This window comes from Podarcis raffonei, chromosome 5, assembly GCF_027172205.1.
Source record: "Podarcis raffonei isolate rPodRaf1 chromosome 5, rPodRaf1.pri, whole genome shotgun sequence".
NCBI lineage: Eukaryota > Metazoa > Chordata > Lepidosauria > Squamata > Lacertidae > Podarcis > Podarcis raffonei.
In genome coordinates, this window is record NC_070606.1 from 4,427,357 (window position 1) to 4,565,897 (window position 138,541).

At 44.2% G+C, this 138,541-nt stretch overlaps 1 protein-coding gene across 1 annotated transcript; it reads left to right on the forward strand.

The window, feature by feature from the left end:
- The first annotated feature begins 4,418 nt into the window (after positions 1-4,418).
- Positions 4,419-119,709, forward strand: EFCAB6 (EF-hand calcium binding domain 6). Its single transcript, XM_053387653.1, has 31 exons — positions 4,419-4,608; positions 5,553-5,723; positions 6,952-7,172; positions 8,575-8,657; positions 16,631-16,697; positions 22,932-23,068; positions 30,113-30,231; positions 34,973-35,097; positions 37,371-37,519; positions 40,768-40,878; positions 43,163-43,274; positions 49,050-49,220; positions 50,896-50,967; positions 51,088-51,248; positions 55,848-56,015; positions 58,443-58,614; positions 62,283-62,397; positions 63,620-63,735; positions 65,721-65,956; positions 71,796-71,892; positions 73,487-73,605; positions 85,862-86,050; positions 87,824-87,979; positions 95,413-95,611; positions 97,824-98,012; positions 107,463-107,666; positions 110,809-111,021; positions 112,746-112,923; positions 114,756-114,940; positions 115,744-115,893; positions 119,469-119,709. The coding sequence occupies exons 2-31, from the start codon at positions 5,558-5,560 to the stop codon at positions 119,589-119,591; spliced, it is 4,503 nt and encodes a 1,500-aa protein (XP_053243628.1). The 5' UTR covers positions 4,419-4,608; positions 5,553-5,557; the 3' UTR covers positions 119,592-119,709.
- The last annotated feature ends 18,832 nt before the right edge of the window (positions 119,710-138,541 follow it).

A 138,541-nucleotide genomic window follows, 5' to 3' on the forward strand; every position in this document is an offset into this window, starting at 1 on the left:
TTCCTAAAAGAAAGAGCGGCATCCACCTATCAGAACATAAATCCAGCCTGGAAATCAATGTTCAAAGAAAAGGAAATTAACTTGCATTCCCAAATACACATTCAAGTTTAATTGGTGTATTTATAAATGTTAAGTTTTGAATGAAATATAATAATAATAATAATAATAATAATAATAATAATAATAATAATAATAATATATTTATACCACGCCCATCTGGCTGGATTTCCCCAGCCACTCTGGGCAGCTCCAGCCACTCTGGAGCTTTTGACAGGACGATAGAGGATAAAATCTGCAATCTGTAATCCTCCCTGAGCACTTGGGCAGGTGCAGCAAAGAAAGGTAAATAAATGTAGCCAGCTATGTCAGATTTCATGGTGAAAAACTATTTTGTAAATTTATCCATGGAAGCAAATTCCAGGATTATCTCTGAATCCGTATGGCCCTTCTGAGCACTCATAAGCAGGGCTTGAAGGTTTTGAGCTTCCTCAGTTGTTTGTCCCTGGTATCCATTATTCATACTGCCTCTGTACAGGGAGGTTCCATTTAGTGACCGTGGCTGATGACAACAGCTAGAGCTCTCCTCCATTAACTTAGTCTAATACTTGTCTAAAACTTTACCAAGTAAGTGGGAGGGGGGCTCCCGCACAGCAGTCAGGGCAATTACCAAAGACAGCACCTGCTGTTTATGCATGGAGGTTATGCCACATTACGTCAAGCAACTGATATCCTATATGTTTTAGTGGATTTTCCTATTATTCTTATTATTATTAAAATTTTATATGGCCCTTCACCCAAAGATCACAGGGCGGTTACAAAATATCCTACCATCTTCCTTACTGCAAAATTCCTTACTCCAATTTTTGGAAGGAAGAGAGTTTGCTGGGCAAGAGCACAATAATACCTAGTCCATTTTAACTGGACAACTTAAATTTGTCAGTGTATGATTGAATCCCACTTACAAAATAGCAATGGTTTGGGAGCAGTCTTCAAGCAACAGCAACACAACACCCGAGAGCAGCAGGCCACCTTAGGGAACAAAGGGTAGGCTGTGAGGTGCACACACAGTTGTGTTGCCCAGCAGTTCAACACTGCCTGCTCCTGCTCTGCCCAGCACCTGCTTGCTGCCTAATTCAACAAATGCTGCAAAGCAGCAGTGCCAGCCCCAGTGGATGCCCTGGGAGCAGACCAATGTATGTGCACAAACGATGGTTGCTGGGTTGCCTGCCTACTCGCTCCGCCAAGGCCTTCCCTCATGGCACTGACGATGACACATTGGGATGAGGCAGCACTAGGTAAGGCAGCCAATGGGCTTGGCCAGGCCAGTAACAAGCAAGCATCATTGTGGCAGAGGTGCTACCTCAGTAACACGGGAATAGCTGGGGAACTTGGGGAGAATGGCCTGGGGGCACACAGAAGACTCTTGCAGGGGGCTGAAATGACTCAAGACAGCCTACATGAGCTTTCAGTCTCTTCAAAGCACACTATGGAGAGCCTGCCTTGTTGTGACAAAGGCACACGGGTACCGTCATGCTTAGCAGTTAGGCTGAGCCTGCTGTCTGGTCAGCATTCAGTGCCAGAAAAAGGAGAAGCTCAGCTGTGATATGCCTGGCAGGACTCGTGAGCATGTGTCCATGAAGCTTAAAATGCCAGCTAATTGAGATATGGGTTTGCTGTCCCTTTCTCATTTGCTGCTGTTCCAGGAAGTGCAATCTATTAATTTTTTAAGAATGCAAAAATGTTTTTCAGGAACAATATTCTAAACAACTGTGTGGATCTCTTCCAGCAAATGGAAACCTCATTTTTCTCTGGCTACAGCAACTATCTCAGGTTTCATTCTTGAGGGGTGATGTAACTGCCACATTATGTCATGGGATTCACCCCCAGATAAAAAAGATAAAGGTAAAGGACCCCTGACAGTTAAGTCCAGTTGCAAATGACTCTGGGGTTGCAGTGCTCATCTCGCTTTACTGGCCGAGGGAACTGACGTTTGTCCGCAGACAGCTTCTGGGTCATGTGCCCAGCATGACTAAGCCACTTCTGGCAAACCAGAGCATTGCACGGAAATGCCATTTAACTTCCTGCCGGATCGGTACCTATTTATCTACTTGCACTTTGACGTGCTTTCGAACTGCTAGGTTGACAGGAGCAGACCGAGCAATGGGAGCTCACCCCGTCGCGGGGAATCGAACCACCGACCTTCCGATCGGCAAGCCCTAGGCTCAGTGGTTTAGACCACAGCGCCTCCCGCGTCCCTTCACCCCCAGATAAGTTAGTACAATTCCAAATATACTCCCAGGTAAGTCATAGGATTGCAGTTGTAGTTGCGGTATGGTTGTAAACCACCCAGAATCATTTCTGAAGGGCAATATGCAAATATTTTAAATAAACAATTATCTAACAAGGTGCTGCAAATCTTTGGCTATATATGAGAAACTCCCCTCATCTGTTTTAATGGGATTTCACCACCTACCTCAGTTAGGTTCCACCCAACCCCTGGCATTATGTTCCACCTTATTCGCTGCCTTGTGAGAAGAATAGGCTCAGGAGTAAACTCTACACAAATCTGTAGTGGAGTCCCAAAGATGGTTGGACAGCACCTTGTATGCCTCCTTCCAGCAACTCCAGCAGCTCAGCTGGTGCCAAACATCTTGCTCTGCTTTCCTTTGGACCTCATCAGCGAGACCAAGGGTGGCGTCTTGTCGTCTGCGCAGCCCTGGACCTCCATGCACACTGCCCAGGCTTGCACCCCGGAGAGGTCACTTTGGTGCTGCTAACACAGCAAAAACAACGTGGGAGGCAGCAGTTACGAGTTACTGGTCTTTGCAGCTGCGATTCTCCAAAAGGTTGACTTCACCCCCTGAGGCGCACTCCATTGTCTGTCAACAGATGGATGCAACCAACCCCATGTCATGTGACAAAGACACATGAGAGCAGCAAAGCAGGCTGGGAAGTGCTGGGACTGCACAGTCATTTGGGCCTCCTAAAGTTATTCAGGCCTAACTGCTAACTGTTGAGTCACTCTGATATGTGACTTGGCAGCCATTTTCTCTCTGTCAGATTTCAGTCAGAGTCAGTCTGTCTCAGTTGTGAGCAGAGTCAGTATGTAATCTCACTCAAACTGTTTGGAACCATGTTGTTTATGAAGAAGTTTATTTTAGCTCAGTAAAGCTCTTATTCTTTCACTTAAAAACTCTGCATTATTAATTTACGCTGCACATCACCCCAGGCAGGAGTGCTTTCAATATTACAAGCAGGAAAAATATTTTCTTACTACATTTGTTTCTCTCTATGGTGTTTTGACACATGAATCCCCTTCTTATTTACCTTTGAGTTCAATGGTTTTTACTTCTGACTAAACACATTTAGGATCGAACTATACAAACATCTTGGGCTGCTGCAATCACACTTACTTGGACTCTTGGTGCTTTTGAATATTCTTAAAACAAAAGCCAAAGACAGACTCTTAATAATCAAACACACACTCAGGCCAATGAGGGCAGCTCACCAACGCTATGAATAGCTGAACTAAAAGCAGCAATAACCCTAGTCTAGTGTCATGTGGGAAAACAGTCTAAGGCAAATTTCCATCTTCCTACTTTACAACTCATTTTGGTTTGTTTTTGCGTTACTCGAAGCTGCACATTTAGTTTTCCTGCCCGTTGCATGTCCTGCAGGAATTCATCGGGTGTGCGAGCATTTCCTGGCAGCCAAGCGAGTGATACTTTACTGCGTGCACAAGACCTGCTGAAACAAGGACGGGCAACCTCTGGGCGTCCAGATTTTTATTGACCCTCCGACTCCTCTCAGCCCAGTTCAATATGGCCAACTGACAGGGATGACGGAGTTGTAGTCCAGCAAACAACTGTTGGTCCGCAAACGTCATTTGAGCCCAAGCCATAGAAGTAAATGATGGTTAGGCTCTGGGCCAGTGAACTTATCTACACAGTCATTGCCGTCTCTCCTGCGCCGGCTTCCTCTGAAGCAAAGCCCCCTCGAGTGCAGCGGGACTCAGCTCCCCAGAAAGCGCGCACAGGATCGGGTCCTCAACTTGGAAACTCCGACCTGCGATCCCCGTTGCCCCACCCTCTCCGTCTGCGCAGCCGGGTGAGTTGGGATGGGAGCAGAGCCCCTTCCGTTGGGTCCCATTGGGACTCACTCCGAGGTAAAAGCGCGCGAGGAGGGCGGCCTCAGCTCAGCCAGGCAGGAGAGGCCCCCGATCCGAGCGCGCGCTCCTTTGCAGAGGGGAATCCCAACACGCTGAGCCGGAGGTGCAGCGGGGGGATGCGATTGTCGCCCTCCTCGCCGTTGCTAGGCAGCCGCCAGGCATCCCTGCCAATCCGGAGCGGCTCTCCGTTGCCGGGGCAACAGCGTCTTAGAAACGCGCCTTGGCCGGCGCGCGCGCGGAATCCCGGGCGGCGGAACTTCCCAGAAGCTGGTCGGGACGTGGGGTCTGGCCGCCCCGCCGCCCCCGCTCGCAGGCGCCTCTGGAGGGAGGCAGGGGAAAGCTGCACGGATTTAAGCCAGGTCCTCACGATCCCGGGAGGGGGCTTCCTTCGGCGTCATCAGGCAGGGAATCCTTTCCCGTAGTTGGAGAAGAGTCTGCAGGTACAAAATTGTGATTTGTTTTGTTTTCAACGAGTGCAGCAAGCCTGTGACTTACCCAGGGGTCATGTTTCGGGGCAGCGCTGGATTTAGGGCGCCCCCCCCCCCGCACAGGGGGCCAAGGCGAGAGGGCGCAACATAATAAAAGTAATACCCATACAAATATAGGTTTATTGTTATCTACTGGGAGGATCCATAGAAAAGCAACTGTGCCAAAAGGAACCATTGCGAAAATAAACATTTTGGGGGAGGGGACACCAATTTTTGTCCTGGCTCAGGGCACCGTATTGCCAAAGCCCACCCTTAAAGCCAATATAGCAGCATATCATCAAAGCACACTGACTGCAGTGGCTGGTGGGATCGCCAAAGTCCTTTTTCCTGGGACGCCTTCCCCCTTTTCAGTTTTGTTTTTATTTGCCAAGTGCGTAAAGTTGAAAGAACACAAGTTAAATGTGCAGAAGTTGCGCGCTTACTGCAGATGAAACAAGTTCAGAGAACAGGGTGGGGTTTTTTGTACCAATAGGAGCAGCTGCTGTGTAAAAGAAACCCTTAGCAGCCAAATCTGTTTTCTACCTGTGCTTCAATTTATTTGCTCTTTCTGTCTAAGGGGCATAGAGTCTTCCTGTTTTGTATTCAGGACATCCATAGAAAGGTAGGCCTGTCTGAGAGATCATGGTAGGCACTCCAGTGACCTTCATGGTCAAATGGAGATTTGAGTTTGGGTCTCCACAGCCCAAGTTCAGCATTAATTATAATAAGGGTTGAAGCAGATGTGATGTGCAATGCAATCTTCCTATCTAAAGTGTTCTCCAGAATCTGCTTTCTAGGCATGGGTCAAGTGCAAATGTGGACAAGCCCTAAGTTTCAGCCCCCTGAAATTGCTCAAGATCAGTTCTGATTCAATTCCACGCCCTCATAGCTGGTGTCACACCTTTTACTTTCCACAGGAATCATGTCCAGAGTGGTTAGTGCAGCTGATTACAGTAATTTATATCCTCAATCCCATGGAATTGTGTTTAATTCAAGAGGCCTGTCGACACCTTCAACCAGATCATCAACACGTAGCAACAGCAGCAGTGGCAGCAGCAGCACACAAACATCTATCAAATCAATTTCAAGTAAGCATGTTTACTAAAGTTTATGTTGCAGGCTCTGACAGCAGCCAAGCACTGTAAGGCAGGCTGCTAGAGATGTGGAAATTATCGAGGGCAACAGAAAGAGCAGTAGGTTTGTGCTTCGTGTTCTCAGCATTTTTCTGGCTCTTCTTAAAATGATTTAATGCATTTCTCTAAGGCGGGGAGATGTGCAAGCAAGTCTTCACACTGGAAACTTATTTGTTTCCTTGTTGGGAAAGATGCACAAGGTTGATTTTGTACAAGATGGAGTGAACAGGAAGTGCAGTTCAGCTGCGGTTCCTGCTAGTCAGTTGCACTTCCTGCCCCCCTCCATCCATTTCAAAGTGTCCCTTCACTTGAGTTTCTTTTCTTCATAATTAAGCTTTTTGGCCTGGTCTGAGAGAGAGCATTGTAAAAGCTGCATCAGTGTGGATGGGGAGGGAACAGATAACTCTGAAAGGCCTTCTCCAAAAGGATTTTTGAAGCACCATTGTTACAGAGAAGAAACACAAAGCAAGATCACTCTGGAGAATTCCTAAATAGCTTTGAATGAGATTTGGCAGGGTAAAACCTGTAGTGCAATATAATTAAAGGAAACTGGGAGATAGGTCAGGCTACTGCTGACCTCCAGTTAAGGGAGGTTTCAAGGTAAGAGGGTGTTAATTGGGACTCTTTTCACACCAAGAGGAAAAGTAAAGAGGAAATAAGACCTTCAAGCCTCAAACTGGCTTGCGTTTGCTTTTATCATAGAAAAGCAGGATATAAATATCCAATATAAATAAATAAAATAAAGATACTTCCCAGATGCCTGGTGAAAGGGACTTCCAAAGGGAGTTTGGAAACTTATCTGCTGTGCTTCAAGCTCAAGAGCTGGGGGAGGAACGTGGAGCACTGTATTGCTCAAGGAGGATGGGTCTCTTAGCTAAATGGAGCCTCCTTGTTTAGAGGCAGTCTACTTTTGGATACTAGGTGCTAGGGACCAGCAGTAAATGAGAGCTACTGCCTTCATGTCCTCCTTAAAACTTTCTAGGGGCATCTGCTGCTTTCCTCTGCCGACAACAGAACAGTGGACATGCCCCCATCTCCCCCTGCCTGTTTGGAGTCCTGAAAGGTTCTTACTGCAGAAAAGTCAAACTTAGGTTGATAGTGTAGAAGTTGACATGACTTTGTGCTTGCTTTGCTGAAGGAACTATGTACCACAGGCACTATAACTTTATAATATATTTTCTAGCTGCATCTGTCAGTTCTCTCCCTGACCCCACGTTGTCTTCGGTGGATATTGAGCAGATTTTGCTTCAGAAGGCTCTAGCAAAAGAAGATGAACTCAAAAATGCATTTCAGACAGTTGATGTTGATCAAACCCTGAAAGTGACTAAGGGTGAATTTAGAAGAGTGATTGAAACATTCATTTTACCCCTGACGCAAGAACAGTTTGATGCTTTGCTGGACAAGGTGTGTAGTCTTGTGGGTGTATATAAGCTTTTTATCAGTTATCAAAGGACCTAACTGCATGTTGTATTAACTGTATCATTAGGCATAATTAGCAATCACAGCATTGGTTTTTAAAATTAATTGCCAAATGTGAGTTAGGAGCAATTGTGATTGTAAAAATCTCCCACTTTTGCATCAGTTAGAATTAGGAATAAACCTATTGGTGCCAGTGTGAGTTTCTCACAGTCTCAGCTGGGAAGGAGGGCTTAAATCTCTCCCTATAAGAATGGCAGATGAAGATGATGGATTTTTCGGAGCTAGCTAACCTAACCGGAAGAGTCCGCGACCAGAAGGAGGAGGAGTATCAGGAAGAGTGGAATAAATTTAATGATTATTTAGTTAAATTTGCTAAGTTAAACTAACTGAAAACAGCTTGCAGATACTTAATGGGCTTAGGATTTTATTTATGTTAAGTGATGAATTAATATGTTTAATTCCATAAGGTGAACATCTAAGGGTGTTAATGTTTAAGTTAAATTTCATAAAAATTGGGATTTGGAAAACCGTTAAAAGGACATGCATGAAATTCAACCAAGGGGAAGCGAGGAAGTCACTTAACAAAGTTAATAACTGTAATTTTCAATAAGGCTATGATTTTTGTTTGTTTGTTTTGTGTGTTTGTTTGTTTATACTATTGTGAAAACTAATAACATTTTTTGGGGGAAATAAATAAATCTCTCCCTATGGTGTCAATCACACAGGCAGGTACTTAGCTTTTCTCCTGTTGGCAAACAAGCCATGATCTGGCTAGGCATGTCATCTGAACTCAGGGACAAGCCAATAACAAACTTCTCTCTCTGCATGCTGTTTTTTCTCTCTGCACACTGAGGTTTTTAAATTGTTGTTATTGAAGAAGAGACTCCAGACATATAACTCTCTACCTTCAGCAGGAAATAGTGTAGTCCAGGAAAAGCATTTCCACTTGGATTCTGTTGTGTGTATAAATTTACTGTGAGTCACAGGCCCAATGGAATTACAAGTTTTCTTGTAAAACATTCTAGCTGTTATGATACTTCCCAATATTAAATGGAAGCAATATGTCAGTAAGAAGCATGGCAAGAAGCAGTCCACTGAAAAGCTTTCTCGTGTGTGTGGTTTTACAGAAAGGTGGAATATAAATTATAATAAATAATATTACCGGTGAGCAATTAGAATAACAAATATTTTTATGAGAGAGCTGTGGGCTGTTTGAAAGCTTATAACGCATTTGTTGGGAAATGAAATAATGCAAACAGATCTGAACAAAGAAGATTAACTATTTAATTAAATGTTACCTTAATGGTACAATAAGGGAGGAGGCAACATGATGAAAAACAACCACCACAGAATACCATTCACATTAAGTTTCTTTGTATTGAAACAGATTCCGGGCTGTACCAAAGTTGCTGTACCTTATCTTGAGTTCTTGTCGAAGTTTGCCAGACCGATTAACCACCTCCAAAGGACGTAAGAACTTTTGTTGATTTGAACTGTGAAGTTCTGAGATTGGTAGAAGTAGTAATGCCAAATTTCAGGCAGGCCTACACATCACCAAGAACATGTTGTTGTCAGCGAAAAAGGCAGACCAGTGCCAACTCCCTTCTCCCTCTCAATATCTTATAGTTCAACTTAACCGGCAATGTCTGGGATATTCCCGGACTGAGAATACTGTGCATCAGTATTCACAGTACTTACAGTAGCCGACCAGGGAGCATACAGGGAGCCTGCAAGCAGAATGGTGGTGTAACATTGCTCTGTTCAGAGGCATACATAAAAATATCCTTGCTGCAGAGGACCCAACAGTCCACCTAGTCCAAAATTCTGGTTAGCCAGATACTGTCTCTCAAGCAGGGCACAAGAACAGTGCAGTCTTTAGCATATGTGCTGCCGTGGTGCAAAGATCCGCCAAGCGCCCCCAAATGTAGTTTAGCCCCCAAATTAACTTTTATTATGCTTATGTCAGACACCACGCTTATGTGTGCCTTTATCTCGTTTATGAAAGAAGGGCGGAAAAAGAAATTTATTTGCTCATTTATTTACAATACACTTATACTTAACTATACAACACCATCACACTTACTTATAAGTATTGTTTAGGCACCTGCTTAGGAGAAACATCAGTCGTGTCAAAGATGCCTATGACCCTGCTGCTGCATAGCAGCACAGCTCAATACAATACAGTGGTACCTCCAGTTACAAACTTAATTCGTTCCTGAGGTCCATTCTTAACCCAAAACCGTTCTTAACATGAGGTGCGCTTTCGCTAATGGGGTCTGCCATGCTGCCAGCGCATGACTTCCGCTCGCATCCCGGGACAAAGTTTGCAACCAGGAGCATCTACTTCCAGGTTAGCGGAGCTGGTTACCTGAAGCGTTCGTAAGGAGGACAGTACGTAACCCGAGGTTCCACTGTACGTAACATAATATTTTGATGTAAGAGTTAATTTTGCAAGCACGGCGCCATTGAGAATGACAGGTGCCATCGTTGAGTCAAGTGCCACTGTTGTGAATGACAAGCGCTGCCGCTGGCGTGGCGCATCTTTGCTAAATGAGCACACAAAGTTGAAAGTAGGTATACATTTTGGTAATACCTAGGTATATATGTATTTTGTTCTTCTAGCTTGATCAAAATTATTTATTATTTCTTTTTTTTTTTGTAAAAATTTTTATTGGTTTTTCCACATATAATATAAAACAATACAAATGACAAACACAAACAAACAAACATATAAACATGTATAATTTCATAGATTTTATCATGTACCCAATTTCAGCGACTTCCCCATGCCCCCCTTTTCTGCATCTCTGTTTTGAACTTTTTTTCCAGCAACCCCTGATCCAACTTATTATTAATTCCTTTCTTTAACCTCTTTCTTTCCTCTTATCCAATCATTTATCGCTGCAAATCTGTTATACTTTACCCATGACATTTTAACACTCAGTAATTTTGCAAATATTTTTAAGATAAAGTTTAAATTTCTTCCAATCTTCTTCCGCCGTCTCTTTCCCTTGGTCACGGATTCTGCTCGTCATCTCTGCTAGTCCCATGTAGTCGATCACCTTCGTCTGCCACTCTTCCAGTGTGGGTAGTTCTTGTGTCTTCCAATACTTTGCTAGTAAAACTCTCGCTGCTGTTGTAGCATACATAAAAAAAATCCTATCTTTCTTTGACACCAATTGGCCTACCATGCCCAGGAGAAAAGCCTCTGGTTTTTTGTGAAAGGTACACTTAAGCACCTTCTTAATTTCATTATAGATCATTTCCCAGAAGGCCTTAATCCTTGGGCACGTCCACCAAAGGTGATAGAAAGTACCTTCAGTTTCATTACATTTCCAACATTTATTATTGGGCAAATGATAAATTTTTGCAAGCTTGACTGGGGTCATGTACCACCTATAAATCATTTTCATAATATTCTCTCTTAAGGCATTACATGCCGTAAATTTTATACCGGTGGTCCATAACTGTTCCCAGTCAGCAAACATAATGTCATGACCAATGTCCTGTGCCCATTTAATCATAGCTGATTTAACCATCTCATCCTGTGTATTCCATTTCAGCAGTAAGTTGTACATTCTAGACAAATTCTTCGTATTGGGTTCTAACAATTCTGTTTCTAGCTTTGACTTCTCCACCTGGAAGCCTATTTTCCTGTCCTGTTTGAAAACTTCATTTATCTGGTAATAATGTAGCCAATCTCTTACTTTAAACTTCAATTTCTCATAACTCTGTAATTTCACATTTCCACCTTCATGTTCTACAATTTCCCAATATTTTGGCCATTTAGATTCCATATTAAGTTTTTTAACTTCCTTAGCCTCCATTGGTGACAGCCACCTAGGGGTTTTATTTTCCAACAGATCTTTATAACGAATCCAAACATTATATAATGCTTTCCTAACAATATGATTTTTGAAGCTTTTGTGGTTTTTTACCTTGTCATACCAGATATATCCATGCCAACCAAATCTATTATTAAACCCTTCTAGGTCCAAAATGTCTGTGTTCTCAAGAAGTAGCCAATCTTTCAACCAGCAAAAAGCTGCTGCTTCATAGTAAAGTTTTAAGTCCGGCAGGGCAAACAAAATTATTTATTATTTCATAACAGGTAGATAGTTAAGAGCTTAGGCAACTTCAGCGGCGGGTGCCTGGCGCCCCCCAAAATTCGGTGCCCGGGTGCCCTGCACCCCTTGCACCCTTGGGTAAAGATGGCCCTGCACAAGAATGAGGCTCCTTCCTTGTTTGCTCCTAGCAGATGATATCGAAGAGGCCTGTTGCCTCTGAGCACTGATGCTTCCTTTAAGCTGCCCTGGCTAATAGCCAGCATTAGACCTACCTTTTGATAGGTTTGACTTACCCAGCTTTAAAGCCATGTGTGACATGGTTTACACATTCAGCAGCAGAAGATTGTCAAGTTATGCACTGGTGGAATAGACTGTACTATTAGACTGCAGGTGGGGAATCAGATTTTTAAGATACTAATAAAAGTTTTCCTTATTCCATCAACTCTATGAAAACTCCATGGAGTTTCCTCTCACTCAACTGTGATGCAGCAGCAGGCTGTCTCTGTGGTCGACAGCATTTGTGGGGCTCATTCCACCAGCTCTGCTGAGAGGGCAGCTCCATCACATGCGTCCTGGCCCTGAACTGCCTTCACTGCAGCTAGTCTTTATGAGAATTACTATTTGGTGCCTGAGCTTGCTTTTTTCCTCTTCCTTCCCTGTCCTCTTTTCTTTTTGTGTTGTGCCTTCTTGGTGGTCAAGGACTGTCTAGGTTTTAGCTGATACTATATAAGCTGGCCTGGGAGCCTTTTTGGAAGAATAAAGGGGTGCAAATGCTCTAAATAAATATTCCATGTTATACCAGCAAAATACTTCCCTGTGAGTAGAAACTAACTCCACCCTGCTCCCTGTTGCGCTCTTTTGGATTAAAATAGTTAAAGAGGATTAAAAAAAAATGCATAGGACTGCACATCTGGGGGTTGAGAATTTAAACATGGCACCTTCCCCTTACGCTCTGAAGTGGTACAGTCCTCTAACACCTAATTCTGTTGCTTGCAAGCTGCTGGCCAACACGAATAGCCAATAGTGATTGCACTTGAATTATAGCCACCCCAGGGACAGTGTGCCATGGCCATCCCATCTTTCCTGCAAAATGGTCTTGGTTATGGATGCAGCTGGCGACTTCCGCCTGTACCGCAGTTATTTTGTCAGCATAGCCCGCTGTGCTTCAGAACAAACAACTGGCCTTAAGGAGAGTGCTGCAGAGGAGAGATTATCTTAAACAAGGGGCATCTCTTAAGTTTTATGGGATTGGTCCCTTTAGAGCACTGCAGTGGGATCTGTGTTATAGCATGTTCTCCCTTATAACTTCCAAGACATGGAAGAGCAGTGGGCGGGGAAATCTATTCATTCACTTTTCCTGGACTTGATCCCAGATGGCTTCAGAGCTTGCCAATGCTACTCCTAAGGAAAACATTGCACCTCTATCCATCTACCTGATGAAAGAATAATCATGATTGCATTGCGCACAGCACATCTCGGCTGGGCAAGGTAGAACCGACTCACAAAGGACTTTAAAAAAATACTAGCCACAAAGTTGTCACAAAGCTGCAATGTAAAGTCACTCAAGGCCAGAGGAAGGTCTTAGCAGCCTGGATGTGGCGAGCACACCTTACATTTCTTAAGTCACAGAGCTGATGCAGGAGTTTGGCCCACCGTTTGGCTTGACAAGTGCACATATATTTTTAAGTGCTCTGGAAACTGAATGATGGCAGTGTGTGAGGACCCGAACTTACAGTAGCAGCCCAATAGATTCAGGGTTGTGCACCAGCACCCAGATCTGTGTGATACAGAGAAATTCTGGGAGACTGGCCCAGGAAATTAAACTCCCAGGTGACTTGACGCTCTCAAAAACTCATTTGAGTGAAGATCTAGATCAGGACAACTCTGCAGTGCCTTGTACGCAGAAGCTGTCATACGGACACAGACACCTGATAACTTTAGTGATCTGTTTATTACCGGCATTTTAAGTTTCCAGAAGGTTAGGCATGTTAGCTTTCTAAAATAATCTATATTTTTGCATTTAAAAAAAATTACCAAATATTTAAAATGTGTGATGTAAATTCCAGTCTCTGCACCCCCCCCCCCCAATATTCCATGCATACTTGTTAGTTTGTGGTACCAAGAACAACAAAGATTTCTGTATCACTGTAAAATACTAGCCTTTTTATTATGACATAAGCCTATCAGATTCAAAAGAGTAGTCCTAGTTATACCCTGATCTACCACTGGAGGGTGATACAGCTGCTGTTTTTTCCAAGACAAGATTTTAGAAAGTGAGTTTAGGACTACTTTCTGACTTGAGTTACAGCCTATGGCCTTTTTGAAAACCAAATTATCTTGGGCTGCAGAGCATTATGTGCTTATAAATAAGTTTTATAAGCATATAAATAAATTTTTGGCAGATAAAATCACTCAGATTCAAAGGGAGGAAGACTCCACCATGAGATGGAAGAGTGACAGAACTTTATCCATTCAGGTTGTCTGCAATCATTTTCAACCTGTTACCTCCAAGGATGTGAACAGGATGCCTGGACGAGTGAAAGAGACCACCTGTCTCCTTGATCCTTGCCTATCCTGGCTTATAAATGTGAGCCAGGCAGGGCTGGGCAATAGGTTTTGTGGGTTGGTGAAGACTTCCCTCTGTGAGAGAGTCTTCCTGGACCCACTTAAAGAAGCGGTTATTAAGAAATCAGGAATTTAGGTTACAGTGCTACCTCGGGTTACAGATGCTTCAGGTTACAGACTCTGCTAACCCAGAAATAGTACCTCGGGTTAAGAACTTTGTTTCAGGATGAGAACAGAAATCACGTGGTGGTGGTGCAGCGGCAGCAGGAGGCCCCATTAGCTAACGTGGTGCTTCAGGTTAAGAACAGTTTCAGGTTAAGAACAGACCTCTGGAACGAATTAAGTACTTAACCCGAGGTACTGCTGTATTAGTTCATCAGGAAAATGTGATGGGTGGAAAAGGTTAAAAACCCCATCCCTGTTCTCTTGGCTTTTGGAGGACGGGATACCACATCTCTGTCCCCCTTTGCCACAAGCATCAGTTGTGGGGAAGGCATAGAAAGAAGGCTGCAAGTGAATTTCCTGGTGCTTGTCTAGCTTGGCTCTCAGCTAATTAAATGCTGGTCAGAGCTTCAGTTCTGCTCTTCACCAGCTCCATTGATTACTATGGCTGCCACTTCCTCCTTCATCTTCAGCCTCTTATAAGCACCCAAAATCTCACTCCAAACTTTGGATGTTGCTGCATTTTGGGGAGTGGGACCACATGACGTTCCCTCTGATATGACTGCATCTTAGATGTCCCTGAGCCAAAACCCATTTTTCTTCTGACTGGTGGTAATGCAAAAAGGATTTCTAGAAGAAATGCATTGTATGGTGCCACACAGTATGCTTCTGGCATGCTATAGTTTTGGGGTTATATCGGGTTTCCTGGCTTTCACGCCACATCTCCTTGGACCACATCATGTGGCCTTTCTCCCCTCTCTGCCTCATCTTCTTTCTGCGGCTGATCCTTCAAAGCCCTACTCCTTCAACTTGCAAGAGCTTCGCTGCTTGCTCATTGCCCCAACATGTCAACATTGGTGGCAGTGCTGGTGCCAGGCTATTTTGAGCCCTAGGCAAGGCTAACTACTTGCGCGCGCGCACACACACACACTCACCCCCCCCAATTGCTAACTTAAGTTTTCGAAAAGAGATGTCTTGTAGGAAAAATGAAAGGCAAAAAATCTTGAAACTACTGAATTTATTTTAAATGGCAAGCCTAAGTAATACAACAAACCTTGATTATCTTTCTCAAATACAAAAGAAAATGTTTTAGCACACAGCTCCTTTTGGATAATCTTGTGAATTCTGATGCTAAAATTTCAGTTTCTTAAAAGTTTCAGTTCCAGGCACATCAAAATCTCACTTTGCCTTCCTTTTCCTTTGCCAACGTTGTCCCCAATTCCTTCAGGTCAAGCCCTGATGCTTGGGCATGTTCAACTGATAATAGTTGCCAAGCCAACTAGTCTCCTTAGAGCAGCAGAAACATTCAGCACATTATCCAGGAGTTTTTGTTGTAGTGTGAAGAGAAGTCCTCCTTGTGGCGTCATAGACTTTCTGCCCCTCGTGCATGGTGGGGAGAGGTGGGGTTAAGATTGCAGGTGAAGTGTACCAGAGCATGTTCCCCCACCCTCACTACACCCCTCCCTTAATGCATATTGTGGAAAAACATCTTTTGGACTCAGTAGACCAAATGAGCACGCTCACATGAACAGATATTTTAATGTGGAAAAATGCATGTGTATGTATGCATGCATGTGCTTGCTCCTTTCTCAATTCATCTGTTGCCCCACTTCCTCCACAGCTTTTGGCAGCCCATGTGCATCTCTCACCCCACTTCACAAACCAAACAAAAAAACTGCTCACCTGTGGTAGGGATACACCTGGAGATGACAGCTCAATTTTCCTAGTGCCTGATCATCACAAGCACCAGGCCCCCACCCTCTTTAAAAAAACAACAAAACCCTCATTGTTGCAAACAGGACTTCCTGGAAGCAGGAAGGCGGAGTGGCTGGGAGGTGAAGAATGGCCCAAAGCAGGCATGTCCAAAGACCGTCTCAGGAGCCTAACCCTGCCCATGTGGTAGTTTATTTCCTGGGGTAAAATCCTAAAAAAAGGTCAACAACTTTGGTTGGCCATTTGGTCGGTGTTCACCACGGCCCTTCACTTCATCAAATCTGGCCCTCTTTGAAAAAGGTTTGGAGAGAGGTTTGTGCGTGTGTGTGAGGAATTGGGGAAACGTCCTAGGCTAGGGGGCTCCCACTTTCTTTTTACCTCCTTAACTCCTTGGTTTGGCTGAGGCCACTTTCCTGCCATTTCTCTCTCCCACTTAGCGGTTTGTTAGCAGGGAGGGAAACGGCGGTGAGGGAACGGGAGAGCCCTGTAAAGGCTGAGAGGCAGAAAGAGCGGAAGCCAATCCTGCTCTCCATTTTGCAGCAATCTAAGGATGCTCTGAAATACTTGGGGTGGGAGAGAAATAGAAGGCAGCAGAGCACACATGTCTTCCTTATTTCTGCCAGGAGTAGTTATAAAAGGGAGAGAGTCCTTGAGATTATGAGTTGGTGAGGGGTCTGTGGGCAGCTTTTTCCAAATGTGCAACATGACACTGGACCCAAGAAACAAACAAGGAGGCAGTGTGGTCCTGTTACTGCCGGGTGTGAGATCAGTTAACAGCCACTAGTGGGGGGCTGCAGTGCACAAACAATGCATAAAATGGAGACTTTTTGGGGGGGGCAGAAAGGCCCTGAATATCTTGCTCTTTGGGGGAGTATGGTGGGCATTGCTGCTCTGCAACATTGTTCATGGTAATTTCATTTACCTTTACTTTTATAGGTGGAGTAGTGCTGAAGATTCGCGGTCGAGGACGTTGAGTCAGCTAGAATGCCTCTTACGGGAGAAGGTATTGCACAGCAAGTAACACTCAGTCATTTCCCCTGCCCTTGATAGCCAGCCATTACCTGTGGTCACCGCTGAGCTCTCAAGATCTCTCCTGTGTACAGAAAACTCAGGGGGAAAGGAGAGTCACCCACCTCTCGTTTTGTGCTAAGTTACGGAAACAGGGAGACTGTCTCATTGCTTCTGACTTTCCCCAGTGCCTGATATAAAGTGGGGAGCCAACTCTGCCCCTTTGCACCCTTGTGCCAACTTGGAAGACACTTGGACCCTTGCTCCTTCCAGGGTCTGGAGTAAATGCCAGAGAACATGGGGGCAGGAAGGCAGTCTGTTTCCACTCTTTGCCCCCCATGAAATGCATTGAGCACTTAAGGAAAGATGTCTTCTCGGTGTTGTGCTGGACACCCAGGAACAAGCAGTCTCCAGGAAAAGATTTATGGCTGCCCCTAGCACCCACATTTGTGTACCCCAACACTGGGCTTTACTCACCTATGAAACACACTTTGGCCGCCAAAGGCAAATCACGCTGGCATAACTCTCCAGGCTTAATAATTAGGCAGGAGGTTTTTGCAGAGGATTTGCAAGTACAGCTGCGGCATAGCAAGATGGAGCAGCCTTGTTTGCCAAGACGCAGCCTCTCTGGCACAAGCGCTGTGTGCGCCATCTCAGCCACATGTATCTATATCGGATCCAGGTGCCAGCATCTTTCTCTCATGAAGGGTGTCTGTATCTGTCATCCTAGACTGTGTGAGACATTAGCATATCACAGAGCTGTCGGGACAGATTGCATCCAAGACTGTCATTCATTCCTCACTACAGTAAACCCTATCAGTCATCGCTCAAATATAGTTCTTATGGCTGCCATTGCTTTTCTTCTTCTTCATCGTCATATATATATATATATATATTCATGCAGCTAACAGGAGAGTAACATTTCCATTTCCCCATGACAAATGAAACAGCCAAGCTATCTTTCTGTTGCAACATTTATGAACAGAAAATATCCCCCATGGCCCCAATTAAGCTTCCAGAAAATTTAATGTATAAGAGCTTGTGTTTATTTATTTATTTGATTAAGGACGATCTGAGATTAAGCTTATATCTATCTATCTATCTATCTATCTATCTATCTATCTATCTGTAGTTTAATACAGGATCTTTTGCAGTTTTAGCATCCTTAAATTGGAAAAAAGGATTAATCCACAAAGTCAAGGAGATGATGCTCAGATTTGGACGATCCTGCAGTTGCAAATGTCGCCTTGAATATCTTTGGCGGGGGGAGTATTTGCATTGTCAGTGTACAGATGCTCACCAGCCCATCAGATGGATATGTATGTCACTCTTTTAGACTGCAGGTAGAACAGCACAATGAAGTTGCATCTTCTGTGCTAAACTTGTCTCCAGGAATTCTCCAGCTGGGGGACTGAATGAATGGATGCTCTTAAACCCCTTTCAAATCCCAGCTTCAAGACTAGAACAGTAGTTCATCTATTAGAGTTTCCTTTATAAGCAGCTTGGGACAGAGCCCTCGTGTGCTAGTGTACTCTGTGGCAGAGGTGGGGATCCCCTGGCCTTGGGGGCCAGTGCAGCCCTTGAAACCTCTTGAGGGGACAGGCATGAACAGACTCGTTACTGTACCATGAAACATTTCACAGTTCATCTGAATTGGGCCTCTATTCCTTTACAATGCTGTACCCTCAACCCTAAAGACGTCCTCTGCATGTAGGTGCCAACTTACGCTTTCTATTAAGGCATTGCAAATAACTCTCCAAACAGGAATGGTTATTTTTTTTTCTACAGCAAGTACAGAAAAGAGGGGCTGGCCCTGTGGGTGGGATGGTGAAAAAGTTCCATAAGGTGGAAAAAGTTCCATAAAGACAGAGTGGTTGAAAGTTCTGTTCTTTTTCATCCATTTGATGCTCTCCTGCTCACCCACCACGCAGAGAGTGCAGCCACCAACAGTAGAATATCAACTACTATTTAAGTTACAGATAGGTAGCCGTGTTGGTCTGCCATAGTCAAAACAAAACAAAATTTTTCTTTCCAGTAGCACCTTAAAGACCAACTAAGTTAGTTCTTGGTATGAGCTTTCGTGTGCAATGGAAGGCACCACATTGAGCCGCATGAAATGGAAGTCGGTATCTGAGAAAGTGTGCATGCACACGAAAGCTCATACCAAGAACTAACTTAGTTGGTCTTTAAGGTGCTACTGGAAAGAAAATTTTTTTTTTGTTTTAACTACTATTTAACTTCATTTAGATAGTGTCCCTTATTTTTTTAGGAATTTCCTTCATGGTTTGCAGGCTCACAGAACTTCTTCCCAGCCCTCACCCAACAAGGTCTTGTCTTCCAACAAGGTGTTTGATATCCCTTCCTCTCTTTTTGCAATGCCAGACATATGTAAAACCCCATACATTTAGTAATATTTATTTATTAGACTTCTATGCTGCCCTTCTAAGGGTCACAGCGTAAAAACGTAATATATTGTTTAATTAGCCAAAGGCCTGGGAGAAGAAGAATGTTTTTGCCTGGCGCCTAAAGATATGTGATGATGGCGCCAGGCAAGCTTCCCTGGGGAGAACACCCCCCAAATGGGGAGCAAGCTGCAGAAAAGGCTCGTTCTCCTGTTGCCATCCTCTGGACTTCTCACAAAGGACGTGCATGAAGAAGGGCCTCAGATGATGATTGCAGGGTCTGGATCAGGTCATATGGGCAGAGGTGGTCCTTGAGAGGTTTTACAACTGCCTCCTTCAAGCAGGCAGGAACCAGCCCCTCTTGCAAGGAGACGTTAATCCCCTCCCTGGCCCAGCCAGCTGTCCCCTCCCTGCTAGCTTTTATCAGCCAAGAGGGGCAAGGGTCCAGAGCACAAGTGGCCACTCTGTCCAGTCCAAGCACTGCTCCACATCCTCCGGCCTTACTAACTGAAACTCACCCAACACGACCGGACTAGACAGTGCCTGAGATTCATCTGCTGTAACAGCAGAGTCAGGATTCCGGTGGATGCAAGCAATTTCATGCTCAAAATGCTTTGCAAACAAGTCACAGTGGGCTACCATCATTTCTGTCACCTCTTCGAGCCAGACAGTAAAAGGCTCTGCACTATGCAGAAAAACCTCTGCTGGATGACCCAGTGAGGATGTAATGGAGGCAGCAAAGTATGCCTTCTTTGCCGTGCCTTCACTGCCACTATGTAGACTCGAGGATGAGCCCTCACCAGTGTGGTCAGATGCAGTTAGCGGGTTCTATTCACCTGTCTTATTTTTAGCCTTTAACATGGTTAGCATCAGGGATCTCATTAGCATTACACTAGCAGGGCACTCGGGACGCGGGTGGCACTGTGGTCTAAACCACTGAGCCTCTTGGGCTTGCCAATCGGAAGGTTGGTGGTTCGAATCCCCGCGACGGAGTGAGCTCCTGTTGCTTTGTCCCAGCTCCTGCCAACCTAGCAGTTCGAAAGCACGCTTAAAAGTTCAAGTAGATAAATAGGTACCGCTCCGCTGGGGAAGGTAAACGGCATTTCCGTGTGTTGCTCTGGTTTTGGTGTTCCATTGCGCCAGAAGCGGCTTAGTCATGCTGGCCACATGACCCGGAAAAACTATCTGCGGACAAATGCTGGCTCCCTCGGCCAGTAAAGCGAGATGAGCGCCGCAACCCCAGAGCCATCTGCGACTGGACTTAACTGTCAGGGGTCCTTTACCTTTATAGCAGGGCATTCACAGATGTAATAAACAGCAGCATGTGAAGAAGTAAATATCTTACAATCAACACAAGGCCCTTTTGAATTTCCAGAACAACATAAAGTAGACGGGGCTTGGCTTTCGCATCACCATCACTCAGTCTCCACCCCCATCCTGCTCCCCCGTTAATTATTTTTTTCTTTTCATTTTATGTTTATGAGGATTTGAAAATAATTTAATTCTTTCCTATCTGGTTTGGCCTATCTTTACCAGCTGGTAAATAGGAAACGTTCGCTGTCGGAAGCCAATCCTCTGCAGAGTGTAAACAGATGGAATCAATATAAAGTGACAAGTTAGACTGTGCTACTGAGAATATGGAGCCAAAACTAAGAGCATAACAGTCTCACTACTTATTTTGTTCCAATTCATTTGGTGCTGAATAGCACTTCATGTGTGCACAGCTGTGCCCTTCCATGGTGTGTGTGTGTGTGTGTGTGTGTGTGTGTGCGCGTGCGCATGCACACATTTGGGGGGGGGAAAATCTTCATTTCAGTGTTGATGGGGACAATTCCAAGGGAAAAAACTTTTAATTAAAGATTTTGTACAAAGTGGCCTAGACGTAGAATATAAGGGATAATGAGGCATAGATGTATTTATTGCTCAGAAACATCATTTCTTTTTCTTTTTCACATACTTAACAATAGAAAAACATCAACCTCAGTCCTTTGCATGGGGTTGAAAGCCCTTCTAATTGAAGTATGCTTGCTGCCGATCACTCACCTTGTAAGAGCAGTCCCCTTGTATGAATGCTGCTTGTGCATAGTGCACCCTAGAAGCGCAGGGTGTTCCTAGATCTACAGAAAAAATGGGGCTGTCTTGGTGCAGGGAGAGAGGGTTCCATGTGTCTTCTCTCTGCATGACTTAAGGAAACCCACTGGATGCTTTTTGCATTGGATTGACAGCATTATTGGTTAACATTGACTTGACAAAGTCCCGGCATGTAGCAAGAAGTGATCTGTTATTTGCTGTTTCAGGGAATGCTGTCCCCATGCAGTGAGGAAGAGCTTCACTGGACTCACAGAGCATTCTCTGCCCCATAAAAAGGCATTGGACAGGCCTGGCACAAATGGATTTCTCTATTTGTGCCTCAAAGCACCAGCCTCTGCTTTGCCAATGAATGGCCCCTGGATGCCCTGAGTCTAGTTCTATTTAATTGCAAACATTTATTCATTCTTTTATGGAACTTTATGAACTTCAAAAAAGCACTTCCTATCCCTAATCCTAATATATAGATAAAATCAGCATAATTTAAAAGCAAGTGTACATAATTGAATTATGCGTCTGGATAGGTTTGCTGTTATAAAGTTTTTAGTAGGCATCTAAAGTATTATAATCAAGGTGTCGAATGTTAATGGAATAATAGCTGATGTATGGAATCTGTGAACTAGCCAGGGATCCATAGGGGCTTCTGTGGAATAATCATGAGTGACTTTAAGCCACAGAAGTTGTAGGCATCTGCATGCACAAGAATTCTTTCCCCCCGCCTTCCCTGATTTGTGAAAACGTGGGTTTTTAACTCTTCCTCCAGAAAGGTTTTTCTTTATGTAACAGGCACATATCTTACTTCCGACACTTCATTTGCTCATGTCCAGTATCCTTTATTAGGCATAGCAAACCACACAAACAGACACCGTATACAAATTGTGCAAAATACAAGCTCAATTTGCTCATGTCTTTAAGACATGGATGTGACTTCAGGTTGCAGATCGTTCTTTCAAACAACCAGCCCCTGAATGTACCTGTGAAATGTTGGGTGGCATGGCATATTTAAGCAAGGATTTTACTTGCAAACAGAGTGAGATTGAAATAGAAATTGTATGTAAAGATAAGCATAACCACATCTTATGCTTTGGATAGGCTCTTCTCAGTATATTGCTAAAATTCCCAGACCCAGTTTTGTTCAGGTAGAAAAATAAAAAAGGAATGCAAATTTCAAAGATTTCATCTTTAGTACAATTTTGTTTTGTTGCTGTTTTTATTATTATTTTAAAAAAAACCATGACACCCCCTTTCCCTCTTTCGTGGAAAGTATGTTCATTCTGCCCAATGCTGAATACTAATAAATTGCCAGTATTTAGTACAACTAACCACACCTTTAAAATATGCTGAGCCCCCCTCCCCCGACCATCTTAACACGTTTCATTTTCAGCATATATCTAGGTTTCAATAGCTGAACAAAAGTATCGTTTATGTACTGCTCAACAGCAATGAATATGGTTTGAAATGAATCTATACTTTTGAAAGTGATTTTTGACTTTCCCAAATATCATTTAGAGAGAACATTACCTTCATAACATCTGATAAAGGCAAAGTGTCTTTTCTCATATTTGAGAGTGAAGTCTGAAAGACCGTGGTATGCAGTTTGAGGTGTGTGTGTGTGTGGAGGTGCATTTTCTGAAAGAGAAAAAAAATGATAGCACACTTCTCCATCACCTGAACCACAGCATCTATCGCTAACCATTTGCTTCTTATTTTAACACGAATCCTTTGAAAACGCTGAATAGATTTCCAAAAAGCTGAAACGCTTTATCAAGACATGTAGACTTTTTGACTACAATCAAAATGGGCAGATACAGCGTCACGAGCTGAGAAGAATTATCGAGGTCAACTGCTTCAAGATGACGGATTGTGAGTATGATAAGTAAGTAAAGAACAAGTGAAGGATTCCTGGGAAGCCATTGCGGGGAAACTATGTTAAGGCTGCAGTACAGAACTATACTTCTTGCAGCAGGTTGATCGCATTTTCCTTTCTGCGCTATTAGTGATAATTAGGGACTAGACCATGGAAGCTCGTCATGAGGCCTTAATGGGGCAGTGTCCCCCCGCCCCATTCACACTCTCCCATTTGCCAGACCCTCAATGCAAGGCACAAGTCACTTGGTGAAGTCCCTTGCATTGTGCCGCTTAAAGTCCCTTTTAATCTACTTCTGCCTCCTGCTGGCTGCTTCACGTGCATCTTTGGCAGGGGTCAGCAAACTTTTTCAGCAGGGGGCCGGTCCACTGTCCTCAGACCTTGTGGGGGGCCGGACTATATATTTTTTTTGGGGGGGGAGAAGAACGAATTCCTATGCCACACAAATAACCCAGAGATGTATTTTAAATAAAAGCACACATTCTACTCATGTAAAAACACGCTGATTCCCGGACCATCTGCGGGCTGGATTTAGAAGGCGATTGGGCTGGATCCGGCCTCCAGGCCTTAGCTTGCCTACCCATGATCTTTGGCCTCTCTCCTCCTGGGGTCTGCATACTGCACATATTAAACAAAACCCCACTTTGTTCTCCTCTGTGTAATAGACTCTCCAAGGCAGGGGTTGTGTGAATATTGCCCAGAATCCTTTCAGCCAGTCAGTGACAGCATTTCAGGTGGAACGCTCTACAAAGATCACAAAATGCTGTGACCCATGTGCTTAATGCCATGAGTGCCTGGAAGTGAACGAGTCTAAGAGATGTCTAAAAAGCAAGCAGCAGTGACCATGGCAGAGCAGCTCAGCCCATTGGGCTTCGCCGAGGGGGGGAGGGAGGGAGGGGGTTACACTGACTTGTTATGAAGCTTGTGAAGGGTAGCGAGAGTGGAGACCAGAATGGAATGAGAGAGGCTCCACTGCCCTCCATGGGAGATTAGCAACCAAACCCAATGATCACATATGCTGGCTAGTTAGCTTGAGAAAGGGCTAACACCACAGACAGTGTTGCTGATAAACATATATTCAGACCATAGAAATACAGTTGGTAGAGAGGGCTCTGTGTGATGTCATTTCCCCTGGAGAGGAAGGAGCATATAGTACTTCCTGTTCCTCTCTCTCTTCCTTTGACCACTGTTGGATGTAGACGTGCCTCCACTTGCTCCAGCTTTAGGTCCATGCCGGAAGCTATATTTATGCTGTAAATATAAGTATTTTGACTGCATAGTTTTTACTTCTGCCATTGCTGTGAATTAATGCAAGATTAAAAGTTATAAGCGGGGTAAGAAGGGGGAAGCCAGCTTCCTTCATTAGTTGGACTTGCTCAAAACAAGGTTTTACAACCTAATTCCTATGCTTTTGATTCTGCTGCCAAGGATGGGATTTTGAAACTCTATTCAATCCCCACGCATGAGCTCCTGGAGGGAGAAATTGCAACTGATATATTTTCTCCTACCCATTAAAACCCATCCCACACCCCCATTGCTTGTTAGTAAACTCTCCTTGAGTCACCATGGCAAACTGGAAGTGCAACACTCAGACCCATGTTGTTGTAACTTCTGCTTCCCTGGGTGGAGCCAGGCTGTTTTGAGCCCTAGGCAAGGCTACCTACTTGCGCCCCAAGCAAAACACGTGTCTTGTAGGGGAAAAAGAGAAACACAAAACTTGAAACTGCTAAATTTATTTTAAATCGCCTTTTCCTTTACAAAATGTTCCCAGCAATTTCTTCAGGTCAAGCCCTGATGCTTGGGCACGTTCAGCCGATAATACTTCTCAAGCCAACTAGTCTCTTTTGCAACGTTGTTGAGTGTATGTAAGCTTTTACAAGTTTGCGCTTCGAGGAACTGTGTTCACCGCTTGCCACTGGCACGGGAAGAAGTGTGAGAAGGATCCTTAGAGCATCAGAAACATTCAGCACATTATGCAAGAGTTTTTGTTGTAGTATGAAGAGAAGCCTTCCTTATAGCTGCATAGACTTTGGAAGTCTTTGAGCTATTGTTATAAGTTCACAGCACAGATCTTCAGCATCAATATATTGGTTTCTATTGTTCAGCAATGATTTTTCCAAATTCTCATATGTCTTAAGTAAATCTTCAGTAGATTTTTTGTTGTCACTGTATATGCCATAGAGGAAGACAAAGAAGGAATTATATTGTGGTAGCTTTTGGAATCCCTCTTCAACAGATTGTATGGCCATGTCTACGTAAGTCAGCTTGTTGGAAACCTACTTTGATAGACCTGATTTAAGTTTCTAAATGATCAGTATTCCTCTCATGTGAAGACAGAATTCCTCTCATGTGAAGACAGAATTGCTCCAATGTTTTTCCAGTCTTTTGAACCTGCTTCTAGTAGTGTTGATGCACCAATTTTATTTTTTTCTGCTGAAAGACCTACAGCAAAAACAAGAAGCCACATCTTTTGAGGTTGACTGTATCAACCACTGTGATGGCACACTTCTTCACCATTTGCTAGTCTCCTCTTGTAGCGTATAAGAGAAAATATTCCGGTCTTTGGGAAACTCATGTGATACAACCTGCTGTGGTCCATGTTGCATTATTAAATGTCACAAATTATCTTTGCAATAGTTAGGCCAGTTAGCAGGGTCTCTGCAATTCAGGTCAGGCACAATACCATCTTCTTTTGCAGATGTTGCAGTACTTTCACTTTTCTTGACATCCTCTTTTTCCTCAGTGTGTTTTCCAGAAATATCTCCAATTTGTGAAACTTCTATCTTAGAGTTTATATCGTTCTCAGTAGGAGCACACATTCAACTCCCTCAGTGCTGGTTTCAACAAGTATATAGTCATATTTTTGTTCTTCAATTGCTTTCTGTGCACAAAGGTATTTCAAGAAGAACCTCTCTTGCTTTGCTTGCTGCTTAGCTTTTTCTGCCTATCATTTGCAGTACTGAGCCCCAGCCATATCTCACTAGAAAAATGAATACATTTTCTAGATAAGATTAAGATGTGACTGAAAGATTAAAAATTAAGTGTATTTTCACTTTGTGCATATGTGTAATACAACATCAGTCATCTTGATGGTCTGTCTATTACATATATACATAAAAACAATTCTAATGTATGGATTACTTCAAAAATGACAACATTCTTCAAAACATAAAAAGTAAAATATTATCAGAAACTTAGAAAATATAAGACAAATAATCTGTGTAAAACTGTGGCCCTCCAAGGTCAGTACTGGGCCCTAAGTGACTGCCTAGTTGGCCTAACACAACTGCAATGGCCCTGATCCCCTCTCCCCTCCCCAAAGAATATTGGGAACTGGTTTGTTAAGAATTCTGGCAGGTGCAGTTCTGTGAGGATGAAACTATAATTCCTAGGACTCTTTTGGGGAACTCGTACTTTAAATGTGTGTTTGTAGTACTTTAAATATATAACGCTGCAGAAGGAGAGAGGGCAATCAGTGGCTGCCATTTTCAAAGTACAAGAATAAGCAAAACTGAATTCTGCAAACCGTACATTTTGCAAAATGGGTAGAGCTGCACGGTTCTGTTTTGCTTAATTTATTCTGCAGGGTTGTTTTTGCTGTTGTTGCTGCTGCTGCTGTTTGCTGTTATTATGATGATGTCAAGTGAAGTCCCAAGCACCTGGAATCTTCTTCAGGCACTCTGCAGGCATTGGCCACCTACTTAGGGCTAGTCTCTTGCTGCTCCTTTTCCGTTTTGTTTTTCATGAAAGCTCTGTTCTTCTCCCAGTACCGCATTTGATGCTTTCCTGGCCCTGCATTCCTGAGGAACTTCAGCTATGCACACAGTCTTGCCTAAGAAGATGCTGGAGGGTTTGGATGGTTAGATTGTTTGCATGTGGTGTTGGCTTGCTTTTGTTGTCACAATCACTCAGATAGACAGCCGGGGGAAAGTGGGGAGTTTCAAATGGTCTGATGGTGTTACTGGAGGTGAGGCCTGCACATGATTGTGAAGGAGGGAAGTTTTGCATTGAAGAAGAGACAGGATCAGGTTTGGGTCCTGAGGGATATGTGTATAGTATAAAAACTTTAGGCAGTATTATGGGTCATAGTGAACAAGGCTAATAAAGTGGTCCTGTGGTTGTAGAATAAATAAGATATTATTATTATTATATTATATTATATTATATTATATTATATTATATTATATTATATTATATTATATTATATTATATTATATGAGTGGAGTGTAGAACTCCCACCTCCTGTGTACAGTGGTACCTTGGTTTAAGAACGCTTTGGTTTAAGAACAGACTTCCGGAACGGATTAAGTTGGTAAACCAAGCTACCACTGTACTAGTGTTCTGTTTGCCATGAAGGATGTTTTGTTTACACAAGGGCAGAGCATTTGGAAGTGGCATATTCTGAAGTGGCACAGCCCATTCTACTGCCTCATTCCCACTTCATGCTTCCACAGGTGTAAATCCAGGCTCAGGTATGGAATGAGTGAGGGTAGATTTCTAGGAGGAGTCCAAAAATGTCTCTACATTTGTAGAATGAAAGTTTAATTTATATGCTGGTTGTGCTTTCAAGTAAGTGGTTATTTGAGCAGGATATATTCTCCTGAAGTTCGGAATGACTTTCATCTGGGAGGTCCATGGAGATTTAATAAGCTGCAGTTGCAGAAACACTGAGTTGGATACAAGCCTACAGGAAAAATGAAAGAAATTAGATGGACAATTTATTTGTTTTCCTTTGCTCTAAATATTTTATATCTCTCATTACCACCAACCTCAAAACCAATTTTAGTCCATCTTTACTAGCTGGGTTTGCTTGTTTGATGTGCCTCTTTTTCTGTATGCTTGGGATGTTCTCCAGAATTTGATCAGAACAAAATAGCCCAGTTTTATAATTTGGTACGTGAAATTACTGAACAGAAGCAACACTTTTCTAAAGCAGGCCAGTGGAAAACAACAAAACGTGGCTTTATTTGACAATAAATCTTGTGCTTGGCATTGCATGCTGGGATGTGATAAATCTGTTTGAATGTCACTACATCAACAGTAGTGAGTACCATCATTAAAAAGATCACAAATTTTTATTTAGAGCATTTAAAGCTGAATAAAAATGATGAAATTTATTCTCTGGAGATGTGTAACATTTATGTATGAAACAACAAACGATTCATCTTTGGCGGCTGGTAGTTCATTTGGAATTATGCTCATGGAACCTGCAAGGGGCAGAGGAGGCAAGGAAGCTTTTCAGCAGAACCTTCTCAACTTTCTCTCCTGAAATCACCCTTTTGATTCAAGGGGCTCAGGGCAACCCCTTTATTCTATATTACTTTTGAATCCAGGCCTTTTTTGATGGCTCCGGCTCAGAGGTTTTACAGTAGGGAGAAGATGGGTGTTAGTGTAGGATGATCATTCTTTCTAGCAGCAAACTCGGGTTTAGTTCCTTCCAGTTGGGAAATAAACTCCCTGGGTACCCAGAATTACATATACTTGTTCTTTACAAAGTTCTGTTTTTCTTTTAATTTACAACAACAACCATTGAAGGAAAATGAGAGGTGGGGGCAGGTCTAAAGAAATCAGAAGTCAGGGAGGGCGTAATTCCCCTTCTCATCTTCATATGATTACTGTGGAGGGACTGTTCAGTTTTCCCCAGCCCTTATGCTGCATGAGTCTAAGGATTAATTATATGATTAAGAGCAATTGAAACACTGAATGTTTGTATGTTAGTTAAAAACACTCAGTGGAAGGTCGGGTGGGGGGTGGGTGAGGCAATGGACCTACTCAAAATGGTCAAAGGCCTGGAAACGATGCCTTATGAGGAACGGCTAAGGGAGCTGGGCATGTTTAGCCTGGAGAAGAGGAGGTTAAGGGGTGATATGATAGCCATGTTCAAATATATAAAAGGATGTCACATAGAGGAGGGAGAAAGGTTGTTTTCTGCTGCTCCAGAGAAGCGGACACGGAGCAATGGATCCAAACTGCAGGAAAGAAGATTCCACCTAAACATTAGGAAGAACTTCCTGACAGTAAGAGCTGTTCGACAGTGGAATTTGCTGCCAAGGAGTGTGGTGGAGTCTCCTTCTTTGGAGGTCTTTAAGCAGAGGCTTGACAACCATATGTCAGGAGTGCTCTGATGGTGTTTCCTGCTTGGCAGGGGGTTGGACTCGATGGCCCTTGTGGTCTCTTCCAACTCTATGATTCTATGATTCAAGCCCCTGACAATGTATAGTAAATGTCCAGGACTGGGAGGTCTGTAGTCCCCGAGGGTTAACAAATTCTCACTGTACAACACACTGTATTTTATATGTCTATAAAATGAAGAGGAACAAAATATGCCCTGTATCCCCTTTCTGAAGTTCACATCACTACACTTAGAAGTGGTGGAATGGCAGTGCTCACTTGACATGTGAACGGTCCTGTTACTGACTGGGTGGGAGAGGTTGGTGCTGTGCAAATACCCTGGCAGGAGTACTGGATTAGCTCCGCCAATGCATTTGCACTGCTCCAACCTCACCGTCACCTCGCCTGTTGAGAATTGCCAATTGAAACCAATGGAGATAGGTTACACGTGTGTGCGCACCCCACTGCCACAAAGCCACAAATGCGGAAAAATCTCCCAGTGGAGAAAACCCCCAAAGCAGTCCCATGGGACTGAGCATGAAATGCTGGCCGACTTTTGGGGAGCGAGAGAAAAGGGAAACTGTGACGGGGTAGAGGGAGAGAATGAAATGGTCAGGACCTTGACCAGAAGCTGCCCCCCCCCCCCAGGCAGCTGTTTTTGTAGGGCCCCATTTGTCAAAGTGCAGTCCAGGTACTGCTACCAAATGAACCACCAAGGGAAATGGTTGGTACATGGTTGAGTGACAAGCACAGTGGACGGCCATTGCAGCTAAACAAATAGTTTCTGAGAGAAAACTGAATGTACAATTTAAAGATAAAATTTTATTCAATTCTTATTTTTAGACAGATATTTAAATAAGTGTAAATATTTCATGTTCATTCTCCCGTATATTACTCTGGATGGTTCACATTTAGAATTTTTTGTCTTGTCTTTGTCTTTAGGCTGTGGAATCGCTACTGTGTGTCTCGAACAAATACACTGAGTTACAAAGAGTTTTTGCAGTTTCTTGGCATAAACTTGGACAAAAAAAAGAAAAAAGCTACAGAAAGGGAAGATTCAGGTAGGCATTTTTAGGTGAATAGGGGCACAACCTTCTCCCCCATTCATGCTTTCAGGAAGATGAGATTAATATCTGAAATATAAGCAGCTATGGTATTTGGAATAAGGAAGCTGTACAACATGCTCTATACATTTGGATAAACCTCTGACAAGAAGAGCAGTCCTTCAAACCAGTGGAATTAATGTTTTCAGCACATGTACACATTGGTGTGCATGGTCTGTGACCCTGAGTTCCCTTCTGAGTTTTCCAAGCATGGCCATCACAGTGGGATCTACCAATCTCCATCCCAAACTGAGGTCCCCTTATCACTAAGAATGCAAACCTGTATCTAGCTGTCATCAATTCAGACTACAGGCTGGGATCTCATATTTCTTCTACCTACAGAAAAAAATGTATTACACATAGAAAACCAACAGTTAGGAAGAATGCTTGGCTCAGTGTATCTCTGACACCTGGTTCTCCATGTGGAATGGACTTTTTTTCTATAAAGCAGCATTTAGTCATGCAAACCTACCAATACAGTCTGAAATGCTACAGTCCCTTCCCAGGTTTCCCACCTCAGTGGAAACTCCGGCCCCCTGCTTCACATGCACCTTGTGAAAACCATTTCTGAAAAACGAATCATTAATGTGTTTCATTTTATTATGCAGAATATTGCGGTCATTGGTATATATACAATACAGCTCCTTATGAGCACGGAATTAGTCAAAATACCTGCAACCAAAAAACAGCTTCTTCCATTGTCAGCAGGGGCACAACAAATTTATGTATTTTCATGAGCATGTGCTTCAATAGCCTCAGGGCTTAGTTTGTGCTTGCAAGAGGAAACCTGTTTTGAGAACCAGGGTTTAGTACTTGGGGATGTGAAGTTATAAGAGGATAGAATGTTTCTTGCCATATGCACTGCTGAGTGACCATGAACCAAGCTTGCATCCTGACTGGGTTCATTGAGGATCGGGGGCTTTCATTAGTAGCAGTAATAGTAGCAGCAGCAGCAGCAATAAAACTATATAGGCCATTTCACATACAACCACAATTTTACAACTACCCTGCAGTGCTGGCCAGTTTTATTATAAGTATTTATTATTATACAGCATACAGGAGTGCCAACTTGAATATAATATTGTGGGGCCCAAGCAAGCCCAGCCCCACATAATTTATCACAAGACACAGTGTGCACACACACCATTTGAATATGAATGCCCATCAACTTTGTGGGGGCCCACCTCTCAAATATTTTATTGTGGGGGGCCAAAGCCCCCATGGCCCCTACAACCTGGCTCCTATTACAGCACGTGAGAGGGACGGAGGCTGATAATACGCTGTAGTTTAATAGCCACCTTAGTGACTGTGGCACTATTTCCTCTTGATAACAGAAAAACCCATACTGATTGCCCTTCTGGAAGGGATGTTCAACTCAAAATGTGTTGGCCATAAACTGACAAAATTGTGTGCACCTGTGTGGTTTCCTCTTCTCATCATTTTTTGAGGTGATATTTCAGCCAGGGAGCTGCCAGCCCATGTTCCTAGCTTCTTTGAACTCTGCCATGTCTCCTTTTTAGGAATTAAGCACCGTGCAGCCTCAGTTTTCAAAACTACAGTTGTAAAATGATTGTTACAAAACATACTCTGCTGGGGAGAAAGGGAAACAGATACAGATGGAACCAAGTTGGAAGGAAATAGCGGGTGCTAAGGGGAATGAGATTGATGCTTGAAGGTAGCTTGCAGAAATGGGCCAGATCCTCAAGGAAATGAGCACTTTCATTTCACTCCCACTGAAGTGGCTGAGCACTCAGAATACCTTGTGAGAGACTCTCTAGAGGCCGCAGCATTTAATGCTATATTCCAGTCTTGCCAGCCCCCAAACTAATGGAGAATCGTGACACTGAAATGTAAGGGGGGGGAGGAGTTCTCTTATTTTTCTTTTCCTTTAAAAAGTATCTTTGGGGAACTTCCACGCAATTCTCTAAAACTGTGGAAGAAAAACATTTCCGTTTTTAGAAGCCAAGATCTCCTCCAAACTGCTACTTAAACTTCAGAACAGTATTAAATATTTTATTAGTTCCATTGACGTTTTGAACATGGATGACAGCAATAGCATTTTCCCATGCTAGTGCTGTAATATACACAAATATATTATGAGAGAAGTGCAACATTGATCTCTTTTGGCATCATGCAAGGTTATGCAATTAAATCGTAGTCTTTACTAATACAAATCAAGGTCAGTGTAGAGATGGTTGAATAAAGTGAGCATCTACTCATGATGTAGTTTAACTGGATTTTAAAACATAGTATGGAACTTTTATCCTTCTCTTGGTATTGTCCATGGGAAGAAATCAGGAGCAGGGCCTCTGACCCTCCTCCCCTCCTGCCCCTTATAGTACTGTTTGCTTGCAGGGTATGCCTAGATTTTGTATGAAGATTATGTGAAACTACTTTGCATAAATTGCTGGGAGCCTCCTAGCTACTTCTGTTCCCTTCACTCGCACAGTATTTTGGATTTTCATAGAAAAGTAAGAAAAACATTTATAGTCTTCGCTACAGCTAAACTCATTTATTTTTCTAAGGTTTGATTTTCACAATACAACTGGCATGTTCGTTAAGGGAGGAAATTTTGTGCAAATAGCATGAAAATAGAAAGTGTTCCTCTGTTTTGATCCACGTCATGGGTGCTAGTTAGAGATCAGAACTTTGCCTTTGGGACTTGAGGAGTGTCTGCCCCGGGTTGCATGCCTCACCTCTAAACCCTGGACTAGAAGCAGCTCCTCTTGGGGACTTGAAGCATAACTGCTAGGAAGTCTGATCTCCTTGGACGCTGGCAAGAGATCTCTGGTTCTTTTTGTGTTTCCTGGGGGCAGATTGAAGTGGAGGCCTCCAGAGCAGGGATGTCATAGAATTCTGCTCAAAGTAAATGCAGATATAGAGATTCCCTCTGTCCGTGTGTTTGCTCAGTGTTCAGAAAAGGAAGTCCCTGAAGTGACTAGTTTGCATTTGTTCACAGTGGGGTTTTCAAACCAGTAGATGACATGTAATTAATGATGTACTTTTTGACATGTCACAGTTGGGTTGATGTTATCATGCGACTCAATAGATATTTAGAACCCTGTGGGGTGATGGCTAATTGATGGGCTGTTAGCTGCTTCATTTACATTGAAAGTGAACAGACAGGAAAGTGAGTAACTGTGAAAAACAGAAGGTGTTTGTTTTGGGTTGATTGTGGGACTGCAAAGGTGTGAGAAAGTAATTGTTGCTTTTCCTATTTCTGAAGCATTGTTTGTTGTCAGAGGCAGCCTATATGCCAGTGGAATGCATCACTCATTATTTTCACATGGAGAAAAGTAATTTTTATTGTTACCTGTGGATATTATCTGTGTTCCTCCAAGAAGTCCCAGACTGTTTTGTCAAATGGGGGTGAACCATCTGGATTAGACTGCTCAATTCCAACCACTCTAAATATGTATTTTAAAAGTAAAATTTCATTCTTCTTTTTATTACAAACTTTACTGGAAGTTTTAAAAACAATTAGCAAGCAGAGAGTGTTGTCTTCCAGGGCAAATACATGTACAGATGTTACGTTTTGTACGCACACAGCATCAAATCAGACTTGGAAAATCTTTTATGTTATAGATTAAGCTGACATCCACAGGGTATACTTCGATCTAGAGCATTAAGATAATTTCTCCATAGTAGCTGCTGTGACTCTTTTCCTGTTGCCTGATTGAGCGGAATTTGATGGGGTGACAAATTCATGCTGAATTGCAAAAATATAGGTAGTGAAAATGGGTGTAATCCTAACCTTCTCCTCCACCTTCTGACTCTACAATTATATGATTTGAAGATTGTACTTCATAACTTTGCATTTAAGATGACACCAAGTTCTTTGTTGGTTTTACCCCCCTGGAAATTAACTGAACTTTGAAAAGGGGCATGTGGGAAAGACACTTCATTTGTAAACATAGTGCAGCCTGGGGGCACAGAACACAGCAAAGCAAAGACCCCCAAATACATAGAACACTGCCATAGCAAACAGCGAGGTGGAGAGCAATGTTTTGGGTGGAAATAGAACAGCAGCGGATTGAAACCAGCTCACTTTATGCTGAATGAATGATGAAACAGACATTACTAATTTGTCATTCTGCTACCAGTGGGAATCATCTGTGGCAGACCTGGAGTTTGGAATAGGCCTAAGCTTAACATTAGGAAATTCAGGACCAATCTGAATCCACCCCATATTAGCTCGCTTGCAGGTGTATCAGTTCTTAATTGACCCTGAGATCCTTGCCTATCTTTGCTCAACTGGGCAAACTCCTAGAACAAATTTTCCTGGACAAATTTGTTCTGAAGAATTTCATTGCGTTTCATTCTCCTCCCTGCAAAGTCACCCCTCAACTGTCTACAATGCAAAAGAAGGGAGGCAGTTTTGAGCCTCTTTTGTCAATGATATCCATTTGTGCTGAACTTTCGGCCTTTCAAAATAGTGGCCGATCGCTCTCAGCCTCTGATTCTCATACAAAAATGTGGACACAGCAGCTAACACTGGTTTGTACATCATTGCAGCATGAAGTGAAATGATTCCATGCCCCACATTTGCAATATGAGATAGTTATGCTGTCCAGCATTACTACTGGGGCAATGTATGTCAAATGCTTTGAACAGTCAAAAACAGTATATAAATGCTAAGTGGCGTAATATTAAAAGAATGCTAGTAGCAGTTTTGCTAAACTACAGTTTTCCTTAACAGTGCAGAACCAGAATGAGCCGCCTGAAAAAAAAGAAAGCACATCAAAACTACCCTTGGCAAATACAGCTGGATATAATTTGACAAAAATCCATCTAGATGACACTGCGAAGAGGTTTAGGGAAAAGGTGAGTCTGGTGAAAAATGCAAGGAAGTGTTTGTTTTTACACAGGTCAGCAGGTGAAGGCAAATTACTGGCATGTTGGTGTTGGAAATCCTCCATCAGTTCAGTACCATTGCAGCTTTGGTCAGTGATACATGGATTTTCACTCCTTTTTTCTTTTAACAAGCCCCTTTCCCATGCTAGGAATCAGGCCACTCCTCCTAAATATCTAGGAAATCATCAAAATACTTGGAAACAGAGGAAGCAGGGAAGTTAAGAAGGCAAGTAGCAAGTGAAGGTTCAGAAGTGTTGTGGGGACAGGACACACAGGGCCACTGCAGTCTTATATAGGGCTCATTTAGTTAGTGCTAGATCTGGCCCTATCGTCAGGCAGGAACAGGAGATTTTGGTACCATTAAAGGGCAATAGATTCTCAGCGTTGCAAAGTTTTCATTGAGTACCAGCATTAGGCAAAATGGGAGGAAGGAAAGGAAATGAGCAGAGCATTTGCTGGGGAGAAAGGGCCTTCAGGAAATGTAGCTCTTAAGTCCTATGCATGCGGGGAGGAGGTTTTCCCAACTGATCAGGGTGTCAGGTCATGGTAATATTTGAAACAAGCGCCACCCATATTGTGATGCAACACTCTTGTATGCAGGGTTATAGCCACGTGGACACAATGCATCTTCACTCCGAGCCTTCCTAATCATTTGCAACACTTCAACTTTAGCTCGTTATCCTTGAATAAGTAGGTGTTTTTCTTAATCTAGTACTGGCCTATCTAATAATAGTATTAATAATAATAATAATAATAATAATAATAATAATAATAACAACAACAACAACAACAACAACAACAACTTTATTGTCATTGTACAACCTGGGTACAATGAAATTAAATGAGCCCCCCCCAACACTCAATCTCTTATCGAACAACACACCACCTCGCAAGTCAATTTTGCTATGTTATTTATCGTTCAACAGCCTAACAGCCCACGGATAGAAGCTATTTTTTAGCCTGTTGGTACGGCTGATTATACTTCTATATCTCCTGCCTGAGGGTAGAAGATTAAAGAGGAGCTGGCTGGGGTGTGAGTCATCCCTGAGAATTTTTCTCGCTCTCCTAAGGCAACGATCCCTTGCGATATCATCTAGCGGGCTCAGGGGACAGCCCATGATATTATGTGCTGTATGCACCACCCTCTGTAGAGACTTTCTGTCTGTGGCTGTCAGGCCAGCATACCACACTGTGATACAATATGAAAGGACACTTTCTATTGTGGACCAGTAGAAGGAGGTCATCAGTTGTTGTTTAACATTATTCTTTCGCAAGACCCTGAGGAAATGGAGTCTCTGTTGGGCCTTTCTGACCACCTGAGTTATGTTGATTTTCCAAGTGAGGTCCTCACTAAGGTAAACTCCCAGGAATTTAAAGGAGACTCTCTCCACACAGCCCCCCCCCCCCCGGATATACAATGGGGCAGGTTCCTCTCTCTTCCTCCAGAAGTCCAACACCATCTCCTTTGTCTTACTAATATTTAGGTGCAAGTTATTCTCTAAGCACCATGTAGATACTTTTTGAACCACCCCCCTAGCCTATACAAGTTGCTGATACAGATAGGGACCTGGGGGTTCTGAGGTCCAGTTTCTTCCATACATTTCTCCCCATGCACTCGGATAAACACCACTGCTGCTTCAACAAGTTTGTGCCACCATCTGAGGTGTGGCATGAATGCAGTCGGCAGGGCTTTTTCATCCGAGTGGGAATAGGGCTTCATGTACAAAGCACCCTTTAGGTATAGGTTGATGTATCTGAACACTGGCTCTACCCTGACAGCAAAAGCTTTAGAAGGGAGCAAATACGTATTCAGACAACCTCTGCCATTTCTTATAATTTCTGTGTGCTCATTCACCCATAATGTTCTTAAGTATTTGTACAGTATGCTGTCCTGCTCACTGTGTACACCAACACTTTCCAATCATTTTCTAATTCCAATGGCGTGTTTTAATAATCCCAGTTGTGGTGCTGATAGCTCCAGCTGGCTGGTTGTCTATGTGAACACTGAATAAATTCTTAGAAGATTCTTCCACTTCTGGAGCTCAGCTGCCTTGCCACTTGAACCTATGTGCGGAAGAAGACTGCGGTCAGTGAGGTTCTCAATTACACATTTGATGGTTGGAGCCTGCAGGACAAGCTTTGAGATCATTTCCAGGAGAGGGGAGGTTGTGAGTCTTGTAAACTACTACTCCCTAAAAAAAAAAACCTTAGGAGGGAAACACTATAAATTGTATTCTTTACAGCTGCGTGTAGTCTATGAGGACATTGTAAAAGCCTTCAGAGCATTTGATGTTGGACGGAGTGGATTTGTTACTCTGGAATATTTAAAATCAGTCCTTAGTACCTTTATATTTCCAATACAAAGTGATGTTTTTCAAGAGCTAATGAACAGGTAAGTGTTACGCTGTTTTTCCTTTAGATATATTCTACCAACACAGCCCTATTTCATCCTTTTGACATGTTGTTTTCATAATGCTGCTTGTTTGATCTGGTGATGTATTTCATAGATTTTGCTGTGTAGAACCTGAGGTCCAATTTGCAGGACCTTCCATGGTTGGCTATCCCTGCCACATCAGTGGAACAGTAAATGCTCCTAATTAGTTAACTCCATCCAGTTATTTGTGGCATTTTGACATTACTGAAGAAAGGAGCTTGATGAACCAGAATGGGATTTTCATAGCATCCCAGAATTGAAGAGTTGGAAGGGACCCCAGGGTCATCTAGTCCAACCCCCTGCAATGCAGGAATCTCAACAAGCCGTCCCCAATCCAATTTGAAACCCTTCTTAGCTTTGCAAATGCGCTAGCAGTTTTACTGCTGCACTACTAGGAGGGGTTTATCTTATAAGCCATTTTGAGGGCTTCACTGAGGCTATAAGTCTTTACATATACATTTGTGTGTGTGTGTGTGTGTGTATAAAAATAATATATCACTGCTATTTGGAAATACAAACATGAAACAAATGAAATAAAATAGTAAGACAGAATGTGTCCATTTGGATGGAATTCTAGTGAAATTGAATTCTGTGAAGTAGAAGAAAAGAATGAGCTGTGAAAATCAGTTCACAATTCATGATGTGCTCCTTTGAAGTTTAAATGCCTCACTGCTAATAAACATTTCATACTAGTGTGTGCTGAGGGAGAGTCTGAATCTGCCATGACCTTATTACATTGCACATTCACCAAATAAATCATAAATGACTTGGAGTAATTCACTACCAACCGTAGTGAGGATCAATTACTTCTTTGCTGAAGATATTGCTGCTACTGTTCTGTCACTTCAATTTTTTTGCCCTTAAATGCATCCACATAATTGTGACAATCTCTGCTTACAGTTTTCCAGGGGGAACCTTTTCTCCTTCTAAGCATGGGAAAACACCGTGTCATTTTAATGATGCTATAAACAGAGGTGTCCTAGTCTGCAACTGATATTTCAGGTGATATTGCTCAGATAATGCAATTCCAAAGCTGTGAATTCAGTGACAAAGACCATCCTCTGGTTTTTTCAAGAATAAAAGTTAATCCTGTTGAAAAGATTTATAATGAATTTTGCCCTCTGCTCTGAGGGTGCTCAACATATTGGGACCCTACTTTTAAATATTTCTCCTGTTTTACATAAGGTGGTAGGGAAACATTTGTAATATTTATTACATGAATGTAATATTTATGCATGAACGTTTTATGGATGTCTCTTTTTTAGACATTTTAATGGTATAAAATCTTGAATTGTATATGATCAGCTCATGTTCTGCTGGAGAATATTTCTTAGAATGGTTTTGATTACCATGTAAAGGTCTCCCTTGCCCATTGCCTCTCCTTAATTTTGCCACTGAGGCCTACTTACCCTTGATTTCTGAAATGAAATAACCACGGAAAAGAGAGCAAACACTACAGCAAATAAAACTTTTTTGCGGTTCACAGGCCACATCCACCTAAAGTTGATTGCCATTTGTTTAGCCATAAGTATATTAATGTAAGTCCATGTTTGTCACCAGACCCTCACAGCTCTCAGGCCTAGAGAGTTTCATCCCTGGTGGCAGGTGTCCATAAAATACAGGGATTCTGTTGGTGTACTATCCACCAAAGCTGCCCAAATGTCTTTTAACTTGAGCTGGCAGAGGTAGTCTCAGAGTATCCTGAGCTTATTGGTCCTCTCTATTAGAGCGAGTGGTCCCAGCCACCATAGTTACGAATCCACACTTTAAAATATGTTTTGGACCAAATAACTATAACAACTCTTGAGCGATTGAGGACTTTGGGGGGCAAGGTGCTTGAGTGGCTGCACAATTTCTGACCCCAGGTGACGGAACAAATTCTCTAACCCCATTTCAACCTACTGCTTGGTTGCCTTGTTGGACGTGAGAAGGGTGAGTGATGGGGTAGTACAATGCTGTTGGTTCTCCTGGATCTCAAACATGGTATCTTCTAGATTGCCCGCCTGGGATGAAAATAAAGGTAAAGGGATCCCTGACAATTAAGTCCAGTTGCGAATGACTCTGGGGTTGCGGCGCTCATATCGCTTTACAAGCCAAGGGAGCCGGCGCTTGTCCACTTCCGCAGACAGTTTTTTTGGGTCATGTGACCAGCATGACTAAGCCGCTTCGGGCAAAACCAGAGCAGCACACGGAAACGCTGTTTACCTCCCTGCCGGAGCGGTACCTATTTATCTACTTGCACTTTGACGTGCTTTCAAAACGCTAAGGTGGGCAGGAGCTGGGACCAAACAACATGAGCTCACCCCGTCGCGGGGATTCAAACTGCCAACCTTTTGATTGGCAAGCCCAAGCGGCACAGTCGTTTAACCCACAGTGCCATCCGCGTCCCCTAGGGATGAAAATAAGGAGGCATCCTCTTTGCCCTATTTGTGATCCTGTTGCTCCCTAGTGAGAAGGTGGTTCTGGGGTACTTGAGTTTGGTGCCATGGTATTCCAAAGGGCTCTATTTTATCTTCTGTACTATTCAACGCCTACATGAAACTACTGGGTGAAGTTGTCTGTGATGTTTTACATCAGAATCAGAAGATTAGAGGTGATGAACCGGAGCCCAGGCTAATAAATGGAAACTTATTCCAGGTAGCTGAAGCTATTGTTAGTTGATAGTTTTGGAGATATCACTGATTCTGGACTGTGTTGCTCTTTCCTCCTTAAAGAACAGTTTCATAGCTTGAGTTGCTGTTAGATGCAGCTTATATTTTGGATGCCAAGGTGCCATTCATGCAAAGAAGAGCTATTCATCAGCATAGACTGGTATAGCAACTGTAGCCCTTGCTAAAACAAGATAACCTTGTTCAGCTATCAAAAGTTCGCATGCATATGTTTGTTGATAGTAACTGCATTGTCAGTGAAGTTGCCACCACAGATCAAACAAGACGGAACTTTTCATATTGCTGATCAATGCCTTGAACACAGTGCTTTTCAGCTAAGGCAGCATGCAATATGCCAGCTAAGAGTAGTTGTTCTTTTCACAGTGAAGTAGTAAAACCTATTCTAGCTATTTTCAGGGCCCCACCATCACATAGGACAATCTAGACTCAGATGACAGATTCTGTCCAGATTCATAATTCAGTTTTGAGAAATTTCATGTAATCTTATTGATATAATACAATTTTTAAACATGTGTTCATTTTTTAAAAATTTACCAGGTTTGGAATAAAAATTTCCAGAAATATGGCATGGGAGAAATTTCTAGACAGGTTTCAAGACCCCATGACATTTGATACAAGCCTGGCAGCTCCTACGAGGAAACACCACAGGTAAGAGAGGGGTTCCATTTGTTGCTCTTAGCCTACGGTTCTGCTGGGGTACCAACCTTGTGTTTGCCGTGGACGATACACTTGAAAACAGGCGACAGCAAATCCTGGCTCCATCACAAGCATAACTGTGATACTTGTGTTCATTCTATTAAATATTTTAGACACATAAGGTAAAGGTAAAGAGACCCCTGACCATTAGGTCCAATCGTGGCCGACTCTGGGGTTGCGGCACTCATCTTGCTTTATTGGCCGAGGGAGCCGGCATACAGCTTCCGGGTCATGTGGCCAGCATGACTAAACCGCTTCTGGCGAACCAGAGCAGTGCACGGAAACGCCGTTTACCTTCCCACCAGAACGGTACCTATTTATCTATTTGCACTTTGACGTGCTTTCGAACTGCTAGGTTGGCAGGAGCAGGGACCGAGCAACGGGAGCTCACCCCGTCGCGGGGATTCGAACCGCCAACCTTCTGATCAGCAAGTCCTAGGCTCTGTGGTTTAACCCACAGCGCCACCCGTGTCCCTATTTTAGACATACATAACACTTAAAACTTCATAGGAGGTGTTTACCCGTGTCTCAAGAAGTCCAAGAAATAATGTGAAACATTGTTCCTCAAAGAATTTGCTGCAGTGGTTTTAAGACTTTCTACTATTACTGGCTTGCTTACCCCCATGTTTTTATGGAATCCCCGTGCCTGTTTAGGATTGTGGGTCCTCTTTTACTTTGTGTGAACTGGTAGTGTGATCTGGAAAACACTCAACACTCTCCTGCATCTGCCTGTTGCAGGGAAATATCAGCAAAGGTTGATCCTAATCAAGTTGTCCTACAGGAACCTTCTCCAATGTTGTGCCCACCCCCAAGATGTTTTGGACACTAACTTTCATCAGCCCCAGCCATCATAGTCATGTTAAAGGGGAATGTGCCCACCATTACTGATCTTTCATTGAGGAACCCCTAGTAAGCTTCTCAAGAACCTCACACAGTTTGAAAACCACTCCTTTGCAGTATATGGTTGTCACCCAGAGGCTGGGTTTTGGAGACCCTGCTCTTAGCTTTCATGCAATTGCATAAGCTTACTGTAGACATTAAATATCTTTAGTTATTTATATGACATTTTTTTCACAGCTGTGACCAAAGTAGTCCACAGCAAGCTGTAAGCTTATGATAAAAATACGTAACATTTGAAAAACAGCTTGTTATATAAACCATACATACATACAGAACATACATTACATTTGAACAAGGGAACAAAAACAATTCACTATACTTTGGATAAATTCAGTATTATTATATAATGATCTAGACTTAACGCAGAAGAAGTAGAGAACAAAATCAAAAGTAACAAGCTAATAAAGAAATAAAAGTAAAGCATATTCATGATTAGACAAACCTATCATGTGACCACATTTGGGAATACTGTCACCTCAAAAAGGATGTAGTCCTGGCAAAGCTTCAGAAAAGGGCAACCAAGATGATGACGGGGTTAGAGAAACTGCCCCCTGGGGGGAGGCTGCAGCATTTGGGGTTTTTAGTGTAGAAAAAAGACAGATAAGAAGCAACATGATAAAAGTGTATAAAATTCTGATCTGTATGGAGAGAATCAATAGAGAAAAGTTTTTTCCTGACTCATAATACTAGAATTTGTGGACTCCCAACAAAGCTGAGTGTTGGACAATTCAGGACAGACAAGAATGTCTTCACACAGCCCTATCCTGGCTCCCACTCTCAGACACAGCACTTGGACTCCTGGCTCAATGGTACCCGAAAGCATTATTCCACTGCACTGTCTAGATATAGATCAAGATACTGGTTACAGTGATGGCCAAACTTGGCCCTCCAGCTGTTTCTGGACTACAATTCCCATCATCCCTAGCTAACAGGACCAGTGGTCAGGGATGATGGGAACTGTAGTCCCAAGTTAGAAGTTCAAAGCAGAGCTTTAAGATACATGGCTACCTAAGAGAGAGTTTGGATTTTATATCCCGCTTTATCACTACCCGAAGGAGTCTCCAAGCGGCTAACAGTCTCCTTTCCCTTCCTCCCCCACAACAAACACTCTGTGAGGTGAGTGAGGCTGAGAGACTTCAGAGAAGCGTGACTGGCCCAAGGTCACCCAGCAGCTGCAGGTGGAGGAGCGGGGAATCGAACCCGGTTCACCAGATTACGAGTCCATTGCTCCTAACCACTACACCGCACTGGCTCTAAGACATCGTCTCAATACCTAACATGCCTCCTTTGTTCTCCTTTTGAGGGGTGAATTCAAGTTGCTGTCTTCTTCTTACAGAATAAGAAAATTGGACCAAGATGTATCGAGTGACCGTATTCTCTTGAAGCTGCATGGACATATTCAAGATGCTTATTTATCTCTGAAGAAGGCCTTCCTTATGCTGGACAGAGTGAGAGCGGTTGCATATGAATGCTACCTATCTTTTCTTTGCTTCCCCCCGGGAGGCCCTTCATATGTCTTTAATTTTCATCTCAAGATTTTAGCTGCACCAGGTTTGCCTCACAGTGATGCATTATTATGTGCAATAATAACCCATGCAGCAGTAGGCCCATAGAAATTCTGGGAGACCCTAGGCCTAGGCCCAAGCTATCTGAAAGATCATTTCCCCTCATATGAAACCAATCCAGGTTCTGAGACCTTCAGGAGAGGCCCTTTTCTTGGCCCTGCCTCCCTCATAGGCACACATGGTGGGGACCCAGACTCTGGAAGACCCTCCCTGGAGAAGCCAGACTGGCTCCCTCCTTGTCCTGTGCCAGCTGGTGAAGACCTCCTTGTTCCAACAGGCTTTTGGGAACTGAGGGCTTGTAATGAAAGGGCTGGATGTGCTGTTTTCATTGTAATTATCTGTATAATTTTAATATACCATTCATATCTCCAGCTATAGCTATATCTGTATATTAATGTTTAATTGTTTTTTAATAATTCCCCCTGCCCTGTGAATTTCGCTGTTCTTATTTCACCTGTAAGCCACTTTGAGTCCCTGTCAGGAAGTAAGGTGGGGTATAAATAAATTTATACTACTAATAAGCCTAGACTGAGAGGGGTCCTCATACTTCAGTGTGAAACAGCAAGAACCAAAGCACAGGCGGTCTCATATGCTACATTTAAAGTTGTCTGATTTTTGTTAAATAATTTTCATTACATAGAACTTAATCATAGAATCACAGAGTCATAGAATTGTGGAGTTGGAAGGGACCCAAGGGTCATCTAGTCCAACCCTCTGTAATGCGGGAATCTCAACTAGATCGTACATGGCCGGTGGTCATCCAACCTCGGCTTAAAAAGCTCCAAGGAAGGAGAGTCCTTACCCTCCCCAGACAGAGAGTCCATTCTATAATGTAGCCGTCAGCCAGATCACTGGAAGTTAGAAACAGATTTTTGAAGAGCTGGTGTAATTTTCTTTACATGTCTGTGAATAAAAAGACTTCAGGCTTACTTTTTAAAAAGTCAAGCTGGAAATTCACAGGGGGCACTTTTCAGTGCTTTTGGGATAGGTTGAAAACCTGAACGGTTGTGTAAATCTTTGGGATCAGGTGAAAAACTTTCTGGTAGGGATATGAAAGGGTGTTGGGGGGTTTGTGGTTACTTATATTTCAACAAGTTGACTGAGGATTTGTGCTTTGTTTTTGCTTTTTTTTTTTTACTTGACATGCTATTCCCAGATACATTCTTGGAGGGAGGATGGCGGCTGCTCCCTTCCCAGGGCCGTACTGGTCCACATTTTAAAAGGGCACCCTACCCAGGATGCAGAGAATAGCCCAGCCTGTATTCGGTCTTCAAAGTGATTCTGCTTTTGTTAAAGAGAGTGTTAAGGGGGGGGGTTAAATCCTTGGACACCTTGTCAAAATATTAGGGCCTCCTGCTACCTTAGAAGTGTTGCAGCCCCCCACAAAAGTTGGTGTTGCTGTTCCCCCCCCCTCCATTCATGGGAGAGGAATGGTCTCACAAAGGGGTTTCTGTGTGAATTTTACCCAGCCCTGTTTGAAATATCCGGGGACAGTTCCAATACAAGATTCGACTTGCTCTCCATTATCCTCTATCATTTCCCCAATTTCCTGTTCGTTGAGTAAACATAGTTTATCCCACAGATTTGTTTTGATCTGACTTAGGTAGATCAGTGTGTTTGAAATCTGAAGCATTTGAGAGTTTCTGTTAGAGAATGGAGAATTGAGCTGAAAGCTTGGAGACCGTACTGTCCACACACAGACACACCTGGCAGCATTTCCCGATTGGCGAGGATAACCCAGAGATAACTCTCTAGGAAACTGTGTCCTTACTCTGAATTAGGATAGGCACACAAAGAGAGTTCAGGGGGCTTTTGTGTAAGGTGTAACTAGAAGCAGGATTGCAAGGTTACAGTTTAAACCACACATCCAGTGATTGGTACGGCATTTCATAATGCATGTCATGCCAAGTCTGGCCAGTGCAATTTGAGGGGAAATGCATGTGGAGGTAGCACAAAAACAGAGGTTGCTAGATACAACTTTGTATCTTAAAAATTGTGTGAGTGATATCTTTGGATTTGCTAAGCAAATAATAAACTAGCGAGCAAATTAAAGCTTTCATAGTCTGGATGGCAGCAACTAAATGAGCGGTAGGCATATCTTCAAAATTCCTAGTGGCATGTTTATTACAGATTTGTATATAAACGCTAGATTGCAATTCTTGACTTACATAGCAATTTCTGTCTCTTTTTGCACCAGCTCTGGCGCCATCAATTGTGCACTAAATCCCTCACAAAAGAGAGAATTCTCCTAACAATTTGCAAAGTAGAACTCGCAGTTTCACATACCACAGTGGATAATGGGAGCACATAGTAGATTAAGCCCCTCATTCAAGCAAGAGATTAAAATCCCACTGAAATTGCAGAGAGCTAAAGGCTTTAATGAAGAAAATTATTTGGAGACAAGAGATATTTGAGATAAAAGAAAATGTTGGCTGCAGGAAATTTAGGGTTTGCTCATGCTAGCTGGTGGTCCTTCACACAGAGATAGTCTGCACTGCAGATTGCAGCAGAGATGCAAACAGCCCCAAAGTGGAGGCGTCAGTTCACGTAAATGTTGACAGCATGAACACGCTCTGTCCACAAACCTAGTGACCCCCTCTTAAGGCAGTCCTGTGCATATGTGTGTCTCAGTGGGGAAGCTGTCTCTGGCTAGTGTGAACCACTTTCCGGTTCAGGTGTTATAGTTCAAAGGTGAAGTCTGTAAGGCTATATTATATTTCTCAGGAAGTGATCTAGCCAGTACATCTTTTTGATTTCTAGGCAAGTGTAGAAGTTCATAGGAAGAACTTGGCTGCTGCAGCCACATTAGTGTCAGAGATCAACCTCATACCTGCCAAATCAGGCATAGGCAAACTCGGCCCTCCAGATGTTTTGAGACTACAACTCCCATCATCCCTGACCACTGGTCCTGTTAGCTAGGGATGATGGGAGTTGTAGTCCCAAAACATCTGGAGGGCCACGTTTGCCTAAGCCTGCACTAGATTCACTCTAGCATAAATGCTTGCTGACGAGCATCCTAATAGTCAGATTTTGGCAAAGCCCAGGCACTTACTTCAAACATTCAGAGTCTGTGACTTTGTATTAATTGGGACTTTGAACACAGTACCAGAAAAGTGCAGTTTGAGATTTCGGAAACAATACTGGTTTGGTGTGCCCTGCCAAGCAAAGCTGAGTTGTCTAAACAAATGGCTCAGTTCTTACCTAAAAGCTGGTTTCCTGTTGAGTGCAGCTATTGTCCACCCAGCTGAGTACTGTCTACCCTAACTGGCAATGGCTCTCCAAAGTTTCAGAAAGGGAGTCCTTACCCAACCCTACCTGGAGACAGAAGGGTTTGCAAATAGGACCTTTTGCATGCAAAGCTACATCCCTCCTCCTTTTTTGTTGCCACTCCCAAAGCATAAACTGGGACACTTGGCCCCTTTTGGACTAAAACATCGGCAGCTGGCTTTCACAAGGAAGCGCAGCACTTCCCCCAAGGCTGCCACAGGTAGAGGTGGATGGTCTCTTTTATAGCTTAGAGTCTGGAATGAGGCTGAGGAACATGGCTTGATGGGCTGAGTGAAATAGCCGTTCCATTCCTCACCTGCTCATGAGATGGTGGATATTTCCACACATCACTTCTCTAACAGCGTAACTATTTTCCTCCTGCATAGGCTTCATCTCCAGAACTAATGCAATAACATCAGCCTCTGTGGGAAATGGTTTTAAAGCACAAGAATGGTTTAGAACCATTGGTTAGAAAATAAATATATTAAAACTTAACTATGAATAAATTTGTTTGCTGTATTATTACAGTCACTTTGGCTCTCTGTAGGAAAGAAAAACTAAACGTGAAGTGGTTTATCAAGTACTAGCATTGTTCCAATCATCTCAATGGAGCAGGGGAGGGAAAATAGCCACCGGGAGAGTAGTGTTGGAGCCACAACTGGGCAGAGACAATGAGATCAGTTTCCTCCCTGATTCCTACAAAGCAGCATTGCAGAGAGGGTAGGTGGGTGGGAATTTCATTTTCCTCCTTTCCCAGATGCAGCACGAAAGGACTTGAAAGCATTTGTCTCCAGCTCTCTCCACCCTTGGCTGCATCACAACATTTCCCTCACAGCCACACATGCGCCATGGTAGGCCCCCTGCCTCCGGGCGCCCCATTTGCACTCGAAGGCCTTGGATCTAGAGGATGTGTAAACACAAATGCTCCACTTGAGAGGGAACCCTTAGCATCTCCTACGCAGTCCCAGCCTGAGGATGTGACTCTCCCACTTGTCTCAGAATCGGAAGAGGACTTCCCTGCATTCTCTCCAGATGCACAACCGCACAGGAACATGCAACTGCAGAATAAGCTAAATGTTGCCACGGCTCTTACAGTAGGTCAAAGCTACAGGAAGCAAAGGCCATGCCAGGATTATTAAGCCCTCTGATGACTCTGGTCCCTGGTTGAGAAAGCATCTTCTCTCATTCAGCTGCCAGGACCCAGTGGGAGCTGACCATGGTCCTGATCTGCTTGGCCCCTGATGGTCCTTTGCACATCCCTTGCAGGCTCCAAGCGCCAGCAGAACAGAATACTGTGCTAAGCACAGGATGCAGGTGAACTGGCAACAGCAGCCTGCCTGTGCTTTCAGATGAAATAAAGGAGGAAGTCTGCCCATGATCAAGTTGTTTCATAGCCTGGCTGGCTACCGTATCACCAACCCTGCCTTGCTGTCTTCCTATTGCAGCCAGCCAGCTTGTCTTCCAAGCTGAGCACTGATGAGGAAGAAAACAGGAGGAAGTTATGATTAGGGGAATTGTATCTAAATGAGTACACAGGCATTTTATGGTTCCCACGCCACCCTTGTACATGATTTCCTGTGCATTGTTATATACCCTTATTTCCATCAAGAGAGTTTTATGAAATTAACACCTCTAAACTGTCGGTGGTGCTTAATTTTTAGGAAGAAAGATGCTGGATTCAGCCCTTGGATTGAAAACAGATGCTGGGACTCACCCTACTGAGCCCTGGCACAGATTCAGTCCTGTCTGTTGGTCAATTTTGACTAGCAATGTTATGTATCAGTTGCTGAACATTCATTTCTCAGCATATTTTCACATTTATTTATAATGTGTTGTAGATTTATCAATAGTAAGCTGTAGTGTAGTGTGTATGGCATCCATTTAGTGTACTTGTTCTATGTCTTCTTATTTGAGTGGCCTATGACTACATGATTTGCTCATCAAAAATATTTTCATTGGCCCATTGGGACTTGCTTTTGAGTAACTTGTCTAGGGTCATACTGTTAGATGATACCCTACAATGTCTTCTACATTGCCCTAGCAAGATCCCATTACACACTTTGAGAAAAATGCAATGATAAGAATATTAAGAGCAAGAAATAGTGTGATTTTTTTTTAAATCAGTCTACCAACATTGGCATTCAGGCATATATATTTCAAGTGGTATTGGCTAGCAAAAGGTAGAATAGTCACTAATTTAGAGATTAGTTACTTTTCAATCAGTTCTGAATGTGGACAGAAGCATAAAACTATCCATTTAAAGCAACAGTAAAACAAAAATTAAACCAGAATAAAAACTCCTAAATACAGTACAGGAGAATTAAAGAGGTTAATGTCACTGTCCAGTAAAATAGGACTAAATGCTCTTTTATACATTCTGCACCTTTCCAGAATCAGGATGGAAAAATTACAAGAAATGAGCTCCGTCGCATTTTGGATTGCATCATGTTCCGAATAAGTGATGATGACTTTCAAGAACTAACCAAGATCATTGACCCAGAACACACTGGGCAGCTCAGCTACAATAAATTTTTAAATCTGTTTGAAGAAAAGGAATCACTAGTAAGCATTTCTTATCAATCAATCATTTATTTATTTATTGTGTTTGACTAAAAGCTATTACAAATGCAATTACAGATTGAGCATTTATTATCATTAGAACCTGTGTATGAGAATAAGAGAGAGAGAGAGATTCAAACAAGTTTCATTAGAATCTTTTGCTTTGAATATAGCTAAATTATTGAAAAGAAATCTAGTTTTAATGGAAGTTAAAGTTGTTTCAAATGCCTGTTCCTGAATTGTTATTTGCTTCTAAAGCAGTTAACATATTCCTACACTTCTAAGACTGAGTCACATGAAGCCTGAGCTGGATAAACGTATGAAAGGCTGTAGCACATGGCAGATTTTCACCTTGTCCCTTGGTGGTGGCCAAGGAGCAAGGGAACAGCAGAGACAGTCATTTGCCTAAGTCTGGCAGAGGAATCAGTGCACCAAAGCACCACCATTTCTTTTGCAAGAACATTTAAGAAGATCAGATGCAGCGTGAGACAATTCTCAGTTTGCATACCCCACCTTGCAAATGCTTTGCTCCAGAACTTCCTAAACCAAGGAGGCAGCTGCAGTGCTCCCCCCCTTTAAAATAGCTGCTCCTGGAGAATGGAAGTGTGGCATGGAGGCCCATCTCCTGAACAAGGCTTCCAACGACATGAGGTACCTTTGCTCCGGGTTCTGCACTGGCTCCCCAATGCTTTCAGACTCAAATCAGCGCAGTAGTTTTCACTTCCAATGCCCTGAAGCACATCTTATAAAGCTCTAAGTATTGTGCTTTAGACAGAGCAATCCTATACCCAAGAAGGTGGTGTAAAGCAAGCCAGCATAAAGTATTCCAGATCCTGACTCCATGCAGGAGTGGGGCGGCTCCTGACTGAGCCATTCTAAGCCCAGCAGTAGGAAAAACCCCTCTCCTCCCCACCCACTTCCCCGAAATTTCTTCTAAAGGGTTGGGACAGCGTACAAGATCAGGAGAAGGAGGATAGCTCCATCTGTCAAGAAGAAAGGCTTGTACTGACTGAAAAATCATAGTAGTATGGTGTTGAATTCCTTCCCTTTGTTTCAGTAACTGTTTTTAAAGGATGCAATCTGGTTCATAGTTGCCAGCTTCCTGGGCGCCCAAACACCCTCAAAATTCCCCATGAAGAGGCCGGGCACCCACAAATTTCAGTGCCAGGGCAATGCCTGCTACATGGCATTCACGGTCATGGGGCCAAGCTGGAACTCCTGATTCGATACATTTGCCTGGGAGCCTTTCTTCAGTTCTTGAGCTGAATGCTGGTTTGGCTGAGAGCCTCTGCACACTTTCTGGGCCAGTCATCTGCCACACAGTTCTGCGTGTGCATCCCAAAACAGCAAGTGGCTGTGCAGCTGCATAGGGAGTTACAACCAATGAGGGCTCCCTGGCACATATTCCTGAGTGCTTCATGGAAACTCAGGCTCCCATTATTCACATTTTCTGTGTGAGCACAGCAGGTGGGAGGGGGGACCAGAGGCCAATCATAGAATCGTGGCATTATTTCATTCATTTATTGTATCCCCGTGGTCTTTTCCCAAATATATTACAAAATGTATTACTTTATACTTAATTTTCAAACACAAAAATCTGTTGCCTTTGCTCTTGTGCTGCATTTAGGAAATAGTCTGGTGGAAAGGTTGTAATTCAAGTGCTTTTTTACCCAATTAGACAGATTCAAAAATGATTAATGGGTCAAAGAAGGCGAAAAAGCCAACTTCTGTCCTTGAAGCGTGGCACATTGTAAGTAACACAGAGTTTTTTGAACAGTAAATCAAGATTTTCCAAGTACTTAAGTGCACAATTATCTATTCAACCGTTTGTAAATATTTCAATTTCCTCATCAAAATGGTTGCATATTAGGCAGAAGATGTCCTAACTGAGCAGATCAAAGGGTACTGGAATGAATTCAGCAAAGCTTTGCAGGCATTCGATCCTCGAAATAACGGCATTATCAGCAGAAATAATTTCCGAAAAGTCCTTCTCCTCTACTGTCCCTCGTTAACTGACGACCATTTTATCGCGTAAGTTGTTGGTTTGCTTTTCATTTTCCATTTTAATCTTAGCTCTGAAACTCCTTCATAGGCAGTTGAATTTCTTGGCTTCTTGATGTCATGCACACACTTGAAAAAACAGAGCTTTATCTAGCCTGAGCATAGGTGCAGCACTCATGCACAAAGCTTTCCCACAGGACTCAGTAAAGCCCTGTTTGGAAGGGACAAATCTCATCCAAGACTAAAATTAGGTGTTTGTTGATTTTCCCAATGTAGTCAGTTGCAGAAAACAAGACAAGATGAGCCTGTGGCCAGGGGAAGCTTAATGTCGGTCTGAGCAAAGGCCGTCCCCTATCCAAGCCATTGAAGGAGACTTCAAGGTGACACCTTTTCTGCAGGTAGCCATACCACACAGTCCCCACCTCCTTGCTTGAGTTTGGGTTCTGACCTTCTTGGCCATTTGGCTGATGCATTAGCTTAGATTGCTGCAAGTGCTGCATGTAGTAGAAACCTTTATGATATTGATGCATCATCGCATTGGCCATGGAACTTTTTGGTTCTTGCTGTTGGGCTCCATCCATCCATCCATCCATCCATCCATTTATTTCTGAGTTCCCACAGGCATTATGTCATTTCAGTGAACTGTGCACTTTGCTCTTGGTGGGCAGCTAACTGAACCACACGTCATCCAGTGCTCCTCTCATCAGAGGTGATCTCCTATGTTAGCCCTATGGTTCACCCTACAGTTAGCTTGGGAATTGTGAACTGATCACCACTTGAAATTCTTACTTGAAAGCAAAGAGCGAGAGAAAGAGACTGAGGTAGCAAAGATAACAGACTGGCTGCAACTGGTAAGCGTGTGCAGGATTTTTGAACAATAAAAATAATTACCAGACAAAACACTAACAGTTGCCCAAACGAGTCTCAGCATCCCATCACAATCAATTGCTTTCAGCATTGCTACCAAAATAGGATTAATTTGTGTGTGGGCACTTTATGGAAAAAAAGCTCTGATGTGTGTTTTGCTCTTTTTGCTGTTCTATCTCCAGTTTTTGGGTTGGTTTGTTTTTTGTTAATTCCTCACCTGTCTGCCGCTGTTTTGAGCTGTATGTTGATAGCTTTAATCTCATCCAGAGCCGGCCTACCTGCTCCATCTGTTTATCTCAGTCTTTGGCACAAATACAACAAAGGAGGGGGTGTGAGAGTCATAAAAATGTTACCTTTAATGACACTGGAGCCACAATTTACCTCACTGAGTTCTTTTCTATTGACTTGAGTGGCTACAAGTTGAGCATAAAGATTCACTTCTACCCAGGGCTCACCTCCCTCTCTCTCTGACATATAGCCAGGAAACTAAGCTTTACACTCTTTAGTTAGGGTCAAATTATTGTTACTATTTATTTCATTTATCAATCACTTCCCATAAAGCATCCCAAAGTGATTTGCAATATGACATATAAAACAGGAGGAAGGTGAGAAGGATACTTGGAAGATGGGGGGGGCGGTCTTGGGAAGGAATGTGCCTTGGGAACTGAGGGGCTGGCAGGATGACTAATGTGGAGCTTGGAATTCTTCACTGAATTAGGCTTTCAAGAGTCCCCAAGATTTGTGAACCTGTGAACTTCAATGGCCTGCCTGGTACTTGTGTTCTACAAATCGTGGTATGCCTCTATAAGGGCAATATTTAGGTTTTTGCTGAATTGCGAATATTTTGGGCAGAGAAAAGAAGGAGAGGTGAGAGTAGAAATGCTTTAGACAGGGACAAAGGACCAACCCAAACACTGAAACAGTCCCTCTCTCATTCTTGAGTTCTCCCCCATACATTTCTCCATAATTATGCTGCGATAGCAGACTGCTTTTGAAAAATTAAGGCTGACCTCCTTGGGAAGCGAAGAGGTAAAACACAGTTCACATACTGCACTAAGTCGAAAGCTAAACTGCCTCCAGACTATCCACGAGGTGTCAGACTTTGGGTACAGCTCATGGTTAGTCTAGAGAGAGCTTAATCAGGAGCCTGGATTCAGACAACACACCCAGCCAAACCTTGGCTTAGTTCAGTGCGGTGCAGCGGCAAAAAAGGCTCTTTCTTGGGAGCTTTCGTATTTGTGCTAGGTCATAGTGTGACATGCAAACCAGGTCATTGTCAGCAAGATACATATGATGTATCCATTGCAGGATTGGACAGCATGACAAGTCCTGCTGGTTGGGTGTTTTAGCTTTAAACTCTGGACCCGGTTCCAGACTTTCTGCTGCGTTCTAGGTTAAGCAATTTGACAAAGAGCCTAACAGGAATGTAGTTGGAGCTTATCCATTATTGATTATGTAACTGTAGAATCATAGAGTTGGAAGGGACCTTGAGGAACATCTAATCTAACCCCCTGCAATGCAGGAATAGGCAGTTGTCCGTTATTGGGGATCAAACCTGCAACCTTGGGGTTCTCAGCACTGTGCTCTAACCAAATGAGCTATCCAGCTGCATTACTTGAATTTGTGATTCCTTCTCCTTCGTAGCTTGCAGTGGCCCTGCTGAACAACATATATAGGTCTAGTGCCAGGTGCTGGGCACTTTAGGCACAAATATATGATATCCTGTTTATTCAGGTAGTTAGCTAAAGCTCCGTATGTATATACGGACAAACATGCACACACACATCAATAAAATATATTGACGATTATGATTACTGGATGTGCCTAGGCTGTCTTTTAACTTCATAGCCAGTCTTTAATGTTGTTTGGCAGCAACTAAGTTAAACTATCAGGATTCAGAGAGAAGTGACTGACCAGCACATTCAAGAAAGGCTGCATTTCTGTCCGTCTGGATTTTAATTTGTGTGGCCTTTGTCAATATTAATCAGATTACTCCATGGAACAGTGGATGGCAGTATTCATTTGCAAACACTGAACTGACAAGGGATTCCAGATCCACGCTGCAACATTTTCACATAAGTCAAATTGACGTGACTCCACTAAATACACTGGAATTGATTGTCATAGAATTGTAGAGGGACTGAACATTCGTTGAATCCTGTTTCAAAAGAAGATTTTTGGCAATGAGAAAAAAGAACAAATAACTTTCTGACTTTTCATATGTCTAGACTCAACATTCTTACTGACTTGTAGACGGTACTTTTGCAAGGGGGACTTCTGTTTTAATTGGACTCCAATGTACCTTGTTCTTACAATGCTTCATTGTGAAGCTATCTTCAATTGTAATTCTGCTCACCTCTCAACTTTAATTTTTGCTTTTAAATGTAATAACCAAGGATATTTTTTTCTTACATAAAAACAAAATCTAAAGTTATTTTCTGACATAATTTTCAGAGCTGTAATAATATAAACAAAATACAAACCATGTGGTGTTTATAGGATAGTTAAATAATTGCCAAATTTGTGTTGAGCAAAATACTGTTACCTGCTTTGATCCAGGCAGTAGTCTGGATCATTGTTTAAAATATTCACAATGTTCTCTATCAACTAGATTTTAAGGTTAAAAACAAGCATTTATCCAAATGATAAGGCAATTAATTCAGACTCAGGAGACCATCCCAGATATAAAAAGTGCAACCCAAGAAGTTATCCCTCAGTTTACTAAGGTGAGAATTGCCTCTCAAAGCAGAAGGAAAGAGTAGGGGCTATGGCATGGGTGGCAAACTAAGGCCCAGAGGCCAGATCGGCTTCTCAGTCCAGCCCGCGGGTGGTCTGGGAATCAGTGTGTTTTTACATGATTAGAATGTGTGCTTTTATTTAAAATGCATCTCTGGGTATTTGTGGGGCCTGCCTGGTGTTTTTACATGAGTAGAATGTGTGCTTTTATTTAAAATGCATCTCTGGGTTATTTGTGGGGCATAGGAATTTGTTCATTGTTGTTGTTTAGTCGTTTAGTCGTGTCCGACTCTTCGTGACCCCATGGACCAGAGCACGCCAGGCACCTCTGTCCTCCACTACCTCCCGCAGTTTGGTCAGACTCATGTTTGTGGCTTCGAGAACACTATCCAACCATCTCATCCTCTGTCGCCCCCTTCTCCTTGTGCCCTCCATCTTTCCCAGCATCAGTGTCTTCTCCAGGGAGTCTTCTCTTCTCATGAGGTGGCCAAAGTACTGGAGCGTCAGCTTCACGATCTGTCCTTCCAGTGAGCACTCCGGGCTGATTTCATTAAGAATGGATGCGTTTGATCTTCTTGCAGTCCATGGGACTCTCAAGAGTCTTCTCCAGCACCATAATTCAAAAGCATCAATTCTTCGGCGATCAGCCTTCTTTATGGTCCAGCTCTCACTTCCATACATCACTACTGGGAAAACCATGGCTTTAACTTCCCTCCCCCCAAATATAGTCCAGCCCACCACATGGTCTGAGGGACGGTGGACCAGCCCGCAACTGAAAAAGGTTGCTGACCCCTGGGCTATGGGTTGCTAGCACTGGCAATCATCTGAGCATCTTCTGACCTCCCATTATCTTAAGCAATGATAGTAATCTCAGTCTTAACTGTTAGTGTTTACCTATCTCTTCTGTTACAGGCGGAGGCAGATTAACCCTTCTTGGAACCTGACCAAAAGAACCCTAGGGAGCCACACAGACGGACACTGAGAGAAAATGTTATGGCCTAACTATTTTAAATATGTTTTCCCCAGATTATACCAGAAATATCAAGATGACACTTCAGAAGGGGTCCTGTACAGGATGCTCTTACATAGTTTAGGAGTTGCCGATTTGCCCAAAGAATTAACTGTTCTCGCTAGCATCCCTTCATCCCGGGGAAGTCAAAGAGAAGAAAAAAAGCAGGCAGACTTTTCAGAAAGGTACTGTGTACATGATTGCGAATGGAGACCGTTCACTGCCAAATACAGAGAAACAAAGTATGTGAAACTTACCATGGGTGGGTTGTTGTTGTTTGTTTGGGTTTTTTGCCTTATCAAAGCTTCTCTTGACCTTCCTCTTATGTTTTGTCTGAAAAAGAACATCCAGCTTCTCCCTTGTTTGTCTGATTTCCCTTTTAAGTCATCCAAGCCATTGGTCACCACCACATCTTGTGGCAATCAAGTCCATCAGCGAATTCTGTGTTGTGCACACAATTACTTTGTCCTGAGTCTCCTGAGTCAGTTTCATGACACGCCCCCCAATTCTAATAGTGATGGGTGGCTTGCATGTGAAAGGAATTTACAAGGATCCTCATAGATGCTTTTTGCATGGTCATGTGATAGAGATAACAGGGGCAAGGGTTAGGTTCTGTTCGCAGTGCAACACAGTTCAGTGCTTTACTTTTCTCCATAGAAGTGAGAGACACCTGCTCACCTATGTGGGACAAAGTAAAGAGCTGAACTTAGGGACATAATGAGGGCTGCTCAGTAACTGAGAATTAAGCCTGCTGCTATCTGCACAGCACTCACCCAGGCTTCTATTTCTTGGTGTGCCAGAATGTTGAGTACTGGTGTTTGTGTGTACGTATGTTGTTCATGTACAAAAAGCCTCAAAACCACTTGGCACTACACAGTGATTAAATCCATGCAAGATGTCCTTGCTGTGGATCTATGCTTCTTCCTGATGGAATAGCGTAAGAGAATCCTTTAGGAAAACCAAAAGAGATGAATATTATTGTTAGCATCTGTCTGTCTCAAGAGAGAATAGCGTGTGCCCACGGGGGTGAAGTCAAACTTCACCGAAGTGAAGCACCAAAGTGACCTCCCCAGGGCTCAAGCTTGGGCAGTGTGTATGGAAGTCCTGCTGCCCAGATGACTGATGGGGTGCAAAGGAAAGCAGAGCAAGATGTTGGGCACCAGCTTGGCTGCAAGAGTTGCAGGAATAAGGTGTACAAGGCATCACCCAACCATCTTAGGGACTGCACTCCAAATTCATGTAGGGTTTACTCCTTATCCCTTTCTTCTCCTGACGCTATCCTGCAAGGCAGCAGAGGTTTAGGATCAGAGTTCTCCTCCTAGATAGGCAACCTTCCCGGGTTGACGAGCCCCATCTGCCCCTCACTTCCATGTGCAGCATGAATATTATAAAGACTAGAACGCTGAGCTGGTAGCTGATAGGTTTAGGCCGAGTGTATTATGGTTATGCTTATTTCTGTTCTGTACAGTGTCTTAGCAGATATCGTGGAGAACTTCAGATCTACTGAATGGGAGAGCTTCAGCCTCCCACCAAAACGCAGCTCTTCCATGTTGGTATAGCTGTTGCAGGCAAAATAATTCAGTGTGATGCACACACATATTGTGTGGATCGTTTCATTCTATAGTTTTGTCAGTAAAGGTAAAGGACCCCTGACAGTTAAGTCCAGTCACAAACGACTCTGGGGTTGCGGCACTCATCTCATTTTACTGGCCAAGGGAGCCAGCGTTTGGCCGCAGGCAGTTTTTCAGGGTCATGACTAAGTGGCTTCTGGTGAAACCAGAGCAGCACACGGAAACGCCATTTACCTTCCCGCCAGAGCAGTACCTATTTATCTACTTGCATTTGGACGTGCTTTCGAACTGCTAGGTTGGCAGGAGCTGGGACAAAGCAATGGGAGCTCACCCCGTCACGGGGATTCAAACCACCAACCTTCTGATCGGCAAGCCCTAGGCTCAGTGGTTTAGACCACAGCGCGACCCGCGACCCTTTTTAGTTTTGTCAGTAGGTGACACTAGACTGGGTTTTATCTGAGTTGATTCAGGAAACCTGACAGGTGTGCCCTCTAAGCCTTCCATGGCATATGCCAACTTCTTAACCCACTAAACTGGCTAACATGTCCATGTCCAAGATGTGCAAACAAAACTCTGCTAACCTTCAAGGTCTACTTTGTTTATTTTTAGAGAGTCATAAGTCCATGTGTGCATTTCTTGGTAATACAGATACCTTTTCTTCAATGAATGGAGCTGTCTACATGCACAAAGCTCTGGGTGCACATCAGTGTGCGCTGGGAGGTCTAGGTCAAGCGATAAAGTGCTGTTTTCAAGAGAACATCAACCAGTCTCTAACATTACACCAGTTAGAGACTCTCACAACTCTGGGATTCACTGCCAAAGTTGACTCTTCGCTGGTTCTCTTTTCAAATGGACCATGTAGCCATTGACATCTGAGGAGCTGATAATTATACTTTTATAAACAACTGCTGCTTTATGCACAGCTTCTGGTGGGCGTCTGCTCTCTATTATTGCAGAAATACAGATCATTAATGTTTAATCAAATATTTTATGGTACCATATTTAAGATGCTTCTCTTTGTTGCCAATCTTCCAATTTTAGAATGAAACAGATTGAAGACTATGCCTACAAATTTGCTAAGAATAGATCTGTTGATGAAGTAATTGAAAGGCTGAGGGAAAGTATCCTGCAACAGGAAGCTACTGTTAGAGATGGCTTTCTTGCCTTCAGCAAACAAGCTAGTGGGAAATTGAATAAAACTGATTTTCGCAAGGTAAATGTAAATTTATTCGGTCATTCAACCTGATGTGGATTGTTTTGCATTGAGATTTCCTGTTATCTCTTCAACTTAAGTTTCTGTCTCTCTCTCTCTTCCTCTCTCTGTAAAAAAGCTGGCATTAACTCTTGTGAAACTCTTCATAAATAAATGTCTGACACACAAACTGTTGCTGCAGTCTCCAGGCCGTAACAACCCACAGGGGCAATCACTTTTCAGATAGTCCACTCTGTGTGGCAGGTGGACTGTGTTGCTCTTTGTGGTTCTCATCCCTGACCAGTGAATTTTTTTTAATTGGTTCCCCCTCTCCTTTGAAAATTAGTCCACTGTGCTCTTTCAAAAGCAAAAAAATAAGCTGCAGAGTGCGATGGGGTTCTGCACCCTTATTAAAAAGACCAGGTTCGGATATTTTTGTTTTTTTATTTTAAAGCGCAGCTCAACACAGCCTGGTGATCAACACCTGCTACGTTCAACATCTTTTATTTTGATATTTTGTTCAGATCAGCTGATGAACACTCTGTAGGCTGAATGTTCACTTCCCATAGCTGTGTAGTCTCTTGGCACATTTCTGCACAAAAAGTCAAAGTATGACCAGTTGCATCTTAGCCATAATTCTCTGCATTGTTAAGCCACCTTTGCATTTTGAGTTGGACAATGAAGCTGTGTCGTAGTTTGCATGCACAAATTGGGCCTTTGCATTAGTTCGATAAAAATCCCACTTAAGTTCTGCTGGATCTGGAGACCACACCCTTCCTTGCAACTAGGGGTGGCCTTCCCTGCTGCCCCCCCAAGACTCACCAGGGTCACATGATGGCGTGGCTTCGGGCAAGCTTTTGCAGCAGGCATGGGTGAGGCCTGCATGGAGGTGCTGCCCTGCAGGATTCCACCACCCAAGGCGGCTGCTTCCATTTGCCTCACGGGCAGGCCAGCCCTGCTTACAATGGATTGTCATTGCACACTGATGGCCTGATTGAGAAGCTTTCTAGATGCATGAAACTCCTAGATTTCATCATCAGGAGCAGCCTCCTGCATGCAATTCCAGTGGCACTTCTGACACATAGAATCATAGAATCATAGAGTTGGAAGAGACCACAAGGGCCATCGAGTCCAACCCCCTGCCAAGCAGGAAACACCATCAGAGCACTCCTGACATATGGTTGTCAAGCCTCTGCTTAAAGACCTCCAAAGAAGGAGACTCCACCACACTCCTTGGCAGCAAATTCCACTGTCGAACAGCTCTTACTGTCAGGAAGTTCTTCCTAATGTTTCTTGTAGTTTGGATCCATTGCTCCGTGTCCGCTTCTCTGGAGCAGCAGAAAACAACCTTTCTCCCTCCTCTATGTGACATCCTTTTATATATTTGAACATGGCTGTCATATCACCCCTTAACCTCCTCTTCTCCAGGCTAAACATGCCCAGCTCCCTTAGCCGTTCCTCATAAGGCATCGTTTCCAGGCCTTTGACCATTTTGGTTGCCCTCCTCTGGACACGTTCCAGTTTGTCAGTGTCCTTCTTGAACTGTGGTGCCCAGAACTGGACACAGTACTCCAGGTGAGGTCTGACCAGAGCAGAATACAGTGGCACTATTACTTCCCTTGATCTAGATGCTATACTCCTATTGATGCAGCCCAGAATTGCATTGGCTTTTTTAGCTGCCGCGTCACACTGTTGGCTCATGTCAAGTTTGTGGTCAACCAAGACTCCTAGATCCTTTTCACATGTAGTGCTCTCAAGCCAGGTGTCACCCATCTTGTATTTGTGGCTCTCATTTTTTTTGCCCAAGTGCAATACTTTACATTTCTCCCTGTTAAAATTCATCTTGTTTGTTTTGGCCCAGTTCTCTAATCTGTCAAGGTCGTTTTGAAGTGTGATCCTGTCCTCTGGGGTGTTAGCCACCCCTCCCAGTTTGGTGTCATCTGCAAATTTGATCAGGATGCCCTTGAGTCCATCATCCAAGTCGTTGATAAAGATGTTGAATAAGACCGGGCCTAAGACAGAACCCTGTGGCACCCCACTAGTCACTCTTCTCCAGGATGAAGAGGAACCAGAGGGAGCTCACCTGTACAGGAGTCCCACCACTCTGCACCTGGAGCTTTGCACCAGAACCATTAACTCTAATTCTGGGGCAAGGCAGATCTTTTTGTATTCATTCTATTTATGCAATCACAGCTACCTTTTGTATGCCACACTCCTATGGCTCTAGAATTAAGCATTCGATCTGATAGCAAAAGCCTGTACTAAAGCACAAAGCAGCTAATCTCTTTTCAAAAGCTTTGAAAATCTACTGAAAAGAGTGATAATTTGCTAATTAGAGTATTCTCACTTCTTTTTTTTACATTTTTATGCCATTCAGCCATATGATGCTGCTTCCTTCTTCTTTTAATCTCCAGAGCTAAGAAAGTAAAATAGAATAGAATAGCAAGAATAATCACAATTGAAGCAATTACAAAAGGACAAAAATATGCAGTAGAAAGAATATGCTCAAATTAGAAGTATAGGAATAATTTGCAGTGATTAAACTGGAGGAAGTATTACTAAACAAGGCCACAATCTTGGAACCACTTGCTTATACGTCTTTCTACTGAGTTTAATGGTACTCTCCACAATTGGCCACAGTCAGACTTAGTGCGAGGCCACAAGATGTGGCTTGTTTAACTGTACTGAGCATGAACTGTCTGCTAGTTCTCACAGCTTTACCAGGAGTAAACCAATCAAGCAGGTGAACAAACCAAAGAGTGGCTGGCTTAGTTTTCCATTCAGGCCAGTGTTTGTGATTTGCTTCTCCCAAACTGTGACGTCAGCTTTAGGTCATGGCTGTTTGTTCATTTATCTTCAATGAGCGTTGGTGTGGACATAACACTAAGTGAGCCATTCTGTTTGTTTTCCTGCTCAACGGAGGAAGGGGGCAAAAAGCGAGAGTTTGAACTGTATGCACCAGCACACAGTTTATGCACAGCGTGGTTAATGTCTGAATGCAGCTATCATTTCAACATTGTAGGTGAAAACTATGCTGGGGGGGGGGGCGGCAAGGACTGTTGAGCTTCAGCTTATGACTTGATGGTTGAAAGCTTAATGAGCTACCTAAGATGGGGACATTGGTCACTTAAAAACTGTGGCAATGGAATTCCATACCTGCCCATACAGGGGCTTACTACAAGGTAAACTGGTACAGGATTGCAGTTGTAACAATGAAACCAAGAGATTTGACAAGGAAATGTTTTCTTTCTCATCCTACAGACAGGTGGGAACAGCAGGTGCTGTCTTAGAAAATGCATTATCTTCTGTGTGTGAGAAAAGGCAATGTTTCTTCAAAAATGGTTCCTGCCACATGTAACTTTTAGAAGTATTTGCACTAAAATAGTTCAAAAAATGTCAAATCTGCTGCCCCATTAACCCTTTTCTAGCTTATTGATTGATTTAGTGAATTGACTAAATGTTGCAGCCCCATCTGAACCAGCAAGTTCTCAAGTAGGAGAGCCCTTATTTGAAGCAGGGAAAAATTGACTTGATCCAACCTGAGTTAAGCACTTACAAGTCCTATTTGATTTCAGTGGAAGGGAACAGAGCATTTCCTGTTGAAATCTGTGGGCGTTAAAAGGGGCAGGATTGTGCCTAGTCTTTTACAAAAAAACAACCCCACTCCTGCTTTTTTCTTTCTCTGCCAGCTGTTGGATGATATTGGAATGCCAATGGATGATGAGCAGTTTAATCTACTCATTGAAAAATTAGGATTCCCTGCTGGAGGGCTGAGTTATCTTGATTTTGTCGCAATATTTGAAGGTAACTGGATATTTATTGATACCTTACTATAAATATTCTGAAAGAATGTAAACCTTTTTTTTTCTTATTGGCTGGGAGGACTTCTGAGCTTTGCTTATTCTGGGAATAAGTGCTCTTCACTAACAGAAGAAAGCAGCAACCCCATGAGTTAGCAAGGCCCAGCCATTTCCTCTAAAGTTGTTCAGGTTAAGGATGGGGTCCTCTTGTGCAATGGTGGCTGATTTTTCTTCTCCTCCATGTGGGGGAAGACGGCTAGACTCAAGGTTTGTTGGTTTCTTAATTCTATTGGCAAAAGTGAGAACCAAATCCAAAGAGTAATAAATTGTGGCATAATTCTGCGATTCATGCAGCGTTCTTTTGGCAGCAACATGCGTCTCTTAGCCAATGCCTCTCTGTCTTGGCTTGCTGACACAAGCAGCCCTGTCAAAGACAGCAGAGAGCCAAATAACTGTAAGGAACTGAAATAGCCTAGCCAGCCCCGGAGAACCTCTTTGCCCCTCTTCCCTTGCACTGAAGCCAAATAGCACCTGTCCTTCGGCCCAATTTTATGTAGGCCCTGGCCTGTTTTTAAAAGCCCCCTGTAAGAAATCTATTCAGGTCTCAGGTAAGAGTGATTTGGCTTCCCCTGGCAGCCTGTTGGGTAGGGAAGAATGGGGGGGGGGGAGAGAAACAGGGCCAGAAAAAAGAAAAAATAGCAGTGGGTGCACTGGCAGTATGTGAGATTGTGGCCCTAGACTGAGAAAAGCTTGCCAGCCTGCTACGTATATTTGCAGCGAGCAGTTCAGGCAGTAAATGTTTTTATTGTCCAAATATTACAAACCTGAAGAGGTTTGTGATATCTGGGGCCTAGGGGTTATGAAATGTTTTTTGAAAGCTGTATTTTCTTGGCAAATAGCTGACCACCTAATTTATAACTTTATACAGTAGGTTATATTTATAGTCTGTCCCCGCCCCCCAATTCTCCAAGGAGATTATTGTGGTTCTTCCCTCACTTTATCCTGACAACAGCCCTGTGATTTACGTTTGTTTGAGAGGGAATGACGGCTCCAACATCCCTGCTCCGTGAGCTGCGTTAGCCGAGTGGGGATCTCAAATGGGGTCTCCCAGGTGCTAGTCCAACATTCTGACTGGTATATCACACTGGTTTCTAGTGTCAATGATTTGAATCTATTTCATGATTTTGTGGACCATTGGTCACTTTGGCCTGATGTAACTATTTCAGATTCCAGAATGAGTGGACACTCTCCAAATCGACGGGCCAATGCCAGCAAGTGTCACTTTGTGACCGCTGAGGAATGCCTCGGCCAGTATTGTGATAAGCTTGTGGAGGAATATGGGGTAAGTGCAGCCAGCTCTTTCCTGTTATTTATTGATGTCATGTTTTATTGTTATGTATTTGCATTTCTTTGCACATTTTCCTCATGTGTTGCTATTGTAAGGGAGAAAACGGTATCAATGGAACCCTCAGGGCCTTTGAATCATAGAATCGTAGAATTCTAGAGTTGGAAGAGACCCCAAAAGCCATCTAGTCCAATCCCCTGCAATGCAGAAATCTCAACTGAAGCATCCATGACAGATGGCCATCCAACCTCTGCTTAAAAACCTCCAAGGAAGGAGAGTCCACCACCTTCTGAGGGAGTCCGTTCCAGAACATTAGAGAGTTCTTCCTGATGTTGGGTCGGAATCTTTTCTTGTAACTTGAATCCATTGGATTTCTCCTCTCTAGCAGGAGAAGACAAGGTTGCTCCATCTTCCATGTGACAGCCCTTGAGATATTTGAAGATGGCTATCCTGTCTCCTCTCAGTTTTCTCTTTTGCAGGCTAAACATACCCAGCTCCCTCAGCCATTCCTCACAAGGCTTGTTTTCCAGACCTTTGATCATCTTGTCACCCTTTTCCACACATATTCCAGCTTGTCAATATTCTGCCTAAATGGTGGCGCCCAGAACTGAACACAGTACTCCAATTACTCAAAGTTTCACCTTTAAGAAACTCCCAATCATCTTGGACTCCCTTCTCTTTGAGTATTTCTGACCATGGATCTCACCCAGTAGTTCCTTAAGCTTTTTGAAATTAGGCTTCTTAAGGTCCAAAGTACATGTCCAACTACACTCAAGTTTTCCCTTGCCTCTATATCATGAAACTGAAGAGGACATGATAAGCTCCTCCCAAGGTTCCCAGTACTCTCATTTCATCTCTGTTGGTGAGGAGCAGGTCCAAGATAGATGATACCCTTGTTGCTTCTTCCACCTGCTGGGAAATGAAATGGTCAGTGAAGCAACTGAGGAGCTTGAGGATGGCTCCTTCTAAGCAATTTCCCTCCACTGTAGATTCAAAAATCCATGTTTCATTCCATGTTTTAGATCAATCTTGGAGCAGGTCTGCCTGTTGGGCTGCTTGTGTTGTAAGCTGCTTATGTCTGCTAGTATAAAAGGCAGTTTCCTTCCACAAACTATCCATGTAAGATGAAAGTCCCTTTTCCTTGCCCTTCCAGGAAGGAGGGAGCCTGAGTTTATCGCATTCACAGCAGAGGAAAGAAGTTGTCCTGTAGCTGCAGCCGGGGCTTCTTAAACGTTCAGGTGTTCATCAGGGAAGAGGAGCAAAAGTAGATTAGCAACCTTACAAGAAGGAAAAGCTTAGCTTGCAGTAATGAGATGAGTCTTCCCATCTGGCATGGATCACTGCTGTGGAATTGATATGCTGAGGCTTCTTCCTTGCTGGGCATGCAGGGAAAGTTGATGGGCAAGCCAGCACTTCAAACTTCTCCAGTCTTCCCTAGCTGTAGGGGTGGTCTGTAGGAGAAAGCCAAAGTATTCTATACAAGTGGAGTGAAATTGCTAGAGGTATGAGCAATAGCATAACATGTAGCCACCCAAAGGTGAGGCTTGAAAATTATCCACTGGGTGTGTTCTGAGTAGCTTTGTTGGAGAATATAAGACTCCAAAAATGTTTCTCTTTAAAGTCATGTTGGCTACATATATGTGCTTCAACTAATCTGACTAGTTTTTGTAAAGAGATGCCGTTTGTGGTGGGTGGAAATAACGTAGAAGGAATCAAATGAACAATCGAATGCAATATGGCGCAGGGCACCCAGTTCCTAAAGCATCTCAGCTTTGGTTTGGAGGCTGTAAGAAGGAAACGCTAGATCATCCCTACATGGCCTGTTCCATAAAGACACCTAAAAGGACCTCTTCGTGTGAAGATCTGGATCCATTTGCAAAACATTTTTAGATGTATAGTTAGTCTAGTAGTATGTTAGTGATTTGTATAAAAAGGAAAAAAATAGGCCAAGTGTTGATACTAAATTGAATATTCCCTGTTAGGATCCATACATCGCCTTCCGTAAAATAGATAAGAACAATGATGGTATAGTCAGCATGCTTGATTTTCGACACCTCCTGGATAGCTTTATGATCAGCATGACAGATGATGAATACAATCGTCTCCTTGGCATCCTGGGACTGAACATTACTTCTACATTAAACTACCCAGAATTTCTTCAGTTGTTCCAAGCAAATACAACTAGAGACATGCGCCCTTGGTTGCCGTCGTCTAACAAGTAAGGAGGGCAGCAGTCTTATGGATTTACTTAATGTTATTATTACCTAACATAGGATGCAAGCTATGTTGTGTGGCATATTTCAGGATTCAGGGATCTAAGATTAGATGCCATCTACTGTTTGATAGTATTGGAAGAATTTTTTTCATGCCCTTAGCCAATTTGGTACTTGTAAGATCCTAAGCATACCTGGCAGTGAAGCAACATGTTTTGATTTCTTAGGATTGCTATTTGTTTATACATATTTCTATTTCCCCATACCTTTCATTATATTTTAAATCCACCCTTTCCATAATTACCTTTGTAAGCCATGTTGCAACTCATTTGTTGGAAAGTCAGCATATAAATCAAGCCTATTGATCCCACTCCTTTGGTAGCCTTGGACCAAGTTGGTCTTCACCATCTAAATAGCTCTGAGTTTAGGTAAAGGGACCCCTGACCATTAAGTCCAGTCATGGACGACTCTGGGGTTGCGGTGCTCATCTCGCTTTATTGGCCGAGGGAGCTGGTGTTTGTCCGCAGACAGCTTCCGGGTCATGTGGCCAGCATGACTAAGCTGCTTCTGGTGAACCAGAGCAGTGCACGGAAACGCCGTTTACCTTCCCGTCGGAGCGGTACTACTTGCACTTTGACGTGCTTTCAAACTGCTAGGTTGGCAGGAGCAGGGACTGAGCAACGGGAGCTCACCCTGTCGCGGGGATTTGAACCGCCGACCTTCTGATCAGCAAGTCCTAGGCTCTGCGGTTTAACCCACAGCGTCACCCACGTCCCTAGCTCTGAGTTTAAAAGCTTTCTATTATGTTTGTTGCTCCTAGATTCTTTGGGCACACAATTCCCTTGGAAATGCTACTTGGGAGTTGTGCATATGGCTCTTCAAATTCCAAAATAGCTAAGATGCAATGCCATATGTTCCTACATATTCAAAACAAGAATCGGCTCACGGTGGGGTGGGGGATGGAGCTGGCTGCAGTAATCTTCTAGGCAGGTGGGCCACAGTTGCTTCCCAAGAAGGGAGAAGGGCGAGGTGGTGGGGAGATGCATTGGCAGCAGCTGCACTGTGCCAACTTCCCAAACTGCCTTGGCCCTTTGCTATCCCTGCATTGCTGGGGGTTGGACTAGATGACCATCAGGGTCCCTTCTAACTCTATGATCCTATTCTGCCTGGAAAGCAACAACAAAGTCACCTGCCAGAAAGCTAGTGCAGAGGCTTCATCCCACTCAACATAGCAAGCCCTTTCTGTTAAAAGCTGTTTTAAAAAGTTTGTACTCAACACCAATATATTAGAGCAATTGATTTCTAGAAATGAACCTACTTCAGATACCATTCCAAGCACAGAACAAAGAGCGTTTCATCATCTGACTTTCTTTAGAGTAAGACGTCTTTAGTGTGACAGCTGGTAGACTTAAGTCTGTTTCAGAAATAACAAAAGTCAAGGTAATGGGAAGTACAATTGACGAGTGTTAACTGTTCTCTGTGCTTCCCAAGCATTCTGAATTCAGGCTTTCTAAATATCTCCCATGAAGAGTCAGGATGCACTATTTCTTCCCTTCCCCCCAATCACCCTTCACAACTCCGTCATTTGTGAGAAATACTAATGAAAACAAATAGTACCTACAGCTCTTGAGCTTTACTATATTATTTATATGTGTGGACTTGTACAGTGGGCATAATCCACCAAAAATTAATCTGATTTAATTCACTTGAATTTAAAAATGCTTAACTTGAACAACTTTCCCTATTCTCATTTTAAGGTTAATAAATAAAAGTAGGCAGGATAACTTTTGGTATAAATAAATAAATGTAAAGGGCTGCTCCATGCATTTAAGAGGCCGTTCTGCTCCAGCCAGCTTCCCCCACCCAGTGCTCTGGATACCTGAGAAATAAGATCTATTAGGACATGGTTGTATTCTTGTATATTCTGTGCAAATTGACGTGTATAAATCCAGACCAGTTGGAGCAGACGTATATTAGTATTGTTGGTTGCCACATTTAAAGCCCTATGTAGTTTGGGCCTAATAGGGTTGCCATGTTCCCAAAAGTGAAAATACCGACAGGGGTGTTGAACTATTTTTTGGGGGAGGGGACATCTCCACCCCCCAAACAAAGGATTATTCAAACATTGTTTTCCTGAACATTTTGCTGATTAAGCAAAAGTCCGCCTGGACACCATTTTGCTGCCCAAATCCCAGACGTGTTCGGGAAAGCCCGGATGTATAATAATAATAATAATAATAATAATAATAATAATAATGATAATAATTTTTTATTTGTATCCCGCCCTCCCTGGCCAAAGCCGGGCACAGAGCGGGTAGCAACAGGTAAAAATAGCACAGTGTACATAAAATCACACATTCAGTTAATTAAAATACATTCTAGAATCAATTCAGACTCAAATTAATGGCAACCATCGGGTTAGAGTTCTATGAATATTACAGAAGGAGAGAGGGGGTCAGACTGTGCCTTGGCCAAAGGCCTGGTGGAACAGCTCTGTCTTGCAGGCCCTGTGGAAAGATGTCAAGTCCCACAGGGCCCTAGTCTCTTGTGACAGAGCGTTCCACCAAATCAGGGCCACGGCAACCCTAGCCTAAGATAGCTAAAGGAGCACTTGCTATCACCTGATTTGGACTGCCTAGTTCATTGGGGTGGGCTCTGCTCTGTGTTCCCCTGGGAAATATGTAGGGCAGGACCTTCTTAATGGTAGCCCCCAGGCTCAGGAACTCCCCAAGAGATCTGCCTGGACCCATCTCCCTTGGCTTTCAGAATGTGAGTAAAAGCTGGCTTGTCTTTGGTGAGCTTTTTATGTTGACTGATTGCTCCATACTTGATGCTGGCTGCCTTTTTACAGTCGTTTTTATGGCTACAGTTTTTAATTTTTATGTTGTAGTTTTTATTTGTTTTGTTTGTCAGCTGCTTTTTCCTGGCTGAAAAGCTGCATAAGAAATTGTCATATAAACCCACACTGTTGTATTGTATCAATGCAATCAGATTACCCATCGTACTTGGATCTGAGTTCCACTTCTTAGGGTTATCCACACTTGTCTTTCCTCCCCTGTTTCCAGGCAGGGTCCATGATTTAAAGCTCAACATCCTTTTTCTCTTTTTTGGGATCCAGAGCTTTTTTCGCAAAAACCGACTCTTTAAAGTCCAATCGTTAGTCCGCAGAAAACAACAACCCTGAATTTCCGTTTGCTCCGATTCAGCTTTAAAGAGCAGGTTTTCACAGGGAAAGCTTGGGGGGGGGGGGATAGCTCAGACCCAGATATCAAAGCATAGACCTCTGCCTTGGTAAGAGTGAGGCAAAAGTTAAGTGGGGACAAACTGTTACTGTACTATTGTATGACTGATAGCTTTTGAACAAGCAATAAAGATGTGGATTTAGTTATAGATTTAGTACCAGACTCTACACAATTGCTTGATGGGTACATGTGTTTTTTATAAAACCATTAACAGGATAAATAAAAATAAATATAAATAAATAAATAAATAAAATAAGATATAAAAATAAATTAATTTCTTTAATTAAAGAAATTAAAACTCAAGGTTAAACTGTATCTTACATTAGTAATAACTATTTTATTTCAACACTGAAATGTGCTAGGTTTAGTTTTGAAAAAGTGTTGCAAAATCTTGCCTAGATTAAAAGCAACGTGAGTTATTTAATTAAAAATAATTATTTTACAGTAAACATACATACACTTGGCATGGTTTCATGTGTAGGAGGAGAGGTTGGAAATTGACTTGAAATAGTCTAGTTAGCTCTTCATCCTGTTTTTAAGGTCTTTAACTGTAATTATGAGTTTTGAAGTTAGTGAGAGATTGACTTATTGGCCACAAACTAGCAAAAGTTCAACGAGTCTGAATATGTGGAAATATGTGCCTGGAAAAACTATTGCAATGTCATGTGAGTCAATTGACTGTTAATCTTAAATAAATGCAATAAACATGTTAAGAGCCATTTGACACAATACATAGGATGAGGTGGCAAGTACCACTTTGTACTGTAGATGCCAGAGTTATTGTTATTTTTTTATCCCACATAAACTTTGCCTCCCTATAGTAAGTCTGAAACATCAAAGAGAGGGCTAAACTGGGACTGCAAACTCAGTCACACTTACACATTTTTCTGCCCGAGGCAAAGGACAAAATGGTGCTACATATAGAAACCTACCATCTAGATCAGCAAACTTTTTCAGCAGGGGGCCGGTCCACTGTCCCTCAGACCTTGTGGGGGGCCGGACTATATATATATATTTGTGGGGGGGGGGGAGAAGAACGAATTCCTATGCCCCACAAATAAGCCAGAGATGCATTTTAAATAAAAGGACACATTCTACTCATGTAAAAACACACTGATTCCCGGACCGTCCGCAGGCCGGATTTAGAAGGCGATTGGGCCGGATCTGGCCCCCAGACCTTAGTTTGCCTACTCATGATCTAGACTTCTACTTGAATTTTTTTCGCACACTGGCAGTGGCACAGCATCTTCCCCAGCACCTGAACACAGCTTTGTCTGCTCCAAGCACCAGGTGCCTGTGGCAGCCATGTCCCTCTGCCTAATGACAGGGTCGTCCCTCAAAAAGCAAAATTGTTAAGGCTCAAGTATCAGTCTCAACAAGGGTGTGTTTACTTGCCGGCTGAAGGATGAATAATGGCTGCACCAGCCCTGATAACCTAAAAGGAAATCCCATTCAACCTAGTTGGAATCACTTCTGGTTTTTTGTTGCAAATTTATTATATGGAGTTAGGCTTGTTTGCTTTTCTTTCTTTTTTTTAAGCACAAAGGAACAACAACCAAAATATGACTCTCCCACATCTGGAAAGCAGTAAAACCCAGATTTTAACCAATGCATTTCAGCCAACTACCACCTCAGTCTGTGCCTGGTGTAGAATAGCTGTTTGTTCCGTTGATTTCAATGGTACTTAAATGTGCTATAGACTATTGCATTTAATGCAATCTTGCAGTAGGTTACTTGGGAACAAGTCCCAAACTAGATGTGACAAGTCATATGTCTTGCCCCCCGGAGATGCAAGTGTGAAGCAGTCTGGAATCTGAAGTGAAAGAACTGAGTGGGGAGGGATAGAGAAGAGCTACTTAGCCTCTTCTCTAGCTATTTGTCCACTCCAAATGAGCTTCTCTCTTCATGAATCGTGCCTCGTTTGGTCCTTAGCCCAACTGACCTTCTATGCAGAGTCTCAAATAAAGCCTTCATTATATTATGATGAATGTGTGAGAAGGGGTAACTGGCTCTGATTCTTACCCCCCCACACACACCAGTGTGTGCACCGTAACTTGAGAAAAGATCTATGTGTGTGCAGTTAGTGCCCACAGAAGTTCAGTCTGCGCAGTTGAGAACTCTGAAAAATGGATCCTGTTCCTTCGTGCGCTCATCCTAACTTTTACTAGATTGTGCCTGGTACCTTTAACACACAGTGGAACACTTCTGTTTCCCTATTCAAAAAACAGGCAATCTGATGTGCCAGTGAAAATAAGTAGCAACTTGCCTGAGTTACTTTGGACCTTTTATGTTATTGCTTTGATTTATAAATATTTCTCCCCTCAAATCTCAGCTGCAATTAAGCAATTTGACCAATCTGCATCTGCAAATGATAACAGGGATTAACAGAAGTTTTAAAGACATCATTCCTAGCTTGCAGCTGGAGAAGCGTGGCAATATTTATAAGGAATTCATTTGTATGCAGATGTCTGAGATGAGACTTTAAAGCTATCTGTACAAACTATAATAAGGAAGCAAGCAAACAAACAAACCTTGTGGGATATTAATGATCGCATTAAAAGAAGACCACAGTTAGTTATCAAAATAATTCTTTCTTTCTGAGACCCAAACAGACAGTGGCGGATGCAGACCTCGCTTGTGAACAAGCTCATTACTATCTCGCTATCAAAGCACAAACCAGATGGAACGACCTCGCCATGGTAAGCTCTATGTAGTCTTTAAACAAATCTGCATGTCTAACAGAGATTTTAGAGCTTCACTCAATGTTTATCTTTGATTGTCTTTTTTAAAGAAATTAGCTGCAATAAACAAATAGCTCATTAACAATAGAAACATGTGATACGTTTTGAAGTAATGTATTGCAGTAACTGATTTGAAGCTCCTGAGGCTTCCAGCCATGAAGGATTGTAATAGAAGAGACCCCCCTCTCCCCCCCCAAATAACTTTGGATATGTTTGCAGATACGTTGGTGGTGAGATGCCTGCAGCCATGTGGCTGCAATTCCTGCTTGGAGACTCCAAGGCAGCGGCTCCAAGCAGCAGCGCCATTAGATCAGGATGGCTTGCTGTAGGTCAGGCAGCGGCGGCAAACCACTACATACAATGCATGCGTGGTGTCACATGCATGCACTGTATGTAGTGATGCCACGTGTGCGCAGCCAGTGGTTTGCCCCGCCCTGGGTGTCAGTTAGCCTTTGTTCGCCTTCCTGGACTGAGCATGTGCTTAGGATTGAATGGCTCAGTCCTACCTCATAATAGGAAGACAAAATAGGATTACTTGCCCCCAGTAGGAGGAGAGGCAGACAAGTGAGGCATTATGGGTGGGTCCTATGGGTTCTCAGGTGTCTTTAATTACCGTATTTTTCGCACTATAGGACGCACTTTTTCCCCTCCAAAAATGAAGGAGAAATGTGTGTGCGTCCTATGGTGCGAATGCAGGCTTTCGCTGAAGCCTGGAGAGCGAGAGGGGTCGGTGCGCACCGACCCCTCTCGCTCTCCAGGCTTCAGGAGAGCCCCACCGCCAGCCCCACAAGCTCGGGGGACAGCGGGGAGGCGGAACGCCGCCATCCCGCTGTCCCCCGACTTGGTTAGAAGGCTGGCGGGGGGGAGAAGCCTGCTTCTCCCCGTCGCCAGCCCCGCAAACTCGGGGGACAGCGGGAGAGGCGCAGCGCGCCATCCCGCTGTCTCCCGACATGGTTTGGAGGCTGGCGGAGGGCTTCCTCCTCCCCCAGCCCCGCAAGCTCCCAGAGAGATGCCAAAGCTGCGCGCAGCTTCGGCATGGCTCTGGGTCCCGTTCTGGGGGAGGGGGAAGCTCGGGCTTCCCCCGCCCCAGCCCCGCGCCTGGGGGGGAAATAACTTTTTTCCCCTTTATTTCCGCCCCCCAAATCTAGGTGCGTCCTATGGACCGGTGCGTCCTATAGTGCGAAAAATACGGTACTTAATCAGTTTGTTTCATATGGCATCCTATTGGCTTTCCTGTGGCACGTTTGCCAGTGCTCAGTTTGGAGGTTGCTGCTTTTGGGGCCTTTCAAAGCAATTTAATATGCATAAACATATGGCGTTGGGTTCATGCCTCCTTCCTACACTGGTGCCTTCCAGTAGTGTCTTCCTCTTGGCTTGCTTTCCTATGTTGATGCTCAGGATTGCAACCAACTGGTGCATACAGAGGCTATACAGCGTCTGCAGGCGAGCTGCCATTTTGTTTTTCCGGTTCCTGTAATGCCTTGGGTTCATAGAGGATGTATGTATGTTCCAATATGGTAGCCCTTACTATTAAAGACATCTCCTGTTTTAGCATTTGCATGAATATGATAGCGATGGCAATGGCATAGTTCTGAAAAGAGACCTGAAGGACATCCTGTATAGATACAACATCCCCACAAACCCAAAAGAACTTGACAAACTTTGGGCAAGGTAAGAATGTTCTAGTCGTATCCTCCCCCCTCCCCCTTGCCGGCTTCATCTGTGGACTCTGAGTGCAGGAGTGGCAAACATCTGGCCCTCCAGTTATCCCTTGATCCCAGCTCTCATCAGCCCAGCCAGCATGGCCAGTGGTCAGGGAAGATGGGCACTGTAGTCCACCAACATTTGGAGAGCCACAGGTTGGCCAGCCCTGTTTTGGTGACTGGTGCTGAAAAGAGAGTTGCTTGCGATGAAGTCTAAGTGCTGATTTCAGATAGAAGAACCTAATGAAAATGGCCACGTCTCCATATTTCTTATTCTGGGTTTTCATCCCTACTGCTTCCCATAGTGTTTTGTGGTGGGTTTTTACATTATTATTATTATTGGATCTACAAAGGAATTGGGTCAGAAATGGCTATGGCTACCCAGCAACTCCCTCCGCCTTGACTGTCTTCAGCCACTACTAGCCTGACCAGCCCTGTTCCACGCATGACCCATCAAGCAGAATCCAACCTACCATCCTGGTTCAGAGTTTTTCCAGGTGCTTGGCAACCACCCTGCTTTTGCAGTCCCAAGGAGAGAGCGATAAAGAGGAAGCTAATTTAGCTCCCAGCAGCCACAATACCTGGAGGGTGGGCTGCATTCAACCTGGTGGGTCACAAGGCCTCGGTCCAGTATACCTGAAGGAGCGTCTCCACCCCCATCATTCTGCCCGGACACTGAGGTCCAGTGCCGAGGGCCTTCTGGCGGTTCCCTCATTGCGAGAAGCAAAGCTACAGGGAACCAGGCAGAGGGCCTTCTCGGTAGTGGCGCCCGCCCTGTGGAACGCCCTTCCAGCAGATGTCAAAGAGATAAACAACTACCTGACATTCAGAAGACATCTTAAGGCAGCCCTGTTCAGGGAAGTTTTTAACGTGTGATATTTTACTGTATTTTTGGTTTTTATGGAAGCCGCCCAGAGTGGCTGGGGAGGCCCAGCCAGATGGGCGGGGTATAAATAATAAATTATTATTATTATTATTATTATTATTATTATTATGTACAGGACCCATTACGTTACATAATTATGTTACGTAAAATTAAATGGCATTATACAGCGAGTGGCATGCGGGGCATCTGTAAGCAGATTGCAGCAGGAGAAGTAGACTGTGGCAAAGTATATAGTATCTTCTAATTCTCAGCTGTTATTCTTTTTTTTTAAAAAAAAGATGTTTCTAGTCTTCATATTTACAGAAAAGAGTAAAAAGAAAACCACCGAACAACAACCGAGTGGCTGTTCGGTTTTCTAGTTGCAGCCACATTGAGCTTTTTACAAGGCAGCCCAAAATGTTTGAAATAAATGAATAAAATATCACTTTGAAACTATTTTATTGTCACCAGATAGTGACCTGTAAAACAGCACCTATAAAAAGATCTGGAGGTTTTTTTATAATAATAAAAAAGAAAAGAAAAGAAAACAGTTCTGTTTCAAGCAGTTGTTTGCTCCAAATGTCTCCAGAAACATGCTGATTCCATTAGTAAATGTAGTTGCACAGATGCATGCACAAACCCTACAGAAGGTCTACACTATGTAATATTTGTGAGGTAACATATACATATACATTCCGTTTCATATGTGCACATACATATAAGACAGCTGTAAAGAGCCAGTCACCTGGTCATTTTTGGTGACTGAGAGCTGCAGGAGACTAGGCAATGAAGCTTTGATTCTCTTCCCCCCCCTTTCTGCAAGCCACATGTGACTGGCATAAACATACGTTGGCAGGCATGCTAGCATGTATACAGGGGGTGCTAACTTACCATATTTTTCACCCTATAGGACACACTTTTTCCCCTCCAAAAATGAAGGGGAAATGTGTGTGCGTCCTATGGGGCGAATGCAGGCTTTCGCTGAAGCCTGGAGAGCGAGGGGGGTCGGTGCGCACCGACCCCTCTCGCTCTCCAGGCTTCAGGAAGCTATCCGCTAGCCGTGGGAGACGCAGCTCTCCCATGGCTAGTGGGAGCGCTTGCCTGCACCCAGAAGCTTGGGGCACGCTGAGCTCAGCACACCCCAAGCTTCGGGCTTCGCGCAGCGCTCCGCTAGCCGTGGGAGAGCCCCGCAAAGTCGCGCGGCTCTCCCACGGCTAGCGGATAGCAGCCTGTTCTGGGGGCTGGGGTTGGGGGAAGCTCGGGCTTCCCCCGCCCCAGCCCCGCACCTGGGGGGGAAATAATTTTTTTTTTCTTTATTTCCCCCCCAAAAAACTAGGTGCGTCCTATGGGCCAGTGCGAAAAATACGGTAAGTAATTTGCAAGTCTGCTGCAGCGAGAGTAAGAATTCCCCAAACCTCCCTTACTTGCCTGCATACCAGTAGCGCACAGGTTTTCAGAGAACAGCCCACATACAGAAACACCCAGTGCTTTTTTCTTGGGGGTTCTCAAAGGGTACGCAGTACCAGCACCCCCCATCCCCACCCTGAAATGTTAAAAGTATGGCATTTACTGTAACAATTTCATGGTGAGTACCAGCACCCTTTTTCAAAAGAAAGAAAGGGAAGCATGTCTCCAGATCAAAGCAATGGAGTTAGGGTTGATTGCTGTTTGAAGAGAGATTTTATTTATTTATTGAAGACCTACAAGCCAAGAATAGCAACAAAACATAAAAACTCCAATAAGAAGAACAATTATTGGAAAAAGGAACCCACCTAATAAAGTTTTTAAAACTATTTCAGGGAGCTTTTCTCTGGAGCTGTAGGGCAGCCTCAACACACTGCTGCTCTCTGGTTATTTACATTAAATTAAAAATTACCTCGAAAAGTGTTCAACCAAGAAGTGATGCATAATGTAGGTATCGAATCTGACAAGATACCGTGAGATTGTTCCTCACTTTATGAGGAACCTGACAAGCTTTTAACAGATAGGCACTTTTTATTTTGAAAGGTGGGAACAGATACAGGGGGATTTTGGGGTGTTGTTTTTTTTTTGCTAGTCTCTGTTAAGACTCATTCTGTCACAAACTGGAGCATAAGAGTTATGATAGATGGATAGATGGATGGATGGATAGATAGATAGATACTGAGGCCTCACAGAGTCACTGATGGATGCATCAGAATTGTTAAGAGAGAGAGTTCCTAGTGAACCTCAGCATAATACGCACACAAACCAAGACACCTCATCCACTTGAACAATCTGGAAGTGGGACATTTCTGCATCACTTCCCCATCCCCTGCAAAAGAAAAAGAATTTGATGTATATGCCAAAAATGATGAAACTCCTCCCACGGTTGCTAGGAATCTGACATTTGCCTTGCATAGCCTGAGACACAATAATAATAAAAAAGACATTTGCATTTTTCTCCCCAGAAACAGGTGGCATGGTAGCCCCGTTACTGCCTCTCCCTGCCCCCGATTAGCACAGTGTGGGGGGGGGAAGGGGGGCATGAGTTCATTGGCACTGACCCCGTCTGCACTGTTGCACCAGCCTCCTCATGGTAGCCCTGTTACTGCCTCTCCCTGCCCCCGATTAGCACAGTGTGGGGGGAAGGGGGGCATGAGTTCATTGGCACTGACCCCGTCTGCACTGTTGCACCAGCCTCCTCATGGTAGCCCTGTTACTGCCTCTCCCTGCCCCCGATTAGCACAGTGTGGGGGGAAGGGGGGCATGAGTTCATTGGCACTGACCCCGTCTGCACTGTTGCACCAGCCTCCTCATGGTAGCCCTGTTACTGCCTCTCCCTGCCCCCGATTAGCACAGTGTGGGGGGAAGGGGGGCATGAGTTCATTGGCACTGACCCCGTCTGCACTGTTGCACCAGCCTCCTCATGGTAGCCCTGTTACTGCCTCTCCCTGCCCCCGATTAGCACAGTGGGGGGGGAAGGGGGGCATGAGTTCATTGGCACTGACCCCGTCTGCACTGTTGCACCAGCCTCCTCATGGTAGCCCTGTTACTGCCTCTCCCTGCCCCCGATTAGCACAGTGGGGGGGGAAGGGGGGCATGAGTTCATTGGCACTGACCCCGTCTGCACTGTTGCACCAGCCTCCTCATGGTAGCCCTGTTACTGCCTCTCCCTGCCCCCGATTAGCACAGTGTGGGGGGGGGGAAGGGGGGCATGAGTTCATTGGCACTGACCCCGTCTGCACTGTTGCACCAGCCTCCTCATGGTAGCCCTGTTACTGCCTCTCCCTGCCCCCGATTAGCACAGTGTGGGGGGAAGGGGGGCATGAGTTCATTGGCACTGACCCCGTCTGCACTGTTGCACCAGCCTCCTCATGGTAGCCCTGTTACTGCCTCTCCCTGCCCCCGATTAGCACAGTGGGGGGGGAAGGGGGGCATGAGTTCATTGGCACTGACCCCGTCTGCACTGTTGCACCAGCCTCCTCATGGTAGCCCTGTTACTGCCTCTCCCTGCCCCCGATTAGCACAGTGTGGGGGGGGAAGGGGGGCATGAGTTCATTGGCACTGACCCCGTCTGCACTGTTGCACCAGCCTCCTCATGGTAGCCCTGTTACTGCCTCTCCCTGCCCCCGATTAGCACAGTGGGGGGGGAAGGGGGGCATGAGTTCATTGGCACTGACCCCGTCTGCACTGTTGCACCAGCCTCCTCATGGTAGCCCTGTTACTGCCTCTCCCTGCCCCCGATTAGCACAGTGTGGGGGGGGGAAGGGGGGCATGAGTTCATTGGCACTGACCCCGTCTGCACTGTTGCACCAGCCTCCTCATGGTAGCCCTGTTACTGCCTCTCCCTGCCCCCGATTAGCACAGTGTGGGGGGAAGGGGGGCATGAGTTCATTGGCACTGACCCCGTCTGCACTGTTGCACCAGCCTCCTCATGGTAGCCCTGTTACTGCCTCTCCCTGCCCCCGATTAGCACAGTGTGGGGGGGGGGAAGGGGGGCATGAGTTCATTGGCACTGACCCCGTCTGCACTGTTGCACCAGCCTCCTCATGGTAGCCCTGTTACTGCCTCTCCCTGCCCCCGATTAGCACAGTGTGGGGGGAAGGGGGGCATGAGTTCATTGGCACTGACCCCGTCTGCACTGTTGCACCAGCCTCCTCATGGTAGCCCTGTTACTGCCTCTCCCTGCCCCCGATTAGCACAGTGGGGGGGGAAGGGGGGCATGAGTTCATTGGCACTGACCCCGTCTGCACTGTTGCACCAGCCTCCTCATGGTAGCCCTGTTACTGCCTCTCCCTGCCCCCGATTAGCACAGTGGGGGGGGGAAGGGGGGCATGAGTTCATTGGCACTGACCCCGTCTGCACTGTTGCACCAGCCTCCTCATGGTAGCCCTGTTACTGCCTCTCCCTGCCCCCGATTAGCACAGTGGGGGGGGGAAGGGGGGCATGAGTTCATTGGCACTGACCCCGTCTGCACTGTTGCACCAGCCTCCTCATGGTAGCCCTGTTACTGCCTCTCCCTGCCCCCGATTAGCACAGTGGGGGGGGAAGGGGGAGGTGGGGCATGAGTTCATTGGCACTGACCCCGTCTGCACTGTTGCACCAGCCTCCTCATGGTAGCCCTGTTACTGCCTCTCCCTGCCCCCGATTAGCACAGTGGGGGGGGAAGGGGGAGGTGGGGCATGAGTTCATTGGCACTGACCCCGTCTGCACTGTTGCACCAGCCTCCTCATGGTAGCCCTGTTACTGCCTCTCCCTGCCCCCGATTAGCACAGTGGGGGGGGAAGGGGGAGGTGGGGCATGAGTTCATTGGCACTGACCCCGTCTGCACTGTTGCACCAGCCTCCTCATGGTAGCCCTGTTACTGCCTCTCCCTGCCCCCGATTAGCACAGTGTGGGGGGAAGGGGGGCATGAGTTCATTGGCACTGACCCCGTCTGCACTGTTGCACCAGCCTCCTCATGGTAGCCCTGTTACTGCCTCTCCCTGCCCCCGATTAGCACAGTGTGGGGGGAAGGGGGGCATGAGTTCATTGGCACTGACCCCGTCTGCACTGTTGCACCAGCCTCCTCATGGTAGCCCTGTTACTGCCTCTCCCTGCCCCCGATTAGCACAGTGGGGGGGGAAGGGGGGCATGAGTTCATTGGCACTGACCCCGTCTGCACTGTTGCACCAGCCTCCTCATGGTAGCCCTGTTACTGCCTCTCCCTGCCCCCGATTAGCACAGTGTGGGGGGAAGGGGGGCATGAGTTCATTGGCACTGACCCCGTCTGCACTGTTGCACCAGCCTCCTCATGGTAGCCCTGTTACTGCCTCTCCCTGCCCCCGATTAGCACAGTGTGGGGGGGGGGGGAAGGGGGGCATGAGTTCATTGGCACTGACCCCGTCTGCACTGTTGCACCAGCCTCCTCATGGTAGCCCTGTTACTGCCTCTCCCTGCCCCCGATTAGCACAGTGGGGGGGGAAGGGGGAGGTGGGGCATGAGTTCATTGGCACTGACCCCGTCTGCACTGTTGCACCAGCCTCCTCATGGTAGCCCTGTTACTGCCTCTCCCTGCCCCCGATTAGCACAGTGGGGGGGGAAGGGGGAGGTGGGGCATGAGTTCATTGGCACTGACCCCGTCTGCACTGTTGCACCAGCCTCCTCATGGTAGCCCTGTTACTGCCTCTCCCTGCCCCCGATTAGCACAGTGGGGGGGGAAGGGGGAGGTGGGGCATGAGTTCATTGGCACTGACCCCGTCTGCACTGTTGCACCAGCCTCCTCATGGTAGCCCTGTTACTGCCTCTCCCTGCCCCCGATTAGCACAGTGGGGGGGGAAGGGGGAGGTGGGGCATGAGTTCATTGGCACTGACCCCGTCTGCACTGTTGCACCAGCCTCCTCATGGTAGCCCTGTTACTGCCTCTCCCTGCCCCCGATTAGCACAGTGGGGGGGGGGAAGGGGGGCATGAGTTCATTGGCACTGACCCCGTCTGCACTGTTGCACCAGCCTCCTCATGGTAGCCCTGTTACTGCCTCTCCCTGCCCCCGATTAGCACAGTGGGGGGGGAAGGGGGGCATGAGTTCATTGGCACTGACCCCGTCTGCACTGTTGCACCAGCCTCCTCATGGTAGCCCCGTTACTGCCTCTCCCTGCCCCCGATTAGCACAGTGGGGGGGGAAGGGGGAGGTGGGGCATGAGTTCATTGGCACTGACCCCGTCTGCACTGTTGCACCAGCCTCCTCATGGTAGCCCTGTTACTGCCTCTCCCTGCCCCCGATTAGCACAGTGTGGGGGGGGGGAGGGGGGCATGAGTTCATTGGCACTGACCCCGTCTGCACTGTTGCACCAGCCTCCTCATGGTAGCCCCGTTACTGCCTCTCCCTGCCCCCGATTAGCACAGTGGGGGGGGAAGGGGGAGGTGGGGCATGAGTTCATTGGCACTGACCCCGTCTGCACTGTTGCACCAGCCTCCTCATGGTAGCCCTGTTACTGCCTCTCCCTGCCCCCGATTAGCACAGTGTGGGGGGGGGGGAAGGGGGGCATGAGTTCATTGGCACTGACCCCGTCTGCACTGTTGCACCAGCCTCCTCATGGTAGCCCTGTTACTGCCTCTCCCTGCCCCCGATTAGCACAGTGTGGGGGGGGGGAAGGGGGGCATGAGTTCATTGGCACTGACCCCGTCTGCACTGTTGCACCAGCCTCCTCATGGTAGCCCTGTTACTGCCTCTCCCTGCCCCCGATTAGCACAGTGTGGGGGGGGGGGAAGGGGGGCATGAGTTCATTGGCACTGACCCCGTCTGCACTGTTGCACCAGCCTCCTCATGGTAGCCCTGTTACTGCCTCTCCCTGCCCCCGATTAGCACAGTGTGGGGGGAAGGGGGGCATGAGTTCATTGGCACTGACCCCGTCTGCACTGTTGCACCAGCCTCCTCATGGTAGCCCTGTTACTGCCTCTCCCTGCCCCCGATTAGCACAGTGGGGGGGGAAGGGGGGCATGAGTTCATTGGCACTGACCCCGTCTGCACTGTTGCACCAGCCTCCTCATGGTAGCCCTGTTACTGCCTCTCCCTGCCCCCGATTAGCACAGTGGGGGGGGGGGAAGGGGGGCATGAGTTCATTGGCACTGACCCCGTCTGCACTGTTGCACCAGCCTCCTCATGGTAGCCCTGTTACTGCCTCTCCCTGCCCCCGATTAGCACAGTGGGGGGGGGGAAGGGGGGCATGAGTTCATTGGCACTGACCCCGTCTGCACTGTTGCACCAGCCTCCTCATGGTAGCCCTGTTACTGCCTCTCCCTGCCCCCGATTAGCACAGTGTGGGGGGGGGGAGGTGGGGCATGAGTTCATTGGCACTGACCCCGTCTGCACTGTTGCACCAGCCTCCTCATGGTAGCCCCGTTACTGCCTCTCCCTGCCCCCGATTAGCACAGTGTGGGGGGGGGGAGGTGGGGCATGAGTTCATTGGCACTGACCCCGTCTGCACTGTTGCACCAGCCTCCTCATGGTAGCCCTGTTACTGCCTCTCCCTGCCCCCGATTAGCACAGTGTGGGGGGGGGGAAGGGGGGCATGAGTTCATTGGCACTGACCCCGTCTGCACTGTTGCACCAGCCTCCTCATGGTAGCCCCGTTACTGCCTCTCCCTGCCCCCGATTAGCACAGTGGGGGGGGAAGGGGGAGGTGGGGCATGAGTTCATTGGCACTGACCCCGTCTGCACTGTTGCACCAGCCTCCTCATGGTAGCCCTGTTACTGCCTCTCCCTGCCCCCGATTAGCACAGTGTGGGGGGGGGGAGGGGGGCATGAGTTCATTGGCACTGACCCCGTCTGCACTGTTGCACCAGCCTCCTCATGGTAGCCCCGTTACTGCCTCTCCCTGCCCCCGATTAGCACAGTGGGGGGGGAAGGGGGAGGTGGGGCATGAGTTCATTGGCACTGACCCCGTCTGCACTGTTGCACCAGCCTCCTCATGGTAGCCCTGTTACTGCCTCTCCCTGCCCCCGATTAGCACAGTGTGGGGGGGGGGAAGGGGGGCATGAGTTCATTGGCACTGACCCCGTCTGCACTGTTGCACCAGCCTCCTCATGGTAGCCCTGTTACTGCCTCTCCCTGCCCCCGATTAGCACAGTGTGTGGGGGGGGAAGGGGGGCATGAGTTCATTGGCACTGACCCCGTCTGCACTGTTGCACCAGCCTCCTCATGGTAGCCCTGTTACTGCCTCTCCCTGCCCCCGATTAGCACAGTGTGGGGGGGGGGAAGGGGGGCATGAGTTCATTGGCACTGACCCCGTCTGCACTGTTGCACCAGCCTCCTCATGGTAGCCCTGTTACTGCCTCTCCCTGCCCCCGATTAGCACAGTGTGGGGGGAAGGGGGGCATGAGTTCATTGGCACTGACCCCGTCTGCACTGTTGCACCAGCCTCCTCATGGTAGCCCTGTTACTGCCTCTCCCTGCCCCCGATTAGCACAGTGGGGGGGGAAGGGGGGCATGAGTTCATTGGCACTGACCCCGTCTGCACTGTTGCACCAGCCTCCTCATGGTAGCCCTGTTACTGCCTCTCCCTGCCCCCGATTAGCACAGTGGGGGGGGGGAAGGGGGGCATGAGTTCATTGGCACTGACCCCGTCTGCACTGTTGCACCAGCCTCCTCATGGTAGCCCTGTTACTGCCTCTCCCTGCCCCCGATTAGCACAGTGGGGGGGGGGGAAGGGGGGCATGAGTTCATTGGCACTGACCCCGTCTGCACTGTTGCACCAGCCTCCTCATGGTAGCCCTGTTACTGCCTCTCCCTGCCCCCGATTAGCACAGTGTGGGGGGGGGGAGGTGGGGCATGAGTTCATTGGCACTGACCCCGTCTGCACTGTTGCACCAGCCTCCTCATGGTAGCCCCGTTACTGCCTCTCCCTGCCCCCGATTAGCACAGTGTGGGGGGGGGGAGGTGGGGCATGAGTTCATTGGCACTGACCCCGTCTGCACTGTTGCACCAGCCTCCTCATGGTAGCCCTGTTACTGCCTCTCCCTGCCCCCGATTAGCACAGTGTGGGGGGGGGGAAGGGGGGCATGAGTTCATTGGCACTGACCCCGTCTGCACTGTTGCACCAGCCTCCTCATGGTAGCCCTGTTACTGCCTCTCCCTGCCCCCGATTAGCACAGTGTGGGGGGGGGGAAGGGGGGCATGAGTTCATTGGCACTGACCCCGTCTGCACTGTTGCACCAGCCTCCTCATTTTCCACAGGCTGGGGAGGCAAAGGACTCCAGGAGGCTCCGCATGCAACTTAGAATCCTGCTTTCCATTCAACGTTTCCATGTTTGGAATATATACTTGAACATGCCCTCCCATGTTTGTTCATGAGTAGCCTAGCCTCTCTACCTGCAGCTGGCTTGCCCTCCTGAGAAATGGAGGGCAGTGAATCAGGCAGTGGGGGCGTCACAGGTGGGGCGGAACCCAAGGAGTCCCTCGCATGGGAGGTGAGGGGATATCTGAATAGACTGGTTTGTACTCCAAAGAGCTTAAGGTACTTTCAGGCTGCCCACGTAGGCAAAGCAGGACCGGCCCACTCATGAGGCAAGGGGAGGCAACTGCCTCAGGCAGCAGGAACCACGGGGGCAGCAGATCCAGTCTCCAAGAAACGCATTGCCTGCTGCTCCTCTGACATATTCCTTGGAGGCCTAACCTGCTGCCTTCTCAGTAGAGCCCCCCCCCCCGCCTCTACAGCAGCGTCTTAGTGGATAGGAGGTGCTGGTCTCCTCCCACCCCCAGGGAGGAAATGGCGGGGGCTGCCTTCTGGGGTCTCTGGGGCTCTGTATCCACCCAGCATGATTTGGAGTGGGCCACTTTCCCCAGGACAGCCTTTGATTCCCAGTTCAACCAACGTATAAGGTTGATTTCACACACACACACACACACACACACACACACACACACACACAGTTCCCACTGTACACCCCTGCTACATTTTTAAAAGTGGTTTAAGACCCAGATGTATATTGCCTTGAATTCAAAGTGTGTTGACTGTATGGTTTATTTCCTAGCCATGATTCATCACTGAATTATTTTCTACTCCATTGCTTTTCAGTTTCTTTCCTTATTCCTTAAGGATGTCTTGTGCCCGTGCGTCTTTAGCATTAAGCCATCTGCTACATATGCTCTACTTTAGATAACTTGAAAACAAAAATTCAACTTCCCATGTTATTAAATAAAGCTATTGCAATCAACATGGAAAATGTTTGAAGTGGAAAATGAATGGAAATTAGATACGTATGGAAAATTAGAATAGAAACTATTGTATAGAATATATAGAATAGAGTAATAGAATATTAAAGTGCAAAATTGCATCAGTATTTTTGAAAATTGGAATGGAGCCCACAGAAAATTGTTATCTCAGAAGGCATGCATTATATATACAGTCTTTGGCCAAATGTTTAAGCAGTCTCAAGTCTGAATTTTAAGTATTCAGAATTGCAGTGAAAATCACTGTGTCATATACCACTCAGAAAGTACATTTCCTCAGGGAACTCTTTCCATACCGATTTGTTTGCCAAACAACCCTTGCATTTTGCAGAGGGATTATGGGTTGCATAGTGTTGCATAGTATAAAGTACAGCTGTCAAGCTTAAATATTTATTTACAACAAAATCATAATCTTCTTTTAAAGGGTCACAACCCTCCAATATCTGGAGCTAATTCCGAGAATGGTTCTACGCTACTGTGGACAGGAGATACTATTTTATTGCTCTTGATTCTTGTTGCTATCGTTTCTTATATTTTGAAAGCTGCCCTGTCAGTTCTTAGCTCTAAAAGCACTGACAGACCTGGGGCCTCAAATTTCAGCGGCACCCGGTGCAATGCCAAAATTACCCTCCCCTCCTGGCCTCTTACCTTTTACATAATGGTTGCGGTGCCACCGAGGCTCTGCACCCAGTGCCACCGAACATGTTGTGCTCCTCTGAATCCGCTTCTGCTAAAATGCAGCCCCCAAACATTTTAAATAAACAGATGAGTGCCAGGTGGTTGGGGGTGCTGGTGAAGGGAAAGGTGGACGAGAGAAGTGGCATGAGGTTGGCAGGCAGCTGAAGGGCAGGAACTGGGCTAAACAACGAGTTATGACTGCTGGTCTTAATGGGGCTGAGTCTTGATTAAATCAGGCGGGTTTTAGGTTCTACGTATCCACACAGAATTTGAAAAAAATATTATCAGGCATGAGTTAGGCTTCTACTTGATGCTGTTGATAGATCATCCCTGCAAAATCTAGATGGGTATGGAATATTTCAATGCAACATTTATTTCCTAATGTGCGTCCCCTGCATATTCCTCCAAGGAGGAATCGAACTACAGTGCTCAAGAGCTAGGGATGTTCTGCGCTGAGCCTGCAAAGCCTATTTCTTATGAAAATAAATATGTCTTTCCCTGGACTTTAAAAGGTATGATCCGAATGCAAAGGGTTACCTTACACATCAAGAATTCTTGCAAAAATTGGGCATAGAGAATGCAACTGTTGACACCGGCCTGAACAGGCAGTTTGTGGCAGACAACTATGTACGCTTTATGGATCATTACAAAAGGGAAGAAAAGAAGCACATTGACATCAATGAGATTATAAATAAGATCAGGTGAGTACATTACTTTCAAAGGGTGTGTTCTTCACAATGGAGAAACTCTGTCACTCACTTAGCTATCTTGATGCTGCATTTTCCCCAGTTTCAACAAGGTCCATGCAGCGGTTAATCTCCCCACCCTCCACCAGCTGAAAACTCTGGTGTGTGTCCAGGGAAAAGTGGAAAGCTTGCATGTCCCAGCTCCTTCATCAAAATGTATCTATCTTTGAGGGTGGCAGTAATGGAAGAAGGGATCTCTTTATCATTCCTGATAGCCTCTTCTTTGTTCCCTTCTGAAATAACACCAGTTTCTCACGGAGCAGAGCCTAAAAGCTCTTTATGTGCTGCTCTTTCAGTTTCATCCTAAATGTTTTGTAGAGCATGTTCATTATCTTACAGTTAAGAGACAGTTCAGCTGACAAAGGGGTCTAAAAAACTTAATATTCAAGAAGGGGGGGAAAATCTGGGTGTATAATTTTTCCTTTTGTTTTAACTCAAGAGGAACAAATACCCCAAATTAGAAACATTTGAACAGTGATTCTTCAGCACTTCAAGAGAAATACAAAACATTTGCAAGAGAAGATTGGGTGGTTGGTTTTATTTTATTTTATTTTATTTTTTGGCAGCCTAGCTGGATCCATAGTTTAAAACATATACTTGGTGCTCAATTTTACTGCCACAATTGGAATAATTACCGCTTGGCAACCGTTTACTCACAGTCCAAGAAACGGCTGAATGTCTCGATTTTCTAAAAATAAGGATAGAAAGAAAGGTTTTGATTGCCCTTTTTTGTTTTGATCTGTGAGGTATAAGTGGAAGATAGCAGCGATGATGAAAAGCTATCATTTCAGCTGTTTAGGCACGTCACACGAATCTGACAGGGATTCTAGATTGTTGCAGTTGACACGATCGTATTCCACATTTACATGATACTAAGAGGCTAAATATGCTGTCAAGGATCAGGACCTAATTACTGACGTTGGTGATAATAATACTTAAAACTTATATGCTGGATCTCAAGTGTTCGTAGCACTTCACTGACATTATGTTGGGCAGGCCGGTATTATTATTTCTGTATGCAAATGCCTCCCTCTTCTCTCTTTTCAACTGCTTTATGGCTCTTGAAGGGGAAGGGAAGTCTGACGTCCTGGGAGCAAATGCGTGAAAGGAAGCTGCCATTCTTCCCACGTGGCAACATTAATAGCTGGCCGGCATCACCAGGCTCTGGTCTCCTAGCTTTATTAAACTCAATACCACGAAGGCAAAGTTCTTCTCCTCATACTGAACGTTGCCCCACTTGCATTCTGAATCGGGGCTTCATAAATTGTTACCTGCAACACAGCATGCAACTCACTCACCCGTGTATTTAAGTCAAGGGTAGGCAAACTAAGGCCCGGGGGCCGGATGTGGCCCAATCGCCTTCTAAATCTGGCCTGTGGACGGTCCAGGAATCAGCGTGTTTTTACATGAGTAGAATGTGTCCTTTTATTTAAAATGCATCTCTGGGTTATTTGAGGGGCATAGGGATTTTTTTCAAAATATAGTCCGTCCGTCCCCCCAAGGTCTGTGAACTGGCCCCCTGCTGAAAAAGTTTGCTGACCCCTGGCTTAAGTGATTGACGTGTCACTTACTCTGCCGGTGGCTTATTGAGGCTCTGGGAAGCCACGTTACAGGGCTGGAAGTTAGGCTGCCTTTGGCTTGGTGAGTCATGCGTCTGAATTATACAAGCCGGTCCATTAGGATTTTTCCTTATCGGGAAAGCTAAACTGAGTGTTGGTTCTCTTTCAGGGACAAGTACCACGAATGCTCTCATGATTTCCACAAGGCCTTCTTGGAGCAGGATAAAAACAGAGAAGGCTGCATATCGGTGGGAAACCTCCGCAAGTTGCTGGAAGACTTTAACTGCTGCCTCGGCTATGAACAGTACAGTGAACTTCTATACAGGTTGTTATAATTGCCCCAGCTTTAATGGAGCTATCCTAGTTCAATACATTCCTGAGCTCATCTAACTATTCCTGCTCAATCAGTGGACTCTTGCTTTGATCTTAATGATCTTGATGACATATATGTCTGATTTATTTCGATACAGGTAAGCGTCAATCCTTGGTTGAGTAGGGTTTGAACTTCTCTTTCTGCAAAAGTATGTGATAGGTAGTAGACTTCACAAACACATTTTAATTTAAGATAGCTTTAGTCCCAGTGACCTTTTGTTCTACAAATAGCACACCTCCAGTGTTTGCACATCCTAACTGGTGTTCATCTGGTGCACCTGAAACAAATTTAAAAGTCCAAGGAATTGGAAAGTTCCCCATCTAGTACCATGACCAATTTTAGAAAACAAGTTGCTTTGTTTTTGTTTTAAGTATGTGAAAGCTAAAGAGAAAAACAGGTGAACAATACCATTGTTTTACAACAGTTTAAAAGGTAATGCTCTTGGTAACTGTGGCTGGTCCAATATGAAAAAATATTCCTTTTCTTACTCATTTTCTGTGATTGCGCAGCAATTATAATCTGTACTTACCGTACTTAAACTATTGTGCAAATATATGTACTTTTTTTGTAGCGAAATAACATCAAGCTTTTCATGTAAGCTAAGGAACAGGCAATAACTAATCAGAGCAAAGAACACTTGGGACCTGTTAAATGTAGAATATATTTTATCTTTTTGAGCACCAGAAAACTTAAGATGGACTTGATCATATGCGAATGTAGGATTCAGTAGAATTACAGTTTCAAAAAAGATTTTTTTCTCTCTCTTTTAGAAGAGAGGGTAGGAGGAGAAGAGAAACCTAAACAAAATCTTTTCACTCCACCTATAAATCGAGTGATTAAGCTCCCTTGAATTAAGCCTCTAATAAGAATTTTTGCAGTGTGCTCTTTTCCTCAAAGACTTTTTGATGATAAACACTTCCATTCATTGTAATTTTCTGCAGACTAGTCCTTTCCAGATCGAAAAGAGTCTTTTCTCCCCCGCCTTAAATAATAGAGTAGATTAGCATATGCATTTGGTTTTATTACTAAAATTTTAATACCAACTTGGCAATTTATTCCTCTGCTGAAGTGCGTTGATTATTTCCTTTTCCCCAACATCGGAGCCAGCTTGACACAGGCTAATGCATGGATTGGCGCACTCTGCAGCTGCAAGATGCAAAAGCAGTGCTCTTGAATGTGCTCTTTAGGGGAGGGGGGAGTTTTTAGCAGCAGATATTTGGGTCTGTACATTTTATTTCTTTTTCTGGCATCCTCTTTGTTAAAACGGCTTCACCCTCCCGCCATTTAATTAGTCATTGTCACCAATGAATATTCTGATTTTGGAAAGAGTCGTCACTGAGTGATTTACAGAGCAAGAAGGCCATAAGAGGTACTTCAGTGTTTGATGCCAGAAATGGGATTTGCTGCTTTAGATCTGTGCTAGCAACCTTGGCCAAAGAATTTCCTTCTTTTTGAGGAAGAAATCAGGGCTAACCCTATTATTATTATTATTATTATTATTATTATTAGAGCAAAAGTAAAGCTTCCAGGTGGCCGATTCTGGACACTGTTAAAGCACATAAAACGTCAGTTTATTTCCTTCCCCCACTCCCATTAGAATTTCCCACCTCTGGCATTGAGCTAAATACATCATTGTTGTTGTTGTTTAGTCGTTTAGTCGTGTCCGACTCTTCGTGACCCCCTGGACCAGAGAACGCCAGGCACCTCTGTCCTCCACTGCCTCCCGCAGTTTGGTCAAACTCATGCTGGTAACCTCGAAAACACTATCCAACCATCTCATCCTCTGTCGCCCCCTTCTCCTTGTGCCCTCCATCTTTCCCAACATCAGGGTCTTCATTGGCCAGATGTAAACATGGGAAATGTCTTTCTTGGCATCCTCCGGCCACTGCTGAGGGGCCTGTGGCTGCGCCACCACTGCTGAGAAGCATCACTAGCCATGGTTGCCCGCCCTCTGTTTTAGGGCAGCATGGCCTCCTTGGTGGCTCTTCCTTTGTGTCCATTCCACAGAGGCAGAAGACAAGCAGCAGGGGCCACCTCTGAGTATGTATCCACCGAAGCAAGCAAGCAAGCATGTAGTGGTGGTGACTAGGTGCAAGAGCAGCAGTCTGCTCTCTGTTTTCAGCTGCTGTTAACACTCAGCTGCCTTCTCTGTCCGGCAAGTGGTGGTGGTGAGGATTTTTCCAAAAGACTCCCCCAAACCTGGAGCTGTTCCTGCTTGATGGTCTGGAACTCAAGGCCTCTGAGCCAACCCCACTTGAGGGATAACAACTGTGGAATTTGGCTGCCAGCCTGTGGAGAAAGAGATGCTTAGAACTGTAGAATTGCAGAGTTGGAAGGGACCCCTAGACCACCCCACTTCACTTCAGGAATCTCAGCTAAAGGATCCATGACAGATGGCCATCCAACCTCTGCTTAAAAACCTCCAAGGAAGAAGAGTCCTTCACCACCTGAGGGAGTCAGCTCCACTGTCAAACAGCTCTTACTGTCAGAAAGTTCTTCCTGGTGTTTATTCAGAATCTCCTTCCTTGTAACTTGAAGTTTGGGTCCTGCCCTCTGGAGCAGCAGAAAACAAGCTTGCGTCATCTTCCATGTGTCAGTCCTTTAGACATTTAAGGATAGTTCTCATATCTCCTCTCAGTCTCCTGTCTTCCAGGCTAAACATACCCAGCTCCTTCAACTGTTCCTCATAAGACTTGGTTTCCAGGCCCTTGATCATTTTGGTTGCCCTCCTCTGCTCACATTCCAGCTTGCCAATATCCTTCTAAAGTTGTAGTGCCCAGAACTGGACACAGCACTCCAGGTGGGATCTGACGAAGGTAGAATAAAGCGGACTATTACTTCCCTTGATTGGGACATTATACATCTGCTGATGCAGCCTAGAATGGCATGTTACGAAAAAGGAGCAATGCAGCAGCGAGCTCCAGATGGCTGGAAAGCCAAACAGGATGTTGATGCTTGGGACTGTAGCGTGGGAACTGAGGAACAGTCTATTCACTATACTGAGCACCGGATGTTAGCTCAGAGTGTCATCTGACCTGTACTGGAAGTACATGGGAGGAGTTTTTCTCTCTCTGCTGTTGGTGTTAAGAGAGTGCAGACACGTTTCTCTGTACTGCTGGAAAGAAAGAAATAAAGGCATGTAAATACATTTCTGTCTGTCTCCTTCCCCTCCCTGGGGATGGCAGGGGAGGAGTGGTGTGTTCTTCTCACGTTAGAGGAGGATCGCCGATTGAGATCTCGCCTGATCTTGCCGGGAGTCGCAGACGGGGAGGTCAACAAGGAACTCAAGCCGGGTGCCTGGAGAGTGGCCAATTCCTCTGACTAGGCTTGATTCCTACATGGCATTAGTCTTTTTTTTCCTGCTGCATCACACTGCATGTTAACCTTGTGGTCTACCCATAGATCCTTTTCATATGTCCTACTGGTAAGCCATGTGTCTGCTGTCTTAAATTTGTGCATCTGATTCTTCCTGCTTAAGTGTACATTTGTCCCTATTGAAATTCATTTTGTTGGCTTGGGCCCAGCTCTCCAATCTGTTAAGGTCGTTTTGAATTCTGATTCTGTTTTCTGTGGCATTGGCCTAGTTTGGTGTCAGCTGCAAATTTGATGAGCATTCCCTCAGTTCCTTCAACCAAGTCATTTATAAAGACATGGAACAACAACGAGCCTCGGACAGAAGCCTACAGCACCCTACCTGTCACATTTCCCCAGGATTATTAGTATTAGTATCAATTAAATTTTTATACTGCACTATACCCACAGGATGACAATGAACCATTAGTGAGTACTCTTTGGGGTTGGGCCTGTGGCAACAGATCTTGCTGTTAGGTCACTTTGGGGATTGCAGACTAGATTCTTTGTTCTTCACTTCTCAAAATGGCCCTTGGAGAAAAACAGTTGCTATGCAGGGCTTGATGAGGTATCATTTGGTTTGTTTATGATCAATGTCTACAAATGGGTTTATTGATCCTTAGAGCTACAGGACAAAAACAGATGCTAATTTAATTATACAATGTTTTAAATGAATAAACAAATAGCAATTTTAAAATTAATTTTTCATTAATATTAATTTAAAGTTTGTAGGGATATCATCTACATCCTAAATATAAAAAATGCAGTTTAAATCTATGAGATTAATATGATAAAATGACAAAACGTTTCATCAATGGGTTAAAAAATGTTACAGCCAAGCATTCATATTTCCATTACAGTGCTAAACAAATCCCAGACTTGAAGAAGGTAAAAAATAGCTTTGATATAAATTCACACTTTGGAGGGAGATGTTCTATCTGACCTTCCAGTTGAGAGTGAAAGGACACCCCTCTATCTCAAATCTTGTTTGGGTTGTCTTCCAAGTCTTTTAATTGAGTCCTGTGTGCCATTTGCCAGACTTTATTTATCTCATCTCTTCTTGATAATGCTAGATTCCGCCAAGCCTTGCGGGACCTTGCTCCCCCTGGCGACTCATTGACTGAGCTTGTTGAGGGCTGGAATATCCAGCTCCTGGCAGCCATCGATGAGATCGCACCGAAGCGCCCTCTGCGACCCCGCAGAAACCGGGCTCCCTGGTTTACCGAGGAGCTCCGGAAAATGAAGCGGGACCTCAGACGGCTAGAGCGAGTATGGCGGGGTGCCCGTGACGGAGCCTCAAGAACATCTTATAGGGCTTTTATGAAAACCTACGAGATGGCGGTGAAGGCTGCTAAGAAGTCTTACTTCTCGGCCTCCATTGCATCCGCTAGCTCTCGCCCGGCGCAATTATTTAGTATAATCAGGTCTTTAACGTCCCTTGAAGGACAGCCAAATTTAAATAACAATTTGACACACGGCTGTGAGGCATTTGCGAGCTTTTTTGCGGAGAAGGTCTTGTTGCTCCGCCATGACCTCCCTGCCAATTTGGATACAATAAAGGAACTGGAGGCCCCTCGACTGTCCTCGGGTCCAATATTGGACCACTTTGACCGGATATCCCCAGCCGATGTGGACAGACTTCTCCGAGCTGGAAAGCCCACCACCTGTCCTCTCGACCCGTGCCCGTCTTGGCTGATTAGAGCGTGTCCAGACGAGGTGCGGGCCCTCCTGGGGGATATCATCAATTTGTCCCTTGGCACGGGGACATTCCCAGGGGAACTGAAGGAGGCAGTGGTGCGCCCGCTCTTAAAGAAAACATCATTAGATCCTTTAGATCTATCCAATTACCGCCCAGTTTCGAATCTTCCGTTCCTGGGTAAGGTGATTGAGAGAGCGGTTGCTGAACAGCTTGGTGGGTTTCTGGATGAAACATCGGCTCTGGATCCATTCCAGTCTGGCTTCCGCGCTGGTCATGGGACCGAGACAGCTCTGGTTGCCCTAACAGATGATCTTCGTAGACAGCTGGATCGAGGCGGGTCGGGGCTGCTGATTCTTCTAGATCTGTCAGCAGCTTTCGACATGGTCGATCACGAACTTCTGGACCACCACCTTGCCGACGTGGGGATCCAGGGCACAGTCCTTCAATGGCTGCGCTCGTTTCTCTCTCGTCGGGGACAGAGGGTGGCGCTTGGGGGGGAATTGTCATCGCGCCACTCCTTGGTGTGTGGAGTACCTCAGGGTGCGATACTCTCCCCAATGCTTTTCAACATCTTTATGCGCCCCCTCGCCCAGCTTGTCCGGAGTTTTGGGCTGGGTTGCCATCAGTATGCCGATGACACCCAACTCTATCTGTTGATGGATGGCCATCCTGACTCGGCCCCAGACACACTGACCAGATGTCTGGAAGCTGTGGCTGGATGGTTACGTGGGAGCCGGTTGAAGCTAAATCCTTCGAAGACAGAGGTCCTGTGGCTGGGACGGGACGATATGGGATTGGGGGGGCAACTCCCATCTCTTGCGGGGGCGCAGTTAGTGCCAGCACCGTCCGTTAAGAGTTTGGGTGTAATCTTCGACACCTCCCTTTCCATGGAGGCGCAGATTGCAGCTATAACAAAGGTGGCATTTTTCCATCTCCGCCAAGCTAAGCAGTTGGCTCCTTACCTCTCTCGCCCTGACCTAGCCACTGTGATCCACGTGACGGTCACCTCCAGACTGGATTATTGTAACTCGCTCTACGTGGGGCTGCCCTTAAGACTGACCCAGAAACTCCAGCGGGTGCAGAATGCTGCAGCGAGACTCCTTACGGGGTCTTCGCTGCGAGATCACATTCATCCGGTGCTATATCAACTGCACTGGCTCCCGGTGGAGTACAGGATCAGGTTTAAGGTGCTGGTTTTAACCTTTAAAGCCCTATACGGCCTAGGACCCTCGTACCTACGGGACCGCCTCTCCTGGTATGCCCCACAGAGAAACTTACGGTCTTCAAATAAAAACATCTTGAAGGTCCCAGGCCACAGAGAAGTTAGGCTGGCCTCAACTAGAGCCAGGGCTTTTTCGGCTGTGGCTCCGACCTGGTGGAACACTCTGTCACAAGAGACTAGGGCCCTGCGGGACTTGACATCTTTCCGCAGGGCCTGCAAGACAGAGCTGTTCTGCCAGGCCTTTGGCCAGGGCACAGCCTGACTCCCTCCCTCGGCAATCTTCGCGGAGCTCTGGCCCAATGGTGGCCAGTGGCTTGAATTTAATTAATTTTATAATGAATGATTTTAGAGTGTTGTTTGTGTTGTACTTTTGTATTGTTTTATTATTGTTAGCCGCCCTGAGCCCGGCTTCGGCTGGGGAGGGCGGGATATAAATAAAATTTATTATTATTATTTATTATTTATCATTTTTCGCTTTTTTTTTTTTTTACTGTGAAGGATGAGAGCTGATACTCTCATACTAATACTGATTGTAGTGCTGAAAGACTTTCTTCTTTGGTCAGGCTTTCAATGACTCATGTAGGGGAAAGGCTGTGGCTCAGTGGAGATCCTGGTTCAGTCCCCAGGTGCGGCTTGGTGGGAGAGACCCCTGTGTGAAATCCTGAATAATTGCTGCCATCATCTCTGACCACGGGTCCTGCTAGCTGGGGACTCAAGGTTGAGAAAGGCCGCTGTGGACAATTCCGAGTTAGATGCACCAATAGTGTAAACTAGATTCCTATGTTCCTAAGTTAAGCAGCCAGGAATTTGCTGGAATTTTGCGACTCACGTTTTGACACACACACACACACACCCGCAACACAGTATTTCAGGATACACAAGACAAAAATCCAAATAACTGAATAATGAGTTTAAATATATGTGGAAAGAGAATTGTTATTGCATTGTGTAGCTGAGCTCCAAAATAGTGAAAATCCTCACTGGCCGATTTAATACTAACCACGTAGCAATTCTAGAATGATATAAAGCCCTGTAATGGAGTGATTAGTTGCAGCAGCAATGCTTGAGAAATGCGAAACAAATATTCAATCTTCTGTTTCTTTTTTCCCTTAGTTTAGGGATTAGCATACAGGACAACAAGCTCTCGTATTTTGATTTTATAAGAGTAATTGATGACCGCGCAGCTTTCAAACGGCGGAAAAGGCCTACAGTTCCACCTGTGCCACCCATCAGTTTTGTGCAGCTCAGCATAGATGAAGCCATGGCAAAAATAAAACAGATAGTTACCTCCTCCTCCGATTTGTTGTACAAGGTAGGTGCCATGCAGCCGTCATGATTTAGTAGCAAAACGCCCATCGCTATGACAAGGAGAGGGAAGGAAATGTTGGGGCCCCCGTCTTTGAACTCGAGGACAAAGAGGATGTGGAAGACTGGGAGCAGGAGTCATGCAAACAGGGGGCCCTAAAAATACCCACAGTGCTGCCAGCACCTGCTTTGCCCGTGAAAATCGCTCTGCCCCTGCTTTTTGGGCTCTGAAAATGGCTCCCCATGGAAACTCTTTGCAGTGTAGAAAGCCATTCAAAAATGGAGAAGGAAAATACTTCATTTTAGCAGGGGTGTCATGCAAGCCGCTTCCTGAACCAGGACGTGGTTTTTATGGAATCTTGCTCAGCTGAGCAGGAATTAACCAGCAGATTTGGGGGGGGGGGAGAGAATTAAACATTGCTGCTTTGGCTATGCACCCCTGTTCTCTGCTGGGAACAGGTGGCTGCAGCCCTCACTGGTGTTATCAGATGTTGTTGTGGGCCAGCTTGGACCCGCTGGCAGACTAAGACTGGCCTGCAAGACATAGTAGGTACACAACCTCATCAGCCATGGCCCAAGAGACAATGCTTCAAATACTTCGGGTTAAGAACTTAATTCGTTCTGGAGGTCCGTTCTTAACCTGAAACTGTTCTTAACCTGAAGCACCACTTTAGCTAATGGGGCCTCCTGCTGCCTCCGTGCCGCCGGAGCAAGATTTCTGTTCTCATCCTGAAGCAAAGTTCTTAACCCGAGGTACTATTTCTGGGTTAGCGGAGTCTGTAACCTAAAGCGTCTGTAACCTGAGGTACCACTGTAGTGTTTTGATGGTCCTGCTTGTCAGCTGAGCTACATCAACATATCACCACTATGCTAGAGCGGGTACAAAACGACTGACGCCTTTTTCATATGTGGTGTGAGTGCTTCCATTTTTAGGATTTTAGGGAAATATTGAAGATTGCTTCTCGGTCATGTAATCTGCAATCCATCGCTTGCATTGCTGTCTTATCTTCCCCAATGACCAAAACATCTTGCCTTGCAAGGATTTCGTATTTCTCCTGATTGGCCTTGCACAGGGGTCAGCAAACTTTTTCAGCAGGGGGCCAGTCCACTGTCCCTCAGACCTTGTGGGCGGCCAGACTATATTTTTTGGGGGGTGGGCAATGAACAAATTCCTATGCCCCACAAATAACCCAGAGATGCATTTTAAATAAAAGGGCACATTCTACTCATGTAAAAACATGCTGATTCCTGGACTTGGAAGGTGATTGGGCCGGATCCGGCCCCCAGGCCTTAGTTTGCCTACACAAGGTCTTGCATGAGGAGATAGCACAGCACTGGAGATACCAAATCCGTTGTTTTTAATTGGGGCTGACTTCACAAAGTGTGGTAGCTGGTGCTTCCTTCCACAACTCTCTGGGGGGAGCCCTGAGTCGGTGGGTGGGGGCTACTGTCGTGCTTGACATGATCATGCCATGGATGTACTAGACTTGTACTTGCTTACTGGTAAACAATAAAAATGATGCATTGAGGGGCCCTTTATCATCTTCCTTTCACTTTATTGTAATATGTCTGAATTGCTTGACATTGTAAGCCACTGTGTTACTGTTTGAATAGGGTCTGACTTCTATAAATAAATAGTAAGGCATCTCAAGTGGGCTGAACTTGCAGCTGATTCAGCTGTTACACTTACCTGTGTACTTTTCAGACGTGTAAGAGACTTGCACGTGTTTGCAAATCCTGGCCTTGCAGCCAGGCTTGACTGCAGCTCCTTTTCCGTGGGACATGAAGCTCCTCACCTGCTTTCACCTCCCAGTTACATTTGGAAGGGATAGGTCCCACTGCTTGACAGGCTGACACTCCTCATATCTTTTCTCATCCCAGCTAAGCTCTTCTGCTATCTTTAAACACTCCAGGTTCTCTGGTTGCCTCTGGTTGCTATGGAGGCCTGTTGTAAACAGCCTTCCCACCTGACACTCTAGATCATGAGTCCTGCCAGAAGAGAATAAGCTATTGAAACAGCTCAGCTTAAAAAATGGTTGAGCAAGGATTCCTTGGGAAGCTCTTAGCGGCGTTTTGTATGCAGAATACTTGAGGCGGCGAGTGGATGTTTGTTGCCTATGCATTTATTTCCACAGCTCAGTAATAGCTCTACTAGAGAGAAATGACTTCTTTCCAAATGCCGGCTATTTGGAGTTACTTTGCTCCTCTGCTATTTGCAGGCCTTTTCTGCTTTTGACAAGGACCGCACGGGAGCAATTTCCGCCTTGGATTTCCGGCAGGTGCTCCACCACTTCTGCTTCACGCTTTCCGATAAGCAGTTCAACCACCTCATCAAACTGCAGCGGCTTCGTGGAGAGCACTCCATAGACTGGAAATATTTTCTGCAAAAATTCAACAACTTCTCTGGGGTAAGAATGGGCACAAGACCCTTGTGCATCAGAATGAGCTTGTGCTGGTTGGGAAAGATATACATGGCCTTTTCTTCTGTGTGCTCAGGGCACATTATAGAGGGCTTGTCCCCTTTTGTGCTGACAACCCCACCCTCCCTGAAATAGGTTAGTCTGAGAAATGAGTTGCTGGCTCATGGTCAACAGGAATATGATCACAGGTCTTTCCAGTCCCAAGACCAGCAATTAACCTCATTTACTCTCCAGGATAGGAAAACGGCTCTTTCAGTCCCTCCTCCTTGCTGCAAACTCATCAGCAGAACCTCCTTCTTCCAACACAGCTCAGCTGCAGACTTTCAGGCAAATGAGAGGGGACTGCTTACTTGCAGAAGAGGAGAAAGAGCCTCAATTTCTCTCTGCACGGGGGAAGAGTGAGCTTAATAGTCCTCTCCTTGTGTTGCGCAGCAGGTGGAAGAAAGTAGATAATGTTCCTAATGGAGGGGTTGGAGTTTGGGCTCAGGGTTATGTGGGGCCAGATGAGAAGCGCCCCCCCCCCGCTCAGTCAGGTTAGGCCCTTCATGGCACCCACTGCCAGCCCTCCCTGTCCCATTGCTATTACAAGTCGTTATTATTTCACAGGTCAGAATGCCTTTGTGACACAAGCAAATAGGTAAAGTGTAGTTTGCAAGCCAAAATTAGCATTCTTTCTCTGCAGTACCGCAGCCCTCATCTTAACTTGTACCTCAACCTGGTATAAGCCATCAAGCCTATGGTTCAGAACAACCTACTTGAAGCACATTCACAGGCAGGCATGTGCCTCAGTGAACATGGGAACATGAATCCAAGACATTGCACCTTCAGTGTGGATAATTTCATAAATTAGGTATTCCTGACGTAAAAGCCATGAACAGTGTAGATTTCCTGGTGGGAAATGAGCTGGACTTGTCTGGAGTCCTAAGTATGAATTCAGTGGGACTTGTTAACAAGTAAGTGTTCATATCCTTAAGCTACAATGTGTTAGGAGTTTGTCTTTTGGGATTTCAGATTGTAGAAACAGGCTGAAAGATAGAAACAATTAGATAAAAAAGAAAGCCACATTCTTGTAGCGTGTGACCATTTTATTATTTGGAGCATCAATTCAATTTTTCCCCAGACTAGGGAGAAAAAACGTAATACCATAGAATAACTTCAAGTGACTCACAAAAAGTTGCTGTAGGAAAATGTAAATACGCCAGCATGGGCTTTTATGATAGCCATATTGATAAAGACTAATGGCATCCTACCAAAGGAGAAGGACAATCATTCGCTTTGTCTCCAATGCAGAAACCGTTACTTGCAACAATGTGTGTGTGTGTGTGTGAGAGAGAGAGAGAGAGAGAGAGAGAGAGAGAGAGAGAGAGAGAGCACGCACACAAATGGGATAGCAGGTGCCGAAATGAGCACATCATCTGTAGCATATAGTATAAATGAGTGTTTTGTTAAATGCCTGAACTTCATTCTCTCTGTGCATTCCATTCTGGATTTGGCAACACAGTCCACACCACGAATGTTCCTTACTGGGTCAGGACCAAAGTGTTTCCAATCTGGGCTCCCATTCAAAAGAATCCTAAAATTACAATTTTGGAAGGGACCCCAAGGGTCACCTGATGCAACCCCCTGCGGTGCAGGAATTTCCACTAAAGCATCCAAGATGGAGGTTTTTAAACAGAGGTTGGATGGCCATCTAAGAAGAGAGAGTCCACCACCTCCTGGGAGAGCCCCTTTCACTGTCAAACAGCTTTTCCCATCAGATGTTTCTTCCTCATACTTAATCGGAATCTCCTTTCTTGTGACTTGAAGCCATTGGTTCAGGTCGTAGCCTCTGGAGGTTTGCCCAGGCTTTTGTATCTCTTCTTATCACTTGATGAGTGGAAGCTGAGTGTCTGTACTGCCTTCATTGAAAAGCACTGCATTTGAGATTATAGGAGGTAGTATTAAAGTTCTCTGTGGAACTTGGGGGGTTCTGATGGTACATGAGGGAGGTTGTGGGGCAGTAAAGGCTGGCCAAACCTCCTCTGCCAATGCACAAAGGGCATCTGGGCAGTTTCTGGAGAGGCATTAGTTATGTACAAATAGACTCACGAAGATCTGTTTTACTGATTGGACCCGGGAATGCCCTTACACAGAAGTATTCTACACATAAGCATGAGTCTGTGCACGGAGGCCCTTCACACACCTGCCAAATGGTGGGAGGTGGGTGGGAGGCTTGGTTTAGCCCAAGCAACCCTGCAAGCCCCCTCTTCTGTGATGCCCCATTCATATATGCAACCCATCACTTGATATTGCAGTCATCAAGTGAAAAATGTCTGTATGTGAACCTGCCCATCCCCTTTCCAGGTGTATATGAAGAGGAGTGTTTGCCAAATCATCTTTCACCTTCTAAATTAGTAAGACACGTTAAGTGCTGCAATAGGCAAAGTTCATATTGTGGGAGGGAAATATCTCCTTTAACACGGTGCTTTTTGATTGCAGGTTTGAGCACAATTTCATCCCTAGTTACATGAACAATTAACCATATGCAGGCTAAAATTCAGGCATCCCTTCAGAATTCTTCACCTAAGGGGAGTCTTAAGTTTTCCCACCTTGGATACCACATTTGATCAGGACTCTCAAGAGCACTTTCTGTACTGGTGAAAGAAAAACTAATAAAAACCTCTATCATACCTTTAGAAATCAACTGTTGTTTTATCTGTGAAATATAATATCTGAAGTGGTAATAGGACATTGTGTAAAACAGAATACAGGAATTTCAGGGCAATATCCAGGGAAAAGGTGAAGCTGGAACACTTCTTCCTTACATGCTTGCTTTCTATGTGCAGAGATGTGGGGGTTTTTCAAGGCTCAAGCTCGCACCTGATCCCAAACCTAGGGGGAAAGCTATAGCAAACCTCTGCAGGGATAGGGGTCAGTGGCAATAGATACCTCGTGGGTATTTTCCTACTGATACGCCTAGTGATGCCCTTGTCAATCGTGACTAGCACCAAGATGCCCTCTTCTATTTATGGTTTTCCAAAGATCTGGATTCACTTTTATCTGCTCTGTCTAGGGCACAACATTGAGAACAGAATTTGTTTTGGTAACTTCTGGTGCTCCTTCTTGTGAGTTCCAGATCTCAGTTTGTGCCACAGCCTGAGGACATATTCAAGCTTCTCAAAGAGGGTAGACCTATTATTGCATGTGCTGTGGACCCAATCCCCGCCATTGCTGAGTAGACCAGAGGCGATTTGCTGAGTAGAATCATAGAATCATAGAGTTGGGAGGGACCCTGAGGATCATCTAGTCCAACCCTCTCCAATCAGGAATATGGAGTTGTCCCTTACGGGGATTGAACCTGCAACCTTGGTGTTTTCGGCACCATGCTCTAACCATCTGAGCTATCCAGTAGAGGCAGTGAATGCTCCTTAAGAAAGTGTGGTACTAGCAGCTCTTAAGGAAACTTCATAGCCTGACCCAACTTATTTCGTAACTATCATTCTCTGTCAAAGTTGTCATGATAAGCCAACTCCAATATATTCTTGCATTATTTAGATCCATTCCAATCTGGCTTCTGGCCTCATTTTGAGACCAAGAGTGCCCTGATGGTGTGGTCAACTCCTCAGATTAAAAAAGGTTAGTCACCGTTCTCTTAGATTTTTATCAACTGTACCTTTTCCTTGAGAAACAAAAACTGGCCACATTCATTTATGCCCTGTTTATTTTCATACTGAAATATGTTCTACATGGGGTTGCCTTTGAAAAGAGTTTACGAAATTGACCCAAAATGCTGAGTGGATCTAGCAGACTGGAGCATAGAACTCTGTTTTTGTGTCATCTGCACTGGTTACCAAAGTGCTGGAAATGAGTATCCAAACATTAGTTTTAAGTCCTAAACAGCCCAGAACCAGAGCTTCTTAAGAATTGCCTCCACTCCCATGAATCTGCCTCACCCCTGAGATAATCTACTGAAGTCCTGCTTTGTGTTCCCCTCCACTGCCTGAGGGGCATGGCCTTTTTGTGGGACACCTTACCCCAGGAGTGACTGGCCTCATCCTAGCTCGTGTTTCACCAAGATATTTCAGCAGGTTTTTAAAGGTACAGTGTTATAAAACACTCCACTTTCAGTCTGGGGTGGGGGGGGAATTCTAATGCTTACCTAGTAAAAATGGCAACAGCCCCACACAAGGAGGAATCAGCAGACTCTGAGAATCCCCAACATATGCAAAAACATGAAAAACTCTAGAGAGAAACAAAGGAGGATTTTATAAAGCTTTAAAAAAACCTGGAAGAAATGGACTGTTGGTGCATGCCTGACTTTGCTCTGAAATGGTTGTCCTAGGCTTGTATGGGGGTGTGGAAGAAAGTTGGCTTGCTGTTCCATTTCTAGAACATTGTTTCTGTTCTAGCGCTCAGAAAAGGATGAAAGAGGGTTTAGCTGCACCCAGAGCCCTGCTCCTTAGGGCTTAGCCGGCTTTGGCAAGTGCCCAGCAGTTCTCTTCATCCTCACCCATTTCCGCCTCTCTCCCTATTCAGACGGAAGGCAGAGACAGCCCCCTTCTCCTTGCTGCCGAAGGTCTGAGCAGCTTGCAAGGTGAGCAGGAACATCCCCTGCTTGGTCTGGTGCGGGGAGCCTTGGCCCCATTCCGACAGCTCCCCTGCCTTTGCCAGATGGGAAAATCCAGCCATACACTGACCTGCCTAACCTGCTCACCTGTCAGTCTACTTGTTCGCTCTTGCCCTCCCAATGTCCTCCATCCTTCCCACTCTTGCTTGTACCTGATCATTTGCCTGCCCATTCATGCTGGGCAAACCCCTCTTCCCCCAGGCACATGCAGAAACAGTATTTTATGATGGAGCCCCATTAGTCTGATATATGGCTTTTCGATTCCCCACTTCGATGGTGATCGGTGTTGTTTTTAATCTGTTTTATCTATCGTTTTCAATTTTGTCTTTCTGTTTGAACAAATATACTGTATGCCCCTGGTAAATGCATTTCATGTATGTCCATCTCATCATTGCCTGTTTCACCCCTGTTAGGGCCTTAGGATTTATCCTTGGAGTTGGCAACAGAATGCTGACTGTTACAGGACTCGTCTTTTGTAGATACTTGACTATTTTAGGTTTAACATATAAATTAATGTAGTATGCTGCTTATTCAAGCACATTACAAAAACCTGATTATTATACATTACACAAAACCTGATCGCTGAGGTATAGGTGGAAACACGTAGCAAAAGTCTCCAGCTCTGATCATTAAAGTATGGAAAATTTACTGAACTAGTAAAGTTGAAGCCTGTGAAGAGATGGGAAATAAATGGCACCTCATAAATAAAAATGCAATTCTCAACTGCAAAAGTGAATAATTAGCATACCCCAGAACCATGCAAGTTTAAAATCCATTTTATGCTTAGAAATAGTTAAATGCATTGAAACTAAGGACGCTTCAGAAGGTCCCCACTCCCCCCCCCTTACACTTAATTCATCACTAGGGTCTTTTGACGATGCTGATGTATGCTAATGAGACTTACATTCTGAATAATTCTATATAGTTCTGATTTAAATGAGATGAGCAAATTGTCAGCTGAATCACAGTTTTTGTTTCTGTTTATCAAGGTCCATAACTGCACTAGTGTATACATTTTATTTTTAATAAAGCTAGGGTTTTTTCCTCCTTTTTCTTTTCCCTTGACAGTTATTTCTATTTGAATGAGGGTTTTCAAATGCGGGTTAAGTTAGTGGGAAGCCAAATTAATGTTGTGTGTTTTCTTCCTTTCCTAATGCTACCTCTGCAAAGCCTTCCAGAAGGCAGAGAGTATCAAGTAGAGTTGACTTGAGAGAGTCTTTTTACTGTCAGTTTTACTTCTGTAACTGTCTCAAGCATTTTTGGCGTAGTCTGAATGGCTCCCTCAAAAACGTGACAAGTTTTCTTCCAAATCCTGGACACAGTGGGTTGTATCCAACCAGAGTACACCCATTAAAATTAATGGACCCAAGTTGGTCTGTGCCATTGTTTTCAGTGGGTTTACTTCAAGTAGGACTAACGCTGTTGTTGTTTAGTCGTTTAGTCGTGTCTGACTCTTCGTGACCCCATGGACCAGAGCACGCCAGGCACTCCTGTCTTCCACTGCCTCCCACAGTTTGGTCAGACTCATGTTTGTAACACTAGATACAACTTATTAAGTCAGGGAAGGGTAGCCTGCTACCTAAGGCCCAGCCTAATTTCATGCAGCCCTTGGCCTAATTTCATGAATGTAGTAAGTAGAGGGAAACAGGAGAACAGTGGACTGGTCGACTACTTTTGGCTCGAAGCCTCCCTATCATTCATTTATGGTCCCCTGCCCAGATTACCTCTGAAGGAATCTGTCAACAGGAAAAAAATGTGCACACATGTATGAGGGGGAAATGTGAGTAAGCCTGCAAAAGACTATTCTGTAGCACTGTGTCAAAAACTGTCCTCCAATTTCTTAAAAGATTTCTTTCACTGTGAAAGCAGCTTCAGGTTTTTCGCCTCATTCACTTGTGAATTGCTTTAGCATTTTGGTAGGTGTGTGTTTAAGTATACCTTATCCCTGTGAGATAACCAAGGGTATCTGTCTATGTTTCTCAGCTTTCTGCAGCCTTTCTGACTGCTATGATCTGAAAAAGATCCATGAGAGGTGTTACCCCATAACATCTTTCCGGGCTTTAATGGTTGTGTGGCACGCCAGAGAGTCTGGCTAGCAAGTGCTTAAGATCTGTGCATATTCTCTTTGAGGGAAAGTCCTTCCTTTAACTAAACAATAATTCTACACTGATTTATTTGTAAGGTGAAGGGCTTCACTTGTGAAACTGCCACAGAGAACAGCATCGGACACTTGCTAGGCAGCCTCTTTGCCTCCTCACACTAACAGGAAGGTCCAGCCAAGGAGATCTTTGGTTTGTTTCAGAAAGCACAGGCTCTCAGGAAGGCTGCAAAATGCAGGTCACTGAAGAGATTATTTGCCTATTGAAAGAACTCTCACAAAACTCCTCAGCCGCTGTGAAAGTCAGGTGAGTGCAACGACAAAACCCACCCACAACCCACCCAGGATCATTTCACTGAAATTTCTTCTCCCCTTTGATAATTTTTTAATGCAGTTTCTTATTAATTGATGGAGTGTGGAAATACAGAAGAATTTTTCTGCACAGGGCTAGTACACAGTGCCCTGATTCTAGCATAAGAGGTTTAGGGAAACTTTTCAGTAGCTAAGCTTTGCCCGCCTGTCCAAAGTCAGTGGATTTCTCGGTCCGAATGAAGAAGACAGGCAGAGAGGCCTTTAAACAACAACAACAAACACCAAACCTCCAGGGCTTTTTATACACAAAGGCTCTTTCCTTGCTTTGCCCTGTATGCCAACAGGACCTGCACTGAATGGCTTCCTGGAAACTCTGCCGGGGGGGGGGGCTGTTTAAAACTAGCTGGCAGAACGTTGACTCTTCAAGGTTCCAGGACAGTTGAACCGGACAATTGCTGAGTTGCTATAACTCAGTGCCACTAGAGAGGTACAGTCCGGTTCGGAGGAAAAGGGTTTGAAGCGGCAGAATCAGCTGCAGCATTTTGGAAGGAAGAACTCCGGGGCACCTTTGCCTAAAAGGGTCTCCTAACTGCCTGCGAGGGTCTGAGAGGCAGAGGCAAGAGGGGTTGTGTAAGCTAAAAGAACAGGCCAGCTCTCCTTGTGACACGATCCTAAGTGATTGTGGGCTGTGCTGCATGGGGAGTTTGGCACGGCCTGCTGCCTCCTACCCAATTAAGGAAGGACTGTGATGTTAGCCTTCTCAGAGATGGGGCCCTTAGTTTCTCTAGGCCAGGGGTCAGCAAGGTTTACCTCGCCTGGGCCAGTTCACTCCAGTGGAGATCCCTCCGTGGGCTGGATCGCCTGTGTGCCCACGATTTCCGGCATCTGCATCTGTGCAGACGTGATTTCCAGCACCACGGAAGCAAGTCCCCATGGCGTCCTGCACCGGTTTAGCACAGCATACAGGGACTCGCCGAGTGGGCAGCTCGGTTTGGGGGCGGCTCGTGGGCCGGTTAAATGACCCCTGTAGGTTGCTTGTGGCCCATGGGCCTTAGGTTGCCGACCCCTGCTCTAGGCGCCCCGCACCGCAGGCCTCCAGTGTTCACTTAAGAGAGGTCACACCAGAGGTTTTGTGACCATCATTACAGAGGAGACTGAACTCCTGGAAGGAAATTTGTGTAGAACCTTCTGGAAGAGACCTGTTTTAAAAAGATGGTGCAAAAGGCAACACTGATCAGGAAGCCCAGACTCCACTAATCAGAGAACACCAACAAAAGAAGCCCCCCTGCTTATAGTTGGGGCTTCAGTGCATATTTGGATCACTGAGGTCCACTATTGCTCCATAAGGTACATGGTGACGTGAGGGACCTTTTTGCATCCTTCATGTGGATTTCACAGTAGTACTCTTTTTTGCACAGATACGATGCATACCTAGCGTGCCAAAAGTCCCATAAAAAAATCAAAATGCTAGTACCCTAAGTTCGTATCAGTTACAGGGCCAGACTTCGGAAATTCATATATATTTATCTAGATTTGTTCATGTTTCCTGGTATGTTTGTTTTTGAAATGAAGAGGACTACCATCCTCCTGAACCTTCTGTTATCCTCATTTCCCCCAAAAGTTCCAGCAAGAATCCCGGTACTAAATGGCTATCACATATACTAAAAGAGCAAGAATTCTACAGCAAACACTTTCCCTGCTCCTTGGACTTTGGTCGTATGGGTCTTTAGCGCCTTTTCGAAATCTGTAGAGTCTTTATCCACCACTGAAATGAATGCTAACTAATATATACCTGCATCGGTCAGATTCAGTCCTCCTTGCCCTTGGCTTTCACTTTCTTCCTCCTGCTGTCTATATCCACTCCTAGCCTAAAGATCAAGCCTGCATGTTCTTCTAGGCAAGAAACTGTATGTTGCTTATGAAACCCTGTGAAACACAATGTTAGGCACATAGTTCTATAGTGATAAAACAATGACATATGGATGAATAGTTAATTAAGAAATCCTCAAATGTATCCTGTCTATGACCCATTCACACACACACCTCTAGCAGTGGATCCAGAAACTCACAATACTGTGCCATCTGTGTGAATGCCAGGTGTGAGATGGGCAGGATGAGTCAAGTGTGGGTTTATCAGCTAATCACTCTGCTGTTTACCTTGCTCCTTGTATTAACCAAGTGATATTTTTCTTTAAAGGCCTGGGTCAAGCTGTTTAATAGAGGGTTTTACATTTTTCTTAACCCGATTGCTTGTCATTTCCTGCAGCACTTGTTAAATACTGTTAAGTCAATTTCATTGGTGCAGAAAACTGAAGGTGACCTTTTCTACAGACCTCTTGGCATGACTTCCTAAATGTTATCTTTTGTATATTATCAGTAGATCTGTTTGTGATTCCCCCTCCCCCATGTATGTTCCACTTAGACTGAGAGACAGCATAGGAAATTTGCTTGCCGAGATCTGTCCAATCAAGAGGTCTTTGCCCGTATTCAAGAAGTAATAGGCACTCGCTATCAAACCCTTGAAGGGGAGTTTAAAAACGCAGATCGCACAAGAGAAGGCACTGTCTCCAAAGAGGACTTCAGAGATATCTGCAACCGGTGGTTTTTCCTTTTGACCGATGAGCAGGTAAGAAAACTGGTGGGCAGGGACAGTATTTCTCAGAAGGCAAAAGCACACTTTTGTATACAGGAGGAATCTTTGCGAGGGGATGGGGTGTCAGGAGAGCTGCAAGTTTATGACTTGAGGATAAAGGTAAGCAGGGCAGTAGGAGAGTGTATTTGCTGTGTCTTCTGTGGGTCCTTCCCTGGTCGTTCTGTTCACCCTCCTTCTGGACCTGCAGTAATAAATAGGACTTAGCATTGTCCCCCAGAAAGCAGCTTAAACAGCTGGAACAAGTGGGAGATAATGTGTCTATGTGTCGTTATCCTCTCACATATTCAAGGACTGTTCCTCAAACTTTTGATGTAGCAGAAGCATGTCCCCCTACCCAACTTTAATTTGAATGGGAAGCAAACTTCGCCCTTGTATCCTGGACGTGTCTCCATGCTAGTGAGCGCTGCAGCCTTGCCTTCAGATTGGAATTATTGCTGAGGCACAAGATGGCGCCTCCTCTGCGTAAAGCTCATGATGTTGTGTCTCTGCCTCAGGAATGGGGGGAAAGTGAAATCACAATGCCTGACGCAGAGATGTAGCACAGGGGCTGATTGGAAGGAGGTAAAGCCAGAGCACTAGGTCATACAGAGGTGCAATGGGCATCCTCTTCTGTGGGGAGCGGGAAAGGGGTCTTATTTAATCATTTGCTCCTTATGGCACATGAGTAGTTCTCAGATGGTGAGCAGAGTTCAGAAACTCCGACTGTATGCAGTTGTCTCCAGAGCAGCATGGTCTCTGAGCGCATGGGAACAGCTCCTATGCCCTTCTGAATAGCTGCCTCTCTGGGACCCGCCTTGGAAAAGCAATCTTTATATGGGCCTCATTTGACATCAAGGAAGCAATGAAATGTTAATTGCAGTTAAGTTTCTGTGTGGCTCAGCTTGTAGCTTCATTTCAGCTGGATCGTAGATAGTTTTCCTTCCCTACTAAGCTGTTGATATTACATACATATCCCAAGCGGACGGCCTTCAACCGGCTGTTAACAGTCTCTGCTAACTTAGTGCACAAAGCACTTATAATATTTAATTGATGCTTGTAAAACATGTTGCTATCTTCTGATGTAGTGCGAAGTGTGTTTTGTTTTCTATAATTTATAATATGGCAGAAACTTGGCCAGTGGGGGAAAGTTGAAAAGAAATTCGAAATGTAGGTCTGGCCTTTGAAGTTTAACTGCAACTTGCCACATGCATATCAAAGGCTTAGAGGTGATGGGCTTTCTTCAAGGTCTGATATTACTGTTTGTCAGGGAGGGTTTCTTAAAAAAAAAAGGAAAAACAAAACTTTACAGTTTGTACATCTGAAATCTAGAACAAATGGTCTACCTTTCTACTGATTCTACATTTCTTTTTTATATATATATTATATATATATTATATATATATTATATATATATAATATTATATATATATATATATATATATATATATATATATATATATATATATATATATATATATATAATTTTCAAATACAAAACAAAATTATACACTCCATACATCTTAGTTGCATCTTATTTTTCTTTTTTCGACTTCCCTCGACTTGTCTGTAAATCCTTCATATTTTAACTTTAAACACATTTCTATTTTGTTATTTATATTATTACTGTAAAACTTCATCCCCTTTTAATATATTTCCCATCACAATGCTTCATTGAAACTTACAAATGTAATCTGATTATCACTTAATTTTTGCAAATATTCAATAATTTTTTCCCAATCTTCTGTAAATCTTTGATCTTGTCGGTTTCGGATCCTTCCTGTCATTCTGTCCAATTCTGCGTAGTCAATCATTTTAGTTCTCCATTCTTCTATCGTAGGCAGCTCCTCTTGTTTCCATTTCTGGGCCATCAATATTCTTGCTGCTGTCACTGCATACAAAAATAACTTCTTTTCTTTCTTATTTATCTCATTGCCTGTAATGCCTAATAAAAATGCTTCTGGTTTCTTAACAAAATTTCAACATTTTCTTCAATTCATTATAAATCATTTCCCAAAAGCTTTTTACTTTCTTACATTCCCACCACATATGATAAAAAGTACCTTCTTTTTCTTTACATTTCCAGCATTTATTACTTATCTTATACATTGTTGCTAGTTTTACCGGTGTTACATACCATCGATACATCATTTTCATCACATTTTCTTTTATAGTTGTACATCCAGTGAATCTTAAACCTTCTTTCCATAATTTTTCCCATTCTTCCATTTGTATATTATGTCCTAAATCTTTGGCCCAATCAATCATAACTGATTTTACCTCTTCATCCTTTGTACACCATTCTAACAATATCTTGTACATTTTTGCTAAAATTTTAAAATCATTGTTCAATATTTCTGTTTGAAATTTTGATTCTTTATCTGCAAAACCCCTTTGGTGATTCTACATTTCTTAGGAATAAGACACATTGATACTGGCACTTTATTTCCATGCATGCATTCCTGTTATGACAAGCAACTTGCATTGACTCAGTATCGAACATGTTCAGGTGGCAGAATCCCAGAGACATAAAAAAGGGGTAAGCTGCCCTCTTTCGCCAGTTGTTGGACCCAACCCTGTCTCTGTTGCCGATACAGCAGCATACTCACTTGCACACAGCCTTTCTTTATTTGAAACAGTGGCCCTTAAATTAAATTAGGACAGAGACAGCTCAACATGGGGGACCTATGGATGACCCAAACACTTGGTCTGAAGGGCCATTGGAGGGTCTCCACCAGCACACGATCCTGCACTCAGAGTAACAATCAGGGAAATGGCCATTTGCAGCACAGATTACACACAAGTTCAATAGTACAACCTGGGCCCAGCGCCAACACCTAGCACAGCTTCTTTCAGCACCAGGACCTTTAAGAAGTTCAAAAGGTTTTACTTAATGACACTAATTGCTGCATGTCTCACAGGTGCCAGGCAAATGTGTGGCAAGGGCACCACCTGCTTGTGGGCACCAGGTGGTGGTCAGGCGGTGCTGGGCACCTCTTAGTCATGGCCAGGCCCTGACACAGGCATGCAGAATAAAGTGACGTTTCCAGGGATTCATGAGCCCTGGGTTGACATTCTGCACTGCCTGATACTTTGCTTGGCCTTGCATTTGCTGAAACATGGTTCTCTGCTTCAATAGTTCGAAAACCTCTGGAACACAGTGCCGCTCGACTTGAATGGAAGATTGAAATACCCTGGATTCTTGAGAAAGTTCATTCTGGAAGTGGAAATGCCAGATACACCCACCGCCAACCACCCGGAGAACCCCAGCAAGCCTGCCACAGCAGCTGAGCCCGGACCACAGCTACCGTCACGGCCTCAAACAGCATATTCTCCCTCATCTCCAAAGAAAGTAAGTGCTTCATGGCCAAAGCCAGAACACAGGAAGTAGAACCCTGGCTCTTTATTAAAAAAACTTATCCCATTTCTATCTGACTCATCCTTCAAGGTGTTCGCTTGGGACAGGGGGCACACACCAGGTCTATTAGGTTTTCACAGCAACATGCAAGGTAGGTTAAAGTGAAAGACAGTGACTAGCCCAAGGCCATCCAGGGAATTTTGTGGCTAAAGAGGAATTGAAGCCCAGGTCTTCACATTCCATGTCCAACACATTTTATTGGGTTTGCACAACTTGTGACTCACAAAGCCCAGCAGCAGTTTGATGAACCTGTTTTTGTTGTCTGTCTAGGACTGGGGGGGGGGGGGAGAGACTGGGTGGTGTGGTGGTGGCTGCCAAACCACGACATCTGTCTGTGTTGCAAGTTGTGCAGGCCTGCTCCATCCTCTGCCCTACTCAACCGTAGGGTGGAGTGATGGTCCATCCTCCCTCTGATTTTCCCAACTCAGAACAGCATTTATGGGCCAAAAATGGCTATCAAGATGCATTGGTGTAAAAGGGTCAAGGTATTTATGGAAATGTATGAACCAGAAAACTGTTGAAACAACGGTAGATTGCTTGGAAAACACCTTAAGTTAGCTGATGGTAGTTAATCATGGAAAACCTGCTTCACTTTATTTTTTTAACTGCATTCTTTGTCTTGATCAGTAGCCTTGGTAAGTAAGAGATCATAAGAGTAAGCACCCACGGAAAGGAACCACAAAGGATTCTGTCAAGGTGCAATTGAATTCCCAACACTCATCCCCAGCCAGTGGTCAGGGGTGATGGGAGTTACACCTGAAGGATACCACATTGACTCCCCACCTCTTTAAGAACAAAGGAAAAACAACCATTATTAAATTTGTCCAAGGGTTGCCGCGCACACAAACATTTTTCTACACTAGGTTTCTCTACCTATGATGATTGGCAGGTGAATATGTCAATTGGCTCCATCAAGAAGACTGCGCTGACTAGCAGTAGCACTCCACAATCTCTTAGGAATGGATAATTTTCAGGCCTGGTACCTGAGGTCCTTTCAGGTAGGGGGTGTGGGGCTGAACTCATAAATTTCAGCTTCCACTTATAACAAGTGATGCTGTTGATTTCATATTTCATGGCTTGGAAATACAGGTTTCGTTGGCTCATAATCTGCCATCACATCGAGAGTTCTTCTGGAGGTTGGGCTTCAATCTAAGCCAGAGAAAAGGAATCCTGCCTCCCTTTTCGCACGCCTTTGCCCCAATCCTTTCTTCTCCACTTGCTTGCTGCTTCAGTAGTGGTGGGAGGGGAAGAAGGGAGGGATGTCTCTCTACTGCAGTGCTGGAGAAACTGCATTTCCCAAGTCCTGCAGCCAGTGCTAATTTTCTAGAAAAAGAGGTGCCGGAACTCACCACGAACACTCTCAGAACGGCAATGGCACCCACCTGAGAGGGGCCGGAACTGAAAAAAAGCCATGCAGAATGCCAGGAGCCAGGGAGAAGAGGATGAGGAGACAGCGTTGCTCAGAAGAGCTTCCCTGGTGGATCAGGCCTTTTTGAATTCTGAACCTTGGTTAAAAGGTGTTCAGTATTTCAATTTTCAAAATGAAGATTCAAATAAGAATCCATCATCAAATGTCTACAGATTTAGAAATCTATTCACTTGGCACTCCTTTTTTGTCTTCAATTGCAAGTTGGTCAAAATCTTCCTCTTAATTTTAGGCCCCAGCAGGCAGCAGGCCTTCTACTGCAGCAGTTCATACCCCACCTATTCTGAACTGCAAACCGATTGAAGGTAAAATCCGAAAAGGTGTTCAGCACTGCTGGAGACAAATCCTGAAGGAATGTAGAGAGAAGGATGTGGACCACGTGGGAGAAGTTGCAGTAGAAGATTTTTTAGGTTGGTTGTTTTCTTAAATCTTCATTAGTGATCTTGCCTAGGTAAAGAAGTGGAAGCAGAAACAGCTGTCAGACCAGAAGGAGATTCTGGCATGTCCTTCAAATACAAGTTGTGTGAATGAAATGTCACATTGTGAAGCTGGCCCATTCACTTCATTGCTCTTAGATGTCAGCCCTTTAGCACAGTGATTTCTAGAAATGGCAATTTGGCAAGAGAGTCTGTAAAAGAGAAGAAGTACTCTCACATGAAGCTTTACTGGGGCATACTAATCTAATTTGATATGTGTGTTTATTTGCTTCATTTATATTTTACATAATAAATTTGTCTTTTCCCAACTTCTCGCCCCATTTTCCATGGTGTTTTAATTTCCCACCCCCTCTGCACAATGCCTTCTGTTTCCTATACCAGCACATCAATACTGTATTCTCTAATTCCTTCTGTTTCTCATATTTCAAATCCTGCTTGCGAGTTCATCAAACTATAATATAGTTCTAAAAGGGCTTCCATTCTTCCACAAAGAGAATCATTGTTAGATTCACTTGTTTTGGCTGCTAACTTTGCCAATTCTGCATAGTCCATCACCTTACTTATCCATTCATCTTTGGTGGAAACTTCTCCCTACCATTTTTTGTGTTTGGAGAATCCTAGCTGCTGTTGTTACATACATAGACAATTCATTTATATTTTAGATAACAGCAGCAAAAGAAAATAAATAACCATCCCTCCCAACCTACTTTAGTCAGCAAACACTGAGTGGAATAAAAAGGTCATAAGGATATGATGGGAACCAGCATGTTTCTTTTATCACGGTCCTGCCCCTTTCATGTAAGAAGCAAGAGGGGGTCTGACTTTAGAAAAGTGTGTTCAGTTGTAGGAGCCATTCTGACAATATTGTATGGTTGGTAACCCAAAGTTCTCCACTTTCGCCACCCGATGCAGCCCTCAGGTTGTAAAAGTTGGGAGAAAAGAGTGGAAGGGATTGAGGATGAGGAGGTAAGTCAGAGGAGCTGAGGTCTCCTTACCCAGGTTGCTTTGTGAACAGGACAGACATACGATTCAACAAATCTGGCTTCCACCATCCCCTCTGGTTTGACCTTCTGCAGCACATCTCTGAGGCCAAATCTATTACTGTGTATTGCAGGGTGCGAAAACAGTAGCTTAAGCCCTGGTTCACATATCTCTATCACGTGACTGCTGCAGGAGACTGGCGGGGAGGGGGGGGGGCTCAGTGGAGTCTGTTGAAATGTTCAGCTGTCCTTTCTCCAGTGCAGAGGAAGCATGTACAGCCCTAAGGTTTATGAATGCTCTAATATTTAGAATGTTCTAATGAAGTAATAAAGGTAAAGGGACCCCTGACCATTAAGTCCAGTTGCGGACGACTCTGGGGTTGCGGCGCTCATCTCTCTTTACTGGCCAAGGGAGCTGGCGTACAGCTTCTGGGTCATGTGGCCAGCATGACTAAGCCGCTTTTGGCGAACCAGAGCAGCGCACAGAAACGCCGTTTACCTTCCTGCTGGAGTGGTACCCATTTATCTACTTGCACTTTGACGTGCTTTCGAACTGCTAGGTTGGCAGGAGCAGGGCTTGAGCAACAGGAGCTCACCCCGTCGCAGGGATTCAAACCGCCGACCTTCTGATCGGCAAGTCCTAGGCTCTGTGGTTTAGACCACAGCACCACCCTAATGAAGTACTGAACCTCAACAATGTGAGCCTATGTTATTCATCAGATTTGGCTTGCTACGTTACCCAAAATTAACTGTCACTTTGATGTGCACGTGTAAAGCATGGTTGTTTATCATGTTGTTTACTCTGTACACCTATGTTTATTTCAGCTATACTGGAAAAATTTAATTTGAATTTAACCAAAGAAGAAAGTAAACAACTCATAACAAAATATGATTTCAATAGTGTTGGCAAATTTGCCTACTGTGACTTCCTTCAAAGTTGTGTGCTGCTGTTTAAATTCCAAGATGTGACTCCTCTGCAAAGGATTGTAATCCAAAATCCACGAGTTCAGGTAAATGTTCTCTGGCCACCTGAGGAGATTCTGATGCCCAAGGAGATGGCATCTGAGGGAGACAAGTCCAGGGCAATTCTAACCCTTCATGTTGCGCAATAACAGGACATTTGTCTCTCATTTGCTGCACTTAATTCCTATCCTTGCCTTCATGGTTGTAACTGTTTAGGGGAAAATAATAGTTTTTGGGTTTTTTTAAAAAAGTACCCATGCCATAATAAACATGAGGAAATGTGGTATTTTTGCTGGGGAGGTTTAAAATGCAAGTTTCCCCACAATTAAATAAAATACAAAACCAGGAATCCCCCCCAGGGGATGGCATGTGCGCCACTCCGGCTGCCCAAGCAGCTATCTCTGCCGCTGCCTCTGGATCTGCTCTTCCCGCTTCTCCTTGCTGGTTGTCAAAAGAAATGTTCCCATTTGCTTGACCTGAGTATACCTGGATTTCTGTTCAAGGCTTCCCCAAAGAGTACATGCAGATGACAACCGCTAAGACTCTCAAGCTCTTGTTCAGGGGTTCAGCCCATAGACATGCGTGTGTCAGTGCAGATGTCTGCACTAGGAAAGTCTGTTTGTAAAGCGTTGCCCAGAGCGGCTGGGGAAACCCAGCCAGATGGGCAGGGTATAAATAATAAAATTAGTAGTAGTAGTAGTAGTAGTAGTAGTAGAAGAAGAAGAAGAAGATGTTCACAGAGCAGAGCACTCAGGTGTGGGGCCTGCACTGGTCTCACTGACCTTTTCTTCACGCACACAATGCCTGAATAGGTCTTCAAGAGCAATGATCTTTTCCACCTCTTTCTCAGAACCCCCGTGGGCCACAAACACCGACCTTTTTCAATGCAATGATGAGGATTCAGCCCCAGATCCTTCACTGCTGGAGGCCAATGAGGCGAACCTTCAAGTATTATGATGAAAGTGGGACTGGACAGCTCAGCGTTCAGGATTTCAGACAGGTGACTGTTGACAGAACAATGTTAAATGTATTCACTGGCTAGCCTTAAGCAACTTGTGGCAAGGGAGCTGATATCCCACCTTTCATGAAGAAGCTCAAGGTAGTGGCCATAGAGGTTCCTCCTTCACATCCACCCTGTGAGGCAGGTTAGGCTGCGAGCAAGAGCCTGGCCCAACGTCACCCAGAGTGAGGATTCAAATCCACACACTTTGGTGATCAGATGGAGCCTTGCTTTGGACTGCTGAAGTCCAGAAGCCGGCTAGAAAAAGCAGGGCCTTTTCAGTTATGGCCACTTCTCCTTTTTTTAAGGAGGCAAATGAAAAGACCTTTACTCCATAAATGAGGTAGCGAATTCCTAATTGCTGGCTTCACATTTAGATTCTTGCTGATCAGCTTACTAGTTTGATGCATGGTCTTAATTTCAAATGTTACTGTATTTCGGTTACACATACACACAGCAGAAGCCCATAACCCAGAGGCTGATGCATTAAAACCATCCTCTGCTAGCCTGGAACACATATATGGAGATCCGTATTCACACAACCCCAAGCGAATGAAGAGTCCCTTTAGCCAGAAGGCAAAGGAAGGCATCAGCTCATGTAACTTTCAAGCATTCAACTTGTGCCTTAGAGAGAATTGAAGCAAATGGTTCTTTTCTCATCATTGCATGACAAACTATACCTGCTAAATTCCCCTTTCCACACAACTATCCATATGACTTCACCTGTGGCCCCCCTGTATAGCTGTTCAGTTTTTTCTTTATTTTGGACATTATTTGTGTTTTTTGCTAAGGCAGGTGGGTGTAAGAATTATATTGAATTACATTATTCTTTCTCACCCACGTGAGAGTGGAACAGAGATTCCTCAAGGAAAATGGAAAGGGGTAAGCCATGAGGAGTCCTATATCTTGTGTTGTATATTTTTAATAATTGTGGAGGTGGTCTCCCTGAGGAGGCAGCACACTGCAGAACACCTTCACAGGCTCTCTGAGCACAACTTGCGTTTGCATATCGACAGGACGAGGCAGTGGAGATAAATATGTGGGGTTTCTTTGCCTCTTTATTTTTCAGCGCCTGCTCCACCTCGCAATTCAAACAGGACCTCAGGGGAGCTCAAAAAACCAGCATCAAAATAAAAGATTAGTAGTTAAAAGAAAATATTTTTTAATTTGATTTTATAGATTTACATACTGCCTTTCAGTATGAATCCAAGAAGGTTTACAAGAGGCAATAGAGACAATGAAAGCAGCAACATGGCAAGCAGATAAAATAGTAGCTTAAATCAGTCACATCAGATATTTAAAACCCTGGGCAAATCTAAAGTTCTTCACTTGGTGATGGCTATATATATATATATATATATATATATATATATATATATATATATATATATATACACACACACACACACACACATATATATACATATGCAAATTGCAAATATGCAAATGACGCCATTCATGCAGCTAGCAATTGCATGAATGGTGTTTTAAAAGTAAATTCCATGTGTGCGGTAGGAAGGTTTTAACCCTTTGCCGCCACAACTGAGTCCCAATCTGGATCAGGCTTCTGCGCTTGCAATTTGCTTTTAAATGGTGTTACACTGAAGTTGCTCAACTACCAATGAGACATGTTGTCATTAACCACTTAGTAGTTTTACTAACCTCTTTGTTTTTGTTTCCAGTCAATCTTCAAAGGTGATTCCACTTCTAACACACCATATGTGAATAATAAGCATCTCCTAAAAACCACCACAAAATGAATATTTCCTTCTCCTAACACGAAAGACAGAGTATCCATGGAATTCACCCAGAACATTGGGGGGGGGAGCAAGAAGTTTTAACCAATCACCTTAAGCTACAATGAGTGTCAGCTACACATCTAAGCCTTTGTTGGATTTTCACCTTTGTCTTTAAAATGAAAGTTTCAGCCACTGGGAGGATTCTCAACTTTTGATTTCACAAATCCTGGCTTCTTGGTTAGGCTTAGTGTAGAGCCCAGGCAGGTAAAAAGGTAAAGGTAAAGGTACCCCTGCCCGTACGGGCCAGTCGTGTCCGACTCTGGGGTTGTGCGCCCATCTCACTTAAGAGGCCGGGGGCTAGCGCTGTCCGGAGACACTTCCGGGTCACGTGGCCAGCGTGACGAAGCTGCTCTGGCGAGCTACCACCAGCGCAGCACACGGAAACGCCGTTTACCTTCCCGCTTTAAAGCGGTACCTATTTATCTACTTGCACTTGGGGTGCTTTCGAACTGCTAGGTGGGCAGGAGCTGGGACCGAAAGACGGGAGCTCACCCCGCCACGGGGATTCGAACCGCCGACCATGCGATCGGCAAGTCCTAGGCACTGAGGTTTTACCTACAGCGCCACCCGCGTCGCCCAGGCAGGTAGAGCAACAGAAAACTTTGGCAATCTGTGGCAAAATCTGGAGAGTTCTGACAGGTTGGAGGTTGAATCAAGGTTTTGGTGGCTACTTGTTTGTTGCCAAAAGCATCAGCAAAGATTTGCATAAAATGGGTATGTGTAAACATATGGATGGAAGCAAAATTATAAATAATTACTACACTTTAAACAGAAATACAACACATCTTACCACTGTGGGGAAGACTGCAGCCAAGTCACCTGTGTGCCTGCTCAGTTTGTGGTTGACATCCTAATTGTTGATGGGACAATTCCAAGGCTTTAAACCAGACTTAGATGTTCACAGCCCTTCAAATAGAGGATGCCCTCTGAAAAGTAGTATACTATCCTAATCAGGGCATGATCTGGAAAGTTATGGAAGAAGAACCCAGCAGAATCTGGATTTTTCTAGATTTCTGGGCTCGAGTACCAGTGGCCTTTGCAGTATACAACTTTCCAGACTGAGCTCGTAAAATACTAGCTTCTTAGCATATCTGCTTCTAGAATGTTCTCTGATTTCAGTAGTGGTACACCAGTGTTCCCCACACGAAAGCATGGAAGTAAAATCAGACATGTCACGCATGTGCACATTTGAAAAGTGATGGTGCAAGGTTTCCCAGACGTTTGTCTATCAATGTCTGAAGACACAAACACACTACAGCCACATGCTACAATTTTGCCACAAACACAGTGTAACACTGATGATTCCCATAGCAATTGTGAATACGTAGTTGGGTCAACAGTAGGGTGGACTATGTGTGCTCTTGCAGGCTCTGTGCACTAAAAATGTGCATCAGTTTTGTATTAGTTTAACTTTCGTGGGAACTGTGAATGTTGGGAACTGTGGCTGGGCGAGAGGTGCTGCAAATTCTCTTACTGATCCCCAGCCCTCGTCACACAGAACTGTATCTCCCAGGTGGAGCAAAACCAGAACCAGTCTGCAGTGCAAACCTAACGTATCATATTGCGCTTGGCCTAATTCACAAATTACCCCAAACCCTTGATGGGGGTTGCCATGGGAACATTTGGTAGAAAATAACTCCAGGTATTCTATACGAGGCAGTTTTGCTTAACTGAATTGTGTGGATGTTTCAGTTCTATGTTGGTTGCCTGTTGCTAACTTTCCTGGATTGTTCCTAATTAACGATAAGCAATGTCAGTTTTCTGTGTCTTCTGCAGGTACTCCGCAAGTATGGCATTGACTTGTCTGAAGAGGAGTTCTTTCACATACTGGAATATTATGACAAAGGATTAACTTCCAAAATCTCCTACAATGAATTCCTCAAAGCATTCCTGCATTGAAAAGAAAAGAAAAGAAAAAGGAAGCCTGCTCTCCAATCTTGAAGAATCATTAGGCAGGAGAGATGTGATTACTGAAATATATGTCCTCATTTTAATCTAATAAAACTATATAAATTCACCCCCTTGGTTAACAGTGTATCAGCAATCTTATAATTCCTTCGCAATGCAAACTGGTGATGGTGTCTGGTGAAGTAAATCTTCAGTAGTTGGGGCTATTAATTTTCTCATAATCCATTTAGCAGGGAAAACTGAAAACAATTAAAGTGACGGTTTTGAGGTTCTTAATTGGCATCTTGGAAAGCAATAACTTTATTTTTTCAATTAAAGGGCATTATTAAGAAAAGGAACTTTTAATTTATATTTTAAAAGGCACACTTCTCAATTTTATTTGCTGCCATTTTCTAAACGGATTATACCTAATGCAATTTTCTTCATTATTCTGAAATTGGAAGCCTCAGAATTCAGTGGCAAAAACTCAGCAGAGTTAGGTGTGATCACTGAAAATTTTTAGGCACAATTCCAAGTGCCAGTCCTAATTTGTAAAGTCCTTAAAGAACTTGGGGCCTGTATAGATAAGAAGCAACATCCAAATCCCTTATTAAAGCTCAACCTGCATGTTTATCAGCAGCCCAGATCCTTGAAGCTGAGACTTTCACCCAAGTGGCCAGGAGTGATTTGAAGCAAGTTAAGTGGTGGGCATTTTATGAAGAAGAAACTTGGGACACGAGATCCAGATGAGATTCAACATGAAGGAATCCATGCCAGCTAATGTAAAATCAGCTGGTTTGGAAGGTTTTTTTGTACAATATTGTTGGAATTTACCCCCCCCCCCGCTAAGTTATCAGTTTTAGAATTAAGCAAATATTCTTGCTGGAGATGCAGATATGTTGCATCTGTCCAGTAATGCATTCTTTTTGGACCAATATGTTGGATCCGATTAAGGAAGTGGCCAGCTGTTCCAATAATACAGAATCCCAGAATAGTGTTATTATGTTATCTTAAGGACTTGGCTGGTGGCATCAATCAAGTTGTTGTAAATTTACTTACAGCTGTAAAAATGTGCATAACAGCAAAATGGAAGAAAATAATCACTCCATTGATAGCTGAATATGGTAGAATATGGAACACAACAAAAATTAACCCAGTAGAAAGTTGATTAAAGGAGAACAGAAAAATAAGTTCATTGAAAGATTATTTGCAGTTTTTTAAAATAATAATAATAATTAATAAATTTATACCCCGCCCATCTGGCTGGGTTGCCCCAGCCACTCTGGACAGCTTCCAACACATAAAAACATAATATAACATCAAACATTAATAGTAACAATCTGATCCAGTATAATCATAGAATCATAGAATCATAGAATTGGAAGAGACCACAAGGGCCATCGAGTCCAACCCCCTGCCAAGCAGGAAACACCATCAGAGCACTCCTGACATATGGTTGTCAAGCCTCTGCTTAAAGACCTCCAAAGAAGGAGACTCCACCACACTCCTTGGCAGCAAATTCCACTGTCGAACAGCTCTTACTGTCAGGAAGTTCTTCCTAATGTTTAAGTGGAATCTTCTTTCTTGTAGTTTGGATCCATTGCTCCGTGTCCGCTTCTCTGGAGCAGCAGAAAACAACCTTTCTCCCTCCTCTATGTGACATCCTTTTATATATTTGAACATGGCTATCATATCACCCCTTAACCTCCTTTTCTCCAGGCTAAACATGCCCAGCTCCCTTAGCCGTTCCTCATAAGGCATCGTTTCCAGGCCTTTGACCATTTTGGTTGCCCTCCTCTGGACATGTTCCAGTTTGTCAGTGTCCTTCTTGAACTGTGGTGCCCAGAACTGGACACAGTACTCCAGGTGAGGTCTGACCAGAGCAGAATACAGTGGCACTATTACTTCCCTTGATCTAGATGCTATACTCCTATTGATGCAGCCCAGAATTGCATTGGCTTTTTTAGCTGCCGCGTCACACTGTTGGCTCATGTCAAGTTTGTGGTCAACCAAGACTCCTAGATCCTTTTCACATGTACTGCTCTCAAGCCAGGTGTCACCCATCTTGTATTTGTGCCTCTCATTTATTTATTTTTGCCCAAGTGCAATACTTTACATTTCTCCCTGTTAAAATTCATCTTGTTTGTTTTGGCCCAGTTCTCTAATCTGTCAAGGTTGTTTTGAAGTGTGATCCTGTCCTCTGGGGTGTTAGCCATCCCTCCCAGTTTGGTGTCATCTGCAAATTTGATCAGGATGCCCTTGAGTCCATCATCCAAGTCGTTGATAAAGATGTTGAATAAGACCGGGCCCAAGACAGAACCCAGTGGCACCCCACTAGTCACTCTTCTCCAGGATGAAGAGGAACCATTGATGAGCACCCTTTGGGTTCGGTCAGTCAGCCAGTTACAAATCCACTGAGTGGTAGCATAGTCAAGACCGCATTTTACCAGCTTCTTTACAAGAATATCATGGGGCACCTTGTCAAATGCCTTGCTGAAATCAAGGTAGGCTACATCCACTGCGTTCCCTTCATCTACCAGGCTTGTAATTCTGTCAAAAAACGAGATCAGGTTAGTCTGACATGACTTATTTTTCAGAAATCCATGCTGACTATTGGTGATCACAGCATTCCTTTCTAGGTGCTCACAGACTGTTTGCTTAATGATCTGCTCCAGAATCTTCCCTGGTATTGATGTCAGACTGACTGGGCGGTAATTATTTGGGTCCTCTCTTTCCCCCTTTTTGAAAATAGGAACAACATTTGCCCTCCTCCAGTCTGCCAGGACTTCGCCTGTTCTCCAGGAATTCTCAAAGATGACTGCCAGTGGTTCTGAGATCACATCTGCCAGTTCTTTTAATACTCTTGGATGCAGTTCATCTGGCCCTGGAGACTTGAATACATCTAAACTAGCCAAGTATTCTTGTACTATCTCCTTAGTTATTCTGGGCTGTGTTTCCTCTGCTGAATCATTTGCTCCAAATTCTTCAGGTCGGGCATTGTTTTCTTTATCGGAGAAGACTGAGGCAAAGAAGGCATTGAGGAGTTCAGCCCTTTCTGTGTCCCCTGTTTGCATTTCACCATCTTCTCCTCTGAGTGACCCCACTGTTTCTTTGTTCTTCCTTTTGCTACGAACATACCCATAAAAGCCTTTTTTGTTGCTTTTAACCTCTCTAGCAAGCCTGAGTTCATTCTGTGCTTTAGCTTTTCTGACTTTGTGTCTACACGTGCTGGCTATTTGTTTGAATTCCTCTTTGGTGGTTTCCCCCCTTTTCCATTTTTTGTACACATCCTTTTTTAATCCTAACTCAGTTAAAAGTTCTTTAGATAACCACCCTGGCTTCTTTAGGCACCTTCCATGTTTCCGTCTCATTGGTATTGCCTGAAGTTGTGCTTTTACTATCTCCCTCTTAACAAACTCCCAGCCATCATGAACTCCCTTTCCTTTTAGTATTACTGTCCATGGGATCTCACCCATAAAAGTCACAATAACTTTAAAATAGCAACTTATATCAAACAAAGCAACATTCAGCAATACATCAGAATCTAATAGTACCATAAATATCAGACTGTACATTTTATTTTATTTACTGTACAGAATTTGTTTATTTTTCTGTGTTTATATTTTGTGCCTCTTGATCCATTCTGTATAATCCAGTTTTAAGTTTGTATCATGCTAAAAATGAGCAAGAAGTGTTTGCTTTTGTCTATGATTCTGCAGGCATTTTCCTCTTATATTATTATTATTCTCATTATTCTCATTATTCTCATTATTCTCATTATTCTCATTATTCTCATTATTATTTAATTATATTTGTATATCACCCTTCATCCCAAAATCACAGGATGGTTCACAACATAGAAATACAAAATGAGAACACAAACTACATAATAAAAACCAAAAAATTTAGGGAAGTTTTTTATGTTTGAAGTTTTATTCTGCTTTTAATGCTCTGTTGAAAGCTGCCCAGAGTGGCTGGAGAAACCCAGCCAGATGGGCGGGGTAGAAATAATAAATTATTATTGGTTTGTTTTTAATATATTATTATTAAATATATATAGCAACCCTTCCCACAAACACATTTTAAGGGAAATGTTTTCATCTGGTGTCTAAAGATATATAATGCAGGCGCCTGGCGAGCCTCACTAGGGAGAGCATTCCATAAATGGAGCCACTGCAGAAAAGGCCCCTGCTCAGGTTGCCACTCTCCCAACCTCTCACAGGGAAGACACATGAGGAAAGGCCTCAGATGATGACTGCAGGAGCGGAGGTGGTTCATATGGGGAGAGGTGGTCCTTAAGGTATTCCTGAGCCATTTAAAGCTTTGTAGGCCAATTGGGCCCGGAAACTAATTGGCAGCCAGTGCAGTTGGACCAGGATCAGTGTAATATGCTCAAGACCGTCTTGCACCGGTGAGCAACCTGGCCGCTTAATTCTGCACCTGCTGATGTTTCCGAACCGTCTTCAGAGGCAGCTCAAGTAATAATGCATTGCAGTAATCTAACCTTGAAGTTACCAGAGCACAGACAACATTAGTTAGGCTATCCCTGTCCAGATAGGGGCGTAGCTGGGCCACCAAGCCACTGAGGCCACCTGAGCCTTGAGCGACAGCAAAGGATCCAGGAGTACCCCCAAGCTACAAACCTGCTCCTTCAGAAGAAGTGTAACCCCATCAAGAGCAGGCAGAGGAAACCTAATCCCCATCAAGAACAGGCAACCTCCCACCCATCTGGTCTAGGGAACCCCCCACTAACAGTGCCTCAGTCTTATCTGGGCTGAGCTTCTGTTTATTGGCTCACAACTTGAGTTGCATGGAATGAAGATATTGCAGCGCTCCAAATTATTTGCCCATGTAGGTGCAGAGAAATTAGTAGAGCTAATTGAAAAGCAACACATTAAGATCTGCATTTTTCCTTCTATGTTTTAGTTGTTATTTTTATCTGTAAGCCACCTTGAGCATAAATAAATTAATAATAGTAGTACTAATAATTATTATCATTATTTAGACAACTTATTTGCAAGTCTCTCAAAATCAGGAGGGTCTTTTTATCTGAACTGTGAATGTTCAGATCTGCCAAATGTAAAAATTTGCTATAAGCATTCAGTTCAGGTTTGAATTAATGCTCTGGGAAAATGCTTAATTCTTTTTTAAAAAAATATGGAAAGGAAGCATGCAAGAATCCACAGATCTGAGTAAGTAATATTGAGGGAGTAATTAGAATTCTGAATATTAATAAAAGCTTTTAAAATCCTTGTAACCTTTTATGTTTAATCCTCATTTGAAAACAGCTCTCAAGTTATTCCTTTTTATAGCATTTCTAATATTCTTTGGTCTCAGTAAAATTCTGCCCTTTAAGTGCAATGTGCTTCTTCTGTGTTTTGGGATTACACAATGATGATAAAATAATTAATATACCAATCTTTGCAATCAAGAGCTGATCCATTTTTAACCACTACTACCCCGTATCTGGAGCTGTTGTGCAAAGAATGAAAACTCTAATTTCACATTAACTAGTAGGAAAAATACAGCAGTTATATTTTTTCTCTCAAATGCAATAATTAGATCAGATGGAAGATAAGCACCCCTCCCCCGCAGAAGCTTCCTCCAGCTCCTGCGCTGCATTATTCCATGTCTTGCAGCTCCTGTAATTCATGCACAGTCGTCAAAATAGCAATGTTCGCTTCATTCTTCCAATTGTCTTTGGGATATTGGGTGGTGTAAGAAGAAGCAACGCTGTGGGGGAGGAGAGGCGGGTATCGCACAATTTCTTGGCACATCATGGCAGCATATTTTTCATTAGTGCTACTGGCAGGAGGACTTGACTCAACAACTCCAAAGGGATTAAAGAACAATATTTTTGCTGTAAAAACGAATCAAATCATGCAGCTTTCATTCTCTCTCTCTCTCTCTCTCTCTCTCTCTCTCTCTCACACACACACACACACACACACAACACACAACACACGGCATGGATAACAATTGCCAAACTGTTTTATCCAGCCTTGGGGCAAGAGAGGGGAGAGTGAATGTCACTGTATTTCAAATGACAGCATTTTGAAATATCCTGGATAACACAGAAAACACCCACTGTTTACAGGCTCAACTTTTATAAATCAATAAGGATTGTGCATTGCAAGGAGAAGATAGAGCTTTCCTTCCCCTGCTGGTGTGTTCAGAGTAAGAATATTGAACACACAGTGGCGTAGCGTGGGTTGTCAGCACCCAGGGCAAGGCAAGTAATTTGCGCCCCCTAACCCGTGGATTTGCGCCCCCTAACCCGTGGATTTGCGCCCCCTAACCCGTGGATTTGCGCCCCCTAACCCTAACCCCCAGATGTTGCGCCCGGTGCGGCCGGCCCCCCCTGCACCCCCCACGCTACGCCACTGTGAACACAACAAAACAAAGGCAATCTATTGCCAAAATGTAATTCTGTAAATGCAGAAAGATGAAGCCCGGCAGGTCTCTTACATGACAAGACTCCAATCTTCCAAATGGTTACTTGACAAAGTTTGCCCATATTGCAAGTTCTGCGCCCATACTCTGCCCCCTCAGAAGGCTGTAGGATTGCCAACTTCTGATTTAAGAAATACTGGTTCTCTAGACAGAAGTAGGTTGTTTGTTATTATTTGTTTAGGCAGAGCCACCTCAGAATATAATGGATCAAGTGGGAAGTAACAGGTCAGGGATGGTGTTCAGGACAATATGCGATGGATCAGAAGTGGAGGACAACCAAACTGTAGCAAAAACGTTGAGTTGATAAGGGTTTTGGCATCTCCATAGTGTGCTTTTGAACACCATGGTAGTCGAAGATGTAATAAAATAAAACTGAGTTTCCAAGTAAGAGAGAGCTATTCAGATCATTACAGAGAATGAGATGCAGGGATGCTTGACTTCACCCATTCAGACGGCAGAAGATTCTTAATAGTAACCATTTGGAATGCTCCCCTACCTTAAAAAATAAAAATAAAATAAAAACTACAGCCATGCAGTAAATTAATACACATGTCATATCTGAAGAAGTGTTGTATCTGAAGAAGTGTGCATGCACATGAAAGCTTATACCCAGAACAAACTTAGTTGGTCTCTAAGGTGCTACTGGACAATTTTTTATTTTTATTCCTAATATGTCAGTTTACTACATAGGGAAGCATTCAAAAACATGTCCTCCCTAGTTTCCATAGTACAGTTAAGAATTTGATTACTTCATTCTATACAATGTGTAAAATGGCTTTCCAGATTAGCATTCTCTGAATATTTGAAAAAAGGAAGAAGAAAAAAACACCCCTACAAACAAACATTAAAAGCTCCAGCGACTTTCCAATACTCTCTCATCATTAAGGGAACAGGCCCCTTTTTGGAGTTCTCTCTGAAATCTCCTGCTACTTGAACACAGAAGGATTGGTGGCGTTTTTGTTTCTTTAATTTGAATGCTATAGATTGGGAAGAAGCAAGGCAATTTGGGCTGCATGAGTTACTCTATGTATCCCCCCCGCCCGCCATGGGGTGCACAGGGATGGGTTATCCAACTTCCTCCTCACCTCAACCCTGTGATCTAGCTTCAGCAGAGTGGGGATTTGTACAGTCATACCTCATGTTATTTTTGCTTCAGGTTGAGCGTTTTGAGGTTGCGTCCCGTGGCGACCCGGAAGTACCAGCAAGGGTTAGTTCCAGGTTTCACTGCTCACGCATGCGCAGACGCTCAAAATGATGTCACACTCATGAACAGAAGCGGTGAATCACGACCCGCACAGATGCGCAGACGCAGGTTGCGTTCTGCTCATGTTGCGAACGGGGCTCCGGAACGGATCCTGTTCTTAACCAGAGGCACCACTGTGCTCCAGTCTCTGTACATGCCTGCCTGCCTGCAATATTTCAGTTTCAGATGTTTATTTGGGGTACACACAGGGCACTGGGTGTTTTTTCTCTGAGCGATGACCAGGTGGTCACAACTTGAAAAGCACAGTGAGGAAAGAGCCATTCGTGTATCTATAGACACAAAGTGCCGCTCTCATCATTTCCCCCTTCCTGCACAAAGGCTGTCATCCCGTGGATAGCTTATTATTATCTCAAGTAGACACAAAAGGAATTTTGTATTATGTTAATACTTAAAATATGCTAATTTGATGTCTTCACTGTATATCCCCACAAAATAAGCTTGACATGAATTCTCTGTAACAATACAAAATATCACCATCTTCAAATAAGCAGATACAACACGCTGTTAAAATTACTGTAAAAACAGCCACATCACTGTTTCTGGAGCATCTCTGATTTTTAACAGCATCCTAGAAGAGTTTATTCTTCCTGTATGAATTTTAAATGAAGGTGGCTGGACAATGAATATCATCATGGCAAAACCTCTAAGAGGTTTTACTACAACCAAGCAGTAGATACATTTTGTTAAATAAAAATTAAAAAAAGGTTTCAGAATATTCTTTTTAGTGAGTGTGATGCATATTTAACTGCCTTTCAATAGGGCGCTGTTACAATGGCGGCACCAAATTTTGCACCACTGATTTGTATGCATGAAATTTGGCTGAAAACAATGTTTTGTTCAGTTTGTAACAGAGAGTGTGAGGATCCAGATGCATTTGTTGATTATCTTGGCAAACAGGCTGTGAGTTTAGAATATATGGCTGGGTTAAATACCAGGATCAATGCAGTGTAATATCCAGCCCAATCAGGCCCTTGTTAGGCTTAATTATCTGAGAGTATCTATCATGTGCTCCTTATAATATGCTGCCACATTCATGGGCACCACTGAGCATCAAACTACATATGATGCACGAAACACATGATCACATCTCCAGATGTCTTTTCTGAAATATAAAAGCAGCCTGGGGTGGGGGCTGTAACTGCTCCCCACATGTGGTTTTGCCCACTAAGAATTGGGAAAATTGGGGGGGGGGAGGATTCCCTGCAATGCTCCACATCACTGGGGCAACAGGGGGTGATTTAGAGCAGGAAAATGGTACAAGTGGAAAGGGTTAAACACGCTCTCCTTCAGGGTCTCCACCCCATCCTGTACGCCCCCCCCCGGCAACTACATCAACAGTATTGGAAGATCTGGCCATTGGCCCTCCCAGGCCATGCACAGTTAGGCCCTGAGTGACTGGCTAACTCACACTTTCACAGGATTACTAAAATGTTACCATATTTCCACATTGGGACCTGAAATTGGATCTGCATATAGCTGAAGACATCCTTCTACTTTTTACTAGAGAAAGCGATATACAGTCATACCTCGGGTTACAGATGCTTCAGGTTGCGTGTTTTCGGGTTACGGACACGCCGAAACCTGGAAGTACTGGAACAGGTTACTTCTGGGTTTTGGCACTCACGCATGCGCAGAAGCACCAAATTACAACCCATGCGTGCGCAGACATGTGCTGCAGGTTGCAGAACCTGTGGGTTGTCAATGTGCCTCCCGCACGGATCACGTTTGCAACCCGTGTCCACTGTATGATGCATCTCTTTCTCTCTCCAAAGAGGACACAAAGTGTACCACAAAATAGTTAGCAGATCCACAGTATGCAGAAAGCTGGAGTTTGGCGCAGTCTGTAACATACCCCAATTGCTAGAAAGCTTTAAAAATGGGACATTCGCATGTCTCATTCCTAAGCGGGTATTGACTAAAATGGATGCTTTTGCTCTCATTTTGAAAAGATATCTATCCATATTCTGCATAGATAGATATAGATATAGATATACCATAGTCTACTATAATGTTTAAATGTTTCTTTGATTATCCTTGAATCCTCCTGCGTGATGCGCCACACCCTTTGCGAGAGATGGACAGCAGAGAGGAGAGGGCCTATTTTGTTGCTGTGTCGTTTATTCTATGCAGGTCTATCATATCTATTCAGCAAGAGAGCAGCTTTCTTCACACTCTGTCTACCCTGCTGAATTTGTTGGTTGTGTCTTTTGAAGACAGGGGTCATAAGCGGTTGTGCATAAGTACTTGGATCAAGGCCAAAGTGCATAAACATCCAGTTTCAAAGTTGTATTGGGATTCCCTTTCTGGTCAGGAAGGGGGATATCTATTAATCATGGCTTATCGGTCTCAATGCATTGTGAATTATACAACAAAGTGTCTTGAACAGCCGTTAGCAGCTCTGGTGCTGTTGTGCAGCACAGCTTTCAAAGGAAAATATACTAGGTGAGAGATGCCATTCACAGGCAGAAGCAAAAAAATCCCTTGTGAATTCAGAGAAGGCATGAAGACATGAACCCTGAAGTCTTCCAAAGCAAAATGTTATTTTAAAACAGAATCCTAATGTAGCTTAATCTTTTTACTGTAATACAAAATTGATGGGCGACTCTCCTCTTTAGGTCTGTAATTTTAGCCACAAGGTGCTTAAGTTCCCAGTTTGCCCTCTCCCTAAATTAGAAGACTGCTGTATAGAAAGTAGTTCAGTCAGTAGAGCATAAGACTATCAATTTCAGGTTGAAGCCCCACATTGGGCAAAAGATTCCTGCATTGCTGGGGGTTGGACTAGATGATCCTTGTGGCCACTTCCAACTCTACAATTCTATGAACAGCATTTTTCTATATAGATGTCTTCTCAGTTTCTCTTTAATATTTTTATGGGTGTTTGATCTATAAAGGCTGTGCCCTAGAACAGTTGGGCATGACTGGAGGGGAAATGGCTCTGGAATTAATTTCAAGTGGTGCCCAAGAGCTGGAATAAGAAATGTGTTGCTGAACAAATTGAGAACAGTGATCATAGTGCCATCAGATTTAACATTGGTGGACAATTGCCAGTTGTAAGGGGACAATTGCCAAGCATGTCCAGCATAATCACATTTGACTTCGAAAAGGGAAACTTCTACAAAATGAGGGGACCATTAAAAAAGAATGTTGAAATGGAAAGTCAGGTGGGTCAAATCTCTTCAAAATGCTTTGGGTATTCAAAACCAAAGTGACAGACACTCCGTTAGAATGCATGCCAACAGATCAGGAATGGTACTACCAAAGGCCAAGAGGATGCCAGCGTGGTTAAAGAGCAGAGTCAAGAAAGTTTTTGGAGGGAAGGCGGCTCTTTCAGAAAATGGAAGTCTTGCCCAAACGAGAATGAAAAGGAAGATACATTTTGGCAAAAGAAATGCAAGTAGATAATAAAGGTGGAAGGGTTTTGAGGAGCATATCACTAAAAACATAAAGATCAACAATAACAAATAAACAAAAATACCTTAGAAACAGGAAAGCAGATAGAGAGGTAGCTGGATCCCTGGGCAGCAAAGAAGTCAAAGGTGAGCTAAATAATGAAAAGGAGATCACAGAGTAGCTGAATTATTTCTGTCTGTCTCGATGGTAGAAGATCCCTGAATTTTCTTAGGAAGGGAATCTGAGGAACTGAAACCAATACAGTGGTACCTCAGGTTAAGTACTTAATTCGTTCCGGAGGTCCGTCCTTAACCTGAAACTGTTCTTAACCTGAAGCACCACTTTAGCTAATGGGGCCTCCTGCTGCCACTGCGCCGCCAGAGCACGATTTCTGTTCTCATCCTGAAGCAAAGTTCTTAACCTGAAGCGCTATTTCTGGGTTAGCGGAGTCTGTAACCTGAAGCGTCTGTAACCTGAAGCGTATGTAACCCGAGGTACCACTGTAATATCATCAAAGATGAAGATCTAAAATATACAGACAAATTAAATAAATAAATCACAGTATCGAGATGACATCCAAACAAGAGTTCCTAAAGCAAATACGAAAATTGTGATGTAACAAATATGTGTAACTTTGGCCTAATATCAGCTTCTGTACTTGAGGACTGGAAAGTGGCAAATACAACACTATTTTTAAATATATATATTTTAAAAATAAAGGTCCAAGGGAGATCCAGAAATTACAGATTGGTTCATTTAACATCTCTACTGAGAAAACCGGCAGAAAGCATTATTAAAGATAAAATTGCCAAACATATAGAAGAACAAGTCTTGCTCAAGAAGAACCAGCATCGCTTCAGCAAAGGTAAAGTCCTGTCTAACCTTTTAGAGTTTGGGGGGATGGTCAATAAACATATGAATATATGAACATATCCAGTGGGCATTTTGTATAAAATCCCTCACCAAAGACTCATGAGTCTTTAAGCTTAGCAGTCATGGGACAAGAAGACAGGTCCCTCTTATAGAACACAATTTGTTTAAAGATCAGGAAGCAGAGACAATGAATAAATGAACAGTTCCCACCCTGGAAATATGTAAGAAGTTGGGTCCTCCAAGAATCTGTATTGGGCCCTGTGCTCTTTAGCATGTTCATAAATTACCTGGAACTGGGGGTGAGCAGCGGGGTAGCAAAGCTTGCTGATGACACCAAACTATTCAGAGTGATAAAAAAAAAAAAAAGATTGCAAGGTTCTCCAGAAGGATCTCTCCAGCTGGATAATAAACGGGCATTAAAATGGCAGCTATGATCCAATGTAAGTGTGTGTGAAGCAATGCACACTGGGGCAAAAAGTCCTGTTGATGGTTGCTAGACACTGGAGGCTGCATGCTTTTAAATGTAAGTTGTTGGGGATAGTTATGTAGTAAGAACAACCCAGTAACCACTATCTTCCACCAGTTCTGCCACTGAGGACTTCTTGGATCATTCTTTGTCTAGCTCCTTCCCTTGGACCTTCCTTACCGCCTTGGGTGACCCTGCTGGGAGTATGAGACTCCCGACGGCTTCGCTCACAAAGGTCATAGGAACATGCAAGCCCCACTCCCCACGACAAGGTGATGGTCCAGCGAGTGAGACTGTAAGAATAGGATGCTGGACTTTGGTACAGCTCATCTGTTATGCTTGACTCTCTTTTTTCTGTTTGCCATTATGCAGGTTTAAAAGTCAATTTCATTGAAGAAAAGGTTTAAAAGATCAATTTCATTCTTCAATGGAATAAAGGCAATTTATACGGAACAAAGAGCAAAATTGATTGTGAATAATGTAATTACGGAAGAGGTGAAAATATCGAAAGGTACAAGACAGGGATGTCCACTTTCGCCATTGCTGTTTATAATGGTTCTGGAGGTCTTTTTGAATTCAATTAGGAAAAACGAAATAATAAAAGGGGTGACAGTGGGTCAAAATGAATATAAAGTTAAAGCCTTTGCTGATGATTTGGTAATAATGATGGAAGATCCGATGAAGAGTGTAACTGAAGTGTTAGAAGAAATTGAACAATTTGGTAAAGTGGCAGGATTTATATTAAATAGGGAAAAAACTAAAGTTATAGTAAAAAATATGGACCAAACTTTGACAGAAGTATTGCAACAACAAATTGGTATTGAAGTTGCGAGAAAGTAAAATATCTGGGAATATGGCTAACTCCAAAAAAATATTGATCTGTTTCAGAATAATTATATACCGGTGGAATGGAATTAAGAAAGATTTGGAGGTGTGGGAAAGATTGAAACTATCCTTTTGGGGTAGAATTTCAACGATTAAGATGTGTGTACTCCCAAAGATGTTATTCCTATTTCATATGATTCCAATACTTAAAGGGACAATGATTTTCAGAGAGTGGCAAAGAGTGATTTCAAGATATATCTGGCAGGGCAAAAAGCCGAGAATTCAATATAAGTTATTAACAGATGCAAGAGAAAGAGGAGGCTTTGCCCTGCCAGATTTGAAACTATATTATGAGGCTTCATGTCTCTGTTGGCTAAAAGAATGGATAAAACTAAAGAATACAAAATTGTTGGATCTAGAAGGATTTGATAACAGATTTGGGTGGCACGCGTATTTATGGTTGGAGAAGAAGAAGAGTCATAAAGCTTTTGAAAACCACATCTTCCGGAAATCGTTAATTGAAGTACGGGATAGATATAAAAATTTACTGGAATCAGGAGTCCCACACTGGTTGTCCCCATTAGAGGTTATGTGTGTTAAGAAAATTAATATGAGAGGTAATTGGATTACTTATGGAGATCTGGTGGTTAAAGTTGGAGAGAAATGGAGATTGAAGCTATATGAACAAGTAAAAGAATATGTATTTGATTGGTTACATTATTATCAGATAAATGACATGTTTAAAAAAGATGTGAAAGAGAAGGGTTATATAGAAAAAGACTCAAGATTCCAAACAGAAATAGTAAACAATGATTGTAAGATAATTTCAAAAATGTATAAAATGTTATTGAAATGGTATACGATGGATGAGGAAGTTAAGTCGGTAATGATTCATTGGGCCAGAGATTTTGGGTACAATATATATTTTGAAGATTGGGTTAAAGTATGGAATGATAACTTGAAGTTCACAGCATGCACTACGCTAAAGGAAAATGTTATGAAAATGGTATACAGATGGTACATTACACCGGTTAAATTAGCAAAAATGTTTAAAACTTGTAATAAGTGTTGGAAATGTAAAGAGAAAGAAGGAACCTTTATTCATATGTGGTGGGAATGTAAAAAAGTGAAGGGGTTCTGGGAGATGATATATAATGAGTTAAAGAAGATGTTGAAATATAGTTTTGTAAAAAAACGAGAAACCTTCCTTCTAGGAATAACGAGAAATGAAATAAACAAAAAGGACTGTAAACTTTTTCAGTATGCGATAACAGCAGCAAGAATATTAATGGCCCAAAAATGGAAGCAGGAAGAACTACCGACTCTGGAGGAATGGAGAATGAAGCTAACGGATTATGCAGAACTGGATAAGTTAACTGGGAAAATTAGATATCAACGAGATCACAAGTTCATTGAGGACTGGGAAAAATTTTCAGAGTATTTGAAGAGTGTATGTGACGAGCAAACAACGCTAGTGGGTTTTAAAGAAGCTTTGTGAAAAAATAAGGAAATTTGCAAAAATGCAAATAAGGCTATAAAGGTATTTTTTAAAAAAGGCGATACTAAATTTGAGGAATGCGTAGACAAAAATTTAAATACAGATGATTGTCAGAGAAGCTGAGGGAAGTCCAAAAGTTGAAAATATGTTATTCGGGAAATTGTTTGATTGGAGATATCTGTGCAAAATTTAATAAAAATTTATTTTAAAAAATAAAATAAAAGATCAATTTCAATTCACTCTTTGTTTAAATTATGAGCTGGGTTTTTTAAATAGTAATTGCTGTGTGTTTTATAGTGTAATGTGGTTGTTATTAGTTTAACCGCTTAAGCAGTCAATATATGTTAAACATTTTAGATACTGGTTGCATGCTTTAAAGATATTAACTCTAAGCCACTTTAAGAAAACTTTTGTTTTGATAGATGGCATATAAATTCCTAATTTTGAAAAATGCAAATCAAGGAGTGAGGAACACTGTATCCCTAGGAGTGATCTTTGCCACAGATGTATTATATGGAACATTACTGCAGCTGAGTGGCAAGAGGAAACAAAGTTGTAAATTAGAATAAAAAAAGGTAAAGGTACCCCTGCCCGTACGGGCCAGTCTTGCCAGACTCTAGGGTTGTGCGCTCATCTCACTCTAGAGGCCAGGGGCCAGCGCTGTCCGCAGACACTTCCGGGTCATGTGGCCAGCGTGACGAAGCTGCATCTGGCGAGCCAGCGCAGCACACGGAAACGCCGTTTACCTTCCCGCTAGTAAACGGTCCCTATTTATCTACTTGCACCCGGGGGTGCTGTCGAACTGCTAGGTTGGCAGGCGCTGGGACCGAGCGACGGGAGCGCACCCCGCCGCGGGGATTCGAACCGCCGACCATGCGATCGGCAAGCCCTAGGCGCTGAGGCTTTTACCCACAGCGCCACCCGCGTCCTGTAAATTAGAATAGGAGAATACTATTAAGAATGAGCTCGCAAATGGATATATAGAACTGTTCTGGGGTTAAAGAGAGCTCCTTATGTTTGACTGTTAAGAGTAAATTGTTATAAATAGTCAACTCAGTGGTCTTCAAGTTCATGTAAAATATGGAAGTCATTCGGAAAGTGTAGTGACAATTACCAGGAATGTCTGAGGAAGTTTGTTCTTTTTGCATTGTTGTTTTTTTTTGGGTGGGAGAAACAAACCTAAGACTTTTAAACAAAAACAACACTTGAAATTAATGAAATACCATATGTTAATATCACCTTTGACCTCAAATATGTTTGCAAATGTTTTATTAAAAATATTTTATTAAAGAACAGCTGTTTCATGTGATAATGGTCACGAGGTTAGTTTAAATTAAATTCTGGGAGCAGAAGAAAGTTTCTGTGATTAGACTGTAACTTTGGGATTCAGTGATTTCTTATCAAGTGAATGAAATACATTTTTTTGTGAAGGAGGAGGTGACAAGCGGTTAATATATTTGTGCAAAGATGGAAATGGTTTAGGATAGTGGTTTTCAATCTTTTTGCGCCCATGTCTCTCTTGACCAACCACATTCTTTCAGTGGCTCCCCTGTGGGACACGGAGAATCCCCACTTACACGGGGGCTCCATTCCAGGACATCACGTGTGTCACAGGGGTGCACATCAAGGGGGATTCCCCATTCCGCCCCTGCCCAATTCCATGCCCCCCTTTTTGTTTTTTTATAGGATATTTATTAAGATTTTTTAAAATGTTACAATAAAGTGAAAAAGAAGAAAAAACAGATAAATAACAAAAATACAGAATAAAGAAAATTAAAAACACATAAATAAAGAAAATTAAAAACACAGTTGCTTATTTTCCTTTAACTTGTTTCCCGGACCTCCTCATACCTCCCTTTTTTGTATTCCACCACAAATTGTTGGTTCAGCAAATCCTTACCATTATATTATTGCCTATTTATAATCCTTTTTTTTTCATATTCTCTTAAAGCATTACAGCTGGAAACCACTTAATTTCAATCCAACATCATTCTAACATTCATTGATTTTACAATATTTCTGTAGATAGTCTTTAAATTTCTTCCAATCTTCTTCCACCGACTCTTCTCCCTGGTCTCGGATTCTGCCAGTCATTTCTGCCAATCCCATATAGTCCATTCCATCCCCCCATTTTTGGCACGCATGTAAGTGGGAGCGTGTGCGCCGATTGTGCACAAGTGGGGATTCCCGGTTCACTTTTTACTAGTGCTTGCCAATCTAAATACACCTTCCATGTTGCTGCATTTTAAATTTAAGCGTGGGACCCGGGTGCAAGACGCTCTGGAAGCAGAAGGGAAAAAATAGCAGGCAAAGATTGGCCAAAACAGACATCAGTTGGCCACAATTACTGGCAAACACAGAATGACATCAGGGTTGACACCTGCCTTGATTTTACAATATTATGCTTTATTTTTGCTCAAAATTGTTTTATTTGCAAGATCGTTTTGTGGAACAGCATGCAAATAATGGCTGTAAATAAATGCTTTATTGGGGGGGGGGGGAGATAGTTTTATTTATGGCCTGAGATGACCTTGGAGAGGACCAACTTTTGCAGCTTTTGCATTGCCATGAATATTACCCAGTATAGGTTCTGGAGTAAATTAAATGTCTTACAGAAATTTGTGGCTTTGCAATCAAGCAAAGAGCTCTGGTTGCCTTATTTTGAAGAGTTAGAAAAACTGAAGTAAAGAAATGATGATCAAACCAACCAGGGGGCTGAGGCAACTTAAGGACTTCAGATCCTCCCCTCATCTATGAAGCTCACTGGGTGTGACCTTGGGAGCCAGTCACTGCCTCTCAGACTGACCTCCCTCACAGGTTGTTCTGAGGATAGAATGGGGAGGGGAGGGAAAGAACTGCGTAGAAAAGCTCCCTGAAGAAAAGATAACACAACCGAACAGAAAGTTCTCCTGCACAAGCCCCTTTCAAGGCTCGTGTCTGCCACATTTCACAGGACAGGCAATTCCAACAGTTTGGCATTGCAACAGAGAAGGCCCTCCGGGAACTGGCTGCTACGAGATGTATAAGATGGGCAGGCGAAAGCACGAGCAGCAGGGCCTGATCTGTAGATTTCAGCGAATGGACAGGTTGGTATGGAGAAGGCAATTGACAGAATCATGGAGTTGAAAGGGACCCCAGGGGTCATCTAGTCCAACCCCTGCAATGCAGGAATTCCTCAGGTCCCTGATTGCTTAGGTCCTTGCATATGTTGTAGTTGCAGCCTTTAATACCAGCTGAACAGAAGCAATTTTTTTCCAGTGGTAGCCACAGCATCATGGTAGTGCATTAACCCAACCTAAGGCCAGTGGCTGCCCCATTGGGCAAGATGAGACCTTTGCCACAGGTGGCAGATTGTATGTGCATGAACGGTGAATCAGTGCTCCCTGACACATCTGGCATTACTCCAGCCCCCCATGACCGTTTTTCTTACTCACAAGTCACCGGCTGCTACTACTGCTGCTGCCGTGCCCAGGCCCTCTCCCAACCCAAGCCTGGCTTCTACACAGTAGCAGCAGCAGCAGCATGTGCCTAGAACCCTAGGCTAGCCAACGACCAAAAATCAGCCCACGGTTGCCATGCCTTGCTCCAAGGTAGCCCTTCCTCAGAGGAAGACAGTGTGGGTGAGGTGGCCCCAGAGAGTACCTGCTCAAAGTTTACTACTGTCCAAGCTGAAACAACACCCTGTTCTGTGGAAGGACCTTATGTTCTTCAGACGGCATGAGACCTCGTGGGATAAGATGGCCCAGGAAGGCCTACATGCATCCATGACAGCCCACTGACTGATGATGTAGCGTTGTCAACAATTTAACTAGGAGGCTGTGCCTAGTGAGAGCAGGGGCAAAGAAGAATGGCCGACTGGGGCACTTTGCCTTAAATGGCACACCAAGCCTCGTCAGATCTGCTGGTAAATGTTTTCTAATGTATGACGAAGCAGACACTTACAAAAAAAATGAGTCCACAACTGCAGCATTTTGAATGTGAAATGCCCTGTTCCTGTCTATGTGTACACCACGCAATTAGTAGCTTTAAAAGATTTTTATTTGTCTAACATGCTTGACAGGAAATTACAACAACAATCCAGTTATGCCAAAATGAGTCAACACACCTGAAAATTTTCATGACCTCAAAAGCTTCTTAATGTCATTCATACATAAAAATGCACAATATTCCAAAGAAATATTCTCAGGGGGAAA

Excerpts from the sequence above, each read along its gene's own strand:
- EFCAB6 (XM_053387653.1), top strand. The coding sequence starts at position 5,558 with ATGTCCAGAGTGGTTAGTGCAGCTGATTACAGTAATTTATATCCTCAA. Across the intron at positions 58,615-62,282 it reads ATAAAACTGATTTTCGCAAG|CTGTTGGATGATATTGGAAT; the intron begins GTAAATGTAAAT and ends TTTCTCTGCCAG. Across the intron at positions 73,606-85,861 it reads CTTGACAAACTTTGGGCAAG|GTATGATCCGAATGCAAAGG; the intron begins GTAAGAATGTTC and ends GGACTTTAAAAG.